Raw genomic sequence first — 144,179 nt, forward strand, 5'->3', positions numbered from 1 at the left:
TTATAATGAAGATGAAATGTTAGACAGCGTCTCTAGGCCCATGCGGAGCGCACACACATAACCACTGTGTACACCCAGCCCACAGCATGCATCTGGGATGGGAGGGAAGGTCAAAGGATCTGAACCAATGTAAGGAGCCCCACCACTGTCATTTTGACTTTACCTCTGAAATGGGAAGGAAAGTAACTTTGGGCCATTTGTGAACTGATAGCCTAGCCTATCTTATAGAGTTGCTGGGAGGATAAACCAGAGAACCTCCTTGGGGGAAAAAGGTAGTAACCTTAAGACATTTTCTCCTGACAACAACCCTTTGAGGTAGGCTAGGCTGACAGGAAACGACTGACCCAAGGTCACCCAGTAAGTTTCATGGCAAGTGGACATTTGAACCAGGGTCTCCTCATTCCGAATCCACTACAATAAACTACACTGGCTCAATTTTATTATTTCTAGAGCCTAGGTACCTTATTGAAGATCAGATGCACAGCAACAGTGTATTAATATTCTTTAACAGTTTTCAGGCAGTGAGGTGGAGACAGATTTGTTTACCTTTTTAGATTACTGTGTTTTGCTCTGTTTTAGTTTGTTTTTATTTTATGATATAATTTTGAGTAGCAAAAGATAGTTAAATCATGCTAAGAGGTAACCAAGCTGTGTTGTGTGGTATTGGATGTGTGTCTTATAAGCTCTGTTACACAACCATTTCATAATATAGATTTCTCCCTTCCTTTTCCTCTTTTCTCTGTGACATTCTATTTCTCAATATAATGCTACAGCTTTTCCCAAGAAGTACGCATCTCTCTGAGTGCTGTCATCTCTCTCAATATTGTGATCTCCTGGGAACACCTCCATAAGTCAAGGCACCTTAGTTAAACAACACTCTGTTGTTTTAATGCCTGAAAGTTCTAGTAATCATAAAATCCAGGCAATTTGGCAGAGAGAATCCACATGCCCAAAGAGTATAATTTGGCTATTTTTCAAGAGGGAGACAACAATTTTAAATAGCTGAATCACAGGGAAAAAATGCGTGCATCTTGCAGTATCATACCTTTGTAACTTGTCTTTTAGGCACATGCAGACTTTTATCATTTCATGTTTCTAGTTTAAACTTTATATCAAAAATTCCAAAATTTCCAGAGACTGTTCATGCTCATTTGTTGACAATCTGCTGCATATTAACAAAATTATGACACCTCAAAGTTCCCAAATGTCATTTTATTTTTTAAATACTGGTATGTTATACAGGTATGCACGATTGGTAAAACAAGTCAATGGCAGCAGCCTGCCTAATTCAGAAATTTACTAAGTGTGTATGTAGCAAACAATTGGGAAAGCTACACCTTAGAATTTTCTGCCTGGATCACAACAGTTGTTGCTGTGGTGGGGGAACATGCTGCCTTTTATTAGTGTATTGTACAAAAATTCATCAGATAGTTATGTAGCAAATATATGAGAAATGTATGAGAAATATTTGAGAAAGCTGCACCTGTTGACGTTCTGCCTTTGAGCTCAATGTCAGGAAAGACCAAGGCAAAATGTGGGTCTATGGAGCCCATATTGTAGCTGAGTATAATATGTCAGACATGTAGAATGGATTTTAAGGCATGCCTAAAGTTAGAATTTCTGCTCTTTTTAGAGCATGTGATTTTTTTAACCAACCCAGAAGCTTAAGTGAAATTGCCCTAACTCTTCTCTTTAAACAAAAGAATCTTTGGTCCTTTTTCAGTCCTTCTTTCTTTTGGTCCTTCTTTCAAACCTACTCAACATATGTTGATAAATGGATTCCCTGTGCTAACTTCCCAGCATCATCTTAATTTATTAGGCTACATATATAGTCCAAATTTCAACACTTATTTGAAGTACCAGATACTTTTCTTAAATCAATATCTCCTAAACACCCTGAAACTTGTCCTGGATTTAATAATCTTCATTGTTTGTGGTGTTCCTTTGAGCTTGATTGTATTTTGTTTTTTAGCTGACAGAGGTCCTGTATCATTGTGTGTGTGTGTGTTAAGTGCTGTCAAGTCGCTTCCAACTCATGGCGACCCCATGAATGAAAGTCCTCCAAATTGTCCTCGCTTTGACAGCCTTGCTCAGATCTTGCAAATTGAGGGCTGTGGCTTCCTTTATTGAGTCAGTCCATCTTTTGTTGGGTCTTCCTCTTTTCCCTTCTGCCATCAACTTTTCCAGTGACTCTTGTCGTCTCATGATGTGACCAAAATACGATAGCTTCAGTTTAGTCATTTTAGCTTCTAGGGTCAGTTCAGGCTTGATTTGATCTATAACCTGTTTTGCTCTTTGGGAACCATAGGCCTTTAATGAATGGGTAGTTAGCGTCGCGATCGCTGCTGGACTACTTTGGGGCTTCGTTGGAATGATGTATGATTTTTCAGACCTTCAGTAGTCACTTTGCTTCCCCCCACCGCATCTCCCCCCGTTTTCAGGATGCTGTTTTGCCACGGATTTAAAGTCTGCCTTGATCCCAAATTGAAAGCCAGTCCTGTGCATAGTTTTGCATCAGGTTTGTCTCCCACGCCCATTCTCTGATTTCCCACCCTCCCCTCTTATGCCTCCTCTGGTCAGTTTCACAGCAGTTGTTTTCAGACTTCGGGAATTTAACAGAGCCAGGCTGATCCCCCCCTCCTCTTGGCCAGTTTCACAGCTAGTGTTCTCAGACCCCAGGGATCGAACAGAACTGGGCTGATTCCTCCCCCATCCTCTTGGTCAGTTTCACAGTGAGTGTTCTCAGACCTCAGGAATCAAACAGAGCCGGGCTGATTTCCCGCCCTCCCCTTATACTCGTCCTCTTACAGGCATGAAAGATTATTTTTGTTTGCCAGTGCAAGATTACCGATGGAACGATGAAATGGAAATGACTGTGCGAGTGTTTTTATGTTCTTACGGCCCGTACATTGAAAATGCCAGAAACAAACTGGCTTGGGGGTGGTGGTATCAGGATCCTTCTCTGCTTTGGCTGTAAAATGGCCACTTGGTTCAGTTAAAATGAAAGAATCCCGCTGCGGGGCTGGTGGGGGCTGGTGACATATTTCAAAAAATCACACTACAGCCAGTTACAAAGGAACGTTTTCAGGGGGGAGGGATTCAGAAGCTCCGCATTGTCACGGAACCACAAGGTACTCCTGGAATTTATTTTAGGGGAAAGCCCCTGTGCATAACGTTTTGAGAATTTGACTGCAAATACTGTGCAGTTAGAGAGCAGCAGATCCAGCGGAAACAGATCATGCATAAAACTTTTTAGTCAAAATGCACAGTTTCAGTATATTGCATAGTATTGCTCAGACAGGTAGATCTTAAGCAGGTAAACGTTTATTCAGGAGCACACAGGTACAGCATGGGCAATCCACAAGTTCAAAGCTTCTAATGACCACTCAACCTACAAAGCATAACTTTAAGCACAAAGCACGCAAGCGGCCTGGGAATCGGAAAATAACAGAGCCTTGTGAGAAACAGGGAGTAGAGGGAGGGAAGGGAAGCAGGGAATGAGCTCAGCCATAATACTGGAGTTGCCCACTGAAAGCTCAAGGGGGGTGAACGGGGACCGTCTGGGCAGCGTAAGAAAACGAAACCAAATATACACTGAAACAGACCTGGGCCTAACTCATGTCAAGAGCCTGCCTGAACAGCACAGCTCTTGACACCTTTCACCACAGATCAGCTAATAATAATCTGCATTTTCTTAAAGATGTATTTGAATATTCCTTGGTGTTTACCCCCCCTCCCCATTCCTCTGTATGTCCCCTGGCAAGTGTCAACTGTGTTTTGAAATCCCAGATGTTGATCTTAGTTATTACAAGCAGGGGACACACAAGGACTTATGGAGGGCATCACATTTTCTTTTTTCCCTTCCCTGAAAGCCCCTATACCCTCTGCCCCTATTTCTACTTCCTTCTCTCCTTACCCATCAGCCAACCAACTTTGATCTGTCCCCCTGTCTTCAGCTTTCCCCATTTCCTCCCTGGCAGCCAGTCCTTGAGAAAAGCCTGGCACAGTTGTCAGGCCTTTGCTGGTTCAGGCTTGATCCCTTGACATAACTCTGTCAGATCATTACTGGTTCTAGCCTGGCTCTGGCTCCGTGTCAAGCGACCTTGGTTCACATGCTTGTAAATACTGTGTATACTTCCCTTCCTGCCTCTCTTCATGAGAATTCATATCTCGGGTTTACCTCATTGTGTTTTCCTTGAGTGGCTAAAGTGCTTTTAAGCTAGAGCTTTCCCAATTGTGGTCATTAGCAGCCTTCATCTGTTTCTATACAGTCAGTTCTTATATTTCATTTTCAGTCTTCGGTGCAGCTCACATATGGGACTGCGCCTGTGTGCAGGCCTGCCGCCGGAAACTTTTATTAGCCTCAGACCTCTAATTGGGGATGCCCCTCCCCTTGACAGGTGAGCCAGCTTCGCGGCGAAACCACCGCGTGCTCCTGGGTGGGGCATCCCCTTCCTCCTCAGTTCCTTCTTTGCCGCCGCCAAGAATGAAGCTTTTTCCTGACCTCAGAGTTTTCTTCTTCTTCGGAGCTACTTTTGATTTGTGAGTTTTCAAGCTGCTCAGGGCTTCCTGACCAGCCCTCGTCGACTCCTTCCCTTCAACCCATACCCAGAGAGACAAGAGATCTCCTGTGCCTCAGTCCCCTCAGCCGCGTGCTGAGGGCCGATATGGCGCCTAAAATGCCCTTCAAGCTTTGTCCTAAGTGTGCCACAAAGATCCCACACACAGACCAGCACGATCTGTGCTTACTTTGTCTGGGGGAGGGACACAATGTTTCGGCATGTAACATCTGCCAAAAAATTTCTACCTGGGCTCGCAGTGCCCATGCCGATCGATTGTATGCGGAACTGTGGAAAAAGGCCCTGATGGCCCCTTCCCCATCAGCCGATTCCAGAACACCGCGAGATGCGCAATCTGTCTGCTCGGCTCCTATCTCGCCGACGGCCGGATCCAGCTCGGATCCGAGACCTTCAGATCCGTCCCCTCAGTCAGATCCAACGCATGACTCAAAGAAACAGAAGCACAAGTCAAAACACAGAGACAAGCCCAGCAGCTCCAGCCGCCCGAGCTCCAAGCCGGCTACATCCGCGCTAACAACCTCGGATCCGACGATCCTCGAGACGGTACCGATCTCGGTACCGAGGACCCCGTTGTTCCACTCGGGATCCCCACTCCAGTGCTTTTCTGATGTTGAACTGGACCCGTTGGAGGGCCCGCTCCTGCCCTCGGATTCGACCCCATCGGATTCGAAGAGAGTTTCACAGTCTCTCTCTGCTCCCACTACTCAACCTACCATCTCTCCAGCTCTGGTACAGGACTGGATCAAATTTTGCAGATACAAGCAGATCAGTCTGCAGGGCAAGCCACTTGCCCTTAACACCCCACAGCTGCCCTCACCCTTCACTCCTCTTACTCAATGGAGTCCTAGGGTCGACTCAGAGCCAGATGACTCAGAAGCAAGAACCTCAGTAGACAGCTCGGAGGGCATCTCTGGACCCTCTCCCGATGAGTTGGTGGGGGATACCAAACCAGTCTCACCCTCAGAGGACCTAAGACTGAGGACGGAGCAAATGATCTGGATGGCAGAGGCATTAGACTGTCAAGAATAAACAAGCATGCTGTATTATTTTGACAGGACAGCTGAGAAGGAGCTGTCAGTAAGAAAATCGATCCACTTGATCTTGCTGATGCAAGTTGTAGTAATGACTTGCCCCAGCAGAGTGGACTGGAGAGCACTGGATGGAACCGGTGGTGTGATGCAATACCTACAGGTGGCCAGGCAATTAACTTTACCAGAGATGTGTATATAAGGAGCACAGCCTCTAGGGTTTAGTGTTGGACTGAATATACTACTAAGCCGGAGGCTTTGCTGGAATTTGAATATAGAGCATACTAACTGCACTGTGAATAAAGGAGCACTTTTGTATAAGCTGCCGTCTGGAGGAGTTTCTTGGGCATCTGATTAAATCCGCTGAACTCGCGATGTAGACATCAACATCTCCACATCAGACAACAAACCCAAAGATAAGATACTCAGCCACCTATACCCTGATTCACCGGGCATTGCAGCCTTCCCCATCCTAGAGGGACTATCCGATGTCACCAAATCTGTTTGGAAGAAACCAGCTTCTGCCCCTCCATCGATCAAGAAGATAGAGAACCTCTATAGGGTCAAGCCAGACTCCACAGAGTTCCTGATGGTCCACCCTCCCCTATACTCCATAGTCATGGGAAACGCAGACTAGACAGAGACAAGGCCAACACTCCACCCCTGTGGACAAAGAGAGCAGGAGAATGGACCACCTGGGCAGAAAGGCATACACCTCCTCAGCGCTAAGCTTCCGTATCGCAAACTACCAGACGATGGGGGGCTACCAACTTTTCCTCTGGAAAAAGCCACCCCTCACCTAGATCTTCTGCCTGAGTCCAGGGCCGCCCTAAAGCTCATCCGAGCGGAAGCAACATGCTTGTCCAAACAAGGGATCGGCGCGGGCAAGCATGTTGCCAAGATTGCAGCCAGGTCCATCGCCACGGCAATCACCTTGAGACACCACTCTTGGCTACGCACCACTGCCCTTCCCCTTAGACACAAGATCTCAGATCAAGGATCTTCCGTTCGAAGGTGATACTCTGTTCACATCAGGTACAACCGAATTCCTGACTAACATCAAGAAAGATCGCCAGTCTGCATGATCGCTTGGCATCACTCCCTCATTTCACACTCAAAGAGAGAAATTCCAACTTTGTCACCAGAGCCCCACTACTAGTATCCAGCACAAGGATCAATGGCAACCCAACCAGATATTCTGACTACCAGAAAGGCCACTCAAGGAGAATTTCCTTTCCTGGAGAGACTGGCCAGATTTGCTGAAGCTTGGCATTTCATTTGTTCGGACTCTTGGGTTCTCAGTCATTTTGGAGGGCTACTGCCTAGAGTTTAAGGCTCAGCCCACTTGTTTCCCCGCGAGTTCTGCAGGGGACAACCCTTTTCCAGAGTTTGCCCCCCAGTTACAAGAACTCCTGCTGAAAGGCGCTGTTCAAAGAGTTTTCCCAACTTGTTTTGGTTTTTTCTCCAGAATTTTTATGGTGGAAAAGAAGGACGGAGGTTCCAGACCAATTAATGACCTCAGAGTCCTTAATAAACGTTTACGGATTTCAAAGTTCCATATGGTCTCACTGCCTTCTGTGATGGAGCTCATTACCCCCAATACGTGGTTCGCAGTTTTAGACCTCAAAGACACGTACTTTCATGTTTCCATACAGCCCGAGCACAGAAAGTACCTTATGTTTCGCTGTGGGGAGGAGGTTTTTCACTACACAGTGCTTCCCTTCGGCCTCGCTACAGCCCCATGAGTCTTCACAAAATGTATGGCTGTGGTTATGTCATTCTTTAGGGACAAGGGGTGTAGCATCTTCCGTATCTAGACAACTGGCTTATTACAGCCAACAGCCAACTACCTTGTCGTCCCATCTCGAGCTAGTTCTGTCCACATGTGACAGGCTAGGTTTCATGGTGAATCTAAAAAAGTCCAAACTGAGACCTTCTCCATGGGCCCAGTTCATAGGAGCAGTCTTAGATTCCCGCAAAGGGAAAGCCTTCCTGCCCCAAGAAAGGGTAGTAGCAATCAGAAGCATGGTGCAACTCTTCACAAGGTTTATCTCCGTCCAGAGGCTATTAGGCCTTACGGCTTCTACGACAGCTGTTACCCCCTTCGCTAGACTACAGATGAGGGGTCTCCAGAACTGGTTCCTTAGGGCATTTGACTTCTCCCGACACTCCCAGCTATATAGACTCTCAATTCCTAGGGGAATTCTAAGATCTTTACAATGGTGGCTCTCAGAGTCCAATCTCCTAGTGGGTATGCCCTTCGGTTACTGGAACCCTGAATTCACTCTAACCACGGACACCTCCCTGGAGGGTTGGGGTGGCCATTGTGGCGATATGTCTATACAGGGGAGATGGGATGCCGGGGAACCATCCCTGCATATCAACCTGTTAGAACTACGGGCTGTACGTTATGCACTTAACTCCTTTACAGATATCCTGGGGGGGGGGGTCCAGGACTCTTCTTCAATCCGACAACACCTCCACGGTGTATTACATCAACAAACAATGAGGCACCGGCTCCATCCCATTGTGTTTGGAGGCACAGAGAGTCTGGCAGGTGGCTCTCTTAAACGATATTCATTTGAGGGCCATACACATGGCAGGAGCACACAACACCTGGGCGGATTCCCTCAGCAGGAGATTCTTCATGAACCACGAGTGGGAACTCCAAGAGTTTTTTCTGCAACCAATCTTTCAGGATTGGGGAGTATCTCAAGTCGACCTGTTCGCCACCAGAGAGAACAGAAAGGCGGAGAGGTTTTGTTCCCTGGTGGGGAGCGACCCGGAATCCTTAGGGGATGCCTTTCAGATTACCTGGTCGGGCACCCTTTTTTACGCCTTTCCCCCCTTCTCTCTTATAGCGAGGGTTCTGGGGAAGATCAGAGCAGACAACACCTCGTGCATCTTGATAGCTCCCCTGTGGCCCCATCAGATCTGGTTCACGGAACTAGTACACTTAGCGGGAGGGAACTACAGAACCTTCCCCAGACACCCAGGGTTGCTCAGGTGGGGCAACCTCAATTACCACGATGTGGACAGGTTACATTTGGCAGCTTGGAGAATAGAGCCTAGCCAGAGGCGGGCCTTTCTTCCCCAGTAAAAGAAGTGTTACTTCAGGCCAGAAAACCTTCCACACGCTATTCTTATGATAGAAAGTGGGAGAGGTTTGACAGATGGTCCAAGTCTTGGGGTCTTTCTCTTTTTCTCCGTCCGCTCCCTTGTATCCTGGATTATTTGCTGGAACTGACCAAGACAGGTCTCACAGTTTCCTCTGTGCGAGTACATTTAGCCGCAGTTTCAGCCTTTCATGATAAACTAGAAGGATACACTGCTTTCTCACACCCCCTTTCCAAGCGTTTCCTAAAGGGGCTCAATAACTTGTTTCCCCCGATACCCAGGCTGGTCCCTCAGTGGTCCCTCTCCTTGGTACTGGCCAAGCTCATGCTGCCCCCATTTGAACCCTTGGCCCACTTGCATTTATCTTTACTTTCAGTCAAGGTGGCATTCTTAGTGGCTGTCACTTCTACCAGAAGGGTTGGAGAACTGGCTGCCCTTAGGATTGATAGCCCCTTTCTTAAGGTGTACAACGAGAGAGTGGTCTTGCACCCCAGCCTCAAGCACCCAAGCCCAAAGTGGTCTCTAGCTTTCACATGACCCAAGACCTGGTACTCCCAGTCTTTTTCCCAAATCTGAATTCTTCAGCTGAGAAGACCCTCCACACCCTGGACCTCAAGAGGGCCATCCTGTATTACATTGACAGAACAAAACACTTTAGAAAGTCAAAATAACTTTTCATTTGCTACCAAGGTCCCAAAAAGGGAAAGCCAGCATCCCCCCAGTCCATAGCTCGATGGGTTGTGTCAGCTGTAAAGCTCGCTTACAAGGAAGCAAACAAGACATGTCCTTTAGAAGTCCGAGCCCACTCTACCAGGGCCCAGGGCTCTTCACAGACAGGTTCCTATCCGCAACATCTGTAAGGCAGCGATGTGGTCAAGCGAGGACATGTTAATCAGACACTACGCCTTGGACCTACAGGCAAGAAAAGATGCTGAAGTGGGAAAGGCGGTCCTCCAGACATTGTTCTCATAGTTCTACACCCACCTCCAGATGGGGTAAGCTTGTTAAAATCCCACATGTGGGGCTGCACCGAAGACTGAAAATGAAGACAGTTGTACTTACCTGTAACCTGTTCATTGAGGTCTTCGGTGCAGACACACATCCCTCTGTCGACCTACAAAAAAAAGGGGGGGGCAGGGAAGAGTCAAGACTAGAACAAATTAGAGATGTCGGGCTGACTGGTTCCGTGACATGTTTGCCACTTGGCACATATGGGCCAATTATCCATTGATTGACTAAGGTTGGTGGCGGGCGAGGAACTGAGGAGGGAGGGGATGCCCCGCCCAGGAGCACACGTTGGTTTCGGAGTGAAGCCGGCCCGCCTGTCAAGGGGAGGGGCATCCCCAATTAGAGGTCTGAGGCTAATAAAAGTTTCCGGCGGCAGGCCTGCGCGCAGGCGCAGTCCCACATGTGTGTCTGCACCGAAGACCTCAATGAACAGCAGTTACAGGTAAGCGCAACTCTGTTTTACCTTTTTGCTCCTAATAAAGTATACTGCTTCAGGATCACCTGCCTGAGTGTGTTTGCTTATGGGATGCTACAGGTAAACTCCTGATTCTGACAACAGTTGTGCAATGCCACATGCTAAACTGGGTTGAGTTGCGTGGTGCTGGCCAAGCTGGTCCCAGTTGCATGGTGAGAACCTGCAAGGACTAGCAAGGGGCACCTTGCTTTCCCCTGTATCTTCCTCTTTCTTTCATCCTAGAAGCACCTATATCCTCAGCTTTCCCTGTTTTCTTCCTGAGGCATGCAATTGGGTAGTGGCAAGTTGCTGAGTGGTTGCTGCCAGGCTTTGAGGAGTTCGGTCTCCAAGGACTTGTCCCTCAAGGCCAAAACAGTTCTGGAAAGGGCCCTGTCCCTCCTGTGTTTTACTGACAAATTAAGACTCGAATGCTGGCAATACTGTTGTATTTGCCTAGCAACAGACACTGAGGAAATTCATTTCTTAAAGCTACAGGTGCGGTTTCTATCATTTGGGTGGGTTAAACTGCAGTGGTTTGGGTTTTTTGGGGGTTAAGATTTCATATTTTTCTGCAAACCTGGGGCCTTTCTCAGTTTTTTCTGTCAATGCCCCCAATCTCCAGATATAAGTATCCACAGATGGGGCCATGCTGAGAATTAGCTATATTGATGATTACTCGCTAAAAGGCTGTCAGCTTTGATAGAAAGGAGAGGGATGGAGAGGCCCAATCATTTCTCCAACTCCAATCCCCACCCTTCCTTACTGCAATGTGGTCCTCAAATGCTGGAATTAGCTTTCCCTGTAGGAATGAATGCTGGGATTGCAGTCACTCAAGAACACCATTGGGATATAGTGGTTACAAAAAAGCAAAACAAACAAGTGCAGCAGTAATATTTATTTTTCTGTGAGAAAACTTGAGTTTGTGGTAAAGTGGAAAGGAATTTGATAAGTTGTTTATAACATTCATATCTCATTTTTACTGTGACAGTGAAAGGCATCGGTTAATGACATTGAGATAAAAATAAACGTTTTGTCTCCTATGACAGCAAACCACAGAGCAGACTTAATTTTTTTTACCAGTAAAATGAGAGCACAGCCTGCTGTATGTTTCTTCTACACAAATTACATGGAAATAAATGGGCCTGGTTCTCTTATTGTGTAGATGCCCCTCATTATAGCTGGGCTTTCCTGAAAATAGAAAATTGGCATATCCAGGGAAGTTTCTCAAAGGCTTTTGCCTGCTGTGCTGGTTTTCCATTTTCAGGAAGCAATTTTTTAAAGTGTGTGTGTGTAAAGTGCTGTCAAGTCGCAGTTGACTTATGGTAACCCCATAGGGTTTTCAAGGCAAGAGACTAACAGAGGTGGTTTGCCATTGCCTTCCTCTGCACAAATAGCTTTGCATTCTTTGGCATTCTCACATCCAGTTATTAACCAGAGCTGACCCTGCTTAGCTTCTGAGATCTGACGAGATCAGGCTAACCTGGGCCATCCAGGTCAGGGCTTTTGTAAGCATAGGAGAGCATTAAAATGTGATTTCATCATCTGCAGTATTAAGTGGTATGACTATGGCGTATGTAGACCAGGTTGAGGGCTTGCATACAGTAAGTTCTTGGCAGCTTGTGCTTTGCAGGAGTGGATTGGCTGTTTAGCTGACTGGGAAAGTTCCCACGGGGCCAGGGCCCTGGATGGCTGCTAACAACCAGGAGCAATTAGGATCAAGCCTCAGTAGCTCGGTGAGCACTTCAGGGGCTACTCCGCTCAGATCTGGCTAGTGGCACCTGTCCTAAAACCACGCCAAGGTCGACCAAGATCTGCCTTATGGTTCCTTAAAACAAAACCCCAACTCCTCCTTCTTGACTGGGCTGGGGACACTGGTAGATATGCTGCCACCACCTTCCCCCTGTTTCCAACTTAGGTGCTAGGCCCACACTCTCAACCTTACCCACCTCACAGGATTGTTCCAAGGAAAAAATGGAGAAGAGGAGAATGTTGTAATCCACTTTGGGTCACCAGTGGGTAGAATAGTGGGGTTATAAATGAAGTAGGTAAAATAAATGTTGATGGGTCAAACAAATGGTGAGATTTCAGTCATAGACCCCATTCCATTTCCACCTCACCTGTCACCATATACTTGTTTTCCTATCTGGAGGTAACTTAAAAGATTTTTCTTGCCCAGCTCACATATGCACGTGTGCTTTTCTAAGGCACATTTCATCTTGCTACAGCACCAGCTCTGGGGTTTGGTTTGGCTTACCTGATGCCTTCTCCTGCTCTGTGGCCAACTTGTTGTTAGAACAAACAAGTGGAGACCTGAAAGGAACTTGTGGAACAGCTACCCCCATTCCTTCCATCTTCCCCCCTCTCCCCCTACTTCTCTGTCTCTCACTCTTTCTCCCTCCTGCCTCCACTTGTCTTACTGTCTCTCTCCTCCATGCTTGTCACTTTATCTCTCTTTCTGCCTCCCACCCTATCACTCTTTCTCTTTCTGCTGCCCCACCCAATCACTCTCTCTTTTTGCCCCCCTCCATCACCGTCCCAGCCTCCCACTTGCTTCATTTCCCTTTCCCACAGCAGCAGTGGTGGTGGCAGCACTCTCAGCCACCCACTGACTCCCCCCCACAGCAGCAGTGGTGGCAGCAGCTCTCCCAGAATCACAACGAGTCTCCCAACTACGGGGATCAGTTCCCTTAGGGTTATCATCTCCAGGTTGGGAAAATCCTGGAGATTTGGAGATGGAGCCTTGGAAGCGTAAGGTTTGGACAGAATTCGAAGACATAACTGTAATTAGGCTCAGCCTAGCCAGAAGTATTTTAAGTCCCATTAATATTAATACGTGTTTAGCAGTGCCATCCTAATAGAGTTACACTCTAGTTTAAGCCCACTGACTTTATAGAAATCTGAAGCCAGCCACGGTTAATATTTGGCAGGGTGACCACCACGGAAGTCCAGCACTGCTATGCCGAGGCAGGAAATGACGAACCACCTCTGAATGTCTCTTGCCTTGGAAACCCTATGGGGTCGCCATACGTTGGCTGGCTGGATTGTACCCATTGAATCCAGAATGCTTACTGTCCAATGCTAGCTAATTTCCAAACTTTAATGTATAGTATTTTAAAGTGTAATTAAACTATATTAAACTGCATTTTTACAGGTGCCAGTGGTGATTTACATCCCAGTGTATGTGCCTCTTGCCACACCGACGCAACGTGTCAGCAACAAGATGGCAAACATGCCTGTATCTGTAATTATGGATTTGTGGGTAATGGAAGGAACCATTGTCTAGGTCAGTGAAAATTTACAGACCAGCGTGTGCTTTATGACAATTGACAAAGCTAGACCGGTGTTTCTCAACCAGGGTTCCCCAGAACTCTAGGGTTCCGTGAGAAATCACTAGGGGTTCCACGAGAAATAGTGATGAATAGGCTAATCATGAGCCCTGACCCGGATGGCCCAGGCTAGCCTGATCTCGTCAGATCTCAGAAGCTAAGTAGGGTCAGCCCTGGTTAGTATTTGGATGGGAGACCACCAAGGAATACCAAGGTTGCTGTGCAGAGGAAGGCACTGGCAAACCACCTCTGTTACTCTCTTGCCATAAAAACCACAAAAGGGGTCGCCATAAGTCGGCTGCGACTTGACGGCACATTACACACACACAGGCTAATCATATGTAAATCATATGTAAGGGGCTCCCTGAGACATGAATATTATTTCAAGAGTTCCGCAAGGGTAAAAATGTTGAGAAACGCTGGGCTAGACTAACACTGTAATCCCTGCCCCTAATGATATTAGATGTTTATTATAACAGCTCACAGGCCTGTTGCAACTGTAACCTTTCCCAATGTATTAGTTAACTGTAAAGAGACCCGGAGTGAGCCACAGGTGTGAAATGCTTGCTCAATTCCCTATGGATCCAACCCTTGCCCGATATACCATAGCTTGTGAAGACATGTTTAATTCCTCCGTAACTTTACGGAGCAGATGGCACAATCATCTATCCCTAACTCGCAACTGCTTGTTCTGTTCTCTTCTAATCATCACTTCCCGTCTGTGAGCTTTTTAAAGAAACTTCTCCTAAAATGGCCCGCAGTATTTCCTAGAACATGTATCCACAAAGGACACTCTTGTTAATAGGACATATTTTGTGATGGGTCAAAACCTTCCCCACTCACTACTTTGTGGCACAAGTTGGCTGGTCGTCAAAGACAGACATGTTATAGGCTCTCCATGTACCTTTGTGAACTAAATAAATGATCCTGGTGATGAGCACACACCACCAGTTTACCTTATTTTATGCTTGCTTTTTGCAATCTTCCCTTGTGAACAAGTGCTGGAAAAAAATCTGTTTTGTCAAGCACACCCAAAAAGCTTACATTAAAGCCAAGTGTAAATCTCAGTTCCCTCCAGCCTTTGTAAATTCTTAGATTCCTCCTACTGCTGCTACCTTATTTTTTTCTAAATTTGGAGGTGATATACAGGCAGTAGGAGCAGAAAGATCTCTGTCTCCCTATCCTCCCCCCTCCCCTCACTGGAACAACAGCCCTATTCTGGTTGTTGCAAGCTTTTACATACTATATCAGTCAAAATTAGGGCTGTCACCCAATTAAAGAGATGCTTTTCAATTTATTGAATCAGTTGCTTGATTAGCAGTGCAGTCCTAAGCAGAGTCCCACCCTTCTAAATCTATTGAAGTCATTGGGCTAAAAAAGGCGTAACTCTGCTTAGAATTGCACTGTAATTGACTTAATCTTACATAAATTTGTGTATAAAAACAGTGGGTTGGATCTTATGATTCTGTTCTGCTTTGTAGGAAGAGTCACATTCCACCAGTAGAAGGCTCCATGCACCAGAGAAGAGCTTAGCCATGGCAGACCTGAATCATAGGGTCACAATCAGTGGTTAGAGCAACCATGTGTCATTACAGGAACTGCATTTCCACAGGCCCAACGATTTCTGCCGAGGGAGCATATTTTATATATATATAAAAACAGCCAATACATTTTATATATAATCTTAATATATGATGTTGCCTAGCATCATCTCTCTCAAGAAGGACATAGCGCCTATATATTTAAAATGCATAGTGCATATATATTTAAAATGCATTGATCAGCCGGATGCATTGACTGATCAGTCATCAATTGATTCAGAATACTTCTATGCTGGCTCTTCAGAGTCTTCTCTGAAGAGTCCTGGACATTTCCCCCCATCTTTAAGCTAAGTGGTGAGTTTTCAATGTGTCACCAGATAAAGATGAATGTCAGATCGGGACCAGTGAGATTTGTGGAGAGCATGCTTCGTGCCATAATACCCATGGAAGTTTTTATTGCGTTTGCCTTGAAGGCTACAAAGCTTCCAATAACAACAGTGAATTTATCCCTAACGATGGCACACATTGTATAGGTAAGTAGAGTAATTAGAATACATTTCTATTGTTTTCCTTGACATTTCTGTTCCTTTTTAAAAAAATGTAGAGTAGCCACTTGGTTTGGTTTTCAGCTGTTTCTTACTTTATGTTTTCGTCCCCAGTAGTGATCACTGGGTTCAAAATATTCACGCCCTTTGGTCCCACTAGTACACATGTGCCTGATATTTTTTTAGCAAAATAGATGGGAGCAGCAATCAAGAAAATACCAAGGCCCCTGCTTCCACTTATTTCACCAAGAAAAACAATTAAAGCAACTTAAGAGAATGTGGGCCATTCTGACAGGCCCAACAGAAAAATAGGATTTTTGGTATATTCCTCCGCTGCAGGGCGAGCCCAGTTTTACCCCCCATGCACCATCCCTCCCCTTCACCCCACCGTGTCTCCAAAAAGACCACTTATAATAATAACAATGACAATAAAAGCAGAAATGTAGATGGGTCTTCACGGGCATAGACACAAAACGAATTGTATAACTTTCCCTTACCAGTCCCTTCCCTTTTTTCCTTTTCTGTACCTCTTTTGAGAGTGAATAAAATGAAACAAAAAACAAAAACATGCAACACACTAATAAACTGGTACTCTGGTTCAGCTATCAGTCTTGCTCCTTTCTCACAGGCTTGATGTGGGCTGACCGTATTTTTCAACAATAAAAATAAAAGCGCTTTATTAATGTAAAAAGGATTTTTTTACAGCGCAAACTGGACTGGTAGTGGTGGGTCCTTTGGTGACCTCACCAGTTGCCAAAGAGTCATCATCATGCATAGCCGGCTTCCGCTGCCAAAATACAGAATCGTTTTTCCTTGGCAGTCAGTCCTGGAGAGCAGCAGTTTGGACTGAACACAGAAAGAGCACTTTCAGATTGATCAGTCACTATGTATATGTCTCCCTCAACTGGTGTGAGGCGCATGTGCTTTGGCCTCCATTATGTGTCTGTCATGCAAAGTGTCCTCCGAATGAAGTATTTGTGCCTTCTCATCCAATTTATGTAAGAGAGAATGACTGAGGCTGTGGCTCAGTGGTAGAGCATCTGCTTGGCATGCAGAAGGTCCCTGGTTCAATCTCTGGAATCTCCAGTTAAAGGGACTGGGCAAGTAGGTGGTGTGAAAGACCTCTCTGCCTGAGACCCTGGGGAGCCGCTGCCGGTCTGAGTAGACTATACTGACTTTGATGAACCGAGGGTCAGATTCAGTATAAGGCAGCTTCATGTGTCCATGTGACTTAGACAAAGAGCCTGTGGTATAGGTTGAATATGAAGCCAAGCCTTTCCATTCCAAGCCTGGTGCTTTAATTGTGTGATGCCCTCCCACAACTCTCTTCACTGGCTTGACCTCTGCTTCCAAATCAAGCACAAATGCCTCCGTCCTTAATCTGAATGCTTTCCATGAATTTGTGCTACCCCTGTCTTTCTGCCCTTATCTCCTGACATGTCCCGGCATGACTTCCCTCTATGAACACATGAAGCTGCCTTATACTGATTCAGACCCTTGGTCCATCAAAGTCAGTATTGTCTACTCTGACCAGCAGTGGCTCTCCAGGGTCTCAGGCAGAGCTCTCTCACATCACCTACTTGCCTGGTCCTTTTAACTGGAGTTGCCGGGGATTGAACCGGGGACTCTCTGCATACCAAGCAGATGCCCTATCACTGAGCCACAGCCCCTCCCCTATCATTACTATCAGCAGTTATCTAAAAGTTTCCTGCTTCCTTTCTCTTTTGCCATCCCCTTTGCCTGAAACTCTGGTAAACATCTATGTGGTGCTATCCTTTTCATTTCTAAACTCACCTCTTCCGTGGAGTCTTTGGCTTAACTCCATAGTGCTCACTTCCCTATAGAAATTAAGTAGCTATAACTCCATTTGCTCCCTGACCTCTTACTCTGACCTCCCTTGTCCTTTCTTTTGAGGTCTCTTTCACTGTCAAAATTTAGATTGTGATCTTAGGACATAGACCTTCCTTTTTGGTGTATGTTACTCTGTGTACATTGCTGTAACAAGTAATAATAGTAGCCAGTGCTCCATAATAAAAGAATAATCACAATTGTATTGGACATTCCAGATATCAATGAATGTGAGGCATCGGACATCTGTGGCCTTGGAGGACTGTGTGTGAACATTGTGGGAAGCTATAAGTGCAACTGTGCTGAAGGATACAGGACAAAAAATGGAGTTGAAACATTCCATCTGCCTACAGATAGAATCTCATGTGAAGGTGAAAGATTGGAGCCTTGAATTAGTAGATCTCTTGCCTTTTACTACCAGAGATATCAGAAGAATGATACAGGACGCTTCTGCCCAGTTATTCTCTAAGTAATAAATTTTCTCCTGGCTTCCAGTGTTCTGGCTAACGAATGTAGCAAAGAGACTGGAATTATTTTATTTCTTGATACTTTGATTTAAAACTATCTCAGAGTAGACATGAGCCCCTGGAGTGCTGCTTCTGGTTGAAGCAAAATAACACTGGGCTAGATGGATTATGTGATAGTGGTAACTAACTTAACCTGTAGAACAGGATATGGCCAGCTCAAGCCTTGTTCTAGGGGAAGGCAGGTGCTCTGCCTGGGAGAGAAGGGCTGAAGTTCATTGCTAGAAAAGATGCTTAGTATGACTGTCTTAATAGCTAAGCAGTTCTCATCTGGCCCTCGAGTAAAGTCTTTGATGAAAGTTCCATTTCTGGTCCAAGGAAATTAGTACCTTGCGAAAGAGATCCTGTCTTTGGCCTTTTATGCAGGGACGTTTTCCCACGGTCATCCCCGCCGACTGCTTCAGGGCTTCCTTTTGATTATGGATGGCTTTTCCACCGTCAGAGGTCGCCTCGCTCTCCCCGTGCATTTTGCCCACCTTTTCCAGATTCTGGCTAAAACAGCATCTGGAAAACGGGCAAAATGCATGGGGAGAGCGAAGTGACCTCTGACTGGTAGAAAAGCCACCCATAATCCAAAGGAAGCCCCGAAGCAGTCAGCGGGGATGACCATGGGGAAACGTCCCTGCATAAAAGGTCTTTCTGTCATTCCTAAAATCTTGCTGCTTGAAATGGCAAATTATTGCCCTTAATTCTAAGTCCACCAGTAAAGGGATCTTCATGCCATTTTAAATGGCAAGCTGGAGACCATCACAAGCAGATCCATTGGAGTGTTAGAGTACAGCTGTAGTCTCCTATTGTTCCTAGTGATACCTCTTATGCTTTCTGCCTGCATTCATGTACCTGAAGCAGCTTCACAGAAACACAGCAAGATGAACAAGAGACAATAAAGGGCAAGTAAAAATAACCAAAATAAAACAAGATGTGGGCAGCAGCTACAACAACATAATTGTGGCGTAATTATCCACAATGACTATTTACAATAAGCCAAATAAGCAGTTGGATTTCGCTCCTGGGCTCATGTTGGGAGCCAACTGGATTTTGATGGGGCAGGCGCAATTAGAATATTTTTTCAGAAGTGATTCTTAACATCCTTTTCCAGCTTTATCCACAGGATTCCTTGGAAGAGTATTTTATTAAAATCGATGCATCTTAGAGTCAGACCTGCTTAGTTCCACCATTAGAACACTTTCATGGGCCTTCAAGCCATGAGGGTACACTGACTACTTGTATAATACTTGGCATTTTATGTAATATGTTTCAAGCTTAATAAACCTTACAGCGGCCCTGTAAGATACGCCCACTAATATCTTCATAACATAAGAGCGCTGTAAAGTAAAATATGCAGCAATAATGGTTAGATGTTATAATAACGAAGATTGTATTCATGTTTATTGAATTATTTAATTTATGTATGTAATTTATGGTCTGCCTTTCTCACTGAGACTCAAGGTGGATTAGGTTGATGCAGTCATTAGGATGGGACATCCAATAAGCAATGTAATCAAATTAGGGCGTAGAAATTAAAACCAAGTCAAAATCTGGAACAAAGCTAAAATAAAGCTTAAGTATTAACATTGCATATTAAATGATGTAGTAATGACATAATAAGATAATAGATACAGCAGCAGATAGTATACACAGTAGTATAGTTTACAGTCTCTCCCTTTATTAAAGCATTTGTCCTGAATCATCTCTGTTATAATAAAGCTCTATTGCCTTTGTAAATCTGGCTCTTTATAGTTACCTGTTGCCTGTTTCTAGCTTGTGCATGTGTGCCATCAAGTCAGAGCTGAATATGGCAACCCCGTGGGGTTTTCAAGGCCATGTTTCTAGCTTACAGGATGTTTAAAGATGGCATTTTAAACACTTGCACTGAGGTTACATGAGTAACCTTCCCTTGAGAGGGAACGAAGCTGATTGGTGAAGCCTGATAGTGTGCTGTTATTTGATATTCATTCACATATCCATGCTTATCACATTGTTGAAAATACCTCTAGCTATTTTAAGTTTACATTGAAATATGATTCATATTGAGCGGTTCACTCATTATGTAAACGGAATTCCATTTTTTCCTGATTGCTAGTAAAAACATAAGCTTGATTTCTGGAAAGCAAAATATTGGCTGCTAGAACTGTTTTATGAACTTTTCACAACAGAGGGAGAGCATGAAAGTCATTGTTCCTGCTCAAATTCAGACAAAATGTAGCTTACTCCCACAACCTGGTTCACTGTGCTTTGCTTTCTTATCCTTGCTTTTTTCAGGGGAGGGAGGGGAACCTTGAAGTACTTTGGTTTAACACATTGACAGTCCATGACATTAAAAAGAACTGAAAGCTGTTTACAAGTTTCTGTCACTCTCCCCCCTCAATAATATGCCTGTTTCAACAGTTGTCAAAAGGGGAAATATATAATCGTAGTAGCTGTGCTTTCAAGGAATATTTAAACCCATGACTCTAACATAGGGTCTTTTCCTTTTTATTGATTTATGTAACTAATAAAAGCAGACAATGCAAAGTTGAACATTTCCTGAGGTCAGTGGCCAGCGATTTAACCGTAACTCTCCACTGTAATATAAGATTATAAAGGATCAGAACATTTACAGATGTGAGAGTATAGTTATTTGAAAGCAATGTAAAAGATGGAAAGATTAAAATCTTAAATCCGTGCAATTTGTGTATGGCAGTGAGAGAATTATGCCGTTTTATTTAATTACTCTTAAGCATGGAATGGGATAATCATGGAGCAAATGGTTTGGGGGATGAATTGTTATTGCATCATGCTGCAAAACAGCTTTTAGGCTACCAGTGTTGGCCACATGAAGCAAGAATGACTTAGGGCCAAACTAGATGCGATGGTGTCCTTGTGGCCACCACAAGAACACCACTGCGATTTAAAAGAACTGCAAAGATCCAATCCTGATTGAGCCAGCAGTGCAGTGGCCTAAGACACTCTTGTTTCTCCCCATCCCCCCCCCCCCGGCATCTTATCACGTGCCAAAACGGCCACACTACTGCTCACGGCTATTTTGGCACTTGAAAAGAGGGAGGACAAGAGCGCAGCAGTGCAACTCTCACAGAATTTTTTTAAAAAAACTTTATTTTAAGTTTAGTTTATAATGATGATAATAACAACAACAAATAGAAATACAACCCTCAGAGGATTTTTAGATTACTTTAAAATGGCAAGGGCATCCTCCTGGCATAGGGTTGCAAACAACCTCCAGGTAGTAGCTGGAGATCTGCTATTACAGCTGATCTCCAGCCGATAGAGATCAGTTCCCCTGGAGAAAATGGCCGCTTTGGCAATTGGCCTCTATGGCATTGAAGTTCCTCCCCAAACCCTGCCCTCCTCAGGCCCCACCCACAAAACCTCCCGCCGGTGGGGAAGAGGGACCTGGCAACCCTATCCTGGCAGCCATGAGGTCTTTAGTTTACATCATAGAAATTGGTATTTTATAGACGAGTGAAATTGCACACTTGAAGTAATGCACCTTTGAGCCCAATACAAGTCTAAGCATTCATTTATAACCATTTTGCATTACATTTTTTTAGGTTTATACTAATTTTTTTTAAAGAGTCATCTTAGGGTTTTAACTGCACATTATATGGAACAACATAGATAGCCAATAATATACTTTAAAAAACTTTGGGAAGGAACAATTTTGACTGAAGAAGCAGGCATAGAGGGGTGCTTAACCCTTTTCCTTCCTGTTGTTTCTTTTATAATTACTCTGAAGTTGATTTTCCTTATTCTGGGGTTAAAGGTAAATATCTGTCCACTTTCTGAATTCAAGGAAAGGGGGAAACTTCTTGGAGAGTACAGTTTTAATTAGAAAAACAGCAAGCAGGGAAAAGAGTACATTTCTTTCCCTCCATTTCTCAATGCAAAATCACTCTTGCCAAACTGCTTTCTTTTTAAAAAAAATTCAGCATTGGGCTTCTTGCATATGCTTTTGAAAATGGTATTGTATTTGGTAAAATGTGAATGTAACAGTAAATGTGTGCTTGTAAACATGAATCAGAAGTACAAGCAGCTGGGATTGTCTTCAGTGTGCACTTTTAATCAAACCTGGAATTTCTGCCATATGATATGTGAACTGGGTCCTTTTTCTAAAAGAAATTGAATTTGCCTTTACAATGTCTCCCCCCCCCCATTTTCCCTTTGTTGCAGTTTTGGATTGTGGGAGTCCACCTTCTTTTCCAAATGCATATTTGGCTGTTGTCAATAAAACAACCTATGGAAACAAAGTCAAATATACTTGTCTGCCAGGGTATGGCATTGAAAGTGGAAACTGGACTTCAGTTTGTAATTCCAGAGAACAATGGGAAGGGGCCAACCTGGTGTGCAAAGGTAAAGAAAATACAGACGGTGTGTTCTCAAAGGGCCAATTCTTCTATATCCATGAGTTATATCCTCCTTTCAATAAGGGACATATAGCCACATTAAACTCTGTGTGCTGCAAGTCATATCCAAAGTAGAACACTGAACCAATAACAAGGGCTCTGGTATCTTGGAGTAGTTTTCCTCTAGTTTATTGATTCCAGGAACAGGCAGTAGCACAGTGCAGACGTTCTCTTGTAGTTCATAGGTTCAGCTCTACCCAAACATTCCTGCTATTTGTGGTACCATGCCTCTGTCTAGCTCTCCATGGTAAAACATTAAAGGTCAGTTCCCTCATTTTCCATTTTTTTTATGGGTAGCTATTGTATTGGAAGAAATCATACATGTTCATATTGTGTTGTTTCCTACCACTCTGTTCAGTACCTTCTTGCATTCAAGAGGTTCTTCCATCAGTGGAAGAGTCTTTTGCATTGAAAGAAGGTTTATTGGGCTGGGGGAATGTTATTGTGGAAATAAATCGTATCTAGATTATCTGATATCATTTTTGGTGGATCTGAACAAATTTTAATTTCAATATTTGAAAGGCAGCAGCTGCCTTAAATGTAGGAATTGAATACGTGAAGGGACTTGACAAGAGTTATTTTATCTCCTTATTAAAACTGGTGATGTGACTTTGCCCATTAACATTGGTATCTTTCTCTCTTCCGCTAGAAATAGATTGTGGAAAACCATTGCAGCTTCCAAATACAGACATTGTCTGGGATAACACCACAGCTTTAGGCAGCACAGTATACTATAAATGCAAGAAAGGATTACAGTCTGTTGGAGAACGTAATTTTTCACAATGTACAATATCTCAAAAATGGGAAAACATTACTTTTGAATGCAAAGGTAAATATATTATTTTTAAATCTCCCATTGAAATATTTATTATTTATTAATCAGCATAGCCTATAAATCATGTTTCTCTCCTGAATATTCCAAAAATTATTTCTTGTTGCAAAATACAATTGTTTATCTGTTCTTGTTTAAAATCACATTTTTAAAACAATCACATTTTTATCCCTCCCTTTCTCCATAGACCCCAAGAGAGTGCATATGGCTCTGCTCTCCTCTGTTTTATCTTCATAACAATTTTTTGAGGTAGATTAGGCTGAGAGATAGTGAATTATTACCTGCGGTTTCAGGGCAAGATGGGATATGAACCGAGGTCTTCCTAGTCTGAAACCATTGTTTCTGCTGGCTTCACAGGATATACATTGTTGTGGGGCTGGCATGCACGCTTTGCTCCTTCCTCTTTGCTTGGAAAATCCTGAACTGAGATTAATTTTTGTTATTGCAGATATATGAATGAAGGTTCGCAATTTAACTGGAGTAAATTACACCCCCCCAAACCCTGAAGTTTCCCTGGCATAGAATCCTAGTTTGGGGGAGGGATTAACTCTTGTTAATATGTGCATTTTGTTAACATTTATAAGTCATGGGTAACCAGAATGAGCTTCTAACTAGGATTCTCCATGCTACGAGGGAAGGGGGAAGTACACCAAGCCAAGCTTGTTCATGCTGAATGTTGGCTAGAAGTGAGCTCGGTGTCTGAGTAGTTAATTTGTTAAACTATACCCCTGCAAGAGGTTTGGTATCTCATCCATTCTAAGGACCGGTTCTCAGTTACATTTTCTATTCAGGTATGGAAACAGAGTATACAGTTGCAGGGGGCTCTTGTTACACCAATGTAGATTTCCGTACATACCTTTTGAGATCCTTGATGCAGGGCCCCAGGTCTTCTCTTATTGCTGTCTCAGACACACAAGCACAGGAGGCTGCCTTATACTGAGTCAGACCATGGATCTATCAAGGTCAGTCTTGTCTATGACTGGCAGGATCTCAGGTAGAGATTATTCACCTCACTTTTACTACACCCAGTCCTTTTTAACTAGAGTTACTGAGGACTGAACCTGGGAGACGCTGCATGCAAAGCAGATGCTCTGCCACTGAGCCACAGCCCTGTATGTACACTCTTCTCCATTTTGTACTTGGTATCCATTATTTTGTACTTCGGTATCCATGTCAGCTCCTTGAATTTTAAAGGACTCTTCTGAAATTTACTCACCTGCTTTTGCGCTTGACAAGAACCTGTCCCATGAACTTTAATTTCCATATGCTAATACAGAATGTAAACTGAGAATTCTCTCCCACAGATGTGGTTTAACCTCCCAAATACAGACTCTCTAGTACAGTGGTTCCCAAACTTTTCGGAACCAAACGCCCCCTGGTTCCACAAACTCAACCCCAGCGCTCCCTACCCTATCCTATAAAAAAACATGATTCAAAATAGGGGTTTGCATGACTCACCCTAAAGAAGACAATAACAATAAAACTTCAAAACAGTAACAATTAATTGCACATCTGTTCAAAATCAAATTAAAACTTTTTAGCCAAAATTTATTCAACAAAACTGATGAATCCAGTAATACCAGCTCTTCAAAGTCTGGGGGGAAATTCTGATAGTTTCCATCAAATTTGCCAGCATGGTGCCATAGCTTGATCTGAACAACACAGTTAAAGGGGCCCACCTCTGGCTCCCCCCTGCTGCCCTCTTGCCTCTTAGTGCCCCCCTAGGTAATCCCACCCCCCCAGGGGGTGGTACCACCCACTTTGGGAACCACTGCTCTAGTACTACTGAATATCAAAGGAACACCTTTTTTTGCCACTGGTGATGGGTAATAAAGTTGGCCATCAGAATGGATGGCTGCCTTCAGTTTGTCCAAATTCAGTATCCTTTCCTCTCATGCATGCACCCACAGAAGTATGTGGGAAGCATTGCCACCTGGTGTTGCCCTGTGTGGCTGCGCTGCAAATATAAATAGTGCAACCATTTGGGCATGGCCCATCACTTGGGTTTTTTGTGAGGATGCCAGCTGGGAAAGTCAGCCTTGCTCCATTGGTTAAAGCGGCTGCATAAGAGAGTACCATGTGGCATGATAGCCTGTGTGGTTTAGAAGTTAAAGAGTGTCGGTCTAGGATCTGGGAGACCCAGGTTCAAATCCCCACTCTGCCCTGGAAGCTTGCAGAGTGACCACTCACACACTATTAGCCTAACCTACACCACAGGGTTGTTTAGATGAAATGGAGGAGAAGAGAACGTTGGAATCAACCTTGGGTCCCCATTGGAGAACGATGGGATATAAATAAAAGAAATGAAATGAATGTGGCAGAGGGTCCTGTGTGGCTTCTTCTGTACTGTGTGAAGCAGGTCTTATGTGTCTTTTTCATCACCAAGCACGAAAATTTGTAGACGGTTATGATCCAGATAAGTACTTTAGGCTTCCTCATGGGATTTGACTTACACAGTGTTTTTTTTTTTTATTTAAACTTTTATTCCTGTTCAGCCGCAATTTGTTTTACAGTTAACCACCTGTAATTACATAGATTTACTTTCTGTGAACTATAATAGCTTCTAATGCTGCTTCACTCTGGTAAAATCTCTCTTCCTCCATTTTAGCTATTGAGAGTTGGCCTTACGGTGGATTAAAAGATCCAGGAGTGGTTGAAATGACTAAATGGCCGCCCACATCTTCCAAAGGTGAGTGCCTCTCCCCTCCCTCGAGGCAATTTTAAGAAGGTAGATATTGAGATGCCACATGGAATTAATGGCTTGCAGTTGTTGTACTTTTTTAATGTATAATTTTTTTTTTTTTAATGGAGCAAAAGGGTAATGAAAATACAGGAAGGGATGACATTCGAAAAATAGAACAATTCAGATAATGGAAAAAGAAGAAGAAGAAGAGTTGGTTTTTATATGACGACTTTCTCTGCCACTTAAGAAAGACTCAAACCAGCTTACAATCACCTTCTCTTCTCTGAGGATCAGAGGACATCTTACGAGCGGGTGTTTCCATTCCTATGCTCAGGATAGGCAGAATCTCAAATTTTTTCAACTTCCTGTCCTGTGCCGGAAACGCCCTCCCAGTTCTATTCCTGCCTCAGAGGGAAAAGCAGCTTCGAAGTGCGCTCCGCAGCTAAGTTTTGAATCAAAAACCTTTCTCTATCCTTTGTTCTCCTGCTCTTACTAATCCTAAAGCCCCTATTCGGTCGTACGTCAGTCTGTGACCTTAGTCTGTTTATTCCCACTCCGTCTCTGCCCCTGTCTTCTCTTTCCTCCTGTGCCTATCCATTTGTTCCCCTCACGGAGGAAAATGGCAGCAATTGAGGAACAGTCCGGAGAGGAGCTCCTCTTGGGTGATGACCACGGAGCTCTTGCCTTCTCGCTGAAATAAAGCGGCCGAGGCGAGCGAGGAAAAAGCGCGGCGGCGGCAGGGGTTCGCGGCGGCAGCGACGCGGCAGAAGCGAAAACTAAAGGACGCCGAGGGAAAAAATGAAACAGCCACACGCAGAGAAAATGGCTGCCGAACCTCCCCGTCCCTAGAAGGTGACGAGTGTGAGAGAGATCAACCAATCCATAATGTTGGCTCCACGGGAGACTCTACTACGGCCGTCTGAACCGGTACAGTACAATCCTCTTTTTCCCTTTTAACGGCGGGGGGGGGGGGGGAGCAAGCGGACAAGGGATGTTAGAGCTAATGCGCAGGGCTCTGCTCGAGGAATTCGCCCTACTGGGTGAAGTGTCTTCCAGGGGCCCCTCGAGTTCAAGGGCTTCTTCTCCCTCCAGAAGCTCGGTAAGATCAGAGCCTGCAGCCCAAGGCCCCAGCACTGCCTGGCCAACTAAGGCGGCCAAGAAGGCCCAGCCACCCCACCTTACCAAGGCTACTTCTCAGAATCTCTCTTCTGGAGAAGAAGAAGAGAGAGAGGAAGGGGAATTCTCCGAAGAGGAGCAAGAAGGGGGGGAGCAAGGCCAGGATCCTCATCCACATTTGTTTGCTGGGGAGGATTACCAGTCTTTTCTGTGTAAGGTTATGTCAGCCCTTGATCTTCACGAGGATGAAGACACTGAAGCTATCAAGAGCAAGGTGAAATTTAGGGGCTCTAAAGAGTTTTTTTACTAGGCTGCAGTCTAAGTCATGTTCAATTCCCTTTCTAGAATATTTTGAGGACCTGGTAAAATCAGAATGGCAGAAACAGATACCAGCCTCTGTTAAAAAATTATACACCTTGGAGCCTAGAGCCATGACACTGTTACAGGTGCCATTGGTGGAAGCCCCCGTGACAGACCTCCAGTCCTCGGGTTTAATTTCAGAGGATGGAGCAGACAGTATAAAAGATACCCTTGATTGATTACGCTGCCAAAAAGGCACACGAAGCTGCCACTTTATCCATCCAGGCATCAGCCACGGCTGCTCTAGTGGCAAGAGCCAGCATCATGTGGATTAGAAAAATTATTGAATTACTTCCACCAGATAATAAAAGAATTTTAGATGGACTTAAGCGCCTTTTAAAGGCTTCTAACTTCATGGCAGGTGCTACACTGGATTCCTTGTCATTCACAGCTAGGTCCTTGGCGCTGTCATCCTCCGCTGTCAGGAGGGCCGCTTGGATCAGATCCTGGTCGGCTGACTGCGGTTCAAAGGCCATACTCCTTGGGTATCCATTTGAAGATGGTCGCTTGTTCGGCCCAAAACTTTATGACATCCTTGTGGAAACCAAGGACAAAAAGAAAGCCTTGCCCAAGTACATCAAGAAGGATGGGAAACCATCCTTCTCGTATTCCTTTCGTCCCTTTAGAACATCCCACTTCATGGCGAGTCCTAGGTCAGATGGAAGGAGAACTTCTTGGAACTCTGGACGGGGATCCTTTAGACGGGGATCCAGATTTGGCAAGGGCTCCCAGTTCAGTGGTCAGGGAGCAGACAAATCAACAAGATTTGGGGACAAACAGAGTAAGCAATGACTCCAGCCCGGCCCCAGTGGGGGGGAGGTTACAGTTCTTCGCAGCAGTCTGGGCCTCCTCAACAACAGACAACTGGACCCGTAAACTCATTTGTCAGGGTTAAAAATAGAATTTCAAAATTTCCCCCCAAATCGTTATTTAGTCTCCCCGGTCTCTCGCAATCAAGAGAAGGCACTTCGAACGCAAAGAGCAGTTCAACACCTGCTGGATATTCAAGCCATAGAATGCATTCCAGACTTAGAACGGCGCACCGGGGTCTACTCTTTCTTCTTTGCGGTGCCAAAACGAAACGGAGACTGGAGGGCCATTCTGGATCTGAAATTTCTCAACCACTTTGTCCACAAGAAACACTTCAGAATGGAAACACTCCAGTCCATAGTGGAAGCACTTCGTCCACAAGCGTACTTAACATCTATAGACCTGACAGAAGCGTATCTGCACATCATGATACACCCGTCCCATCGCAAGTACCTTCGATTCACTCATGGGCACCTACATCTACAGTTCCGTGCCTTACCTTTCGGACTTACCTCAGCTCTGAGAGTCTTCTCCAAGGTCCTGGTCAACCTTGTGGCGATCTTGAGAGAACAGGGGATTCACATCTTCCCCTATCTGGACGGCATCCTAGTGAGTGCCCCGTCGGAACTGATAGCGCGACAGCACACAGAGAAAGTCATTCAAACCTTGTCTCAACACGGCTTTATTGTAAACATGTCACCTCACCTACCCAGTCGATTCATCATCTGGGAGCCATCATAGACACGGTGCAGAACAAAATGTTTCTTCCATGAGACAAGATCGTCGCTTTACAGACCTTGACCAGAGCCACCAAATCTTCGAAATCGACAGGTCTTTCGTCCCTAGTCAGGCTCCAGGGTCTCATGGTGGCTTGCATAGGCCTAGTTCCGTGGACAGGGTTGCACATGAGGGCCCTTCGATGGTTCTTGAAACCTTACCAAATGCAAATAATTCAGAAAAAGAATCCACGCTTTACTCTCACGGCACAAGTCAGGGACAGCCTTCAGTGGTGGACCAGGAAGGCCAACCTCTCCAAAGGTCTCCCGTACATCATGGACTCGCCGATTCAATTGTTCACAGATGCGAGCCTAGAGGGATGGGAGGCAACCCTCCAGCATCACATTGCCCAGGGTCAGTGGACTCAGTCAGAAACCCGCCTGCACATTAACAGTCCATTCACAGAGCCCTCCTCCATTTCCAACCACTAGTCGAGGGACAGCATATTTTGGTGAGAACGGACAATGTCTCTGCCAAAGCTCACCTAAAACAGACAAGGAGGGTCTCGTTCCTCCTCCCTCCACTTGGAATCCCTACTCATTCTCACATGGGCGGAAGATCACCTTGCCTCCATAAGGGCAGAACACATCAAGGGTGTTCTAAACTTACAAGCAGACTGGCTGAGCAGACAGCAGGTGGACGAAGGAGAGTGGACCCTGAGCAGGGATGTCTTTTATCTCGTCTACGTGAGATTCAGACGTCCGACAGTGGACCTCTTCGCCACATCACAAAACCGACAGCTAAGAAGTTTTTTCTCGAGGTTCATGCACCCCGAGGTGGAAGGGGTAGATGCCCTAGAAACCCCTAGGCCAAAGGAGAAGCTTTATGCCTTTCCACCTCTCCCGATATTGCCCAAAGTTCTCAGGAAAATTCGGAAGGAAATGGCTCACGTCGTGTTGATCGCACCTCACTGGCCCATGCGCCCTTGGTTCCCTGCGTTACAGGAACTGTCCACCCAACAACCATGGGAACTACCAGTGACAGAGGACCTTCTCCACCAAGGACCCATCCTGCATCCGGCCCCGACATGGCTAAAACTGACCGCCTGGGACTTGAAAGGCAACGGATGCTGAGCTTAGGTTACTCCGCTGAAGTGGTATCCACCATGTTGGAGGCCAGAAAATTATCGACCAAACACATTTATAATTTTACTTGGAAGGCCTTCGTCCGCTGGTGTAGCAGGAAACATCTGGACCCTCTGACCATCTCAACGGTGAGCCTCCTAAACTTTCTACAGGATGGTTTACACCTGCGCTTAAAGGCATCCACTCTGCGTAGGCAAGTGGCAGCTATAGCCACCATGATTACCCATCTTGATGGATATGTCACTACTCAACATCCCCACATCACTACCTTTGTAAAGGGAGTCACTTACCTGTCTCCTCTGACACTGCATAGATTTCCTACATGGCGTCTAAATGTGGTATTGAAGGCCTTGACAAAGACACCCTTTGAACCATTAAAAGAGGTGCCACTTTCCATCCTGCGCATGAAGGTTCTTTTTCTGGTTGCAGTGACTTCAGCCAGAAGGATTTCGGAATTATGGGCACTTTCATCTAGAGACAGTCTTTGCATATTCCACGCAGACAAAGTTGTCCTTCAGCCGGACCCAACCTTCATACCAAAAGTGAATACAGACTTTCACAAACAACAAGAGTTGGTACCACCTTCTTTTTGTCTAAATCCACAACATCCAAAAGAGAAAAATTGGCACACCTTGGATGTCAGAAGAGCACTCCAAATTTATCTGAAACGCACAAAACCCTTCAGGCGCTCGGAGGCTCTCTTCATATCCATCTCACCCCCGAATAAGGGTCTCAAGATGTCAAACCCTTCAGTGAACAAGTGCATCAAGCAATGCATACAACTTTGCTATCAACACGCTCGCGTTCCCTGCCCGCAGGGAATAACAGCACACTCAGTACGTAGTGTGGCAACCTCTGCAGCCTTTGACACGCAAGCTTCGGTGGAGGAAATCTGCAAGGCGGCCACGTGGACGAGCCCGTCCTTCTTCGTGAGACACTACAGAATCAATGCTTATGCATCTGCAGACCCGTCATTTGGAAGAAGAGTCCTACAGCAGCTGGCGAATGATGCTTGACCCCACCCAGAAGTAACAGCTCTTGAAAATCCCGCTCGTAAGATGTCCTCTGATCCTCAGAGAAGAGAACGGAGCCTTGGCTTACCTGTGAGGGCTCCTTCTTCTCTGAGGGAAGAGGACATCTTGCCCGCCCAGGGCGAAGACAGAACGCCGGTCAAGCACCAAAGAGAAGTGTAATACGAATCTCGCCACTGCAGCCATTCACTCCTTCCCTGATGTTCTTTCCTAAATTTTAACATTTCACGTTGTATATGTTGATTCTGGTTATGCAATCGTTAATCAGTTCTTGTCAGCGTTGTTTTTAACGCTTGTTCGTTGTACTGCATGCTATATGTTATATGTGCTTTCTGTCCCTTTATTCTACTCTGGAAGTCCTCGAACTGGGAGGGCGTTTCCGGCACAGGACAGGAATTTGAAAAAATTTGAGATCCTGCCTATCCCTGAGCATAGGAACGGAAACACCCGCTCGTAAGATGTCCTCTTCCCTCAGAGAAGAAGGAGCCCTCACAGGTTAGCCAAGGCTCCGCTCCCCTCCCCACAACAGACACCCTGGGAGGTAGGTGGGGCTGAGAGAGCTCTAACAGCTGTGACTTGCCCAAGGACACCCAGCTGGCTTCGTGTGTAGGAGTGGGGAATCAAACCCAGCTCTCCAGATCAGAGTCTACTGCTCCAAACTACCGCTCTTAACCACCACTCTTAAAATTACTTAGAATCATAGTTGGAAGGGACCACCAGGGCCATCAAGTCCAACCCCCTGCACAATGCAGGAAATTCACAACTACCTCCCCCCTCCACACCCCTAGTGACCAGAAGATGGCCAAGATGCCCTCCCTCTCATCATCTGCCTAAGGTCACAGAATCAGCATTGCTGACAGATGGCCATCTAGCCTCTTCTTAAAAACCTCCAGGAAAGGAGAGCTTACCACCTCCCGAGGAAGCCTGTTCCACTGAGGAACTGCTCTAACTGTTAGAAAATTCTTCCTAACGTCTAAACGGAAACTCTTCTGATTTAATTTCAACCCGTTGGTTCTGGTCCGACTTTCTTGAGCAACAGAAAACAACTCGGCACCCTCCTCTATATGACAGCCCTTCAAGTACTTGAACATGGTTATCATATCCCCTCTCAGTCTTCTCCTCTTCAGGCTAAACATACCCAGCTCCTTCAACCTTTCCTCATAGGACTTGGTCTCCAGACCCCTCACCATCTTTGTTGCCCTTCTCTGGACACGTTCCAGCTTGTCTACATCTTTCTTAAATTGTGGTGCCCAAAACTGAACACAGTACTCTAGTTGAGGTCTAACCAGAGCAGAGTAAAGCGATACCATCACTTCGTGTGATCTGGACACTATACTTCTGTTGATGCAGCCCAAGACTGCATTTGCCTTTTTAGTCACAGAATCACACTGCTGAGTCATGTTCAGTGTTTGGTCTACTAAGACCCCAAGATCCTTTTCACACACATTACTGCTCAAACAAGTCTCCCCCATCGTATTATTATGCATTTGATTTTTCCTACCCAAATGCAGAACTTTACATTTGTCTTTGTTGAAGTGCATTTTATTAGTTCTAGCCCATTTCTCCAGCCTTATATGCTTATATGCATTGATGTTACATGGCTGTATGGCCTACATAAGTCAACACAGTTTACCCAACACAGAACTATAGTTTATAGAAATATCAAGATTTTGTTGATTCTAGTTGTTGTACTTTTTATCTGGCTCATTTTCATACGGCTGTCCATTAGTGAAAGAATTGTACAGTTGATTAATCGCCCTCTTTTTAATCAAGTTGATTAATTAAAATCTCAAAATAGTATCAAAATCTAAATGTCAAGTGCAATTTTGAGATAGCTTAGAATTAATAAACAGAAACTATCACTCGTGCTCAGAACAAATATTTTCAGTGTATTTAAATGGCTGTATTGCAGTATAGCACAGTCAGAATGACTTAAAAATAAACAAATGTTTCAGTTTAATGGGTTAAAATTTCCCCTCATTGATTCCAGTTAACCCCTGCAAATTAATGATCTGAAATTCTCATCCTGCAGTTAACATTTATAACAATGTATAGCTTACAGTTGCCCTGACCTGGATGGCCCAGGCTAGCCTGATCTCGTCAGATCTCAGAAGCTAAGCAGGGTCAGCCCTGGTTAGTATTTGGATGGGAGACCACCAAGGAATACCAGGGTTGCTGTGCAGAGGAAGGCACTGGCAAACCACCTCTGTTCGTCTCTTGCCATGAAAACCCCCAAAAGGGGTCGCCATAAGTCAGCTGCGACTTGATGGCACTTTACACACACACACAGCATACAGTTACATAATATTTATGGTTATATGTAAGATTTTTATTGTGGGTGGTGTTTGCTGCATTGAGACTCCAGCTGGAGGGAAAGGCAGGTTACAATTGTTATGGAGCAAACAGTATAAATCACAAGCATTCCATTCCAGAAGTTATATGTGCACGGTGATCGACGCTAGTCCACAATGTTGACAATGTTCACACCAGGGAAATGCTCTAGCAGTCACCCACAATGAGTGCTAGAACGTCGCACCAGTGTGATGCTGGCAGTTCTGGGCTGTGCTGGAAGTGACATCGTGTGGTGACAAAGGATCTCCCTTCTTCGCAGTAAATACCTGCATCCCCCCATTTCCTGCTGGTTGCCATGCCATGACTGGCAACTCTACTCATGAATGCATTTTTCAAAACAGTAGCATGCATGATAGTCTAGATTACTGCTAACTGTTTGAATGTCTAGCATCCTAATATTGGGGAACATAATCTCACAGGCATTAGAGGGCCACGACTAATGAAGGACCACTTGCTGTGGACCACAGTATGAGAATCCATTCCTATGAAATGTTATACAATCTGATGCCAACAAATGTATTTTTGAACAAAGTTTTTAAATCTTGTTTTGAACTAGATTGTGGACGCCCTCCTTTAATACCTGACTCTGAAATGAAATGGGATAAGACCTCTCAGCTGGGTAGTGTTGTGGAGTACAAATGCAGCAAAGGTTTCTATGCCACAAGCCCGAAAACCCTTTCTCACTGTACCCGTCATGGATCATGGGAATTCCTGGATCTAAGATGTAAAAGTAAGCATATGACAAAATATTCATTTAAGACAATTATAAGCCTTTTAGGGGCATTTATTATGTGGTATTATTGACAGTTTTTCTCCCTTTTACAAGCAAATGTGAGATTTTTCAGAAGCTGGTTGCTTGAATCAATTGTGGAAATTTGTTTAATTGGAATTATTGATTAGTTGACTGAATTGTTGGTATATATTGATTCATTGTTGGCAGAGTAATCAACTAATTGATTGAATTTATTGATTCACTTTGGCATGATTCACCTGCATATCTAGCGCTGAAGAAAAAAGCCCACTTCCACTGTCTCTTATGAAGTATGGTGTGAGTCTTTTGTTTTGCTACTAGTATGCGTGGATCAGGAAATTGCCATGTGCCACAGCAGTCTGATTTGTGTATTTGTGGCAAGAGAAGCACATGCACTGAATTTCCTATAAGACAGTATACCTTATTTTTTTAAAAATCCAAGAATTTTGTTTACATACAATTCAGCCCTATTGCAGCACTACAAATATGTCACACTACCTCCCCCCATTCTACACCCAATACAATCATATTTCTTCACAAAAGGAGAATAGAATTCTATACAAAATATGGAAAGTGATCAAATTTACATCACATCTTGCTTTGTGTAGTCCATTTTGCAGTGTTATTGATTTGCATAATTTATTCCACTAGCAATGGGAATGCTCTGATCACTGGAAACCTTATTCAGCAACATCTCTGGTTTCTTAGATTTTAGCAGGCATTGTTTTCACACATTCACAATCAGAAGGAGTTTTCTTTTTTAGCAGAACAAGTTATCAGGAAGTTAAATTCGATGCCCAGTGCTATGTTCTTCATTATTTTATGCACCGCAAAATTGCAACAGTCACTAGATACTTGGGACTTAATGGGGAGGTAAGTCCCACTGATTTTTGGGGCTTCTAAGAAAACATTCATAGAATTGGGCTTCCCTTGTCATGCGTGGAAATACCACTGAAGCAGTTTTGTCCATAGAGAATATACAAGAATTAACAGAATCAACTTGAACCTTTGTCTACAAATTGACAGGTTGTTCATTCTATTAAGTCTGCCTTTGCCTGTGGGAAAGGGCCATACCTAGAGTGTTGCAGTAAAGAATGTTTACAGCATGTTCCCTAAGCTGCTCTCATAATTAGAAAGGCATTTTAAGGAAGAGTTCAATATCCTCCTGTTTCATTGTTATGTTTGCAGTTCTCTTTAGTGGCCCCAAAGGATCTTCATATTGAACAAAATTTCTTGTTTCAATTGCTGTATCTGTGATGTAATGTAACATTGCCTTTAGATTAATACAGATTAATATAAAAGGTCTGTGTATCTCAATTTTTGGAAAACTTATTCTTCTTCACAGAACTAGTTGTACAAGATATCTGAACATTTTCCCTTTATGACTGAACAGACAACCAAGTCTTAATTAAAATGGCAGGAAAAAGTCAATAAACCTCCCTGCAGAATATGGCTAAGAGCTACAGTATTGAGCAGAGTGTTCTGTAGGCTTTAACTTCCCTTTCAAGTGGTGCCCTCTGAAAAGTGCTCCTCCAACTTGGAAGATACTACCGAATGGTGCTCTATGAGGTGTAAGGGAAAGGCAACCCCCCCACCCCCATATGCAACCGGGCAAATTCAGAGAGGATCAGGCTATCGGCACCTGTTAGCCATGGTAACTCTGTCTCCAGAGTAGCCTCTTAATAAGCATCACTCGGGCAGTCGGTTGCCTTTGAGACCTGCTCATGGGCCTCCAGAAGCAGCTGGTTGGCCAATCTTGTTAAAAAGGTGCTGGATTAGATAGACATTTAGTCTGATCCAGAAGGACTCTTGTTCTTGCATTCGTTCTGCTCCCTGGATCCCAGCTTGTGTTCTTTGGCAAACTAATCCCATTTCCCCTCTGTGTTGCTTACATTGATTGCCCCAAAGCCTCTTTATTCGCCCTTTCAGGTAGCTAGAAATATGGATAGTGGGATAATTACATTTAAAAACTGTACTGTAAAAAAATAATTACACATATAAGGTTTAATTTTTTGTGCTTCTTGAAAATGGTGGGCAATATCCTGACATCTGGGTGCAGAAGGCACACGGGTTGTTCCCATGTTCCTCTTTGTTCTTTGCTGCAGCTCTTTCCAGCATCTCAAAAGATCTTCATAGGGTTGCAAGATCCATTCAGAGGAACAGCAGTTTGGGTCAGGGGGTTGAAATAATGAGGGACAAGGGGGAGAAAATGCCCCCTCCTCTCAATGGCATTGCACTTTGGGAACAGGAAGGAAGTGCTATTTCACCTCCTTATCCCTCCTTGCTCTAGCCTCCCCAAGCTGTGAGGCCGTTCCTTGATGTGGGTCCCACAACTGGGGAAATAATCTTTCCGGGAGTCAAAAAGAGCAATAGCCGTGAAAAGACCATGAAAAAGCAGAGTGGTAGGATACCGGCCCAGGGTAAATAAAATAAGTAAAAAACATAAAAGCCAGATTTTTTTTTTAAAAAAACACACACATTACAATCTGCAAAAACTGAAGAGAAATCAAACTTGTCAAACTCGCCTTGCATAACATATGCTTTATTGTAGAACTCTCATGATGTAAAAAAACACACACAGCCTTTGTCCCACCTTTGACTGGTGAAAGAGGTTTTGCAAGACTGCTGTATCAAAATAAGCTGTAAGATGAGCAAGCACACCAGGAACAATGAAGCTTCTTTCAAAATGCTCTCAGCACTATGAGAAAAAATATATATCCCCTGTCTCTAGCCTTAAAGCTTGCTTCGCTGACTCTGTCTCATGCCAGATACTGGTATGTCTGATGGCCATAGGCGTTGCATCTCAGCATGCTCAAATACAATAGGTCATGTTGTGTACAAGCAAGTGCATGCTTGTGCTGCTTTTGCCCACTGTTGCCATCATAACCTGGTAACCTATGGCATATCTTTTCAAAATATGAGTACATGAAGAAAATGATCATCAGTGATTATGTAATATGTTGTTTCACAGTAAAATGTGTGATGAGTAAAGGACAATTAAAACAACAACAACAGACCACTGAAGCCAGGAGCCATAGGGCTAGTGCAGATGGGTAATTAGTCAGCTCGAGGTGAATGTGATTAGTTTGTATAAGTTAATAAATTTAGTTCTAGTCTCCCTCACACAACCCCCCCTGCAAATCCCCAAGACTATGAATGAATTTCTGTGCACCCATGATCTGCATTCAGCAGATGAGGTATCCAAAGCCAACTTCTGCATCAGTGTGTGTGTATGGAAAGTGTTCCTTATTAACTTTGTACTGTCACCAAAACTCAGCTGAACTGTGTGAGGTCCATGTGTAATTTACAAAAAGGTATTATGCAGCATGGGGATGTGAAATGGTACAGTATAGCCTGATCTCATCAGATCTCAACAGCTAAGCAGGGTTGGTACTTGGATGGCAGAACACCAAGGAACACTTTGCAGAGGAAGGCAATGGCAAACCACCTGTGCCTTGAAAACCCTATGGGGTCACCATAAGCTGCTACTTGACTGCACTTTACACACACATTATGCACGATGGTTAAATAAAAGCTGAAAAATCTGTCCACAGCGTACAGGTGAGTTCAAAAAAATCAATACTGCACTACTGCAACAAAATTAATGCTCACCCTTAAATACCGGTAGTTAATAAGATAGTGAATACAATATTTTTGATTAATACCTCTTGGGAATGGTTGGGACATAGCGCATTATAAGAAAAGCACCACACCTTAAGGCACAGTACCTAACTACAGTGAGGGAAAAAAGTATTTGATCCCCTGATAAATTTGCCCGTTTGCCCTCTAATGAAGAAATGACCAGTCCATAATTTTAATGGTAGGTCTATTGTAGCTGTGAGAAACAGAATAACAACAGGAAAAACCCCAGAAACCCAGAAGACAAAAGTCAGAGATTGATGTGCATTATAATGAGTGAAATAAGTATTTGATCCCCTATCAACCAGCCAGATTTGATCCCCTATCAACCAGCCAGACTGGGCTACAGACTGGACTAGGCTACAAGACTACTTGAACCTTCAGCTCCCTCCGCAGATTTTCGATGGGATTAAGGTCTGGAGACTGGCTAGGCCACTCCAGGAGAAGGTGAGAAGGTGACAACAGTTGGTGCAATAATTCGCAAATGGAAGAAACACAAAATAACTGTCAATCTCCCTCGGTCTGGGGCTCCATGCAAGATCTCATCTCATGGAGTTGCAATGATCATGAGAACGGTGATGAAGCAGCCCAGAACTACACGGGGGGAACTTGTCAATGATCTCAGGGCAGCTGGGACCATAGTCACCATGAAAACAGTTGGTAACACACTACGCCGTAAAGGACTGAGATCTTGCAGAGCCCGCAAGGTCCCCTTGCTCAAGACAGCACATGTACAGGCCCGTCTGCAGTTTGCCATTGCACATCTGAATGACCCAGAGGAGAACTGGGTGAAAGTGTTGTGGTCAGATGAGACCAAAATCGAGCTCTTTGGCATCAACTCAACTCGCCGTGTTTGGAGGAGGAGGAATGCTGCCTACGACCCCAAGAACACCATCTCCACCGTCAAACATGGAGGGAGACATGCTTTGGGGGTGTTTTTCTGCTAAGGGGACAGGACACCTTCACCGCATCGAAGGGACGATGGACAGGACCATGTATCGTCAAATCTTGGGTGAGCACGTCCTTCCCTCAGCCAGGGCATTGAAAATGGATCGAGGATGGGTATTCCAGCATGACAATGACCTAAAACACACAGCCAAGGCAACAAAGGAGTGGCTCAAGAAGAAGCACATTAAGGTCCTGGAGTGGCCTAGCCAGTCTCCAGACCTTAATCCCATCGAAAATCTGCGGAGGGAACTGAAGGTTCGAGTAGCTTCACATCTGCCTCGAAATCTTTGCAACCATTTTTGCAACTGCTGTTGTCTAAGTAATCCAAAATGGCCTTCGCAGTATCATTTTGAAACTGGAGTATAGTGAGGTGAAAGAAGGAATGACCAGGCAGGAAAGACAAGGTTGATGAGAGTGAAGGTGGAGAAGGAGGAAGGAAAGGAAGAAAAATAGAACAAAAGTGGGGGGGGGGAGTGTGCTGGCTGTAGGGAAAAGAGGAAGGAATGAAGGAAGTGGCAGATGGGACAGATTGAGAAGGGTATGTGGGAGTGAAGGAATTCAGGAAAGGGGAGACACTGCAGGGACTATGGATGGGAGGGAAAGGGGGTATAATGTGGGCAGAAGGATTGTAAGGTCTGAGTCCACCTGTCAAATCCCAAACTACAGAACATCCAGACAGAGTCGTCTAAGAAGCAGTTTATTTGGGAAACATAAGGTGTATAGCAGCAACTTACAGGAAAAGGTACGCGGAGTCAAGTGAGGGGAAGCGGGCAGGTTGAAACATATACATCAGAAAGGCACCGTTGGATACCAGGCTGAGCCTGGTTCCCATGATAGATTACAGTTATTGCGCTGGGGCGCAGGCCGTCATAACAAACCTCTGAGCTACTTGACCTTGACTCCATCTGCGCTCTCAGCCTGGAGCTCACATTCTGCCCGCCCCAGGGCTCCCCCCTCCCCACCTCAGCCGATGGGGCGGGTTTATCTGGATACTTAGCATGGAATTGACGCAGCAGGCGAGGGGCGGAGATGTGACGATGTTTAACCCATTCGTCATGGGCGGGACTGAAATGTTTCCAATGGACTAGGTATTCCAAGCCCCCCTTATGAATGCGGGAATCAAGGATCTTGGAAACCACACAGTACTACTCCCCTCCCCACCATTTCGGGAACCTCTGGAGGCTTCTGGATGCCACTGTTCTAATACTGTTCTAATAAACTGACATGAAAAACTGGATGGACCCTTTTCAACTTGGGGAGTTGCAGCTCCATTGTGACTTCATTAATAACTCGGGTGATAGGAAAAGGACCAATGTATTTTTCACTCAGTTTTTTGGAGGGTCGCAGAGAACATAGATTTTTGGTGGAGACATATACCAGATCATATACCACCCTGAGCGTCCAGCCTGGGGACCGATGCTTGTCTGCTTGAGCTTTATATTTTCTTTTGGCCCGTTCTAAGTTTTCAGTTAACCAAGGCCACGTAGACTAGATGGTTTGAATCCAGTCTGACATCTCCACACACACACCCTCCCCTGACACATCCACCTGCCCGACGGGGCCAAACTCCTTGCCATACACAATGCGGAAGGGGTTGAAGCCTGTGGATTGATGAACAGAATTATCATATGCATACTCTGCAAAAGGCAATAGATCAACCCAGTCATCTTGATGATAATTCACATAACATCGGAGATAACATTCTAGTACAGCATTCACTCTTTCCGTCTGTCCATCTGTTTGGGGGTGGAAGGCACTTGACAGACCTTGTTCAACTCGTACCAGTTTGAGGAAAGCTTTCCAGAACTTGGCTATAAATATAGAGCCGCGGTCTGAGATTATCTTGCACAGGAAGGAATGATATTTGAATATATGTGTCACAAATAAGTGAGCCAGTCTTTGAGCGGTGGGCATGCCTTCCCAAGGGATTAAATGCACCTGTTTGGAAAAAAGGTCCATAACCACCCACAGGACAGTTTTCCCTCGACTTAATGGTAAATCAGTCATGAAATCCATGGCAATTACCTCCCATGGCCCTTGAGGCACTTCTAACGGTTTTAGTAGCCCGATGGGCTTGCTTGTCAGACGTTTTGCAGTGGTGCATACTGGACAGCTGCGGATGAAGGAGTCCAGATCAGAATGCATACCCGCCCACCAGAATTGATGACGGAGCAAATGTAGTCTTTACAAACCCAAAGTGTCCAGAGGTTTTTGCTCCATGAGCTAGTTCTAACACCTCTGTTCGCAAAGTTTTAGGCACGTACAATTTAGTCTTTGACCCATATTTCTCCCCGCTGCTCAAGAACTGAAGGCAGTACATTGTTATTCCTCTCGGTTAGGCACTCACGTATCAAAGTGTCACGGAAAGACTGGGGCAGTCCTGCTGGAATGACAGGGTCACCCCCCGCTTGGGGTTGGGTTGGAGAGTCACTGCTAGCATCCTCGGGCGGCTGCGGAGGACTAGAGGGACAACTCCCTTAGTGGGTTGCGGGGAGTCGCTCCCGGCCTGGGCTTGCCGCGCCTGGGCGCGCGTGAGGACTGCTAAGGTGGGGAGGATACCTCTGCTCTGGAGTAAACAGGGACTCGGGTCGTTCCATCTTAACAGGGTATTGAGGAAGTCTAGAAAGAGCATCAGCTAAGAGGTTTCTTTTGCCCGGAATGTGTTTGATTACAAAACGAACGCGAGAAAAGAAGTCCGCCCATCTGATTTGTTTTGTGGTGAGTTTGTGAGTCCCAGTTAAACCCTCCAGGTTCTTGTGATCTGTCCAAACCTGGAAGGGAGTCTCAGCACCTTCTAGGAAGTGTCTCCAGATTATTAAGGCGTGTTTCACTTCTGCCGCCTCTTTTTCCCAAATGGGCCAGTTGAGCTGAGACTGGGAAGATTTCTTTGAGAAATAGGCACATGGGTATAACTGGCCACCTTCCCCCTCTTGCATGAGGGCCCCTCCCATGGCTACTTCAGAAACATCTACCTGAACAATGAAAGGGTGGTCACAGTCTGGATGCTTAAGTATCCGTTCAGTTGTGAACAAACGTTTCAAAGTCTCAAAGGCTACCTGACAGTCCGGGGTCCATTCTATTTTAGCGGAGGGCTGGGTAGCGGCAACTCCTTTACCCTTGGTTTTGAGTAAGTTAGTAATTGGAAGCGCTACTTGTGCGAAGTCTCTGAGGAAATGGTGGTAGAAATTAGCGAACCCGAGAAATCTCTACTTGCTTGCGAGTAGTTGGCAGCTCCCAGTCAACTACTGCTTGTACCTTGTCCGGGTCAATGGTTATTCCTTGGTGTGAAATTCTATAGCCTAGAAAGGTTAGCTCCCTTTTATGGAATTCACACTTGAAAACCTTAGCATAGAGGTGGTTCTCTCTGAGCTGTTGCAGAACTTCTCTGACCAGGGTGATGTGCTCATCCAAACTCTTGGAGTAGATGAGGATGTCGTCTAAGTAAACTACCACCCCTCTAAACAACAAATAATGGAGAATCTTATTAATCATTTGCATGAAGACCCCCGGGGCCCCTTTTAATCCAAAGGGCATTACAAGGTACTCAAACATCCCAAAGCAACTGGAAAAAGGAGTCAATGGTTCATCCCCCTCTCAAATCCGTATGCGATAATACGCTTCAACCAAGTCCAATTTGGTGAAAATGCGTCCTTCCTTTAGCTGGCTAGGAGATCTGGAATGAGGGGAATGGGGTAGGCATTAGTCTGGGTGACTGCGTTAAGTTTGCGAAAGTCTATACACAGTCTTAAGTCACCTTCTTTTTACACACGAAGAAGGCAGGAGCGCAGTGGGGGGCTGTGGAGGGGCGGATGAAGCCCCATGCCAGATTCTTGTCAATAAAATCTTTCAATACTGCCTTTTCTTTGGGATGCATAGGATAAATCTTACTCTTAAATGTTTCCCCCCTCCACTTCAATAGCACAGTCTGTGGCGTGGGGGGGGGGTAGTACATCACACTCTTTGACATCGAAAACATCTGCAAAATCTTGATATTCGGGAGGCAATTGCGGATCAGCATCTCCTGCCGTCAAGGCAGAACCTAGGATGGCTACCTCTTTTTGGTGCTGTTCACATTGCGGTTGGACGAATTCAAGTGTTTGGGCTGCCCAGTCGATTATGGGGCTATGCCTCCGAAGCCAATTTATTCCCAGGACTACTGGAAAGCGGATGCCGGGCACTATAGTGAAGCGGATCTGTTCCCAATGGTCCCCCACTCCCATGACGACTATGCCCGTTTGCCTGTTAACTGGGGCCCCTTTGAAGTCACTCCCATCCATCTGGGCAAATCGGAGGGGCTGCGGTAAAACGCTTTTATGTTTAGGGTTTTAAAAGTGTCCTCACTGATTAGGGTATGAGCACATCCAGAATCTACTAGAGCCTTAACCGCTACTTGGGGACCCCCCTTATAATGTTGCAATATTACATCAAGAAACATAGTGTCTTCCACTTCTCTCACCATTAGCGGAGCTGTGGGGGGTGCAGTCACTTTGGTCTGCAGTGGCGCTCCATTCACTGCAGACGCTGCTCGTTTTTTGTCTGCTCCTGGGCGGGAACGAGGTTCAAGGCTGCTAAGGATCCCCAGGTCCCGTCTTCTTCTTCCGATGTATCTGTGTCGGCGGGACTAGAGGTGATTGTAATCCGCTGCCCAGATGGGCCTTCATTTGTAATCTGAGCCCCCGACGGGGTAGGAAGGAGCGCTGGCGATTCTTTACGAGCAACCTCGTCGTTCATGTGGAGGGCGACGGGTGGTTTGCGCCCGCTTGGCATAGTGCTTTTGCGACGGCTCTCCCCACCGCTCCAGGGATGTCCTTCTGCTTGCAGGTCCAGGTTGGGACGAGCGGAACGTGCGGAGCAAGTTGCAGCGAAATGACCCATCTTACCGCAAATGAGACATGCTCCCTTTCGGAAACGTTTGACCCGGTCCGAAACAGGAGCGGTTGGTCTCCGTGGAGGTGGGGCGGCATGGTCTTACCGTGGACCTGTTTTTTTTGCTCTGCGCCTGGAGAGAGCGAGGGATTGCCGGCGGCTTTCCACCTCCTCCACAAGCAGGACCCATTCCTCGAGGTTAGGCAGATCTCGTTGGATGTAAGCCCAGTATAGAACTTCAGGGTGCAATCCTTCACGAAAGTATTGCACTTGAGTAGCTTCACCCCAGTCAGTAACTCTGCTGGCCAGACGTTGAAATTCCCCGGCGTATTCTCGGACAGACTTGGTGCCTTGGCGCAACTGAAGGATGGCTACCTTAGCCTCGAACCGCCTTCTCAGGGCCCACATGAAGTCATTCATGGTTCGTATGGATCTGGCCCGTGAATCAAACTGTTGGATTATCCAATCTGCCACCTCTCCCTGTAATAGGGAGGTCACGTATCGCACCCAGCTGTCCTCAGTGGGGAACCACTGCCTTTGCTCTCTCATGAAGCTGTCTACCTGATGCAAAAAATAGGGTAGGGCTTCCGCAGAGTGTTAAAAGTCACTCGTAAGTCTTTTAAGGATGCATGCGGATGGGGCGGCGGGTACTGCCAATGCGGAGAGAATCCCCCCGGCCATCCCAGTGGGACTTGTGGCGGTGCTTGCAGCGGCTCTTGTGACGGGACTTGAGGAGGAATGCCGGGCTGCGGCGGCAGCAGCGGCAATCTCACCGGGGATTGTTGCCCCTGTCTCCATTTGCGGCATAGAGCATCCATTCGCTCTTGCATTTGGGCCATCTGTTGCTGTAGTTCTCGGTTCTGGAAGCGCAAATGAGAAACTTCATCTGTCGGTCCACCTCCGCGCCGGCTCTGGGAAATGCCGAACTGGGCATTCCAATCTTCAGTTGCTTCTCCACCGTACCACCCCTGAGAGACATCGAAAGGAGCATTCCAGTCTTCACTATCCTCTCTGTCCGAATCCCCCTCGCCCGGGTATTCACAGATATCTTGGGTCAGGGCATAGTGTACGGTAGCTCGTTGACAACGAGCTACGTGTCTTGGGAGAGCCATAAAAGACTGATCAGAAGAGAGCGAAAGCGTGAAGTCCTCCTCTCCCGATCCTGGTCCCGAGCCCAGCTGTCCAGTATCCTTGGATCGTGCTCCGAGGGCTTCTGCTTTGGTTGTAGCAGTTTCGGATGCCTGGGCCGCGACCAACTCCGCCGTCCAGGCCTCGGCTTTGGCCACGGCCGCTCCCAATTCCGCCACCTGAGCCGCGGTGGTGTCTCAGAGAAGTTGCTCCAACAGGGGAGTTAGAAACAGTTTCACCTCTTCCAGGTTGGTAAGCAGCGGCATTATTTTCCGCGCCACGTCTGTCGCAGCGGACCCAAAATCTAACAACAACAGTTCTTGGATTTGGGCTTCCGAAGCCGACTGGTAGTTCCATGATGCATAACACAATTTTGGCAGCAGCGTTACTCGCCTCGAATTGAAAGCGGTTGCCTCCGGAGCCTTCAGCCATAGCGGCCCGTAAAAAAGGACTGTCCAATAAATCCTCAAGAGTCACGGTGTGCGCGACCCACTGTGTTAGTAAGGAAGTCCCTTCTTGGGTGAGCAGGGTCTGCTCCTCCAGCACACCCCCAGCGGTACCATTATTGAAGTGACGGAATGGGTTTAAAAGGTAGGACCTGGTGGCTTTCCTCCTTTCCTCACGCCAGAGCTGGTCGATCTCCCTCTGGGCACTCCAGATTCGATCCTCAGTCTCCTCTTGCAGGAGCTGTCAAAGGATTTCTCGAGCGGTGGAGGCCTTCGGTTGACCCCCCCCCCCGGTGGTCCTCTCCCGACGAGGAACCAGTGGACCCAGGTGCTGTTGCCATGCACTTTAGGAATGAGGCAAGAACCACATTCCTTGGAAATAAAAAAAAGAAACTAAAATAAAGAAAGTGAAAAGGCCTTGAGTCCTATTGTAAGGTCTGAGTCCACCTGTCAAATCCCAAACAACAGAACATCCAGACAGAGTCGTCTAAGAAGCAGTTTATTTGGGAAGCATAAGGTGTATAGCAGCAACTTACAGGAAAAGGTATGCAGACTCAAGTGGGGGGAAGCGGGCAGGTTGAAACATATACATCAGAAAGGCACCGTTGGATACCAGGCTGAGCCTGGTTCCCATGACAGATTGGGATCGTGCCGGGGCGCAGGCCGTCATAACAAACCTCTGAGCTACTCAACCTTGACTCCAGCTGCACTCTCAGCCTGGAGCTCACAGACCAATGGCAGATAAGATTCTTCCCTGCAGCATGGCTCCACCTGGATCCCCTGCATGTTGCTTTGTGCAGATTTCTAAATGGACTAGAGAGCATATGTTGATCCTCCCGCATATGTGTGAAGCAGTGTTGGCCTGCATGCAGCTACGTTACAGACCACGAGAGAGGAATGCAGGTTTTCTCTTGGCATTCTCCAAGAAGGCTCAGAAAGAAGAGGCCAGTTCATGACCTGAGATGAAGAAAGCTTTACCATTGCTCTTTACGATCTTACTGTTTAAATCAGAAACTGTTTACATGCAATAATTTAATTTTGGAAGACATATAGGCCAGTCCTATGTATGCGTATTCAAGAAATAAGCCCACTGAGTTTTGTCGATGTGCATAAGCTTGCACAGTAATACATAGGATTGCATTGCATGTCACTAGCAACAGATGTGATGAGATAATAAGGCCACCCACATCCAGTGAAGAGAGAACTTATGTACCGTGAAAAGAAGAGAAGCCTTTTGGACTGATCTCATTCAAATTCAAGTTATCTGATAACGTATTTAATTGCTTGGCGAAAGCCACAGGTTGGATGCCTGCCTTCAGAGAACCTTGTTTCTTTGATCAAAGAGATTTAGCTCCACTGTAATAAATGATTGTCTAGATTTTTATCCAGCTTGATTGTTCAGCTTTGTGTGTGTGTGTATGTTTACAGTATAAGTTAATAATTTTAAGATTTCTAGCTTGAAATATAAACTTTCACAGAGAAAGGGCTTCCTCCTGCTGCGTAGAAAGCCATGCCACATTTTAAAGTTTAGTTCACACTTACTTTATCTCACACCATGATTTTTCTTTCTTTCTTTTGAACAGTGTCACCATTGGGACTCCTTTGGGACTGCCTTTGGCAGTCAGGTTTAGCACTTTAATTATTTTGGCCTGATAGCTTCCTGTTGGATTTCTAGACCAAAGAAAGTAAATCATTAGCTCAGTCCTTGTTTCATCTTGCGTTAACTTTCCACTGAACTGTTTCTGTGAGAGAATTACTGGTATATTTTGAAGGGGAGGTGGCTGGCAGGTTTAAGCTGCTTTTTCTAGGTATCTAGACTGGGCTGTTCTGACTTTAATAGCTGAAAATAGAAGGAGTAACTCCAGTAAATAGTACTCCTTCTGTAGCAGTGCTTCAGAGGAAGGAAAAGAGGCACCTGTTGAAATTCTCCCTTTGGTGCAACTGTTGAAACCCTACTGCCAACACTGGGGGGGGGGTGAGTTTCTATTCTGTTTGCACTTTTTTAGGGAAAGTCTGCTCTATAGCTTTGTCTTTTAGGACATTGTCACCTGCACAGTGCCCCAGAGTACAGCCACTTCTACCCACAGTTTTCATTCTGCAAACAAAAATGTACTGTAAGTACAAACGAACCCAGAAATTTACTGATTTTGACTTTTGGGGTTGCTTATTTTGACCCATAAATCATATTTAGAGTTTTAAAAAGTGCCACATGAGCCTTTTCCTTAGAAAACAGCTTTTTAAAGTCCTCTGGAGAGATTCTGCCTCACCTGATAATCTGAAAAAAAATTGACCTCACTACAGAGAAATATGTTCTTGGGGTACTAAAACCCTCCCGGCTACAAATAAACTGTACAGTAAATGTTATGAATGTAGTTATTTTCTGCCTCATGTGAAAGTGTATTTTCCAGCTCTCGGTATTTGGTTACTGTGAAACACAATGTCTTCTGCCACCACACACATTTTTGCCCCCTTGGCTACTCCAAGATGTATTTGAATTTGGAGTAAGTATACCCCGCAATACATATATGAAAAGGTTCTTTCAGCGTATGGTAGCAGTGTTAAAGGTACAAGACTGATGCCCTCTATCAAAGAACAATCTTGGAAGTCTCCATCCTTAAGTCCGCAGCATGTATTCATAATAAATTCAGAGTGCAAACCTTAAGCCCTGCATAATTTGTGGCACACTAAGGCAGGCACAGCCTAGCAGTCAGATATGGTGGTCACAGGGGCTAAATTTCTTGCTTGTCCAGCCCTGCAATAATAGGGGTATCATCATGCATTGCCAGGCACTGTAGCAAGCCATGGTTCATGGCTGGTGGGGCTGCTTTGGGAATGGTGGGTCACAGATTATGCAGATCTGGAAACAAATATATAAGATCATGTACAGTTGCTTAGCCCTGACCTGGATGGCTCAGGCTAGCCCATTCTTGTCAGATCTTGGAAGCTAAGCATGGTCAGCCCAGGTTAGTAATTGGATGGGAGACTGCCAAGGAATAGCAGGGTTGCTATGCAGAGGAAGGCAACGGCAAACCACCTTTGTTAGTCTCTTGCCTTGAAAATGTGACAGGGTCGCCATAAGTCGGCTGCGACTTGGCATCGCTTTCCACCACCACCACATTTATATAAGTAACAAAACAAGCATGCCTTTTCCCAAAGAAGAGAGAAGAAAATGCTTGCAGAAGGAAGTGGTGCCCTCCTGGGTAAATTTTCAGCTTGTTTAACGATTAAAAAAAAAAAAAAAAGATTCTGCAGGTGCATTTTAGACAAATGTGGAATTACAATTAAAAGCTCTTTATGGCATGTTATAAATAATGGGTTGGCTGGGATGGGCCTAAACTAAATGCAGAAATAAGCTATCAGGCCAGTGAAAAATGAAGATGTTTGTTTGGGGGGAGTTTTTTTTTAGGTCAGATGAATTTCTAGGCTTGTACCCTATAGGTCTCCTGTATCTATCCATGTTGCAACAACTCATGTTCCTTGTGTATCCTTGTGCACCATCATACGGTATTTTTTAAGCTGTACTGGTATCCTACCGCTCCTCCACATACTGTTCTCAGCTCTTTACCGTCTGTAGTTTTTTTGTTTCAGCTCAGCTGCCCTCTCCCTATTGGCCTTTCAGGGATCTTTGAAAGTTTCCTTTTCCAAAACAGTTTTTTAGCTCAAAGTTTTGAACAGACCAACAGTGGCACCCGGTGGCCTTCTTCAATAACAGCCTGCATGAGGAGAATGTAATGGTGATGTCTGAAATCAAGATAGGCTAACAGAAGTGAAAAAGGCTAGGAACTAGGGGCCATCATGGCTCAGTGGTGGAGCATCTGCTTTGCATGCAGAAGGTCTCAGGTTCAGTCCCTGGAACCACCAGTTCAAAGGATTGGGTAGTAGGTGATGTGAAACCCTAGAGAGCCGCCCCCAGGTAAGAGTAGACAACACGAACCTTGATTGACCAAAGAACTGAGTACGGTAAGTATTAGGCAGCTTGATGAGTTCATAGATGTACGAGCCCAAAGGTACAGTGATTTGCCTCACTGCAGATCCCTGTATGGGCAGGGGTAATACACATAGCTTCTGTGTGCAAGATTCCTCATTAATTTCACCAAATACACATAACACAGAAGTGCTTTAAAGTTAAGCATTTCCTGTGTTTGCTTTGTAAAATTTTGTTAATTTATCTTCCTTGAATTGATTTACTTGTGATGACCTTTGTTGAACAATAAAATAAATCTGATCTTGATTATTTTTGATACCTGCGAAGGTGGCTTTCAAGAATATTCAGTATTCAGTATTCAAGAAATCATCCTCTTAACTATTTAATCATCTGCCACATTTTTTGAAGCATTAGTTTCTCTCTGCCTATAAAAATAATATGTACATGATGTCCGATCATGTGACAGGGGATACTGAACAACAAGAAGGAACCAACCCTCCTCTTTCAGAGCACCAGGTGGCTAAAAGCATAATGGGCCATGAATTGTTTGGGGGAAAAATTTTGGTTTTTGTTTTGTTGCAGAAATGCAGGCATTTATTGATTTTGCAGTAAACAATTCTTGTTTGACGTGGAAGAGGCATCGTGGAAGTGAAGGTGTGAACGAAACTTACCGAGTGAGTAAGACCTGGGGTGTAGAGTGGGCATGCTATACGTATAAGATATTATTTGTAAAATGCTGCCAAATAAAAGAGGTCTCTAAAGCCACTTGGCTTGAATGCCCAAAGTTTCTTAAAAATGGCACAAAACAAAGCCAGGTTAGGGACCTTTGCAGTAAATGTAGTGGTCTTTGTTTACTTCGTATGTTCAGAAGATAGGCTTCTGCTTTCTAATTAGTCTGGGGGCAGGTCTCAGGAGACCAGTTCAGGTAGGGTTGCCAACCTCCAGATGAGGCCTGGAGACCTCTCAGAATCACAACTGATCTCCGGATGACATGGGTCAGTTCTCCTGAAGAAATAGGCTGCTTTGGAGGACTCTATGGAATTGTACCCTGCTGAGGCCCCCCCCCCCTTACTTTTGCCAGGCTTCACCTCCAGGGATTTCCCAACCAGGAGCTGGCAGCCGTAATCTAGGCAGATGCCTCGCTAGTGCAGATTTAAACCATCTCAAATTATTCTGAGAGTGTATTCAACCATAAACCTGTGTAGACTTATATGCCTTTAACTATAAGTGTTCCTTCTAAGAATTATAGGAGCTGCAGTTTTTTGAGACTGGTATAAATTCTTTCTTAGTTCTTGCAAAAACTAGTCCTAGGGAAAAGGAAATAGGCTGTTTAGATTGTATTGTAGCTTTGCCATGAACTCTTAGTACTGAGAGTTGACTTCCTTTTTATTTTGTTTACAGCTTACTATGAGGGTGCTAGGGAGTGCACTTGAAAAACATGCCAATGAATTGAAGATTAACCTAACCACAGCTGAGGAGGCTGTAAAGATGTGTTTGCCATTTCATCCACACACAAACTACAGTATAAAAATCGAAGCGGAATCCGACAATTTCGTTTCTAGGTTCTCATTACTAAATCCAGTAGCTGGTAGGTTCTGTACTTCTGGAAATTGTCACCATGAATGACTAATAATTTAGGTAATTTAAATTGAGTATTTCTGGTTCTGGGAACACAGAATACTGAATCCCAGTGTCTGGAAGCACGCAGAGTTTTCCCAGGAAGAGGCTGCCAGGGGGAGGGAAGGAGGGAAACCCAAAGACAGGGGGGCAGATAAAGGTAGGTTGACTGCTGGGTGGGAAAGAGAGCAGGAAAAAAGGGAGGAACTACAGGGGCTTTCAGGAAAGGGAAAGAGAAAATAGTGAGGGGGTGACATTCCTCCCTGGCAAATCCTTGTGACCCTTGTGGGCTCCCTGCTTGTTAAGTGTAATAAAATTGAAGAGCAGCAGAGTGGTCCATCCCGTCCAGCATCCTGTCTCACACAGTGGCCACCCAGTTCCTCTGGAGGTCTAACAATGGCATAGAGGCCAAAGCCTTCTCCTTATATTGCTTCCTGGCACTAGTATCCAGAGGCTTTGCCTAGGGCTGACTGCTGGCCCCACCTTCTGCTGGGTGAGCCTGGTTATGAATGAAGTAAATAAATAATAAATATAGCTGGAGATGGGAGACTGTCAGATAAAAGGTAGGTTGGTGAATGGCTGAATACGAGGGAATGAGGCAGAGAAGATATGGGGGTTGCCAGGAGGGCAGAAAGAGGAAATAGTGTGGGGATGGGGATACAGGGGAAAGTGAGGTGCCACATCACAAGTCCTTCAGGGTTTCCTACCATGCCCACTAGTCGGCACCACACAACTGGGCCGCAGTTTTGCTAGGCAGAGGGTGCTGGGGTGGGAGTGGGGAGAGGGAAAACTGACGACAGAGGAGCAGATAAAGGTTGGTTGGTTGGTTGGGATGGGGATAGGGTTGTCAACTCCAGGTTAGGAAATACCTGGAGATTTGGGGGGGATAGAGCCTGGGGAGGGTGCGGTTTGGGGAGGGGAGGGACCTCAGTGGGGTATAATGCCATAGACTCTACCCTCCAAAGCAGCCATTTCCTCCATGGGAAATAGGGTTGTCAACCTCCAGGTGGAGGCTGGAGATCACCTGGAATTACAACTGCTTTTCAGGCGAAAGAGATCAGTTCTAGATTGTCACATAATCTTAATTTACACAGTTTGGAAAACATTTTCTGTGAGGAAAAAGAGAAGGAACTCAGGAATTACTTTCAAGTTCTCTATAATTTCCAGTGGGAAAAATTGGGTGGGGAGAACAAAAAAAAAAGTGTTTTGTTTCTGAATTTTTCCATTCCCTGGCTCTGATTTCTACATCTTTAGAATGTGGCTCTAAAGGGAAGCCCCTGGGGGAATAATGTATGGTAAAGACATGGAAGATGGAGCAGGCACTGTGCCTTTTGGCAGGAAGGAAGTGAACAGAAAAAGGCACAATCTTAGTCCTGAGACTAGATCCCAACAGGAATTCTACAGCTTTGTGAGCAGCCTGAAGGGAGCCAAGAAGCTTGGTGGTAGGGCTGAATTTCACATGTTGATATGAACTAACCAGGCAATTATTTGGCAGCTGACAATGTCTGCTTTATATTTATTAGTGTTGTATAATTCTTTTCAGTTAACAGCATTCTCTCATTAAATGATATTGATAACACAGTCTGTGATTATTTTGCTCCAGTGTCTTTTTTTCCACTCTGTCCTATTTCCCCCTAGAAAAAGCAGTTGTATTTGGAAACATCTCCACATTTAATGTCACCTGTATTAAATGGCAGAGGAAATCAGGAAGAACACGATCTGAGGAAACCTATGTGGTAAGTGAGAGTGCCTTTTTAGAGTGCATGGAAAGTACTGGAATCAACCTGTTTGTTTTCGACTGTTGAAGGTAATAGGAGAGAGGTATGGGTGCCTGTGATGTCTCTGTTCATCCCATTTTTGCATCTGGTATAATGTTTCAAAAACCCGTTTGACCAGATGAGATAGTGGGAGGAAAAAATCCAACAAGTTCGATCCTGCCAGCTTTTTCGCTCTGTCTTCCCCAGTTCTCCTTATTACAGCCCCTGTCCCAGTTGGCTTTTGACCATGCAGTGTCCCCAGCATAGCCGTTTTGTGGGATGAAAGGGACTCCCCCTTCACCAGTGGAAAAACCAGTTGGATCCAACCCCATATGTGTACACAAGAAGGGCAAAAATATCTTTGTCAGACTGGCTTCAACTCATTCTGCTTCCATCTGTAATATGTCAACATAATCTGCTTATGTAGGCAACTGAATTGATTTGTTTAGAAACATGCTAACTAGTGCAGACAAAAATACTCGATAAGAGTCTTTTAAGACAGCATATAGATTGTAAGCATCATATATCTAATAGGTATGGCCGTCATGTTCATAACACAGGGCTTGGAGAAACATACAAAAAGGTTTTTAATGATTGAGAGGGTCCTAATTGGTATCACCCCTCACCCCAAAACAGATCTGCATCATCTGGACATGATGTAGGGAAATAAAAACTGGGCTATAACTACACAACTGACTTTCTCTCAGAACTTGGCTCAATGTAGGCTGTGAGGCCTGGTCTACATATGCAGGAGAATGAGGTAGAAATAAGCTACTATAGAGTCCTGAAGTGGTAGAATGGACTATACCATTTTGTACCCTGGGGATAAAGGGAATATCACATTTATGAATGCTCCTCTATGCCAGTCAACCTACAAATACAAGACAAATACAGCTTGCATTTGTCAGAACTAGAACCTTGTCCCTGAACTTGTTAGTTTTTTGTTTGCAGATAACGTTTTATGTGGAAGAGCATTGGAAGCAGTATTCCCCCTCCTGTAACCTGAAGTGGTACAATCCATTTTACCACCTCTTTCCCATTTCATTCTGCTGCATTTATTAATTCAGCCTTAGAAGCAAGGGCTTCCATTTGTATGCAAATATAGTAAAAGTTAAGTACATTGCTTTTTTTCTCCCCCAAAATATTTGTTCAATTAAGAGATTCTATTAGTGAATATGTGTGAAACCATCAGAAATTGAAATCACAGCCTTGTGCGTGCTTTATTACAGCTTCATGCTCGAGGTCTACGCTGGTATCAGAAGGAATTCCTTCATTCTATGACTCTTAATTTTGTCAACAATTCGGAGACTCCAGCACTGTGCCTTAATTTACGACCAGGCAGCAATTATACTGTTAACATTTCCACAGCAAATTTGGATCATAATGTCACAGTCTACATAACAACCCCAATAACTGGTAAGCCATTTCTCTGTTTCTTGTTTCCTGTCTTTCATTGTATAACAGAGCAAAAGGTCAGGGTGTAAGAAGCAATTGAAGTGATTTACCTTTCTTTGCCGTTATTACTGAAGTCCTTTAAGAAGCCCCTCCCTTCTGGATCACATAATAACCACAAATGATAGTTTATTGGTGGGAAACTTAAATACATCACCCTGCCACTGTAAAAGCAAACTGGCAAAACACAGAATAAGAATGAATACTATTGCAGTACAGCCATTTATAGTTCTTATGTAGTGAAATTAGAGGTAACACTGAATTTAGGTTTGAGTCAAATACTTGCCCTGATTTATGGAGTGGCCTTAGGCAAGTCACTTATACTGCAGTTCAGTAGCTGCCATGACTTACACGTAACACCTATAGATGCAGTGACTCCCCTGTTTACTTCTGTCATCTGGGCTGGATCAGTGCAAGGAACAGGGTAAGAAGCGAGAAGAACCTTTCCTCCCTGATGTGTTAGTTTTCTTTATGCAGGGAGTTTTTATTTGGAGTAACAATCAGAAAAGGCATTTGCTGCCGGAGTCTTAAATGCTTCAATCACTTCTGTCACCTCATTCTGGTGCACGCACAGAGCACGTACAGGGAGAAAATCAACCTGTGCTGTGTGCAAGCTTTGTGCATGTGCAAAGGTCAACAGAGGCCATTTTTGCATAGTAATTAGCAGCGTGTTCCAGGCTGAATTGCCCCTCATATTTTTTTTGAATTTTGCATGCTGAACCATCATTCTGGAAGTGACTGCGAAGCCGGCGCATACCTGCTTTGCAATAGTAAAGAGCCCATTTAACGCCACCTTTGGTGTTTGCCGCGAAGAACCCCCCTCAAGGAACTATGCAAAACAACAGAGGCACGTTAGCTATGCACATGCTAATTGCTATGCAAACAGGAACAAAGGAGCAGGCGGGGGGATGGAATTTCTCCTTTTGCGTTGGGACCGTGAATAGGCATTTTTAAAGTAGCATTTTAAAAAAGAGCTTTGAGCGAGCATCAAAATTGACCATGCAAAAATGGCCAGAGTCTTTTGCACTTTGAATTAGAAGACTTTGAGCGCACCAAGCCGGGCGCAGCAAACTGAAAATAAAATCCCCCTCCACAAGCCCCGTAGAACAGCTCATAGAGTTCCACGGGGCCACACCACCATTTTTGCTGGCATAACTTCACGCTGGCAAAAATGGGCGTTCTTGGGGTGAAAGGGCTTAGGGAGCTGACTAAAGTCAGCTCCGCCCCCTGGAATGCCCCCTTTGGTGCCGGTGTGAGTCCCTGCACCAGGGAAATGCTGCCAGTGAGGCTGCACCAGCGCCTGTGGCTTCCACTTCCGTGTTACTCCCTGGAGATGGTGTAAGTGGCCCTGCACCAGCGTTAGTGCCAGTTTAGCCGACACAAGTGACACTAATACTGGTGCAGGGGTCACGTCAGCTCCTATTCCCTTTCAGCCCCTTCCCTCCTTCAGTTGCTCTGTTTGGATTGTAAGCATACCTGATTTTCTTATCTGGGCAGTATAGGTTTTAAATAAAAAACACCAGTAATCACAACAAAAAATTGCCAAGAATTGTCTACATTTTCATGTATTAATCACATGAACACATGAAGCTGCCTTATACTGAATCAGACCCTTGGTCCATCAAAGTCAGTATTGTCTACTCAGTCCTGCAGCAGCTCTCCAGGGTCCCAGGCAGGTCTTTCACATCACCTCCTTGCCTAGTCCCTTTAACTGGAGATGCCGGGGATTGAACCTGGGACCTTCTGCATGCAAAACAGAGGCTCTACCACTGAGTCACAGCCTTTCCCCAATCAATTACATTGAAATAACCTGAGAAAATTTACAATGTATTAAAGAAAAATAGCCATCTGTATTTTTCTTTTTATACCCTGTCAAAGCAACACACTGACCAAATTCAAAACAGCCTCTAAAAAAAACAAGTGTGGGGACGGGCCTGTTAAAATTTGCCCTTATTGACCAGAATTGCCCCCCCCCATATTAATCAAGTATCCCTTCTGTTGATTCATCTGCAGATTACACTGATTCTCTGCAGCATCATAAAATGATCTGCCCAATATGGGTTGTGCTGACCAGCTAGGTAAAACATGTAAAGGTCTAGGTACTTTAAAGTTCAGTTGACATTACAAACAAAAGGACAGCGAGTGCTCTGAGAATCTGCTGCAAACCCCAATGAAATTGAAAGGAGGTGAAGGAAGAAGAAGAGTTGGTTTTTATATGCCGAGTTTCTCTACCACTTAAGGAAGAATCAAACCGGCTTGCAATCACCTTCCCCTCCCCACAATAGACACCATGTAAGGTAGGTGGGGCTGAGATAGGTCTAAGAGAGCTGTGACTAGCCCAAGGTCACCCAGCTGGCTTCACGTGTAGGAGTGAGGAAACAAATCCAGTTCACCGATTAGCTCCACCGCTCATGTGGAGGAGTGGGGAATCAAACCTGGTTCTCCAGATCAGAGTCCACTTCTCCAAACCACCACTCTTAACCACTACACCACGCTGGTTGGAGACAAAGCGATAAGAAAAAGGATGCAAAACATTGACTTTGATCTTAAGCACCCTTTCTGATTGCAGTAGGTACTTCTGTTCACGGAATAGGAGGAAGAGCTGTTATTGTCAATTTTGCCCCCTTTCACTACAGGCCACAACACAGTTTAACCCCCACAATGTTCCTGAACGTCCACTGATCTAATGGGGCACAATTATGGGGGGGGGGAGGACAGGACAGAAAGCAGGGGAGGGGGTCAGCCCTTACACAGTAGAACTCCTTTCATGCTGCATAGGATCCAAGCCATGGCACGCTATGCGCTAGGATCACATAACAAACAAAATTCCCGAAACGTGAAAAACTCGCGCATATTTCACATTCACTGAGGAAAAAGTGTGCTAGCTGAATATGCCCTTATGTTAACCTTAGTAGCAACACAGAGGGAGCCTATTTATACATTCCCCTCCCCAATCTATAATCATCCACTAGGTGAAGCTGTTGAACTTCAGCTGAGAAACTGTTTCAGCATCCTCAGTTTTTTCTTAGGAAGAAACAGAGAAGTGATTTTTGCTGTTCCTTTAAAACGTAACCAATACAGTACTTTTCCTCCTTCGCGGAGTAGATGAGGTGAAAACACTAAAGAACCTCAATTGATGGTCTGTATTCTTGCCAGATGTTATGTCACTACAAACCACAATAAAATTCCTTTTCCAAAGGTAGGTAGGCAAGGACGCTGCTGTCATTTATTTTATTTACAACGTTTATATCCTGCCTTCTGCACAATCAGGACCACCAAGACAATTAACAATTAAAACAGCATAATAAGTAGTAGACAGAAAATTAAAACATGAGGCAGGGAGGAGGGGTCATTGAGGGGACACCAGACGAAACAAAAAGTCTTCACCTGCTGGCAGAAGGCAGTGAGAGAAGGAGACAAATGGATCTCCCTGGGGAGGTAATTCCATAATTTTGGCTCCATGATTGAGAAGGCCTTATCTTGGGTTGCTAATGCTACCTGTCCACCCTCAGAAAGCAGGGTACCCAAAGCAGGGCCTCAGAAAATAACTGTAGCAGTTGGGTAGGTTCGTGTGGAAGTAGGTGTTCCTTAAAGTATACTGGTCTCAAACCATCTAACAGCTTTAAATGGTCCTGGAAACAAATTGGGAGCCAGTGTAGAAGGACCAAGATTGGAGTGATATGAACCCTATGACCATGCTTCTCCTCTGTATCAATGTTGGCCATTTGTAGTGGTCTACTAAATTATTCACCCTAGTGAAAGCCTGCACCATTTGTGACTTGACAAGTTGAGTTTCTGCCTGTGAGCCATAATATTGTGGCCCCCCATTTTTGCAGCCCCAGACAGGCAGTACAATGTGTATAGAGAACCTAGCAGGCTGCATTTGATTTGGTGAAGTGGCTCTCAGTCCACAGCTAGGAGTGCCACATTCACAATCACTATCAGCCAAAAGAGCCATGTGACTAGTGTATGCCAGCCACTTTCTTTCCACCTGTCTTCTTGTCTTCTTTTCACTGTCCTGTCTTCCCTCATTCTCCCAGATGTCCTCTCGAAGAGTTTGTTTCCCCAAATTAGAAGAGGCACAGGTGGCATTTGAAAAAGCTATGTGCATCCCACAAAGCCATGGAGCGAGAACCACTGATTTAGTGGTTTAGTGAGAAAGCTGGACTATAAATGCAGTAAATAAATCAATAAACATTCTGCTCATTTTGCATCCAAATGTATGGACAGCCTCCTTGTGTTTCCTCTCTTCAGTCCGTACTTAAACTATTGAGAGCCTCACCAGCTTTTCGTGAAGCAAATATCGTTAGGCTAAGGCACAGAACAGGCCGGCGGCCAGGCGCCGCCGCCTTTAAATAGGTGAAGGAAGGCGGAGCAACACAGGGAGCGCCTGCATCATCAACCCCCGACGCCAGCCTGTCACTCTGCCCACCCTGAGCGCAGCGATAGGCTGCAAGGTTGGAAGGGGCAGGCAGGAATGCCCAGCCATGCGGCGGGGCAAGGAAGGCAACGCCCGCCCCACAGAGCTCCTCTTTTGGACGGAGCTGCCTCCCAGCTGGCCACAACGGGCAGCCATGGTAAGTCATGGCCACGTGCATTTTTTGTAAAAAGCCACTTTGTTGTTGTTAAAATGACACTTGTTCTGGTCGAAGGCAGTTTTGTGTGAGGGAAGGGTTAAGCACACGCACATGAAAACATAGCCAGTCCTCAGCTGAACCGCCTCCTCCCCACTGCTTTTGCTTTGAAAAAAATCTCTCCCCCCACAAAAAAAATCAGGGCTTTTTAAAACATGTATTATGCCCTTAAGCACTGATTACACAGTGGCCTAAAAGATGTGAAAGGATTTCTGGAATGGTACTTAATGTGGAAAAAAGAAAGAAATCTGTTGTGACTGGGATGTGTCTGATGCATTTAGATCTCTTTAGATGCTGTGCCTGCTTCCAAACATATTTTCCCCTTCTGTAAGTGACCTCTGAGAAAAGTCATATAAGTTAGAATGGTGCTTTTATTTATTTTCTTTGAACATGAATATAAAATAGGCTTATAAAGAGCTGCCGGATGGCCTCTGGCATGAAAGGATTGCCTCCAGGTAGCGGGGCAAGGACGCTTTGGATGACATGCAGAGAGTTTGTTTTCCATCTTTGTTTAGGACTTCAGTGCACCATAGATGACTAACATAGGGCAGAGCAGGGCAAGTAAAAGTTTATGATGTGGATCCTAAGGTTCCATGTCACTAATAGCAGAGCTTTCCTCCAACACAATGGTCCTTTCTCCGGGGCAAGCCTTCCTCCAGACAGTGGTTCCCAAACTTTTCGGGCCACCGCCCCCTTGGTTTCACAATCTCAACCCAGGCGCCCCCTACCCTATCCAACAACACAATTGAAGGGGCCCACCTCTAGCACCCCCCTGCTGCCCCCTTGCCTCTTAGTGCCCCGCTAGGTAATCCCACCGCTCCCCAGGGGGTGGTACTGCCCACTTTGGGAACCACTGCTCCAGAAGAAGAGATCCGGAAGGCTACAGTGAGAAGGAGGCAGGGAATTTTATGTCCTCTAGCACAGCTCTTGCCACACTGCTTAGGATCCAAACCATATAAGGCCCTTTGCACATTAAAAGTAAGTTCTAATGCAACAACAACAACAATAATATATGTCTTACCTTTTAGATCCACGATCCCCAGAAGTGGAATTCATATCAGTTGAAGGTTCTGCACCAGTGTTCACCCTGAGGAAAGCAGAAGAAGCAAATGGCCCTATAAGGTCCCTGGATTTTCTGTTGCATATTATTGACATGCCAGGAATATCTGATATTGACACCTGGTTGTTTTGTTTTGAATTTTTGTCCTTCCAAATTTTATGATAAATCAAGGGATTTAATTTCTACCATGTGTGAGTTTACTTTGGGTTGCTTATTTACTTCTTGAGCTTAAAAATCCAGCCATGTCCTAAACCTTCATTTTCTGCCACATAGTCAAAACCTTGCTCCTATACTGGTTAACCCAGGAAGACATGAAGGTAACGCTTTCCAGTTCCACACTTGCAATCAACCTGGATCTGACTCTCCCACCACAAAAAACCACTCATTCTAGTTGTGAATGCAATAAAATGGTTAAAAGGTATTAAGGAGCGTTTAGCCTGCAGAATGTGCCTTTGGCCTAGTCTCTAAGGGGAGAGCCAAATTTGGCTCACATGAACACATGAGCACATGAAGCTGCCTTCTACCTTGGTCCATCAAAGTCAGTATTGTCTACTCAGGCCTGCAGCAGCTCTCCAGGGTCTCAGGTAGAGGTCTTTCACATCACCTACTTTCCTGGTCCTTTTAACTGGAGTTGCCGGAGATTGAACCTGGGACTCTCTGCATGCCAAGCAGATGCTCTACCACTGAGCCACGGCCCCTCCCCAAACATGAAGCTACCTTATACTGAATCAGACCATCAGTCCATCAAGGTCAGTATTATCTACTCAGACTGGCAGCAGCTCTCCAGGGTCTCAGGCTGAAGTGTTTCACATCATCTACTGTCTTGTCATCTTAGCTGGAGATGCTGGGGATTGAACCGGGGACCTTCTGCATGCAAAGCAGAGGCTCTTCCACTGAGCCACAGCCCCTCCCCTGTCAAAGGTGATGTCAGAGTTTTCTGAATGGACTGTATTGTCTTGGGCATAGCACTAGGTTTCCTTCCCCCTGCATGACAGATGATTAAGATGGTAGTGAATTAAGTAATTGCATGACAGTTTGCATTCCATGTATATTCTAAGCCAGTTCTAGGTTCTGTCTTTTTGTCACGCTTTAGCATCACACTGTAGTGTCATACCCAGAGTATGCAGATGAAGATGTGGGCTTGATTCCAGTAGTTTCTATTAAGTTGTGTAGTGCAAAGTTAATAGACTGTTCTGGCAGGTCTGCTTCTGGCAAGGAATTAGGTTTACCAGAGGCGGGACAGGATTAGCCTACACTCTAATAGTGCCCCACATATTGTCTTTCATATAACTTTCATTTCATATAACTTTCATTTCATTTGCTCTTTGTAGAAAAAAATAAGATGGGCAGGGACACTTGTCTCTGGTGCTAGGTGTCCCAGCCTTCAGCTGAGATGGAACCTTCGGAAGGTAGCTGCAGTACTCTGTGTATAGTACACAACAGGTTCAACCTACTCTTTACAAAGTCCTCATGTTTGTTGGGAAATAGCACAGGGACTTTGTATCACATGTGCAGAGGGTGTTTTTTGCCTCCCAGATGTACAGCTGGTCTTTTCTGTTTGTGAGCACAGTGTGCCAGGAGAAGCAGCTGTAGCCCCACCCCCACCGTGCTGTTTTTGCATCTCAAATGGCCCCATGGAGCTGCTTTCAGAGAAGTTATGTTCATCTGCGTGGCTTCTATGCAGTCCCACATTGGGGACTGCGCAGGTGCAGGCCAACCACGGATAAGATTTGTCAGCTTCTAGCAAAATCTAGAGAGAGTGCTCCCCCTCCCCTTGGGGCATGCAATCTCCCCGCCCATCGGTCACATGACCCAAGGGGGAGGGAGCACTCTTCCCTCCAGTTCTCTTTCTGCCGCCACGGAGAGAGAATGTGTTAGCTTCGTCTCTAGCCACGGAGTCCAAGAAAGCTCCACTTTTCCAAAAAATGTATCTCTTGTGGTACCAAGATGGCGAAGACTGATCCTCACCTTGAATGTCTCCTTTGTTTGGGAGAAGGCCACATTCCTGCAACTTGCAAAAGTTACTCCAAACTCTCCAACAAGGCCCTGAGGGTTCGGTCGACTCGCCTGCTCTCTCACCTCTACAAAGAGTCTCTCAGTCCACTGGGTCAATCTGCTGAGCCTGGTACTTCGACCGGTAAGCCACAGTCCGAAGCGGGACCCCCAACAAAAAAATCTAAGAGGGGTGGCCCTTCTAAGAAGCCCTCTTTGGTCATTGTTCGTTCGGCAAAGTTTACTGCTCTGGATTGCCAAGATGGCCACGGACGCGGCTCTTCGCGCCATGCTTCCCGCTCCAGATCACCTCGGCGCCGATCGCCTTCGCGTTCGCCGAAGTCTCTTCGACGCCGATCACCATCAACATCTCGACGTCGATCTCAGGTCAAGTCGTCTCATCCCTCGGCGTCGCTCGCCTCCGACGTAGCTGCGCAGCAGCCCATTACTATCAAGGATTCGCCTCCTCATTCCCTGGCTATCCCCTCGGTTCCGTGTCCAAGCAGGGCCAAGGAAGACTCGGCTGAGTTCAAACAGCACCTCCTTCATCTCTACAAAGATGTGCTTCCGGTGCTTACAAAGTCCCCACAGCCTGACGGTAACGGGCCTCAGGCAGAATCTGCAGAGCTCCAGGAAGGTGCTGTTCAGCCATCCCCTCCTGTGAGCACCCAACGAGACTCTCAATGGTCAGTCGAAAAGACCCAAGTAGAGTCGCCGAAAGGTTCGTCCCATCTTGAACCTGGTCAATGGCCTCGGCGTCGATCGACTTCTCGACGCCATTCTCGGAGTTCGGCTTTGTCCAGAGCCAGTAGGCGTCGGTCTACTTCGCGCCATCGCCGCCCTACCCGTCAGAGCCGATCCTCGACGTTCCGCCCGTCGGAGTCGATCCGTCTCCTGCAGATGCCGGTCGTCCTCTCATCGCAGCCGATCTACTCGTCGCAGCCGTTCTTCTCGTCGCAGCTGATCCTGTTGTCAGAGCCGATCCTCGCATTGGAGCTGTTCGTCTCGTCGGAGCCGATCGTATCGTCGAAGCCAATCCGTTCATCGTTGGCGCCGATCTACTTCTCGCTGCTCCCAATCTTGCCGGTCTTCATCCAAACAGTCAATCTCCGGTCACAGCTGATCACTTCGCTCACATGGTCCAGATGTTCACACTCATCGTTCATCATCCAAGCAGTTAATCACCGGACATAGCCGTTCACTTCGTTCATGCAGGCCTGTCATTCGGAGGCACCGTTCCTCCTCTAGGAGCCGGTCTCCCTCCCATTGGCTCTGGGATGTTTCTCGACGCCAATACCCGACTCCCTCAGTTTACTCAGGTTCTTCGGTTGACCGTCGTCGTCACCGTCGCTCCCGTTCAGGTTCACCTTTCGGAGGCTCTCGTTGGCATCGACACACGCCGTCTCGCCATCCTGATGACCGATCCAAAGATTCCGTCCGTCCAAGGCAAGCGCCGCTTCACAAGCCTCTATCCAGGTCTCCTTCCCTTCCATGTCAAGGGACACTGATCATTCCGAGTATGACGCCTCCTTCTCTCCTGGTTCGGATGAGGATGAGGAATCCCGTGCTTCAGTTCCCTCACCCGAGGACACAGTTGGGGACTCTAAACCGGTTTCTCCTACGGGAGATGTTCGCTTATACGCGGAACAGCTAATCTGCATGGCAAAGGCTCTGAAAATTGATTTTAAACCGGAGGATTCCAGTCCGATAGATGATATTATGGATATCCTCCATAGCCCTGATGTAGGCCCTGTGGCCCTCCCCATGATAAAAAGCATTCTTGAAGTGGTCCATACCAACTGCGCTAAGCCTGCCTCAGTCCCCTCGTCCACCAAAAGAGTAGAGAATCTCTATAAGATTCGCAGGGAAGGTGGAGAGTTCCTTTATCAGCACCCCCCACCTAATTCCGTCATAGTGGAGGCCTTGCCTGGTAAATATAGGTCAGGAGCACATTCCTCTCCGCAGGATAGAGAGGGTCGTAAACTAGATACCCTTGCTAGAAAAATTTACACTTCTAGTGCGGTAGGCCTCCGCATTTCCAACTTCTTGCTGTCATGGCCAGGTATCAATACTCCCTTTGGGATCACGTATCCCCTCAAATTTCCGTCCTTCCTGATGACCAGTGTCCTTCGGCAGTAGCCATTCAATCAGAAGGCATGTCTTTGGCAAGACAGAAGCTCACAGCGGCACGCCATGTGGCAGATTCGTCCAGTAAAGCCATTGCGTCCGCCAAAGTTATTCGCAGACACACTTGGCTGCACTCCCCTATGATACTACCTACACTCCCTTATGATACTAGATCATGTATCGAGGACCTTCCGTTTGAAGGGACGTCCTTAGTCAGCAATCAAACGGATACCTTCCTGGATTGCTTGAAAAAGAATAAAACAAATGCAAAGTCCCTTGGGATTACCCCTCAGGCGCCCGACTTTAAGCGGCGTTACTTTGGCCGGCAAGCCAACCAGCCTTCCCACCCGTACCGTTTTCAGGGTTCTTTTACACAACCGTCATTTCGCCCATCCTTTCCTCGCCCTCAAAACGAAAGGAAATTCCAAAACAAACCTAGGGTCCGCAAAGGCCCCAGAGGGTCCCCGGCCAGTTTTAACAAGGCAAAACAGGCATGACTAGACGTGTCCGTTTGTTTTCTTGATCGCCTGTCTGCTTTCTACCATGCTTGGTTTTCGATTACCAACGATGTCTGGGTTTTGAAAATAATAAATGTCGGTTACTTCATAGAGTTTGATATGTTACCTCCATATCGACGGTTGGGCCGCTCTCCATTGACCGTCTCCTCTCCAAAGGGCCTATTGCAGAGGTTCCATCTTCCGACCAGAACTGCAGGTTTTACTCCCGCTTTTTTTCTTGTGGGTAAAAAAGGGGGGGAAGTGCCCTATCCTGGATCTCCAGGACCTTAATGCCTTTATTAGGACCAGAAAATTCCGTATGCTCTCTCTCCCGGAAGTGCTTCCCCTCCTGGACAGGCATATGTGGTTCGTAGTGTTAGATCTCTGCGATGCTTACTTCCACATCGTGATTCACACAGAGTGTCGCCAATACCTGAGATTTGAATGTAACGGTAAATGTTACCAGTACAATGTGTTACCATTCGGGTTGTCTACGGCACCCAGGACCTTTACGAAGTGCCTTGCGGTTGTGGTAGCTCACCTTGCCCTGAAGGATTGTGTAATATTTCCCTACCTCGACGATTGGTTAATCGTGGGTCCATCTCAGTCGGAGTTGGCCACAGAAGTCGATTTAGTCCTTTCAGTCCTTAACAATCTGGGTCTTTTAGTTAATTTTTCCAAGTCCAAACTTGTCCCTGCACAAGTGCAGACTTTCATTGGAGCGTGTTTGGATGCTGAGCAAGCCAGGGCCTTCCTCCCTGTACAAAGAGGTCGCGCTATTCAAAAACTGGTGGCTAGGTTCACTAGGAAATGTTTTCAGACAGCGTATCATATACAACAGTTGTTAGGCCTCATGTCCTCTACCACGGCTGTGGTAGAGTATGCACCCCTCCGTATGCGCCCGCTCCAAAATTGGTTCCTCCGGGCATTTAGGCTCAACGTAGATCCTCAGCACAAATGCCTATCTATCCCCAGATACGTCATTTCCTCCCTACAATGGTGGGCACATGATGTCAATATCCTCTCAGGCGTCCCCTTTCATTGTCCTTCCCCTGAGAGGCACCTGTTCACAGATGCTTCCCTTTCTGGATGGGAGGCTCATTGTGGTAACCTTACATCACGGGGTACATGGTCGCACCTAGAATCCCGGTTGCACATAAATTTATTAGAACTTCGTGCCATCCATCTCGCTCTGTCTTCATTCACAGGGCACCTGGACGGACATCACATTCAGATCGCTACAGACAGCTCCACCGCCCAGTATTATATAAACAAGCAGGGCGGCACAGGGTCCTTTTCGCTCTTCAAAGAGGCCAGCGACATTTGGGAATGGGCCATAATTCACCACGCTACTCTCGTAGCGATTCACATTGCAGGCAAGAGCAACACGTTAGCAGATGCACTGAGTCGCCTTCCCAATCAAACGCACGAGCTCACCTTAAGCAACGCCTGTCTCCACCAAATATTCCGACAGTGGGGTTACCCGCAAATAGACCTCTTTGCCACAAACCTCAACTCCATGTGTCACAGGTTTTATTTGAGGGCGGGAGCCAGCCCGGGCTCACTGGGGGATGCCTTTCAAGCAATTTGGAACGGGGCTCTCTTTTATCTCTTTCCCCCATTCCCTCTACTTCATAAGGTCCTGGCCAAATTGAACCACGACAAGACAGATGCCATCATTGTCACTCCGTTTTGGCCCAGGAGGTCGTGGTTCGCAGTGCTCATGTCACTTGCGCAAGGGAACTACATCCTTCTTCCAAAGGATCCCTCCCACTCCCCCCCAGACCTACAACTCGCTGCCTGGAGGGTGCGGCCCCAGGGCAGTGGTCTGACAGGGTAGCTAAGGTTTTACTACACTCCTTGAAGTTCCCACACTGCGGTCCTATGACGCTAAATGGAGACATTCTTCTAATTGGGCTAAGGTCAAAGATGTTTCGCCAATTACTTGCCCACTATCTACTGTGTTTGATTATCTGTTAACCCTCAAAGATGAAGGTTTATCTAATTCATCCATTAAAGTTTATTTAGCCGCTATTTCGGCTTTTCATCCGGATATCGACTCCTTTTCAGTTTTTCTCATCCCCTTTCCAAAGTTTTTGAGAGGTCTCACTAATTTGTATCCTCCCATCACTCCTCCTGTTCCTCAGTGGAGTCTCTCCTTAGTCCTCTCACAGCTCATGAGACCTCCTTTTGAGCTGTTAGCCACCTGTGAACTGGCTCTACTTTCATTTAAGGCGGCCTTTTTGGTCGCAATCACCTCGGCAAGGAGGGTAAGCGACTTATCGGCGCTCTCACATTCCCCTCATACTAGGTTCCACTCGGATAGGGTGGTACTGAAGCCAAGGATATCCTTTTTACCTAAGGTCGTATTGGCCTTTCACCTTACACAGGACATTGTCCTCCCTGTTTTTCCCCCTCACCCATCCTCGGACGCTGATAGAGCGCTGCACTCCCTCGATGTCCAAAGAGCCCTCCTTTTTTACATTAAGAGGTCTCAGAACTTTCGTAAGGACGATAACCTTTTTGTTTGCTTCGGGGGACACCGTAAAGGTCGTCGTGCTTCTCAAACCCTCTCGAGGTGGATCACGTCAACCATTAAACTGGCCTATGATCTTACTCACCAAGACTGCCCTCCTATGATTAAAGTGCACTCTACCAGAGCTTATGCGGCTTCCATCGCCTTTTCTTCCAAGATAGATCTCCAGGACATCTGTAAGGCTGCCACCTGGTCCACACCTTCCACTTTTATGAAACACTACGCTATGGATGTGGACTCAGCGAGAGATGCAGCCATGGGACGTGCCGTACTGCAGTCTTTATTTTGGTGACTGTCCCACACCCACCGTCCTGGTAAGCGAGCTTGATACTCTCCCAATGTGGGACTGAATAGAAGCCACGCAGATGAAAAACAGAGTTTCACTTACCTGTAACTGTTGTTCATCTGGTGGATCTTCTGTGCAGGCACACATTCCTCCCTCCTTCCCTGCTGTGGGACCTTTCCGCTAGACCAGTGGTTGGTTCTGTGGCGGCAGGTTGGAGAACTGGAGGGAAGAGTACTCCCTCCCCCTTGGGTCATGTGACTGATGGGTGGGGAGATTGCATGCCCCAAGGGGAGGGGGGCACTCTCTCTAGATTTTGCTAGAAGCTGACAAATCTTATCCGTGGCTGGCCTGCTCCTGCGCAGTCCCCAATGTGTGCCTGCACAGAAGATCCACCAGATGAACAACAGTTACAGGTAAGTGAAACTCTGTTTTTATGTGGCTACACATAAATTTCACAACAGAGCAAGGAGTGGCTTTGTGGGGTGGTTTGAAAACCCAAAAATGGGAGGGGGGACCACAGCCACTTCTCCCTGTGTGCTCCTGTGCTCACAAACAGAAAAGAAACTGTGTGCATCCGAGAGGCACAAAATTCCCATGGCAAGTGTGCTACAAAGTCCTCATGTTGTTCCTCAACTAACACAAGGACTTTGTAATATGTGGATGGACTAATTGCATTCTCGTAATATGTGGAGAGACTAGTTGCATTCTCAATAGGTCCCAATATATGCCTCTCTTCTAATCTAGTTTTTAAATATATGGCCTTCTTCTAATGACAACCATTTTGGAAGTAATAATGAATGAAGTAATAATGAGTGAAGATCTAAAACGGCTGCCTCTTTTGCATATCATCTAAATCTAATTATCTAAATAGCAGAACTCCAAATCTAATGATGTGAACAGTACAAGCACAGAGTTAAGCGAGTGTTTCTGAATCTAGTTCAGTAATTTGAGATTGCATGTTATTTTGTTTTATGTGCTGAAATATGTAACTCACCGAGGGCCAATGATGGGGAACTTTTAAAAAAAGTAGCTCTCTGAAGGGAATCAGTGCCAGACATCAAGCGGCAATTAAATATAAATTACATTTGACACTGCTTGATGCTTTTTCGTCTCATTCTAGTTCTTACCAAGTGATTGTCATCCCCTGGAGCCCATCATGCAACTTTAATTGTTGTTCCTTGACTACCCGAACTTACTTCAGCAATGGCGCTGACTCTGATGGGTACGTGGCAGCTGAATTCCCAGCCAAACTCCTTCCTGACAACGGATCTGTCTTTACTCTCGGAGACAGACTTTACTACGGGAAATTTTACAATGCTCCCTGGAAACAAGGAAAAGATTATTGCATCATACTGAGGACCATCAGTGAATGGGATGAGGTAGGACCTCTTTCCTGTTCCTTGGCTTGAACAACAATAATATGTTAAAAAGTGATCTATATAGACGTATTCTCAAATCAATACTATGTAGTGCAAGCACATGCAAGCTTTCAAACTACATGAAAACTACATGGGTGAAAACTGATGTAACCTTAACCTTTTACTTTTATCCCTTAGAAGCTCCTTGATCCATTGATCTTGAGCAGCGTGAATCTAACGTTTGAGGGATATAAGGACTGAAACAAATCTTGCCACTGACCATGTAGCCTTGGGTAGTCAGACACGGAGGCATTAGATTTATATGTTAAAAGGGGAGAGCTATAATGTGATCGAAGTTCCTCATAAAAGCGGCATTCCAAGAGGGCATGAGCTAATGAATCAATAGAGCAACTGATGTAACATGATCAAGAAGCGAGGCAATTCTGAAAGAGCACCCATTTTTGGCATTGAGCTCTTTTGGAGGAGGAGTCAGCTACACTTGCCACCAACTAGCTTAGCATCTGAGATGTTATCCAAAACCCTTTTCTACCATCCGTGCCTGGAGCAATTTGTCTTTTTTAAAAAAGTAGTTGAAAAATTAATAAGCCTGAGGCATACAGATGCAACATGCAAAGCTTTTAAAATTTAAAAAAGATAGTCATCCTACTTGGATCATGGGAGATGGGCAAATCTGATAGCTGACTAGCATTCCATTCATTCACACGCAGGTCTGTCATTTAAGTTGCAAAGTTAAGAGAAATCTCCTTCGTTCAATGGCCGAGGAGACCCGCTGTGTCTTTTTTTGGTATTAGATCTGTCTTCATACATCAGTTGATAGAATGGAACAACAGCAGTAAAATAATTTAAAAGCTGCCTTTTCCTTTCTTTTTTTTTTTCTTTTTTGCATTTTTATGTTGCTATGCATTAAGAGCACTAACCTTAACCTGAACTGCCTTTTGAAATAACACAGTAGATAACTTTTACCTCACTGTTAATTCTAAAACCAGTCCAAGATTAAGGGTTGGATTCAGCGAAAGAGTTACCAAAAGCAGTTAGCTGAGTAGCTCTTTCCCTGCCTTCCCCAGGCACCCTGCCATTGGTTCCAAAAGTCCTCTAAGGACTGTGAGCACCTGACAAACAAAATCTGCCTCTTGACAGGGTGCTGCATCAACAAGCGTGGAAAAATCTCCTTTCTCCCTTCTCTGCTGCAGTCATCAAATGGAAGAGAGAAAGGTAATTTTGCCCAATACCCACTCACTGGTGCAGAACTTCATCCTGAGGTGGGACCCTTTTTCAGGGCCATTTCTCTCCCCCCCTAATCAGTTCCTGCTATTAGTGCAGTCCTAAAAAGAGTTACAGCTTTCTGTGCCTGTTGACTTCAACTTTCTTAGAAGGGTATGATTACGCTCAGGGTGACACAGTTTAGACCCTATTTGTTGGAATGTCATTTTTTTCTAATTCTTCTAAGTCAGCCACTCTGTTCACATGGTTAACTCTTAATAGCTCTTTTAGAAATCTCTGTCACATGAATCCAGACACGCGTCATTATATGCTGAAATAGGATTAATGAAATAAAAACTGAAAATGAAATCCTATTCATATGCTGGGTTTACAGATGTGATTTAACTAACAATGGTTGGTTATTGTCTGGTTCTTTCTTCTGAATTTGTTTCCTTCATTCCAAGGCGACTATTGTTTCAGTTTCTCAAAGGCTTAGGCCTGCATTTCTTGCTGCAGATGCTGAATTGGGGAAGGAAAGGCTACAAGATAGATGACTGATACAACAGAAGGGCTCTGAATTCATTCCACTTGCCCCCCCCCCCCCAGTACTGTTTGTCCGTAGTATCATCACACTAATACCTCCTAACTCTCTTTTGGATTGCTGCTGGGACTCACCCTTGTATTTTGGATCCCTTGGTACTCTGTAGCCCTAGAAAAAAAAGTTTATGGTTTCACGCTTTAAGTTGATAATATGTGGTTTTTGAAAGCTCCATTGGAGTACTGTGATTGGCTGGTTCACAGAGTAGGTTTAGGTATCGTGTTTTCAATGTCTTTGCTGTGTCCTGTGTGCTGCTCCATCTGCCTGCTGGTTTCACTCAGAAAACTCCTAACATTAATTTTAAAACTGGCACATGTGCACTTTGCTGTAGCTATCAGTTCATGTCTTTCCATTTTTTAAAATAGGTTGCTGGTTAGGGCTGTTAATTAAAAACAAATGGGTAAAATTCGGGTTTGGGTTTATTGGCCATTTCTCCCCTGGGAAAACCCAAATGCCAAATTTCCTATACCAGTAAAGGTAGTAATTCGGCTTTAAATTCGGGTTTCCTGAAAAATTTGGCCATTTAAACACTATGGGGGCTTTTTGTGGCTTTCCACAGCTCCTGGGGGGCATTTTTTGCAGGTATCTGGATACATTGTATCTCTATGGAGGCACTGGTCGAACTTTCACATCGTTTAAAGCCCGGCTTCTCCATTGAGATACATTGCGAAGATCACGCTAAAGCATCTGAACACATCCACTTTGACAATGCATTTCAATAGAGGAGGATGGGGGCGACCCCTTCCAGACCCCATAACTCCGGACCCCCTAACCCAATCTTTACCAAACTTGGTGGTTCTTGCAAGGAGAGTCCTTTCTAGCTACCCTGAAAATTTGGGATCTCTACCTGCAAAAATGCCACGCCCCCCCCCCCAGGAGCCACAGAAAGACATTCCCGAAAAAGTTTCAGGAATGGCAAATCGGGCTTTGCCAACCTCCCGGATTTTGCGGACTCAGTAAACCCAAACCTGAATTTTACTGAATTTGCATTTTTTTGGTTCAGTTTTTACCGAATCAACAGCCCTATTGCTGGTGCGTACCAACACAAGTGCGTTATTATTTTATTTATTTATATTTATTTTTCATTCTTATACTCCGCCCTTGTCCCCTGCCAAGGCATTAATTAAACAACAGGACGAAAAATAAAATCTTAATGTACCTATGTGATCATGTAAAGTTTTTTATTGCTCTATGATTCACATTGCAATCCCAAGAAGAGTTGCACCATTCTGACTCAGTTGGCGTGAATGGGCTTAGAAAGGTGTGTTTAGGATTGCAAACAAAAAATCAATGTGCGTATATGTTATGGCATGTATCAGTAATCTGTAAGGGAAAAATGACACAGATTGCAAACTGTGGCTACTTGCACACCTGTAGCGGTCTGAAAAGTGAAGCATAACAGTCCACTAAAGCATAGCTACTGCTCCAGCATCAAGATCAGGTGCCTGTACATCTCAGAATCCACGGAGGAAAGACACATTCCCAATTGTTTGTTGAAGTAAGCACAGAGCTGGGAACAATCTAAACTGCTTGAGTGTTAAAAAAAACATGTTGTGTAAAGCCTGATCTGGCTGTTGCCATTGTACTACAAACTATACACTATATCAAAATAATTACATTTATTGCAAGGTGTGTATTATAAAATTGTCGAAAACATAGGGCCTGGAATACAGGCCACGTATAAAAATATCAGTTATAACATTCTTATATACAGTTAAAAAAACACATCCGGAAATAAACCTTATGAGATATTTTTATTTAATATTTTGTGTGGCTTGATATAAACTCTTAACCAAAATCGTGGGTCTTGCCTCAGGGACAGTTGATCACACAATCTGATACAGAATTAACAATGCTTCCTGATGTGTGTTCATCCACCTGTGATGAATCTCATTGTCCAAATATCTCATAAGGTTTATTTCTGGAAGTGTATTTTAATTTTCTGTGTTTATGACCACTGAGCCCTGACCTGGATGGCCCAGGCTAGCCTGATCTCGTCAGATCTCAAAAGCTAAGCAGGGTCAGCCCTGGTTACTATTTGGATGGGAGACCACCAAGGAATACCAAGGCTGCTGTGCAGAGGAAGGCACTGGCAAACCACCTCTGTTAGTCTCTTGCCATGAAAACCCCAAAAAGGAGTCACCATAAGTCGGCTGCAACTTGACGGCACTTCACACACACACACACACACACACACACACACACACACACACACACACACATGACCACTGAGGAAGGCCTATTCAGGCTGAAATGCATCTGGTATAGCATTGGTCATTTACATTGATCATATATCAACCATGTATAAGAATTTTATAGCTGATATTTTTATATGTAGTCTGAATTCCAGGCCCTGTGTTTTTAACAATTTTAGAGTGTACGCCTTGCAATAAATGTGACTATTTTGTTACAGTCAAAAAGGGCAAGAGTCCAGTAGCACCTTAAAGACTAACAAAAATATTTTCTGGTAGGGTATGAGTTTCGTGAGCCACAGCTCACTTCTTCAGATCTGAAGAAGTGAGCTGTGGCTCACGAAAGTTCATACCCTACCAGAAAATATTTTTGTTAGTCTTTAAGGTGCTACTGTCGCGCACAGCTTGTCTGGACTTCAGGAGTTTACCTGGTAGCAACTTCACACCACGCAGTTCTGCTATGTACAGTTTATTTACAATATCTACACAGAGTCCTTTGGCTGTTAACATTCACAGCTCTGAGCATCAGCATGCTCCGCCAGCATATATATTTCAACAAGAGGGTAACTCACATTCACTACACAGACTTATATACACATTTATGACCAATCACAGTTCACCTGAGATGAGTCATTCTGGAAATCCCCATTCCTGGCTGTACAAACTGGATCAGACCAGCATCATCACATGACTTAGCTGTCACTCTGATCAGTATGATCTGTTTAGCAAACTGCAGACTAGGCATAACTTTGACATATGTTGACACGCCTCCCTAGTCAAACGTTTGTTAAACACAGCCATTTCTTTAAGTATTGAAATCTTTCAGTATTCAAACATTTAGTAAATATGTCTGCTACATTGTTTTCAGAGGTATAATATTTCAGACTTATTATCCCTCTATTCACAGCATCCCGTACATTTTGATACCGTATATTAATGTGCTTACTCCTAGTGCGCACTCTCTGGTCATTTGCTAATTGGGCCTAGATGTTTCATTTTGAACATTTCCTGTATGGTCTGCATAAACCATTTCAACTGTTCCTTGTTGTGGTACATTAGACATACATCATCCACAAAAAGTAATAAATAACAGGTTTGTTTACATATTTCCACTTGATACAGACATGGATCAGACACACTCTGCTTAAACCCTTTTTTGGTTAAAGCATTTTTTATACACATATTCCATGCATGTCCTGATTGCTTTAAGCCATATAATGCCTTGTGCAATTTTAACACTGTGTTGGCATTTCGACATTGGAACCCTGGTATTTGATCAAGATATAACTCTTCCTCAATAGGTGCGTTCAGATATGCAGTATCAAAATCAAAATGATCAACTAGCATTCCTTCTGCTCCAGCCTTGGTTAATGCAACTCTAATTGTTTCCATCCGAATCGTGGGGGCAAATGATTCATAATAATCCTGTCCAACCACCTGCGTAAATCCACTCGCAACTAATCTTGCCTTATATTTTACATTCCCATTTGGCGAGGTTTTGAGTCTGTACAACCAACGGCAACTCAGAGTTTTCTTATCTGCCGGCAATTCAGATAAGGAAAATACTTCATTTGACACCAATGAGTTATATTCCGCCTCCATGGCTTGCAGCCAAGCATTTTTCTCTTCTGAGGCTAGACTTAACACATCATTGTAATCAGTTGGAACTTTAACAAACCATGGTTAGCAGTTACACCATACCTTTGAGGTGGAACACCTTTTGTAGATCTAGAGGACACTCTTGGCACTACTCTCTGATCTGCACTTTGCACACTCTCAGAGTCTGCATGTATTGGTGACTGCACCTCCTGTTTTACTTCTGGCATGTTATCAGAATCATCATTCATAGGTAACAATACTGTGGATGGTAATTGGTTTGCATGTATCTTAGGCCAATTAGCATCCTCACAGAATGTAGCTGAACGACTGAAACTTAATGCATTTTGGTTATTTACAAAACGGTAAGATTTCATTCCTGTCTGATACCCCAGGAATGTCAACTTTTTTGCTCTTTCACCACCTTTCCTACGTTGTTTCAGTGGTATATTAACCCATGCTTTACTGCCAAATATCCTGATATGATCCAAACTGGGATCTTTCCCATACAAAGCCTTGTATGGAATATTGTTTGTGGCACTTGTCCAAATTCTGTTTGACATATAACAAGCATTTTTTGCCGCTTCAGCCCAGAACATTTTTGGCAATCCAGCATCAAGTAGCATTGATTTTATCATTGTTTGCAGTACTCCTGCCTTTCTCTCTGCAAAACCATTTTCTTGACTCATGGATACATTAGCAATTCTATGTTCAATACCTTGAGTCTTAAACCAATGAGCCATTTCACCAGACATGTACTCGCCCCCAAAATCACTTTGGAACTTACAAATTTTATGCCCCAATTGCCTTTGCACATTGTTAGCCCACATCTTTATAGTGTCACACACCTCTGACTTCTTTGCTATGGGATACACCCATGTGAACCTTGTGGCATCATCTATCAAAAGAAGAAGATATTTTCTTTTAGATATACTGTCTGGGAAAGGGCCTACCACATCACTATGAATAATATATAGAGGGGTTTTTGTTACTCTGTCACTCCTTGGTGCAACTGGGTGTGCTTTGGATTTACTTTGCTTGCACACATCACAATCCAGATATGTTTTGCACCCTTCAACCTTCTCTTTGCCCAGCAGGGCAAGAGTTTTATTCAAGGTACCCCAGCCCACATGGCCAAGTTTTCTATGTAGCAAATGTATACATTTATGGTGAGGGTTTTTATTTAACACTGTTTGTGCTTTACCTGCCATGTTCTCTAGCACATACACATTATCTTTCAAATTCCCCACTGCCATAATCTTATCACCTCTGAGAATATTACAGCACTTATTTCTGAAAATCACACTGAATCCAGCAGAATCTAGTGCACTTATACTTAATATGTTTTTCTCAAGAGAGGGTATACAAAGCACATCATTGAATGTATGGTTTAAACTTCCAAACATTACACTTCCTTCACAGGAAACAGTTGCAGAACGTCCATCTGCCAAACTTACATGACCTAACGCCGATTGATGTGAGTTCATTAGTAGCCTTTCCTCCCTCACAAATATTTGTGAAGCTCCTGAGTCAATTATCCAAGAGTCATTCAGGGAGTCTGGACTTGCTCTCACCAGCGTAGCTTGCTGTTTGGTCACAACTTGAGTCTTTTTTCCTTCTCTGTATTTCCTTGCAGCAGGGCAAAATCTTTGAATGTGCCCCTCTTTTCCACATCTGTAACATTTCTTGACACGTAAAGCCACAGGTATAGGTTTGCTTGTTTCACAGTTGAGGCTTGTATCCTTCCTTATCCCATGCTTGGCACAGCTCCCGGTCTGGCTGACTGCCAACTCCCGTTGCGTATATCGCGCCTCTTCCTCTAACAATCTCCCAGAGATGTACTGCAAAGATAACTTTGCTGCATCCACAGATTCAAGGGCTGAGATAAGTGGGTCGAAACGCTCCGTCAGGGAACTTAAAACTATAAACACCTGGTCCTGGTCAGAAATCTGCTTTCCCCTCTGAGCCAGCAGTTGAAGATACGTGGCTAAGGTATTCAAATGAGCTCTAACACTCTCATTTGGCTCCATAGTCTTTCTATAAATCCTTCTCATCAGGGAAATAAGAGATCCAGCCGTGTCTTGCACATATACAGCCTTGAGGCTATTCCAGGCATCTTTAGCTGACCCCTGTCCCGCCACATGCACCAACTGGTCATCAGCAACACTTAATATCAATGTGGCCAATGCCTTCTGGTCTTTTAAACTTTCCTCAGGCGTGGGAGCTTGTGGGGGAGAATCCACATACGTCCACAATGACTCACGCTTAAAATAATGCTCCATTCGCAGAGACCACACGGCATAGTTATCTGCGGTCAGTTTATCAACCAGCAGGGCAGAAGCAGCTTGCGCCATGATATCTTCTCTCACCGGCAGTAGCTGATTATCTTCCCCTGGTTCCTCCTCCGACTCTTTGTCAGAAACAACTGAACCGTCTTCAGACTATACATCAAGGTCCTCAGCGTCGCTGGCCTCTGTAGACATCCAAACCGCTCACAGCAGCAACTCACGGCAGTAGCTCACCAACTCCAATAGAACCTCCAGCTCTCAGCGCAGTCTATCTGGGCCGATAACCCTGTCGCGCACAGCTTGTCTGGACTTCAGGAGTTTACCTGGTAGCAACTTCACACCACGCAGTTCTGCTATGTACAGTTTATTTACAATATCTACACAGAGTCCTTTGGCTGTTAACATTCACAGCTCTGAGCATCAGCATGCTCCGCCAGCATATATATTTCAGCAAGAGGGTAACTCACATTCACTACACAGACTTATATACACATTTATGACCAATCACAGTTCACCTGAGATGAGTCATTCTGGAAATCCCCATTCTGGCTGTACAAACTGGATCAGACCAGCATCATCACATGACTTAGCTGTCACTCTGATCAGTATGATCTGTTTAGCAAACTGCAGACTAGGCATAACTTTGACATATGTTGACAGCTACTAGACTCTTGCCCTTTTTGACTACTGCAAACAGACTAACATGGCTACCCACTGTGAATTATTTTGTTATAGTGTATAATTTGTAACTCAGCCTTTGAAGCTCTCCCTACATGTTTGGTTGAATTTCCCCCCCTTTTTTTGTTGTTCTGTTGCCATTGTACGCCAAGTCATCGAATTTAACTTGTTCCTTATTTCTTAAGTCTGGATCCCAAATGGTACATGACTAGTTCCACATGTTCAAGGGTCCTTTGAACTTGAACTCCACTTCCACCATGCCACATGACAAACTTGAAACCAAGGGAAGTTCCAAACACAATTTGTGATATGCCATGGTGGTCTAGCATTCAAAACACAAACGGAAAAATTCTGTTGGGCATTTCTAAACTTTTTTTCTTTTAGCACACTGACTGAAATTCAGTTACAGTGCATCTTTGTGGAATAGAATAGATAGTGTGGCCGTACGCTTCTTCTCATCAAAAGACTTTAATTTTCAATTAAAACACTTCTGTCAGGAGCAGGCCATGAAGACAGTTCATAGTTGTGCTCCCAGGTGTTGTTTTGCAGTTCTTTCCAAGGCCAGTCCGTGCCCCGTGTTTAGACTTCTTAGAGTCCTTCATAGATTCCTTTAGTGTGGGAATTGCCAAGTACTCCTTCCTGCCTCTGGGAGGGGGGTTGCCTGGGTTACTGGTTATCTCCTTTTGCTTTTCCATATATGCCATGTGCCTTGCCTTAGCCCCTTACTAGTGTCATTCTAAATATGGCTTCTGTAACCTGTCGAGTCTAATCAATAAAACTGCTTTTGTGGACTTGCCGTCTGCTGGAATCTGTTTATGGGTTTGCTGCAGGGCTAGAGCTCACATTATGACACTATTCAGTCTTCATCGGTTTTAATTGCTGACCTTGGCTGGAGACCTGGAGGGTTCGTTTAGGCACTCGTCTCCTCGGCTTGGGGCGCGAGATGAGCTCCCCAAGGATCCCGGTTTACTGCATGCCGTCTTGGAGGAGACGCTACGAACTGACGCGGAGGCCACCCGGCTGGTTGGGCTGGTGACTGCTCAGTGGCGTCGCCTGGCAGAGACAACCCCCTGGAGGACCCAGGACGCTGATCTACGTGCCTGCGACGACCTTTTGAACATTTTGAAGTGGCTAAGATACTGGATTCCCGCTTTCGCTACGGTGCCCTCCAATACCTGGTTCGCTGGAAACATTTTGGTCCCGCCCAAGACGAATGGGTGTGTGCCCGTGATGTATCCGCCCCCCCCCCCGGCCGCCTGGTGCAAGAATTCCATTCTGCCGACCCTCACAAACCCTCGGTGGAAGGGTGAAGGGGGGTCTTTAGGGGGGCAGAATGTCAGGAGCAGGCCATGAAGACAGTTCATGGTTGTGCTCCCAGGTGTTGTTTTGCAGTTCTTTCCAAGGCCAGTCCGTGCCCCGTGTTTAGACTTCTTAGAGTCCTTCATAGATTCCTTTATTGTGGGAATTGCCAAGTACTCCTTCCTGCCTCTGGGAGGGGGGTTGCCTGGGTTACTGGTTATCTCCTTTTGCTTTTCCATATATGCCATGTGCCTTGCCTTAGCCCCTTACTAGTGTCATTCTGGATATGGCTTCTGTAACCTGTCAAGTCTAATCAATAAAACTGCTTTTGTGGACTTGCTGTCTGCTGGAATCTGTTTATGGGTTTGCCGCAGGGCTAGAGCTCACAGCTTCAAACAATTTTTGTCAAGGAGCACATTGTGTTTATTCTTTGCAATAGGCCGCACTGGTTCTCTAAACAAGTATTTAAAAAACATGAGCCGTGTTTTTAAAATAGTTGCTAGCAGACAGAACAGCTTGTAAGATAAGAGTTCTTCTTTGTCCACCCAAGTATAACTCCTTCAGGCTGAACTACTTGTTTTGCAGACCATTCTGGGTGATGAAATGCTTTCTGCAAATAAAATCAATGATGCGTATGGTTTTTCTTTCCTACGGGGAGATTTGTTTAGATGTGTGGTCTAAATGAGACGGGAGAGCATGAATGCGATTAGTTAGGACAAAATGTAGGTTTGTAGTAGCTCAACACTTCTAGCAGTTTTATTTGTTCACCGACATAAGAAGCTTCAAATGCTATTTTCCCCCAAATGATATTAGCCTGTGTAAATAACATAATAAAAAGAGGCCTGAATTTTAAGTTTTGCACTTTTTCATACTTGTTTTCAGAAACAGTGCACATTTATGTAAAGAGGGGTATAACTCACTCCTGTGTAGTTTTGCCAAATAAAAACTAACTTTCTCTGTGCTTACTTCCAGTTCCCAGCATCTTACTTCCAGCTAGGGTTTATTCAGCCGAAACCTTTTGTTTCCTTTAAAGACAACAAAAACAAGTCAAGACACTAGCTGAAACTGAAATTTTAATTTTGTGCAAGTGGGTTGGATTGATGCTGAGGTTCCCATCTGCAAAGTAAGAGAATCTTCCGTTCCAGTTCACAGAAGGAAGACTCCACACTTAGCAGAAGGATCATCACAATCACTTTGAAGTCCTTGAAAGAAAGATCCTTTCAGTACCTGCCTGCACAGTATGGATGTTCACAATGGCCTGGATCCAAAGATTAGCATAATTAGTTCTAGGTGTCCAGGGGAGTTCCTGGATGTGTTCTTTTTGAGCAGCCTCCCATGCATAGCAAGCTCCATTTAGCAGGAGAATTCCCAGAGCAGTTTTTGATATGCCGAGAAGTCTGACATTTCAAAGGAAAGAAATTTGAGAAGAAAAAAAACAACCTGAGCAAACCCAAGCTCTCGGGTGCAGTAGCGCTTCAGATCCTGCCGCTATATTTAGCAATGTGCATCATTAGCATGTTTCATGTCATACCTAGGGGAGACCGAGGTCACAAATGTTTCAACAATTTTTAATATGAATTTTTTTCCCCAAGAAAGGAAAAAAGACTGGCACCTGTCTTTTTAAAAAATATATATATATATATATTGAGAGCAAATCACATTGCAGTGGAGGATCAGTATTGATTGAGGAAACTGTGAGGTACAAAGACTTAAACTCTCCTATGTAGCCCCAAGGCAAATCAGGCCTCCCCTGCTGTTTGAGTGAGCATTTGTAAAACACTGGGTGCAATCTGGTCATGGATCTCCCAACTTGTCTGTTTTGACCTTTGTGTCAACTGTGAAAGAGAAACAGGTTGTAGCTCACCCTGTTGAATAAATGTGACTTGAGCTGCCATTAGTAAGTTGCAGCAAAGGACAGATGGTCACAGTAGCATTTCCTGTGTGAAAACATTTCTAAGAGGGACAAATTTACACTACAGTAACCTTATGTGGAACTATGATCTGATTTCCTGATGTTTATTTATTTTTTTTACTTTAAAGTAATGGAATGTGTATTTTGGTTTGAGGTGCTACCCCTGTGTAGGCTGTACCACTTTTCATTTTAGGTTGGAGGCTTGCATGACAGAATGCCCCTGCACTCAAAGGTTCCCTCCACAGCAAAAACTAGGGGGGAGGGAAAAGGGTTGTAATCTAGCTTTCTCCCTGACATACTGGTTTTCTGTGTTCAGGGATTTCTTTTGTATGATGACCTATTCAGTCCTATAAGGCCCTTCCTTCTGTCTGAATGATGCAGGCCAGGCATAGCTTTACCACCTCAGTGAGAAACAACCTGTTAGAAAAATAATGCTACAGATTGTTGTTTTTGTTTCTCAGGTACGAACTCAATCCTGCATACGCTGGGCCCAGATTAAAGGTATGTGGGTTTCCCCCCAAATTTATTGAAAAAGTGGCATTGCTAGCTACATCATACTATAAAAATAATAAGACTGTGGATTTTAATTGATTCTTATACTGCACTGCAAAAGGGGCAGAGCCAAAAATGTGGTGAGTGGGGAAAAACCAGAAAGAGCTGGGAGGAACTGCAGTAATGTTCGTGATGAGAATACAGCTAATGTGTTCAACTGGGTTACTAAATCAGCAACACTCTTGGAGCCTAGCTACATGATAAATGTGATGCAAGCCCCAAGCCCAATTTGCAGTCCCACGTACCATCAGGGGACTCACCCAACAAACCACTCCATCACTCGATACAGCCCAAGTGCTGCAGGAAGGCAGAAGGGGATTCTTCCTTCCCACATGGTTTTCCCTAGCAAAACCGGCTACCATGGGGCCTGTTTGCCTCTTTCTTGGGCTCTATGTATCCTGGGATCCCAAGAAAGGGACGAGCAGCACCCTCCTTTGGCTGATTCCGCTAGGGAAAATGGTGCCACACCAAATAATGGAGCAGTTCGTAAGGTCAGTCCCCTGATGGTACGTGTGACTGCGAGCTGGGTCATGGGATTGCTGACCCGACTTGCGTCACCTCTATCATATCACTAGGCATTACAAAAGAGACTTTGTTGTTACAAAATGCTCAGTCATGCCCAGCGGGACTTAAAAAAAAAATTTCCCTTTCTACAGCAACCTCCCTCCCAATGCCTTATCACAAACGGCTTTTAAAACTCCCCTCACTTTCAGTAGAAGTTGACCATGAACCAAAGAGAATTGATGATCGAGAAACACAAGCCCTAAACCTCCCTAGGTATGAAAATGCTTGTGTTGCTCTTTGGATGTGTGGGAAAACAGCCTTGCAGTTATGGACCAGCATTTCTCAGGACCTAACTACACAGTACATGTTCCCTGGGTCAGGTTTTTTTTATCCTCACAATAACCCTGTGATGTCTCAGTAGGCTACCCAGCAAGCTTCCATAAGCAGAGTGGGGAGGGGTTCGAATCTAGGTCTCCCAGATTCTAGTCCAGGGATGGGGAACCTCAGGCCCGGGGGCCGTATGCGGCCCCTGAGGACATTTTCTGCGGCCCTCAGGAGCTCTGGGGCCGGGGGTGTGGGGGGGGGGAGGCGTGGAGGTTGGGGCCTGGTCGCTTGGGGCCGGCGTGCATAAGTGTGTGTGGGGGGGGGGAAGGCTTTTCTTTCTTTTCTTCTTCTTTTTCTGTCACTCTCCTTTCTCTCCCTCTTTTTCTGTCTCTTTGTCTGTCTCCCTCCATCCTTTTCTTTCTTTCTCCCCCTCCCTCCATTTCTTTCTCCCTTTCTCTCTCTTTTCCCCTCCCTCCCTTTTCCTCTTTCTCTGTTTTCTTTCCTTCCTCCCTTCCTTCCCTGTGGATCAGCTGCCTCCTGGCACCTCATTTGCTCAGGCCTACCGCTGGCTGCCCTCCCACCTGGGAGCGGGGAAGGACGAGGGAGCAGGGGCGCCCTCCAGGCCTTCTCTGTGTGGTCTTCCCTGGGGTTGCCAACCTCAAGGTGGTGGCTGGAGACCTGGAAACCGTAGTCTCCCCCCCCCCGGGAGATCTACACCTGGTTATGGCCCCCAAATAATGTTGTAAATGCGCAAATGGCCCTTAGCAGGAAAAAGGTTCCCCACCCCTGTTCTAGTCCAACGCTCCAATCACAACACCACACTGACAGTTGCCAAGCATAAGCCTGTATCCAACCACACAGTTGAGATATCATAAGTGCCCTTAAATTTTATTGAGAGGGGACAGCAACCCATTCCCCCCCCCCATTTTTTTGCCCTGCAGGTCAGTGGACCCTCAGGAAAAATGTGGTAGACTGCAGTGGGAGCAGGAAATTAGTAAAAACAGTCAGCCCCTTCTTAAGAAAACTTACATGCCCTTAAGCTTTCTTAATGTGGATGGATTCAGGGCATGGTCAGGGAATTCTGTATTTGTCGAAAATATGTGGGCCTGATTTACATTGGGAGTACACTGCAAGGAGAGGAGGCTTCAGTTTCTTCCCTGCACCATTTTCCTTACTTGAAATTGCACCAACAAGTTATGTTTCCCCAGTGAGGCAAATAGAAGCTCCCATGGGCTGTTTCAGGTCCGGGAAACTGTGGGGAGGGTTCAGCCCCTTCTTTTTTGCGTGTCAAGGTCCTGCTGGAATTGAACCTCCGTGTGCCTGGGAAGCATTGAGCTCCTAGAACATATCTGTTGACCTGATTATGAGCTCTATCTAGGAAAAGTTTATTGTGCAATTAGGCCCATGGTCAAACAGGTCAACATTTTTTTTTTATAAGGACAGAATGTAAAGCCTTTTCAGCAGAACCTTATCAGTTTTCTGGGATTGGGGACATGGACTGTAAACCTCCGCAGAAGGAGGCAGAAACAGCTGTCCCCTCTTTTGAAGTTGCTGCCATTCTCAGGGCCAAACTAAATGTTACGATGTCCACGGGTCTGACCCATGGATGTTGCCACCATTTTAGATCTGAACTTGGGCCATTTAAAAATGTCACAAGGGCCCATTGGACCCACAGCACAGCAGGACCAGGTGCCACCTCCCCCCCTCCCCGCAAGCCTTTTCAAGTGCCAGAACAGCCATGGGGAGGTTTTCTGCACTTGAAAAGGAGTGGGTGTGGGGAGGACAAGAACGCCTAGTCCAATAGTATATAGTAGTATAGCCACTTCCAGATGACTTCAGAACAGTAGCTACAAAACGCACTGATTGGTTACTGGTCTTTTCCCCATTTTTTTTTCTGGAAATACTGAGAGCGAGAGGGAAGGCAGCATAATATAGCCAGATCTGGTCAGATCTTGGAAGCTAAGCAGGGTTGTAACTTGGAAGGGAGACCTCCAAGGGAGACTCTGCAGAGGAAGGCAATGGCCAACCACCCACCTTCTCACTTGCCTTGAAAGCCCCTTGCTGGAGTCGCCATAAGTCCACTTTACACACCCTGACAGAGCCAAAGCATTTTTAGGCAAGACGCTGATGAGATGCTTGAATTTGGCACGTGCCCTTCTACTAGTGCACGCAAGCATTGCTTCCTGGCAGAGGCTTCTTCCCAGAGAAACAGGCTATGGAAAGGGAAAAAATATGGTACATCTGCCCGCATTGTATCTTGCAGCTCTGCTTTTTGGGTATCCGAGAGAAATCAGATTTTCAGGCATCTTCTCGTTTTATCAGCTTTCATCCCCCATTACTGCAAATAGCCATCATTAGCAAGCTCAGCCTCACTTCCAAGTCTGGAGCTCAGTGCTTATGTTAAACTATGGTTTTCATGCAGATGGCATTTGGTGGTGTTGTGTTTTTTTAAAAAATAAATTGTACTATATTTTGCCTCAGGAGATATTTGCATGTATTTGTCCAGAAGTATATTGTAATTTTGTCCTGATTAGCCATTTGTTCAGATTTCAGTCTTGATGATTTATTACTAGTTTGTTTCTCTAATCTACATTATAGAGTTAGACAATAACAACTGTCCATCTATTCCGAACCTCTGTTGCAAAACCGGGCTATTTACTTACTTACTATTTGTCCCCTACCAGCCCATTCGACCACTCAACGTCAGTGAACAAGTACTCTGGAGCGAGTGCTAGGACTGTTTTCCTGTCTGGAGCAAACCTATTATGAAGCTTGTCGCTTATGGATTAAAATGTCAAATTTGCTGCCAGATGATGTAGTGATGGCGACAGGCATAAATGGCTTTAAAAGGGGGTTAGCCAGATTTATGGAGGATAGATCAATCAGTGGCTACTAGCCATAGCGACTAAAGGGAACCTCCACATTCAGAGACAGTAAACCTGTGAATGTGTGTAAAGTGCCACCCTGACCTAGATGGCCCAGGCTAGCCTGATCTCGTCAGATCTCAGAAGCCAAGCAGGGTCAGCCCTAGTTAGTATTTGGATGGGAGACCACCAAGAAGGAATACCAGGGTTGCTGTGCAGAGGATGGCACTGGCAAACCACCTCTGTTGCCATGAAAACCTCCAAAAGGGGTTGCCATAAGTTGGCTGCAACTTGGCGGCACTTCACACACACACACAAACCTGTGAATACCAGTGCCAGGAGGCGACACTAGGGGAAGGGCTCAGAGTTTGGTTGGTCACTGTGTGAGACAGGATGCTAGCCTAGATGGACCACTGGTCTGATCCAGCAAGGCTCTTCTTTATGTTCTTAAAGCCCTGTGATCAACTCCTCCTCATTCAAGCTCCCCCTCACCATGGAGAGTTTTCAGGTTCTTCAGTTGGTTGAATACTTTAAGGGGTGGAGAGGTTAATCGCAACTCACCTTGCACTTAAGGGCATGTCTACGCATTAAAGCAGCAAACATGTTTCCTAAGTACGCACATACTACTTATTTGTACTGATGGGGTAAACCTAGATTTTCCCGACAGGGCAAATAGTAGCACACTGGGGCCGTTTCAGGTGGGAGAGGCATAAGCCCCCCTCTCCCTGCGCACAGTGGTCCTGATCCAAATCAGGCCCATGCATGCTTGGGAATTAACTTCCCAGGATGTAACTTGCAGCACACGTCTGATTGCACGCACCCAGGGAAAATGTAAGTTATTATTGTGGTCTCAGGAGTTGCTTTTTAGGGGGTCACACAAGGCTGTAGCAGGAGGAGGAGGTGGGGGAGGCAGATCCAGCCCATGGTTAATACAGTTTCTTTAATAGGTCACTGGCCGCTTGTTGCCTGGTCAGTTCCATCGCTACCTGATGAAGCAGTAAATCCGCATTTTGAGTTTTGCCACAGTGTTTTTTTAATTTCACTCATCTTCAGACTGAATCACAAGGCTGAGTGGAATCGTTTGGTAGCTGTCCACTTGAGTTATTCAGTTTTTTCCCTTTCCTTTCAGATGCATCATCCAAGCCACAGCATGTGACTGCTGTTATGTTAGGGTCAGTTGCTACTCTTTGCTCCATCCTGTTACTATCGCTGTTCGCAGCACGGTATGTAATGCTAAGTTAATTCCAGACATTTTAATCTTTCTGCTAGAGTTGGGTCTTTACCAAAGAGTGAGCAATATGATAAACGTGGGGGAAGGCAGCCGTAGAACTCAGAGGGCAGTCGCAGCAAGAGCCAGCATGGTGTAGTGGTTAAGAGTGGTGGTTTGGAGCGGTGGAGGCTGATCTGGAGAACCGGGTTCGATTCCCCACTCCTCCACGTGAGCGGCGGATGCTAATCTGGTGAATCAGGTTGGATTCCCCACTCCTACACTTGAAACCAGCTGGGTGACCTTGGGCTAGTCACAGCTCTCTTCAAGCTCTCTCAGCCCCGCCTGCCCCACAGGGTGTATGTTGTGGGGAGGGGAAGGGAAGGTGATTGTAAGCCGGTTTGAGTCTCCCTTAAGTGGTAGAGAAAGTCGGCATATAAAAACTAATTCTTCTTCACCTACAGTGTGAGCCCAGTTATCAGCTTCTGTTACAGATGTGCCTACTGTCAAGTTGAATGCTGGCTCAGTGAGCAACATCCCATGATTTCTACTGGCTCTCAATCTGGTCCCATCCTTTGTCTAGCAAGGGAACAATTGATTAAAGTAGCAAAGATACATTTACATCATCCTCCATCTTAGTGAAAATGGTTGCAAACATTTTATAAAGTGATACTGGTGACTGGCCATGTGGTGGGGAGGAGATGTGTGGGTGAAGTTACTGATGCTATCCAGTAGCCGCCCGTCACAGAGGGTTCAAATTTACCATTCTGAACATGTCGAGAACAATGGTTGCTGTCAAATAATATATGTTTGATAGCAGTGGCACTCTTGAAAATTATTTTTTCAATTTTATGGAAGCTCCTTTTTGAGAGATGTGAAAGAGAAATAGTATTTTATTTTCATGGATAAGAATGTTTAAAATTTATCTGAAGATTTAAATATATCTTCACATAACTCTGTTAATACATACATAGGTATGTAAAATCCACTACCTATGCCACATCTTTATATGTTTCCTGTGAAGAAATATGTGGATGGCGGCTCCATTTGCTTCTCAAGTAAGATGTGAGGAAGAGAATCTTCCTCACATCTTACTTGAGAAGCAAATGCTTTGATTTTACTTGTGAATTATGGACAGCTCATCAATGTAAACTGCTCATTGGTATTTGAAATAGCATAGTGTGAGACAGAGCTTTGTTGAGGCTGGGAAGAAAGAGGCTTATTTGTTATTTTTGGAAAATATTTTAATTAGACTCTCATGATCCAAATTCCAAAGCAGACTTTCCAAAAGTGCCATTGTGCTTTTAATGTTAGTTGGCCAGAAAAGCAACACCAGTTTCCTCCTGGCCATACCCCATATAATACATGTAACATAATTTAAAACCTGCAGGTGGTTTTTGTTTGGATTAATGCGTTCGTAAGGATTGTGAGCTGAAGAAGTGAGCTGTGGCTCACAAAAGCTCATACCCTGCCAAAAATTTTGTTAGTCTTTAAGGTGCTACTGGCCTCTCGCTCTTTTCTATTATCTCACAAGGTGTCTGTTGTGGGGGGGAGGAAGGGAAGGAGTTTGTAAGCTGGTTTGATTCTCCTTAAAAGGCAGCTAAAATTGGTATATAAAAACCAACTCCTCCTCCTCATCCTTTTTCTTCTTGCTACATTATGTTTCCCTAAAATAAAATGGAGAAATAGTTAACAGTGTACAGATTTATATTTTACTTTTTTTCATGTTTCACACTTATATGGTGTTACTGAGGAGCAGACTGTATTTTAGGTTCATTTTGTTCAGTACGCAGAAGCAAACCCAAATTTGCTATTGACCTGCCGAACGCTTCGTCCTCCCAGCTCACTCTGTTCCTCATCATCCATCCTGGGTTTTTGAGCCACCTGCAGTTGTGAGGGAATTGTGACCCACTTTTGGGTCCCAATCCACAGTTTAAGAACCATTGTAGCGTTTAAGGGGTACACATGCGCCTCAATCAGTGTCTTATCACTTGATGACTTGTCATTTAAGCCTCATCTAACCATTTTGAAAAAAATGGTAGAATTCTAAACTATTTCGGACGATGGGTAAGAGAAGGGAAACCATTTTTGAATGCATTCCCAAGTAAAAAATTCCCTGCGTTAAAAAAAGATACATCAGGGAGAAAGGTTCTGCCCTGGCCCTCCCCACCTTGCCTGCTGGTTTTCTATTCCTGCTTTCTCCTTGCAGGGCGTTTTTTACCGGGGGGGGGGGGGGGAGAAGTATGCAAAAGTGTAGTTCGCCCACTTGCAGCCTTAATCAGTATCATCCACTATACCTACTCAGAACCCTACCGCCTTGTTCTCTTGTGTATATGTACACGCACACTCAATACATGTGCTGTTTAGAATTATGACACAATTTTATTGGATGATAGATCTAAGCTGAATCCTTGAGGGTCCATTAATAGTTTGGGGGGGTTCCCCCCCCCTTTTAATGGGATAATTTGTAAAAACAGTTTGTATTTTTCTTGTTTGATTCAGATTTTAGCGAGATCTGTTGATAACTTGTTTGCATGAATCATTTACAAGGATTATTTGTTCACTATGATATTTTTATTGATGTGGTGTTTTTTCATACAACCTACCCCTGAGTGAGTTATCCAATAAACTGTGGGGTTTATTCTGCTGCAGCCTCCTGAGCCCCTGAAATGTTTGTTCAGAGGGAGGGGGTCAGCAGATCTTCGGTACAGCATAGGGGGCAAAGTGAGGAATTAGCAGAAACCATTGCCCCCACTTCAGCATACAGAAATGCCATTCTATTGGAGGAACTGCAGGGTTGGATACACCCCAGTGACAGCATCCACAGCTTTGGGGGCAGAGAGATTATAGCTTTGCCCTTCAGCAATGACAGTATTTCAGTTGTAACTGGATTTCCCCCCTCTCTCCACTACCTTCCCTAACTCGTTCTTTTTCTCTTATCTGTATAGGGCAGTGGTACATGCATCTCAAGCTGCCCTAGCAAAAAGGATGTTGTCTGATGAGGTTCGACTTTTATCTACCACCAAGCAGATTGTTATGCTACCTTCTCCAGTAACCCAGACTTACTCCAGTGTCTGATATGTACATCTACTAGTCACTTGGAAGACAGTGAAAGAAGATATGGAAGGGTCTGGAACTGTCCAACCGTCCAAGTTCACCCAGACTATAGAGCGAGCAAATCCATCCACAGAATGTCAGCTACTGCCTTCATAGCTGGGAGCCAAATTATATCTTTTTATTTCATTTCTTTTTCTTTCGTTCCTAAACTGTCCTGGGTGAAACGTGTGGATATTTAGTTCCTACATCTCAGAGACGGTTACAGTGTTTATTTGAATGGCCTCTTCCCATCACTGCTTCTTCTCAGTTGCCCACTTCTGAAGGAACTTTCCAAACTTTAAAAAAACCCAGCTGTCAGAAGACAGGGAATGTTGTCCTTGGTTGTAGGAGGCTGTATCAGATAGCAGAGCTACGTGCTGTAGAAACTTGGGTGAACATCCCTAGACAAGTGGGAAGTCACCAGCTCCGTTCTGCTTTTCAGCTGCTCCAAACCTCCAGAGTCTCTCTGGTTCCCCTGTGTTCTCCATTGCTATTTCAACACTGTGCCTGTCTTGCAATCATAGGGATGCTCAGACAGCCCATCAGCATTGATGCCCTTCTTGCACTGATCAGTCCCCTTATTTAAATGCTCAGAAGGAATTTTGGCCCAAGAGCACAGCCAGTGGCTATTTCACCAGCACATGAGACAGAGCTAGTCCCAAAGCCAGTGTAGAAGAAGAAGAGTTGGTTTTTATATGCCGACTTTCTTTACCACTTAAGGGAGACTCAAACAGGTTACAATCACCTTCCCTCCCCCTCCCCACAACAGACACCCTGTGAGGTAGGTGAGGCTGAGAGAGCTGTGACTAGCCCAAGGTCACCCAGCTGGCTTCGTGTGTAGGAGTGGGGAAACGAATCCTGTGTAAATCTGCTGGCCTGCTAACCCGAGATATCCTCTATCAAATAGCTCAAAATTTTGCTGTACCCTTTTTAATTTTTTTTTACTTGCCTGAAAGGGTTATTTTTGGCGTACTAAAATATAACCTCATAGTAAAAGCCAAGCTGCAATTGAAAGTGACATGAGAGAAATCTTGTTCACAGCTTCTGGCTATCAAAATGTCTTTTCCCAAAACTATTGTTGAAAGAACCTTTCTTATGGAGGATCTCAAGTACATTTCTTTTGAAAACTTGCCCTTGGTACAACAGCAATGTCCTACAGCCAGCTTCAAAACAAGAACTTCTTGCTGAAGCTTTGCTTATCAAGAACAGAATATCCTGCGACTCTCATTTTCAAAGGGATTTTCATTTTCTGTTCTTAAGACATTTGCAGATACTGAAAAGACTGCAGGAGCTTTCAGATGTGTAACACAGCATATGTGTTTCTGTTTGGATCAGCTCGGTGTTTCTTAGCACCTCAGTTGAAGATGGATTCACACAACCAAGTTCACCCACCAAATTATGGCTTTCTGCTGCCTCCTCCCTGTGAAGACATTGTGGAACCCATGCCATGCACTCTGACAACCACACCTTAAGAATGTGGGGTGGTATCCAGTGCAGCATTACTTCAGGTACAAGCACTTTTCACCCATATGGGGCATGGGTTTTACAATGCCTCCCTCCCACATCAACCTGAAATGCTCTCCGAAATCCTGCTCCTAGTTAAGAGGGGACTACCAGGAGCAAGAGAAAGAACCCAGAGGCGCAGTGTGGTGAGCTGCAGTACTGCAGTCAAAAGCTCTGCTCACGACCTGAGTTCGATCCCAACGGAAGTCGGTTTCAGGTAGCTGGCTCAAGGTCTACTCAGCCTTCCGTTCTTCCGAGGTCGGTAAAATGAGCTTGCTGGGGGTAAAGTGTAGATGACTTGGGAAGGCACTGGCAAACCACCCTAGTAAACATCACCCCATGGGTCAGGAATGACCCGGTGCTCGCACAGGGGACTACCTTTACCTACCAGGATCAGGATTTGGGCTGTGGAGAGGGGCTTGGTCATGCGCAATGGGTGGAAGTCCTTACACCTGTGGAAATGTTGCACTGGATCCAATCTGTAGTGTCAGGATCAGCCAGAACTGAATTGGACTAAACCAGCCTCACTGGGCAGAAAGCTTAATTGAAGCAGCAGGAACAAAGGCAAGCAGCACAGTTGTAGGCGGGCAGGGTGTCAGGTCCAGCGGTAGGTCCAGGAAGCCGACAGGGTAGAGCCGGTTCTTCCATAAAACCATATAGCCCCATATAGCTCATGTAGATCTGATTGGATCTCCCAATCACATGCCTCCACTGGGCTGGCCCAGGGTGCCGTTCCTGAAACTTTCACTTAGGAATGGCTTATCTGTAGTAGCGGTGGTGCAGAGCATAAGGCACTGGGCCCTGGTTCTCAGGTTACTAGTTTCAAGACCACCACCCCCAGCACCGTACACATTTTCATGTTTGACTCCTTTAGATAACTTTAGGGCAGACCAGACATATGAAATCCTCACATAATGGGGGCCAATTCTGCCGGGGAATGTGTTTATTCATTATGTAGGTCATACATGGTTCTTCATCGTGGTGTATTTCAGAGCAGTAATCCCAAAGAGGTGTCTGTGAGTACCATGGTGCCCACTGATATGTTTCCTGGTGTCCAGTTTCTCCTCATCCGAAGCATTTTTTTCCCCAAAGCAAAGGACCACTCCTGGGTTTCCACCACCTGATTGGAGCAGGAAGTGCTTCAGAGGAGCCCAGGAGACATCACCTTTGTAGGAAACACCCATTCAGAAATAGCTGCCTTCACCATAGGAAGATGCTTGGCTTGGAACCTCCCAACAATTTTGTAAGTGACCCCAATCCCCATGGCAGCCATGTTGTAGTGACATTCACTCACTGTTCTCAAAATCCCAATAATTCCCACAAGGATCAGTAAAGGAACCCCCTGTTCTTAGAGCTTTAGCCTAAGAACTGTCCCTTGCTCCTTCTCCAAGGGGCACCCCTGAATGTATTGGAGGTGGAGATTGAGACTTTCTACTCAGTTCTTATTGCTAGGTGTAGCAGCGCCTAGAATATACTCTGTGACGACTACACTGCCAAAAATTTGAGTGCTTTGTTCTATCAATTTGCTGATGTCTTGAAACATGTATTTTCCAGTGCCATAACTGGATTTACTTCTAGTTGTTGTAACCTGTAGGCATAAATAGCCTACACATGTTAAGTTCTGCATATAATTGTGCTGCTGGTGGAGGGTAGAGAAAATTTTAAATGTCTAAATGGCAAAAGTGATGTGAAAATTCATACTCTCAATCCAACCATAAATTCTCAATTTCAGATGTAGCACTGATTCTCTGATATTGGTATGGGACAGAGGTAAGGTGGTTATGGAGGAAGTTATGGCCAAGTTCTGAAGTTAACTTAGGACAATGTCCCTGTTTCAATCTGGAAGTTTTAAAAAAATACACACGTGGGTACTTCCACACAACTCAAGGTTATGTAAAAGATAAGAGTGTTAAATTAAAAAGGTAAAGGTCCCCTGTGCAAGCACCGGGTCATTCCTGACCCATGGGGTGACGTCACATCCCGACGTTTCCAAGGTAGACTTTGTTTGCGGGGTGGTTTGCCAGTGCCTTCCCCAGTCATCTTCCCTTTACCCCCAGCAAGCTGGGTACTCATTTTACCGACCTCGGAAGGATGAAAGGCTGAGTCAACCTTGAGCTGGCTACCTGAAACCAACTTTCGTCGGGATCGAACTCAGGTCGTGAGCAGAGCTTTTGACTGCAGTACTGCAGCTTAACACTGTGCCACGGGGCTCCTAAGATTGTTAAATTAAGCTACTCAATATTCTGCATTAGTTCAAAGTGCCTAGATCATTGCTGAACATTTTATGGCTCAGAATTCAGAGAATTCTGAAATTTTAAGTTTCAGGTTTCATCACTGTGGGGAAATTGTAAGAGCACAGTGACAGCATTGCTGAGGAAAGCCTATATGACTAATGATCTTAGAGCGGGGTGGAGAACGTCAGGCCTGGGGGCCATTTAAGGCCCACAAAATCATTTGGTCTGGCCCTTCGTGGGTCCTGGCAGATCTCTAGCTCAGAATGACTGGTGATCCACCCCTCCTGCGGACAAGAATAGCCTGTATTCAAGGAGATGTGAGTTTGTTTTGCCGAGAAAAGGAACCTTCCCCCCCCTTGTAGAAGAGTCGTTAGCTATGGAGCTGTTAGGAAAGCCCAAGAAACTGTTAACCCTTTCCCACCTAGGCCATGAAGAAACGTATTCCCTCTGTACTACAAGAGGGCTGGGGCCAGAAGTGGTGACAATGGAGGTGTTAAAAGGGGCAGGGACAGAATGTGCAAGGGGGGGGGGGTTCTTAGCCAGTGTGTCCTCATTTCATCCCTGCAGGCAGAGGTATCAGGAGCCGGCTGTAGAATCCGGCCCCGACTGTGCGGAGCAGGAGCAACTCTGGCGGGCGGCTGGATGGTTATGCCTGGCTGGTGCAACAGACTATCCTGTGCCACCAGGTGGGCGAGTGCACCACCAGTTGGCTGCCTGCCTGCTTGCCGCGCAGGGGTGTCATCTGGGGCAGCTGCCTGCTTGGGGCTTGGTCGGCTAATTTTTAAGTTGATAATTTTGTATGGCCTGCAAATGATGTTATAAATATCCAAATGGCCCTTGGCAGAAAAAAGGTTCCCCACCCTTGTCTTAGAGTCTTCTAAGGGCACCCTTAACTCTCTTGGATTACAAGAAGTTTTACTGGAATTAGTTTGTGCTCCCTGTGCTTTTTATTTGATTTATAAGCAATAAACCACAAAAGCCACATACAAGTAAATATTCATTTCTTAAAATATGAAGAATGCAGAAATACATATCCCTCGAGCTTACTTGTCCTGCACAATATATAAAAATATCATCAAGACAACTCCCTCCTGTATACATGGCATAACTGTCGTAAAAAGCTGTCAACTTTATCATATGTATCATTTCGTACACTTTCATCGACCATTCTTTCTTATTAGATAAAGAGTTTCCAATGATTCTGGCCATTGTTATAAGATTCCATACCGACCCACTCTTGCTTCTTAGTCCACAGGAGCAAGAATCCACTATGCAGAGAACAACTTGGGTGGAAATCAGCAACAATTAAATACATGTATTGGTTGGGCTTGACAAAATTAGAGTTGCTAGGCGTTGCAGTGAGGTTTCCGTGCAAAGCCCATATGACAGATGCCTTTTGTTTCCAAAGGCTTCGAGATGGCACATTTCACAGTAATGAACAATTAATCCCTCAGGAGCTTGTGCACACAACTCCACTTGGCAGGTTGCTTTTTACTAAGAGCTGCAGTTGTTTCTTTCCTAGCTGATTAAGCAGAAGGGGAGTAGGAGGAGGCATCTTTTGAAATACTTTTTCCCCAGCTTGTTATTTAGCACCCTTTGCTCATACGACAAAACCACAATTCGTCCACATTTCATTTTTTTGTGGGATACTTCCCAGTTTCTGCAGTAATAGCGTGATATTTCAGCTGCATGCAGCAGTTGATGCATGGGGCTGTGGTGGTGGTACAGGGACAATAATGTTGCTTTGGGGGCCCATTTTTAGCTCAACGGGGCCCATTTTTAGCCATTTTTATGCCTTCCTCAGAATCCCTTCAAGCCCCCATGCCACTGGAGGGCATATGCTGTCTCAAAAAAAAAATGGTGGTAGCTAAATTGCTACAGCAGCAATTACATTGCATTCCTGCCACTGTCACTGTGCATATGGAACAAATGCACTACGTGCAATCCTCTGGATGGAGCAGTGCATGGATTTCCCAATTTGGTACATACATACCAGACTCCAGATTAATTTGGGGTCTAGTAAACATGTTCCAAAGCTGGAATATATATGTGTTGCTCCTTTTGAAATTGGCAATTGTAAAACATCTGAGTGGAAGCATCCATGATTAAATTCACCAAGCTTGAACTGCTTTCACACATCACAAAAAAAAAAAAAACAACCAGCCATTGTTAGCGACTCTGTTTCCTTCCCCCCCTCCCCGGGCAAAGTATACACTCTCTAGATAAAACATATCATAACAGACTCCTTTTTCATGGACACTGTAGGAACTAGCCAGTAATTTCCCAAAAAGACCACTCCTGAGTAGATGATGGAGGATAGTGAGCTGCGAGACCTTATCCTAGCCCAAAGTGAGCTGCAGGCAAGCCTAGGGTTTCCAGGTCCCTCTTCGCTACTGGCGGGAGGTTTTTGGGGTGGAGCCTGAGGAGGGCAGGGTTTGGGGAGGGGAGGGACTTCAATGCCATTGAGTCCAATTGCCAAAACGGCCATTTTCTCCAGGTGAACTGATCTATATCGGCTGAAGATCAGTTGTAATAGCAGATCTCCAGCTAGTACCTGGAGGTTGGCAACCCTAGGCAAGCCCCATTTTCAACATTCTTGCCTGGGCAGAAACAGCATATACTCTCGGGGGGGGGGTGCAGATTTAGCTTGGGACTGCTAGCTACTGATTGCTGCTGTAAGAAACATAAGCCAGAAACAATATTAGCTATAAAATTGCAATGCACTACAATTTCTTATTCAGACAGCCAAGACCTACAAAGTACACTGCTGATCAGAAACTGGGGTGAAGGATATCGCCGTTTCCACTGGGTCTAAAACTAGGAGGAGGGAGGGAAGGCAGCATGGTATAGCCCCATCTTGTCAGGTCTCAGAAGCTAAGCAGGGCCAGTGCTTGAAAGGGAGACCACCAAGAAAGACTCTGCAGAGGAAGGCCACCCCTGCTTCTCTCTCGCCTTGAAAGCCCCATGCTGGGGTTGCTGTAAGTCAGATGTAATTTGATGGCACTTTACACACATAGGCCATTTATACAGGCGTATTTACTTCACAGTCCCTGCTGGACTGCTTTGAGGCTTCCTTTGCATTATTCATGATTTTACCGACCTTCAGACGTGACTTCGCTCTGGCGACATTCTTCCCCCGCAGTTCTAGGATCCTGTTTTAGAACGAATTTAAATACTGCTTCAAGCCAAGAGGAACACAAATTTCCCCCATTTCCATGCATCTCTCTTAACTTCGGGTTTTTCTCCCCACACCCATTTTGGCATCTCCCTCCCATGTGTCTGTCCCTGCCATCCAACCCCTTCCCTCAAAGCAAAGCACAAAAGAGGGAGTTAAACCATCATGAAAAGTGCAGGAAGACACCAAAGAAGGCTGCAAAGTTTGGAAGAAAGATGGGGAGGAATAACCAGCAAAAGCACATGCAGTCCCTTTAAGAGCTGACCCACTCCCTCCAAGTAAAGTGCAAGGAGGCTGCGTTTTCAGGGAGAGGGACTCAGAAGCTCTGTGAATCACTGCGGGGGGGGGGGGAGCCTAATTAATCACAAAGTACTCCTGGAATTGGGGCGAGGGGGGGGGAGAATCCCTCATGCATATGATGTTTAAGAATTCGGAGCAGAAAACTGTGCAGCAAAGCAAATGCGAATTTCCCCTGCATAAATGACCATACACACAAGGCTAGGAGGAAGACTGGCATAAATGGCCTGTGTGAACTCACAAGTGCAATGTTTTAGATCGCTCCGCTGCCATTTCAGATGTTGCTGGCCATCACTGGATTAGTAGACAGCCAGCGACATTTTATAAAATGCTTACACACTGGAAGCAGGCAATTGAAGTTTGTTGAATAGAACAATATACTTGCTGATTGGTGTAGTATTACATTTCAATGACGGTTGCTAATGAGCCACAAGTACCAAATAATTATAAAGCTTTTTCAATGCCAAATGTTACATTTGCGGGGGGGGGGGTGTTGGCTGGAAAACTGTAGCACAGACATAAAAGCTGTACTTGTGATGCAAATGACCGGCTGTTCAGGGAAACAGTGTTTCCTCGGTGTTTTGGCTCAAAGCTGGAAGTTTACAGAGATGTGCTTTAAGAGGGGAAGGAATCTGTGCCATCATCGATTCCCTCCTATACTAGCATAGGGTTGCCAGGTCCCTCTTCACAACCGTTTTTGGGGCGGAGGCGGAGGGCGGAGTTTGGGAAGGAGAGGGACTTCAATGCCATAGAGTTCAATTGCCAAAGTAGCCATTTTCTCCAGGAGAACGGATCTCTATCGGCTGGAGATCAGTTGTAATAGCAGGAGATCTCCAGCTAGTACTTGGAGGTTGGCAACCCTATTTATGCACCTAACTAGATTTTAATGGGGGGGGGACCTGCATACCCCCCCCAACATTTACTCAGTAATGTTTAGTTAAACAAGATTATTGACATGACATGACTGCACACAATATTTCCTCGGTCTCTCCTTCCTTCCCACTGAATTAGCAGCGATTGAAGCACAGCAAGGAACAGGCACTCCTGAGTTCAAGGATAAAATGTCACATGTTTTGTTCAATGCAATGGTTATCAACGAAACCCAGGAGGGATATGTGTTTCCCTGATAATGTTTAATGCTTAAGAAAGACATGCAAAGTTTTGTCATCGCATTCAGCAGCTGAGTATCCCCTGTAATTTATTGCTCGGCCCCTGCATGGGAAAGCATTCAAATAATATTGCTGCTTGTTTTTCATTTCTTTTCCTGTAAAGCACCACAAATGCAAATGTGCAAAAAGGTAGCTTATCAACAAGCACAATACATTGTTCGTTTATCCTGGTTCTGGGGTGTTTGGGGATACAATTTTGTGAGTTCAGATAAGGTTCTTGCTGTTTCTTTCTCGAGAACTTGTAAAACACAGTACTGAAGGTAATGTTAGTCACACCATTAAAATGATGCATATACAGCCAAGAAACTGGCCTTGTGCTTTTAAACCTAGAACCAAATGAACTGTGATCGTTTTCATGCTTCCAAGGAGTGCGGGTGGGGGGAATGAAATGAGAACATTCCGCCAATCTTATCTCTCAAGAATTTCCTCATTATCAGCACAGTAATGTACAGGTCTTGTCTATAGTTGGGGGTATTGGCCGTGCAGTGCATCCTTGCTCTCTTTATTTGCTGGCCAGATCTTGAAGCAACTTGACCAGAATTGGAGGTGAGCAACAGTTGTTATGCCTGGCATTGGGAGATACCAGATGACAAGGCCTTCGAAACATCAAGGACTTTAGGCAGATACGAGGGACGCTGTGCCTCAAGAAGTTATTTGTATTTGCAGTATCATTATCTTGCTGGTTGTTGAAATGTGTTGGAAAGTTTCATACATGATGGAAGAGGGTTTTTTTTTTTTTTTGAAGCTATATTAAGATGTTTTTATTCCACAATAAAAATACAAGGGGGAAATATGTAACCAGTCAACCTTCACCCCTGAATTTTTTTCTACTCCCAATCTTTAACCTAAACCATAACAATCATCATGTTGAAGGATAAAGGGGGAATAAGAGGGGAAATGCTATTTTACTTAACAATCAGGGCCGTCTTAACAGCATTATAGGGCCCCGGGCAAAGCAGTGCACTGGGGCCCCTACTTACACAATCATTCACAAAAATGTAAATGGTCGATAAAAATTATAGATATATTTATTGGTACTTCCAACAAAATCAGTGTTTAAACATTAAAAGACATGCTGTGCAGCAAAGACTAATCAACAGAAATGTTTGAACAATATAACATGATATTTATAGTTTATAATATTTATAGTTTATTTATAGGGAGACTACAGCCAAGAAAAGAGAAGGAGATTGAGACTGGGAAGGGCAGCCATGAAGGAGCTAGAAAAGATTCTGAAGTGTAAGACTGTGTCACTGGCCACCAAGATCAAGTTAATCCATGCCTTCATATTCCCTATTACTATGTATGGGTGTGAAAGCTAGACAATGAAGCAAGCTGATAGGAAGAAAGTAGATTCCTTTGAAATGTGGTGTTGGAGGAATGTGTTACGGATACCGTGGACTGCCAAAAAAACAAATCTGTGGGTTATAGATCAAGTCAAGCCGGAACTGACCCTAGAAGCTAAAATGACTAAACTGAGGCTATCATATTTTGGTCACATTATGAGAAGACAAGAGTCACTAGAAAAGACAGTTATGCCAAGAAAAGTTGAGGGCGGCAGGAAAAGAGGAAGACCCAACAAGAGATGGATTGACTCAATAAAGGAAGCCACAGCCCTCAGTTTGCAAGATCTGAGCAAGGTTGTCAAAGATAGGACATTTTTGGAGGACATTGCTTCATAGGGTTGCCATGAGTCGGAAGTGACTTGACGGCACTTAACACACACACACACACGATATTTGTACTGAGGAGGGCAGCAGTAATGCATAATGCTGGGGCACCTGCTGGCCATGAGCTGGCAAATCGTCTGAGTCATAATAAAGGATTTGTGGCTAAAGCACAGTAGGAACTATCAGGCAGCACCAGATGCATCTGCCAGCCACTTGGAAACAAAAGGCTGCCCTAGTGCTTTGTGGTCACATGGTTAACATCAGAAGAAAAAGCTCTCCAGGCCTGGATCCATAGGAGAGAGAAAGAAGAGTATTATGCTGTGAGCAAAGAGCCTTCCCCTCACCATCCTAGCTCACTGCAAGGTATGGAAGGGGGCGTGGCAATGAAAGAATAGAGCGGGCCTGTAACATGCAGCTCCCCACAAACGTATGTATGTGCATATAGCCTTGTGGGTAGGGTTGCCAACCTCCAGGTACTTGTTATTTAAAAAAAAAAACACAGTTGTATGGCTTATATTTTCTTTTTCAAACTTACTACATGGGACTATAGAAGCCTGTCAGTGACTGCTAGATGATCCCAAAAACATACAAACTACTATCCTTATGGAAGAAATTTATTTAAACAATATAATTTTGAAGCAATACAAAAACGGCCAGGGGTGGCTGAAGAAATTTCTTTTGAAACAGCACTACTCACCGGGAAGCTGTCCCACCTAATATGAACTACATAGACTGTTTTTGTAATTTCTTTTGGTTTATGGTGAAGATTCGAATTGTTTAAAGCACAAAGTGCTAAGAAAGACTGTTGGCAGCAATTTGAGTTATTATAACTGTTGTATAAAATTGTTTTGATTTACAACATTATATAAAAAAGACTTTGGCATAAGAAAATTTATTGTAGCCAACACCTTATTTTGGGTAATGTAACAATAAGCTCTTCAATAGTAGTAAGTTTGAAAAAGAAAATATAAGCCATACAGCTGTGTTTTTTTAAATAACATATTCTAGTACAGCTAAGTAATTATTGTGGGTTGTAACCTCCAGGTACTAGCTGGAGATCTCCTGCTATTACAACTGATCTTCAGCCAATAGAGATCAGTGAACTCTATGACATTGAAGTCCCTCCCCTCCCCAAACCCCGCCCTCCTCAGGCTCTGCCCCCAAAACCTCCCACCAGTGGTGAAGAAGGACCTGGCAATCCTACTTGTGAGCCTTTAGTAGTTCCATTTTCTTCCCCAAGGCCTCTGCTGGAGGCATCTTATTTATGTCTTGGGTTTGGTGTTGAGTCTCTGTGTGCTCTCTGTCCCTCTCTGTGATGGATTTCCCCAATAATCAGTGTTCTCACATCTGGAATCAGGAAAGAGGCTATCCGAGTTTCCTGCATCTTAATTATAGGGTAAGACAGTCAGTGCAGAGTAAAGAACTGGTTAGGTTCAACAATAAGTGAAAATCGATTGTCTGCATTGTGTCTTTTGAGTGTCCATAGAGAACAGTTAGGTCATTTTTTCATAGAGGTTTTAAGTGGTTTCACTTTTGTTTTGCAACTCTGCTAATTTTTGATTTTCATGACTGCTTCGAATTTGTAGAAAAAAACCGCTTCATCCCCGCATCAAATCAAACCTGTTTTGGTCCGTTCTTTCCTTTTGCTACGCGGTTTTTGGTGCAGATCTCCATGAAAAACTCCCTGGGGTCAGATGTATTCTCCCCGTCCATGCAGGCAAATTTCTCCTCCCTCCCTGGCACGTGAACGGTGATTGGACAAGGGGAGTTTTGTGCTCCGGCAAGTATCACAGGCCACCATTCCACCTCCGCAGAAGTCTTCCGGCCGGAGATGTGTGCGTTTCCTCTTCATAGGACTGCCGGGCGGCGCATAGCTGCTGCAGATTGCACTCTTTGTTCTTCGGAGAGCGAGTGCCGCAGCTTTGCTTGCGGTGGGGGGGTATGTTTAGGGGATCGCGCCCGGGGGACAGCCTCTCTCCAAAGCAGGATGGATCAGCATGCTGCGAAGGGAAGGGAGAGTGTTTGGCCATTTATGATGGGAGGTTTTGCCTTGGGTTTGCCACTCTTTAGATGTACATTTCCCCATTCAAATTCTCAAAACTCTGCTTTGGGGGCTTATTGTTGTTTTGAGAATTCAGATGGGGGAAATGTGCATCCTGAGAGTGTCAAATCCAAGGCAAAACTCCCATCACCCTTCTGAGGAGGGGCAGCCAGTCTGCTCTGGGTCTCACTTCTCCCCCCCCCCCAATGCATCCTGTGCATCCCCAATCTGGTAAAAGAACAGAACAAAGGAACTATGGAAATCTTGGGAAAGGGTGCGGATTGGCATGCTGCAAAGGGAAGGGAAGGGAAGGTTTGTATCCAGAGATCATCCAGAGAGCAGCAAAACCAAGGCAAAGCTCCCCATAAATTTGGTTGCATGAAAGTGGAGTCGAGCGGTTTGGTCTCCTGAGCTCTCGCCACCAAGGCTCGCCCCCAAGGCTGCCAGCCCTCTTGGATGGAAGTTCCTGGCACAATCGGGATTGATGGGTATGATCCACGGCTATGAAAATAAAATTAAATTGTTGTTTTTTGCTCCATGGCAAGAGAGAAGCAAAATCTACCATGAAAAGTTGGCCTCAATGACCTATCCCAAAGAGAAATCCTGCCCTAGTCTCCCACCACCTGCCAGCACTGGGCCGGCAACCCTACCATGAAGAAAGGTATGTGTGTATATCACAGCCCTAACAAAGGACACTAACAGAATAATCCTATGCCTGTTTATGCATATGTAAGTCCCACTTTGTTCAATGGGGCTTAGGAATAAGTATGGTACAATTTATATGACATAGTTTTCATGTATGGTCACCTGGAAACAGCTATCCTGCAGCAGGAAATTTTTGACAGGTAGGCATTTTTCTTGTCCTGACTAATAGAAAATGTCACCAAGCAGCTAATCTGACTCACTTCACTGGAAACAGATGAGGAGAAACATTCACACTGTTTTACATGCATTTTTGGGAGATCTCCTTATTTGGTTTCAAACCAGAAATGGCCTTGTATGTTCTGGCCAAGCTGCCCTGTGAATATAACAGGAGCATCTGAAGGTCAGTCCATGGTATTCCCAGTTGCCAGGACTATCCACACGTATGTGCAACTAGAGAAAGAAGAAACTGTGTGTTAGGAATCGAGCAATTCTATCACAAACGTGTGGTGTCCTAGTTCAGCACTTGGTTGTCATACTTGGAATCCTAGGTGGAGAAGGCTATGAATTATTTAACTTGATATCATCTTTTAGCTTTAATAATTTGTTTTTATAATAGTTTTCAATTAAGTGATCTTGTTATATTGAAATGAGATTCAAGAGGAATTAAAACTATATTAAGCTCTGACAATACTGATAGTGACTTTCTTGCTTCCCAGTCTTTGAAAATAACAGTCTCAGACTTATTTAGCTTGGGTGATTCCTCTCATCAGGACATTCCTTTGGTCACAGAGAAGAGCAGCAATTTATTTTGGAAGGTATTTATTTATTTGGTTTTGTATCCCGTCCTCGTCCTCGACCTAAGCCCGGCTCAGGGTGGCTAACAAATATTATATACAAATATCATGAACAATAAAATACAGTACAACAGTGGACATTAAATTCTAAAAGCAGCAACAATTAAAATATCAGCAAAATCTGAGAAAATCAGAGAAAGATCAAGATGGCAGATTATCGCTAAGGTGTACCGCCAGCGCATGGTGTCACCAGGTCGCCAGCGCCCTCCTCCATACAAAGTTAGTGGTCAGTGACCAAAAAAGAAGGGGGGGGGGAAGGCCAGCTCTGATGGAAACCATGGCTGTCCTCAACTATCGGCATGGCAGAACAACTCCATTTTGCAAGCCCTGCAGAACTCTCTAAAGTCCCACAGGGCCCTGATCTCATTTGGGAGGGTGTTTCACCAGGCCTGGGCCAGGGCTGAAAAGACCTGGCCCTAGTTGAGGACAGCCGAACACTCTTTAGGCCAGTTAGTCTTGAACAATGCTATTTGGTGCTTCCAAGGTGAGGACATGCACTGTCTGCGCTCAACTAATCTCTAGATCTCTTGGCAATCTCACCATTATATATCCAGTCAGCAGGTCATTCTGAGCAGACACCCCACTGGCAAGAAAGGGTTATCTTAAAAGAGCATTAATTCTTTTTCTACTGTTAAGAGATAGTCAGATACATAGTCACAAGATCCCTCTGCGGCTGATAAGCATGTCTCAGTGATTGAGGGACATGGTTATGATTACTTTAGATACTCTTGTGTGTGTGTGTGTTAACACTTTTGTTCAGTACTTGATTAATGAAATCAAAGAGATTAAGAACAATTAACTATTTCGTCCCAGTTCATGGTACCTTTTGGAAGAAATATTTTGTTCGGCAAGCTTCATGGTTTTTCAGTATTGATAATTCAAATAATTGCTGTTTATTGCCGTTTTGTTGTTCAATGATCAATTCTGTTTTTCCTCTAGACAGTTTAATTCCATTTTTGGCCCAAGCTGGTGTATTTATGAAGGCATTAGCTGAATCTGATTTAAATTCTATAGTCATTGGCCCCTTGGTAATATCTTTTGATAGAAGAAAAGAAGAAGAAGAATTGGTTTTTATACCCCACTTTTTCTCTACCTTTAAGGAGTCTCAAAGCGACTGACAATCACCTTCCCTTCCCCTATCCAGAATAGGCACCTTGTGAGGTAGATAGGCCTGAGAGAGTTCAGAGAGAACTGTGATTAGCCCAAGGTCACCCTGTTACGCCAAGCACAGGGGTCTCCTTTATTGGGAGAAATTAGCTGGAGACTAGATAGAGCTATGCGAGTGGCTGGTGTGGGGGTCTTTTAACCAATTCTGCCCCAGGTGAGCAAACCAAATGGAGAGCAGCCCAATAACAAGGAGGCTTTTATGATGTTTAAGGATTTTATTAAAAAGGTAATCAAATAGGATAAATACACACACACACACAATTCCCAACATACACAGAACTAAGAAAGTAAAGGTCTGAGATTCCCAAGTGGGTTATAGTTACCTTCCTGCAAAAGCAAAATCCAGAATGGAAGCTGCAAGAGGGGAAGGAGAAAAGGACTGCACACCAGGTGTAGGGCTCACATCTTGTATAAATGGCAACCAGCTACTGTGGCAAATAGAGATATATTTATACCCAAAGAGGAAGGAGGAGCAGGTATGGTCTCCCTGCAGTTGGCAGCGCCTGGTGATGGCTGAGAATGACTGGTCATTGCCACTCAAACAAAGGTTTGATTGCTTCTCAAGTACTGAAACATTACAGAGAGAAAAGACAGGAGCTAAGCAATATAGAGAGTAATAGAGGTTTGATAGCCGGTACGTATTGATCCTCCAGGTGTATGTGGGTGAGGGAGGAAGAAAATGGGATTAGCCCGTTCCCGGGCTGTCCCAGAAAGGAATTCAGGGTGTGACAGGGGAGCGTTAATTGTGCTGGCTCCAGTCCTTGGGATGATCTTGATAGAGCGGCCACATTGATAGTTATGCAAAATGTAGCAATGTCCTTTCTGTTGTCTTAGAAGGGCGTCGTCTTTCCATAGACCAGGGGGTAGCGAGGCGAAGGGAGAAGTTTCTTTTTTCAGTGGTTTGAAATTTCATCCAAGATGGAGTTCAGGTCACTTCCTGTCCTTGGTATCCAGCACTGCATGTCTTTGGAATGGTCCTGCACACTTCTCCTTGTGTGCCATTTGTCCAGCCCTGTGCAATAGTCTGTGTATGCCAGGGACTCTGGGTCCTCTCATAGTTTTCCAGCTTTGCCTTCTTTAGTCTAGCGCACTGGTTCATGGGTGCCAGGAATGCTGGGTATGCAGGGGTATCGCCACAACCCAGTAGGCTTCATGTGGAGGAGTGGGGAAACCAGTCGGATTTACCAGATTAGAGTCCACTGCTCATGTGGAGGAGTGGGGAATCAAACCCAGTTCTCCAGATTAGAAGTGATCACATTGCTCTATTAAAAAATTCTGCTATATCTGGGCTATATGCTATAGATTTTAACAGTGCACAGATACATAGCCTGTTATTTTAAAAAGAGAAGAGCAGAGTTCTTCTCTGATTATTTAGTACATACCTAGGGTTGCCAGATCGGGGTTGGGAAATCCCTGGAGATTTGGGGGGTGGAAACTGGGGAGGGCAAGGTTTGCGGGGGGAAGGACCTCAACAGGGCATAATGCCATAAAGTTCACCCTCCAAGGCAGCCATTTTCTCCAGGGAAACTAATCTCTGCAATCTGGAGATCAGTTGTAATTCTGGGATACGTCCAGGCCCCTCCTGGAGATTGGTAACCCTAAATCTACCACAGTCTACTATAGGGAATGTAGATGCTCAGTCAGTTCTGGTTGTTTCTCCAGGGTCTATCATTTAATCTCTCAAATAATTGTAGGAAGTCTAATTTTTATGATATGGCATAGCCAGGAGTTCCATTTTAAACATCATTTAGCAGGCAAGCTCCAAAATCAAGTTGAATCTAGCCCTGACCTGGATAGCCCAGGCTAGCCTGATCTTATCAGTTCTTGGAAGCTAAGTAGGGCTGGACCTGGTTAGGATTTGGATGGTAAACCAACAAGGAAGTTGAGGGTCAGTATGCAGAGGCAGGCAATGGCAAACCTCCCGTTCTCCTCTTGCCTTGAAAGCTCTATGTGGTTACTGTGGCAACTTGATGGCACTTTCTACCACCACAGTGAAACTGAAGGCTGAAGCCCTGACTCAAGGATTTAGTCCTTGAGGAAAGCAACTGGAACCCTCATTTAACCTTTTATATCATCCATTTAGATGATTTATTTCAAAACCAGTTTGAACTACAGCTGGCTAATCTCATTAAAGGAACATTTCTCCATTTGTTTCCCATGGAGTCTATTGAAAGGATATATTATCGTGATTCTAATAACAGAAAAAGGAAATTGGGTGTGTACTTCACAAGGAAGAGAAGGAAAAAAATGATGGCACAGAGGGAAAAGAACTTTTATTTCACCTGAAGATCATTATGCTTTTTGCATGCAGCTTCATCAGGGGATCTGCAACGATATATGTTACAAAAAATTCTTAAATAAAACTTTCAGTATCAAGCATAAATATTACAAAAAATTAAAAACCAAAGACAAACAATTTCCTTAAAAATATGAACTGAGCAATGATAACACTATTTTACATAAGCCATACAAATACTTTGTCTCATCCAGAGGCAGGATCTGGAGATTTGGGGTAGTGCTTGTAGATGGCAGTGTTTGGGGAGGGAGCAGAGCAGACACATGCTGCCATAGAGTCCACCCTTTGAGCCTGCCAAAGCGGCTATTTGCTCTAGGGGAACTGATCTCTGCCGTCTGGAAATCTCCAGCCACCACCTGGAGGTTGACAACCCTATCTATAAGCCTATGAGCTGCATAGCTGGACCTGTTAATAAATGGAAATGGAATGGTAGTACTAAGAATGCATTAGTATTTTCCCCAACTAGAGAATTTCAACATGAGGTCTTTTTGCTGTGGTTTAGCTTCCTATAGCAGTGATGGCAAACCTTTTAGAGACCAAGTGCCCAAACTGCAACCCAAAACCCACTTATTTATCGCCAAGTGCCAACACGGCAATTTAACCTGATTACTGAGGATTTAGTTTAGAAAAAACAACTCATACATTAACATCTTTTGTCTTAAAAGAAAAAGAAAAAAAGACCTTTCAATGATACAAACAACTTTTTATGGAAAGGTAAAAGTTTGCATTTGGCATGCTTTTGAACAATCTAGTCCAGCTCCTATATCTCACAGTGGCCCACATCTATAATAAGGAGGTAGCACATACCCATCAGGGCTAGTAACCCGTGATGGACTTTTCCTCCAGAAATTAGTCCAATTTCCTGTAAAGTCTGAGTTCACCTGTCAAATTCCAATCAACAGACATCCAGACTGAGTCGTCTAAGAAGCAGTTTATTTGGGAAGCATAAGGTGTATAGCAGCAACTTACAGGAAAAGGTACGAGGACTCAAGTGGGGGGAAGCGGGCAGGTTGAAACATATACATCAGAAAGGCACCGTTGGATACCAGGCTGAGCCTTGTTCCCATGATAGATTACAGTTATCGCGCCGGGGAGCAGGCCGTCATAACAAACCTCTGAGCTATTTGACCTTGACTCCAGCTGCGCTCTCAGTCTGGAGCTCACATCTCCTCTTAAAGGCATCTAGGCTAGATGCCATCACCACATCCTGTGGCAAGGAGTTCCACAGGTTAATTACATGCTGGGTAAGTGGGTGTTTCTCTTTTATTGAGCAGAGGGAGAGTGACTGGTCCTCCGCACCCCAGCAGTGTCTTTTCTGGCTACACAGTAGCATTCTTAGGTTCAAGAGTTTGGCAAAAGCGTTGCAAGTTAGAAAAATGTTACCCGTTCCAAAAACAATGATGCACATCAGTTCGGTATTCAATAAATGTTCCAAGAGTTCCGTTTGGCATATCCCTGCCCCAGGAATCAGATGGATTGATGGTATCCGACATGCTGTCCGCGTGTCGAGACCACCACACACACAGTTGTGTGTGTTCCTCTTTTATTTTCTAGGATTTCGGGGGGGGGGGGAGTTCAAACCTCACTGAGATTCCGGAGATGCCAACTGACCAAAGATTGATGACATCTGGCTTGCAACAGAAAACACCAAGGTGACAAATGCTTACAGAGCAGATCACCTGGGGTTCCCTGAGGCAGGATAAGAGTTAATTGCAGGACCATTTGTTACTATGACAACAAGTGGACGGCGGATGGGGGAAGCAATTGCATTTTATACCAATGTTAATTGAACCGCATCCTGGAATGACTTGCAGTTTGATTTCCCCAGCCAGGCCAAAGGCCTGGACCAAAGATTTTTCAGCAACAAGGAATTGGGTTTTTCCCCCCCATTTCCTTGACACGCCTGACCCCAGACAGGGGAGGGAAGAAGCGCTCCCATTGGGCTGCTGGGCAGAGGGGCGGGTGATGTGAGAAATGCCCTCAGGTGCGCATGGAGAGGGGGAGGGGAGCAGCCTGGCCCCACATCCCTCTGGCTTTCTAATAACTAACTCAGGTGAACTCTGTGCTGGGGCGACAGCACACGTGCCCACAGAGAGGGCTCTGAGTGCCCTTTCTGGCACGTGTGCCATAGGTTCGCCAACACTGTCCTATAGGGTTACCTGTTACGGACAAGAGATCTCTCACTGGTGGCTGTGTGGAAGTGTCAAGGCCAAGGTTCATCTGCAGAAACTGCATCGGCAGTACAAATACACAGGTATGTGTCACCATGTGGAAGTGCCCATAGTACGTATGACCCCAAACACGCTCCTCTAAAATCTGAAACAGATTCATCTATTGCAAAAGAGAACGTGAAAGCAGGATGACAGATGTCTAAGTTCAACATGATCCATGTCTTCTAGTCAGTGCCAAGATGGCATATTCTGCTGAAGGTATCAGCACGGTCTCGAAAGTTATTGAAGTGCTATTAACATATGTTCATTGACAAATATGTTTACCTTCCTGAAATTCCACCCAGGGGTCTCTCCAGTTCTAGATGAGAGAGATCAAAATGTAAGGTTACCAGATTTTTTTCAATAAATCCGGGGACACTTTTCAACTTCAGTCGGAATGATAGTTCGATAGAAAGTTTGCCTTTATTACTAAGATAATACATTAAAACAACTACATTAATGAAATTGAAGAGTTCCCTTTGTTTTGAACTAGTTGTATTTTTCCGAAGAGTGCACCTTGTTGAAAAGATCTCTTCTTGACTCCAGTTTTGTTGCGAATTCTTGGCAAGTCATGGAAACGTTACTTAGGACAGCTAACATAGCTTTGATAGTGTCAATACCAAGTCTTGATCTCTGAGATGTCCACATCATGTTCATGGAAGAAAACACTCTCTCCACTGCAGCATTGCTTCCTGGTAAACAGAGACGGAGTTGAACCAACTTTTGTAGCTGTGGATAGGGGATCATCTTCTGAGAGAAGAATGACAAAACGTCACTCCATCTTGTACACACATCAGCACTATCTTCATTCCATTTATTTATCTTTTCTTTTGATACATATTCTTTCAAAGAAGAAATTGCATCAAATAGATGATCTTCATTTAGATCAACTCCTCCTACTCTTGATGAAAAATATTGGAGACACTCTTCAAAGTTTTCTCTCTGTGGAGAAGTCCTAAGCAAAATGCACTCCATACACCTTATATCTTCAGAGTGGGAGCTCCAAGCAGTTAGATATTCAATAGCAGTAGTGTAGAAATTGCTTGATATGGTGAGAAATTCTTCCTTTGTGCAGGAACCTTCTTCTTCAAGAGATGGCAAACGTTTCTTCTCTGATATGGGAAAAAACTTGTCATTATTCCTAGCCTGAAGTTTCTCAATCAAACTGTTGAGAATCATGCAAGATTCCACTGCTGTTACTGCCCCTCCTTCGGCTTGAAGTATGGAATCATGGGAAAGTGGCAGAGTTGAGGCAACAAAATTCATCCATAAATAGGTGCAAGGATCATTGAACCACTTTTTCAGCATGGCTGGACATTTCTCCTCAGACAGAAAGAAGGATTTCAAGGCAGCATATATTTCACAGATCCTTCTGACGGCTGGTAGCAGTGAAAGCCATCTGACATTACTGTAACTAAGAATATTCTTGTGTTCCTGTCCTACAAACTCGCAGAACTCTTTTAGACGTTCTACTCTCACTGTAAATATGTGAAAATAGCCAAAAATCTTTACTACAAGTCCTTCAACATCAATAGGGATTGAATTTATTGCAGAATGTGCACTGTTATGTATCATATGAGCATTACATCCCAAGCCGAGAATATTCTTTCCCAAACCTTCCTTTATTTTGGTGAGGACATTGTTTGAACCTTTTCTCTTCAGACCACCAAAGTTAGGGTTCGTATTGTCTGCTGAAACCGCTACCACTTTATGCTCCAAATCTAGATCCCTGATTGTTTGAAATGAAGCCGCGCATATTATCTCAGCTGTTTCCCCTGTACTTTTGAACAAAGTCCACAAGTTTATTAAGGATGGATATGGCTTTCTCAGCATTCACATGTACGTAGCGAACAATAATTGGTACTAATTTTGTATTACAATGATTTGAAGCATCTAGAAGTATAGTTATAAAAGAAGCACTATTAAAATATTGTTGAAGGCTTTCACAGTCAGAGTTCATTGGTTCTTGTAGGTTATCCGGGCTGTGTAACCATGGTCTTGGTATTTTCTTTCCTGATGTTTTGCCTGAAGGATACAATGGTTCCATACTAACATACCACACCCTCATTAGCACATTATCTTGATACTTACAGGACAATGATTAGCACATTACCTTTGATACTTTTTGCAGGACAATGAATCAGCTCAAACCCAACCCCTTTCTGACTATATATTACTCTTTCTACACACTTGAAACTGAGAGACACTGTCCTTCAGTGTTACTCCTCTGAAGATGCCTGCCAAAGCTGCTGGCAAAACGTCAAGAAAGAAAATACCAAGACCACGGTTACACAGCCCGGATAACCTACAAGAACCAACGAAGCACTATTAATTTCTTCTACAGCTTCAGCAATCGCCCAGGGAGCAATCACGTGTTTGACAATGGCTTCAACTTTTGTTCTGGAACACATGAATTTCGGTTCATTGAATTTCTTAATCAAGCCGGAAGTACAGTCGATAGACTTGAAACTGTGGTAATGCTTCATGGTATGAAATGCGAAATTTCCTTCTTGAAGGGCAATGTTTATTTCACTTTGATCTGGCACAATTTTCTTAAAGTATGCTGATACCTTTGTGTTGCTACTTTCCTGAATCACAAAGCTTTTATGTCTTTTAGTTGCAACATGTTCAACAACTGTGGTTCGCCCGCCACTTCCAATGGTAAAAGTTACTTCACATAATGAACAAAATGCAGAATGTTCCTTCACTCCTCTTCTGATAAATGGAAAATCCTTTAATATCAAATCACTAACCACACATTTTCATTTCTTTGACATCGTAGCTTCAATAGCTTCAATAACTACAATATAAATCACAGAAAGTACACGTGGATGTGTTTCAATTTCAATACCTTTATTGGCATACTAAGTACAATCAATAAGAATGAAACTAGCTACTGTACATCATTTTACATCTCTTAATTACATCATCAAAAAATTTGGCTACAGATTCGATGATCTCAGGACTTCTGGAAGATAACAACAAGTTCATCTTACTGTCATTAGCTTGGTTAGCATAGTTTGATAAAATAGGGTTTAAAAGTGCAGCACGAGTTTCGCAGTAAAAAGGACAGTACAAAAGAATATGGTCAGTACTTTCTATCTCTCCCATAACAGAGTATGGAATTTTCTTATATCTTCCAAACAGAATGGCAGAAGGGAGAACATTAAAATGGGCTAGCATATAAGCTCTTCGAAGGTGGGGAGTAGTAAGGCACGAGAAATACTCCGGGGGAGAATTTGATAGCCCCCATCATAGTGGTGAGCATCTGCCAGAAGCTAAACTTCTAAGTTCTTGCCTCTCAAAAGCGATGATCCTTTGCTTAATCAAGGTGTATGTCGCTCTCTCAGAGAGAAGCGCCATATCCTCAACACATAGCCCCAATGATGTGATTTTTTTCTCAATATGAGAGGACTATACAGATGATTCTAATTCAGAGAGCATATTCGCGATGAGATGATTGTTACTACTGCTAAAATGTAATCGCAGCCAAAATTTAATTGTTAAAATCCATGCTTTTGTCTCTAGTCTTCTTTGGTTTGTCTCCAAACAAACAGCAGCATAAGAGACGCAAGCTGGGAGCCCTAATATTTTCCTTAAAAAGTTAGATTGTACCCTCTCTACTGATTTATTAAAACCTGAGATCCAGATTGGACTTCTATACAGCAATTTGGCACTTGTTTTACAATTAAACACCTTAATAGCTGATGGCACAAATTGATTTCCTTTGGAGTAAAAGAACCTTATAATCGCCAGGACATTGTTCGTCGCTTTTACCACCTCCCTGATATGAGGGCCCCAACTACTATTAGAGTGAAAATAGACTCCCAAAAATTTAAAATCATTAGCCTGCTCCACTTCTCCCCCCTTAAAACACCATTTAGCCAGTTTCCACTTCTTCCCAAATACAATAATTTTGGATTTATCAAAATTTAGATTTAATTTGTTTATTTCACAATACTCCAGAAAGCGTGAAATTTGCCTTTTTGACCCTATTTCTGTGAGGGAAAGAAGCACCGCATCATCTGCGTATAAAAGAATTGGTACGTGGACCATTCCTAATTTAGGGCTATGTCCATCTCTGCCTTTCAGAAATGGGGCTAGATCATTTAAAAAGAGGTTAAAAAGTATAGGAGCCAAGATACACCCTTGTTTGACTCCAACATTAATTGGGATCTTAGAGGTTAAGTCATCCTCCTTGGAACACCTAACCTGACATGTATTGTTGGAGTAAAGTTTTCTAATCAGAAAAAGCAATCTCGTCTCGATCCCCATATCTCTAAGTTTCTTCCATAAAATAGCTCTGGGTACTGAGTCGAAGGCGCCCTTCAGATCTAGAAAGGCAGCAACTAAGTGAGGGCCCTTCAAGTTCCTATATTTGTTCACCAGGTGGCTTAGAACAATACAATGGTCTAGGGTTGACTTCCCATGACAGAAACCAGCTTGTTCCTCTCCTAAGATTTGCTGGTTTACCAGCATGGATGTGTTAAAAGACTGCCGATACGGCTAAAAACAACCACTCAACACTGGAAAAAGCAACAGAATAAAAGAGCAAGAGGAAAATGGAAGTGAGATGTGAAAACAAGTGCACGTTGGCAGGGAGCCAATCACATTTCGAGAGAAAAAACCATGCGATAGCAGCTAGCCAATCATACTTCGATATACATATCGATGTGTCTTGTACAGTTGAACCAATCACACAACATTCATTCCCTACTGTGACGGATAAGGGATTAATCTGCACCAGGAGCTGAGAGACCAAGAGTGGGTGGAGCCAGAGAACTGACGCTCTGAGCTGTGAGGGAGAGAAAAGCATTCGAAGCTATATCTCTGAAGTAATCTTATGTAGACAAACCTGACTTTGAGTTTTCCTTCCAAATTTCTGCCTTTTCTTATCTGAATCAATCTCTGTGAGTTCTGCTTAATAAACTTTCCTGTTTTGTCTGTTTAAGTCAAAAAGCCTCTTTTCATATTTCTCACTGAGGTAAATAAGAGTGTGGGACTGGAGGAGAAGGAAATTAATCTCCTCACAAATATACTCAGGCCAACGCTTTTCCCTCAGCATATACAGCCGGGCTGAGAGAGTAGGATTTCACACTTTATCTGGCAGTTGTGGGTGTTTATTCTAGGGACTCTCATGTTACTCTGGTGTTTCTCACAGCAATCACATTGTAGGAGTAATTTACAGTTGTCTAATAAATCTACAACACTTATGTCCCGGGATAGCGCACTTACTCTCCGCCGCCCCTGGATGAAGCAGCCCAGGCGGTCGCACCCCGACTTCGGAGAAGCCGCCGGGGACCAGGGCAGCCGGAGAGGCAGGTGCGGCGTCAGCGGGGCGGCTAGGCGTGAGCCGCCAAACTGGGAGGCCGGCCCTGCCCTTACTGCAACAGGACAGAGCCCGGGGAAAATGGGGAGGTCCGGGGCCAGCTGCGTTGCCGCGGCACGGCCCCCGACTGCCCCCGACCCTCGGAACAGTCAGGAGGCAGGGAGAGAGACCTCTCCCTGTAACCAGCCCCACCCCGCCCAACAGCTGAGAGGCGGGCGGGCTAGGCAAACATCCGGGAGGATCTCATGGCCGGCACCGACAGGGAGGAGGGATGGAAGGGAGGGGCCTGATACGCATCAAGGCCCTGATAAAGCCTCGGAAGGGGAAGGAAAAGGGGTGGAGCACAACTGGGGGGGAAGGGAAGGTCGGCAGGGCTGAGGCCGAGGAGGATTGCTCAGCCAGAGGTGTGGCTCTCGCTTGTAGAGAGCAACCCTGGCGACGACAGAAGGGGAAAACAGCTCTAGCTCCCCTTCTGAATGGTCTGAGGCCAAGGAGGCCCCGCCTGGCAAAACTCCAACATGGGAAGGCACGGCCGGCGGTAACATCAAGGGGGTGGACCCCCACAACTTAAAATATAAATTCAGGGACATTAAATCAACTCCGGGGACATTCCGGGGATGGATTTTGTCCGGGGACATATTTGTAAATCCGGGGACTGTCCCCGGGAAACGGGGACATCTGGTAACTCTCTCAAAATGTCCTCTTTAATCTATGCAGTATTTGTGGCAATGGAGAAGCTAAAGACATTATATATTCCTTTTTGTTGCTTGTAATTCTGAGAGTCTGCAATAATTTTCTTCCTCAGCTACTAAAGGCGTCAGCTATTGATTATATCGGGGGGGGGAGGAATAGCTAATTTACTAATAACAACAAGTAGCTTCCAGACCAAATGGCTGCTTTTGCCTTGGCACTGGCTAGCGAGGTGTGATTCTGTTAAGACTCCTTTGTTAGATTGTCATCTGGATAAATGTAATGACATTTATCCTGAGTTGCAGCTCAAGGAATAGTTCCTGGGATTATAATTTGATTGTCCTTTTATGACCTGTGGCTATATCTTTTGTTTGTTTGTTTGTTTGTTTGTTTTCTTTATGTCTGCAGTGGTTTGTAGCTTGGTTGTGGATGGTGGCTGGAAACAAATACATTTAACTTGTATTTGAAGGTTAGGATTCAAAGAACTACTTTAGAAATACCCTGTGGGATTATCATCTTTTTTTCTTTGAACAGCAGGTCTTCATCTCATACCACAAATTGCTTTTGAAAACACCTCTCTGGTTCAAAAAACCCCCAAACATTTTAGTACGTGGCAGAAGACAAGAACGGGAGGAATAAAAAGGCAAGATCATATCTTCCTTGGGTACATGAAAGTGGATGCATAGTTTGTTGGATGTAGGCCAAATTCATTATAGCAGTGTGCTAGTTTCTGACCTGCTATGATATAGAAGCATTTTCACTCAGTACTAGAGTCAGGGTCCCCAAAGTGCAATACAGGTCTTCCTGTATATGCTGAAGAAGATGTAAGGCAGTAATCTCCAGTTTGTTGCCTGTGGGAACGAATGCCCACTAATGTGGGAATGATGCCCAGTAGTGTGTTTCCTGACACCTGCCTCCTTCTTCTCCAAAGCAAAGTGCCAGTACTGTTTTTCCTCCATCTTATTGGAGCCTAAGTGCTTCAGAAGAAACCAGGAGGCATCATCTTTGGGGCTCCAGTGCTGACCAAGGTGGCCCTCTCTTAGGAGGATACTTAGCATGTGGAACGTGCTGTCCAATCGCAGCCAAATTATGATGACCTCTCATGGGGTTTTCAGGGCCAGAAATGTTCAGAGGTGGTCTGCCATTGCCTACCTCTGTATAGCAACCCTGGAGTTCTGTGTTGGTCTCCCATCCAAATATTAACCTGAACTGACCCTGCTTAGCTTCCGAGATCTCACGAGATCAGGCTAGCCAAGTCAGGATAGCATAGAACCTCCCAATATTTTATCATCAACTCCCCCATGACAGTAGGGTTGCCAGCCTCCAAGTAGTAGCTGGAGATCTCCTGCTATTACTACTGACCTCCAGCCGATAGAGAACAGTTCACCTGGAGAAAATGGCAATTGGACTCTACAGCATTGAAGTCCCTCCCCTCTTCAAACCCCGCACTCCTCAAGCTCTGCCCCAAATATTTCCAGGAATTTCCCAACCCAGAACTGGCAACCCTACATGGCAGCCATTTTGTGGTGGCACCCACTAGCCTTTCTCAAAATTGCCAGGCTGTACCTGACAACAGGTGGGAGCTTTCTGGCTAATCCTAGAGCTACTCTGTCCACCTGTGAGGTAGCACTGCTACACTTTGTGTATCCTTCCATGGAACTAGCTGACGTTGATTAAAGAGTGGCAATATTAATGGCAGTCAAATTAAGAAAAGATTAAGCTGATTTGAAATTGGGGACTGAAGAAGAGATTAACATAAGAAATCGAAACGGCTGTATCCCCATCGGTCTGTGGCTTCACTTTGTGGGAACCTTCATGGGACCACTGTCTTACATGAACACTTACCTTTTAAAGGATTGTATACTTTTTGGACTGTATATGTTTGTGTTTGGACTGTTTATGATTGTTTATGTTCTTTGGTGATGTACACGTTGATGTTATCCGTTTGTATGACTAGTTGTGATTTGTATATCTGTGTAGCTTTATAAATTTTGCACTTTGTTTAATCTTTTCGCATCTATGCTAACCTCCAGGTAGTGGCTGGAGATTTCCTGCTATTGTAACTGATTTCCAGGTGATAGAAATCAGTTCCTCTGGAGAAAAGGGCCACTTTGGCAATTGGACTTTATGGCACTGAAGTCCCTCCCCTCTCCAAACCCCGCCCTCCTAGGCGCCTGCTGGAAATGTCAAGACACGGATGGCTCCTACTTCCATGTTTGGTGGACATGTCCAAAATTACAAACATATTGGAAAAAAATTCATCGTGAACTCCAGCTGATGTTAGATACCAAGATAACATTTGATTCTAAATTTTACTTACTCAGTATAGTGCCACCAAACCTGCCTTTAAAATTCCAGGACGTTTTCAAATATGCTACAACTGCAGCCAGAATAGTTCTGGCAAGAACCTGGAAACAAACTCATATACCCGAAACAGAAGACTGGAAAGAAAAACTGTTGGAATATGCCAGTATGGCTAAGATGACTTTCAAGTTAAATTTAAAGTTTAGCGAATCTACAGAGCAGTTTGATGATAAGTGGGCGTCATTCTATACTTATATGAATTGCAACTAATTGAACGAAGTACGCTGGCTTAACCTTTAATAATAGGCTAAGTTTTATCTTCTATGTTTTAACTAACTGTTAAGGAAATTCCGGATTTTTACATGATAGAACATTAATATGACACAAGTAGAACAACTGAACGATATTTTGCAATTATTTTTAACGCAGAAAATGTTTTATAATATATCATAAACGACCAATAATTTTTTGTTGTTTACAACTGAGTTTATTTTATAATGTTGAATTGTTTTTATAAATACAATGCTTTACCCCTTCCTTTTTTTCCTGTACCCCTCCAACTATATAAATAAAAATCTTATTTAAAAAAAACAAAACAAAAATAAACCCCGCCCTCCTCAGACCTCACCCCAAAATGTCCAAGTGTTTCCCAACCCAGAGCTGGCAATCCCACTTGGAAGCCCTGTTCAGCAAGTTTAGGGCCCCTGTGTAATGTCTCTCCTGGATACCTCTATTTCCCCAGGAATCATGACTCACGTGTTTGAATGAGTTATCACAGGCTTATTATCATGGGACCTTTTCAGAACACCACCTAGAATTTTATTTATTTATTTATTTATTATTTCAATGTATAGCCCTCCCTTCCTGGCCAAGACCAGGCTCAGGGCGGGTAACAACCATAAAAACAGCGTATGTTCAAATATAAATATATCAATAAAACAATTAAAATAATAAAACATGATACTACAATCTTCTAACTATTAAAACCGTTGATGACGCATAATATCACAGAGCATGCGCTGAGAGTATCAATGTGTGCTGTAGCCAGCCAGCCCATTTAAAAGTATCTGAGCTCACTAGATCACCTTATTTTGTAATAAGGTGAGCTGTTAACTTCTTTTAAGCACTTCTGCAGTAAAATATTTATGATTTGTCATGATGCAGTGTCCTTTCAGCTGAGACATAGGTGAACATATGGTATCACCTTATACCAGGCTTGTCCAACCCACGGCCCCCGGGACCGCATGTGGCCTAAGAAGGCTATGAATGCGGCCTTCTTCACAAACAATTCCTGTATAGCTGGGACAATGTATAAGAAACCCAGGCATTTAAGTGGGGTTTAACCACACTGGCCTTTCCCATGGATTCAGCACAGCTCTGGAAGAGGAAATGTGTCAGTGTGGCAATGTGGTGGCAATGAAGGAAGTGTAAAATCTCAATTTGTTTGGCTTACACTGTGTATCACAACAGTTAAGCACAAGCTAAAATTCTAGGAAAGACATGCTATGAGCACACAAGCTGAAATCTTAGCTTATAGGGAAAGTATGTTATTCAGATTTTATGGGCACACATATTATTAAAGATACCACCGTATAATAGTACCATTTCACTGAAGTATGTTAGAAATATATGAAAAACACTTCACTGAAGCACTTAAAGGGATGTATGTACAAGCTTTAAATGTCTAGGCCAGGAGAGATTTGACTCTCTTCGAAGTAGAAGAACTCAGCAAGAGTGCAAAAGTTCATTAGGTAAGACAGAAGTTTAAAAACCATTCCAAGGATTAGATCAGACTTCTTCAGCAGGACAAAAACATGCCAAGAGGACAGTTAATTGGAAAGGGCATGCCAAAATAGAATTAAAAGGTATAAGGTATATCTCTCTCAGGTGTGTTATCTCTAACAGGGTGAGTGAAACTGGGAATCTGGCCAGTTATAGAGGTTGACATAAAAAATAAAGATAGCTGCACCAATTAAGTTAATTGGTAAGGTGACGTCATGAAGCCCGTGTGAGCTTGTGGGGCATGCACAAAGAGCAGACAGGTAGACAAAGAACTCAAAAATGTATAAATACTGCCATGTGTCACATGATTTCTTTGAAGAGCTGTATTTGGCTGTCTTGAGACAGAGCTTTTCCTGCTAGCATAATAAAACCTCTTGCTTCTAAAAAAATAATAACCTGAGTTGTCCCTGTTCTTGGTGAGTCTGTGCCATTGAACGAGGTCTGGCTTTTGCATCCAACAGCAATGCAGATTGCCTTGGAATTCTTATGCTTTTCCATATGCTGTCTGAGCTAGAAAGGGAGAAAATTACTTCAGTTGCATCATGAAACAGAAATCTTTTTTGGGGAATCAAATAGTAATCATGTCTATAGACATGCTGAATGATGACTGGCCTGTTGATGTGTAGTTCTTAATTTTGCAAGATTCCAAATGACCTTAGCTTCTGAGGAACTCAATGAGAATTATGAATAGAGAGTTGAGAACAGCCTCCAAAGGTCATATGGAAAAATGGTTTATCATGCAAATCCAGGCAATCTCTGGAAAACTCTAAGGCCACTCCCATAGTATCTAACTTGCTGAGCTGACGATCATTTTATGTTATTGGAAATGTTTAGTTTTTATACTTCCTATGTTTATTTATAAATGTGCTCCTTGACTCCTGGCATAGTGTAATACCAAGCCCCCTCCATGCTCTTTTCTCCCACAAGAGCTTAGATACAAGCAACATTTATTTTAGTGATCTTCTTCATTATGAGCAACTGTGGGAATTTTTTTGTTTTGAGGGTCCTTCCATACAACTGTTTTGCTCTACCTAAGTTCCCAAATTGGAGCAGTCTTTTCTGGAGAATCAGCATGATGTCAGCATCTGTTTGTGCTGCTGTGAAAAAGACAAATTCCATGCTGGCCATAATTAGACAAGGAATAGAGAATAAAAGTGCTGCTATCATACTGTCCTTGTACCAATCTATGGTGAGACCACACTTGGAATACTGTGTGCAGTTCTGGTCACCACACCTAAAAAAGGAGTATATTGCAGAGCTTGAGAAGGTGCAGAAAAAAGCAACCACAATGGTCAGAGGGCTAGAGCAACTCCCCTATGAGGAGCAGTTAAAATGCTCAGGGCTGTTTAGCTTGGAAAGAAGGCGGTTAAGGGGAGACATAATAAAGGTCTATAAAATTATGCATGGTATGGAGAGAGTGGACAGGGAGAAGCTTTTCTCCCTCTCTCATAATACTAGAACACGGTGCCATCTCCTGAAGCTGGAGGGTGAGAGATTCAAAACAGATAAAAGGAAGTATTTCTTCATACAACATACAGTTAAATTGTGGAACTCCCTGACCCAGGATGTGGTGATGGCTGCCAACTTGGAAGGCTGGAAGAGGGGAGTGGACATGTTCATAGAGGACAGGGCTACCCATGGCTTCTAGTTAAAATGAATACTAGTCAAAATAAATACTAGTCATGATGCATACCTATTCTCTCTAGTACAGTGGTTCTCAACCTTCCTAATGCCGCGACCCTTTAATACAGTTCCTCATGTTGTGGTGACCCCCAACCATAAAATTATTTTCGTTGCTACTTCATACCTGTAATTTTAAAGGTACACTGTTTATTAACTTAATAAACATAATAATACACACACTGACTTGGATCATTCATCCCCCTTTCCTCAACGCCTTTTAACAACCATTCATGCACGGGAGGTTTTTGCCTTGGATTTGCCACTTTCTAGATGCACATTTCCCCCATCTGCATTCTCAAAACTCTGCAGGGGGGCTTATTGTTGACTTTTGAGAATCTGGATGGGGAAAATGTGCATCTGAGTGGCAAATCCAAGGCAAAACCTCCCATTCATAAATGGCCAATAACCCCCCATGCAGAGTTTGGAGAATTTGGCTGGGGAAAATGTGCATCTGAGTGGCAAATTCAAGGCAAAACCTCCCATTCATAAATGGCCAATAACCCCCTGTCCCGGGTCGCCCTCCCGCCTGGGCTCCCGGGCCCAGGACCAACCCCGACCCCAGCGCCCCAGGCAGGGAAAGAGGGAAGAGCCCTCGAGCCTCCACTCACCAGGAGAGCAGTTGGGAGAGGCGGCAAATGGCTGCCGGCTAGAGCCTTCTCCCAGCATCCGGGGGGGCGGGCCAGAAGCCCCCACAACCACCGACAGGCCCGCTCGTCAGCTGGCGAGCAGGAGAACCGGCCCGGGCGGACCACGCTAGGCTGACAGGGCGCCGCAGCGGCCGCGACGTTCCCCGGCCCCCAGGCTGGCCAGCTGAGTAGAGGAGAGGCCAAACAGCCCGCCCATCAGCTGGCCGGTGGAGGGGGGAGCGCGCTGGGAGAGGGAGGCGCCAGAGTGGCGGGCAGTTCAGCGCGGCTCCAGCTCTGGCGCTCCCCAAAGCAGGCCCGCCAGCATCAGCAGCACGCGGTTGCTACTTCGACAAGCTAGCGCCTCCTGCGCAGACTCTCTCCCACCCTCCTGCGCAGACTCTCTCCCGCCCCCTTTCGGAAACCTTTCAGTACTGCCGTGCTGGTATTCGTCTCGTCCCCCCCATCTCGACCGGCATTTGTCTCGAGTCGACCGACACCCCCGCGCGTGCCTACACTCGAGGGGCCAAAGAGCGGTTTGCCGACCCCTGGTCTTAGGCGACCCCTGTGAAAGGGTCATTCGACCCCCAAAGGGTCGCGACCCACAGGTTGAGAACCGCTGCTCTAGTATCAGAGGAGCATGCCTATTACATTAGTTGCTGTGGAACACAGGCAGGATGCCGCTGCAGTCATCTTGTTTGTGGGCTTCCTAGAGGCACCTGGTTGCCCACTGTATGAACAGGCTGCTGTACTTGATGGGCTTTGGTCTGATCCAGCATGGCTTTTCTCATGTTCTTATGACCACCCATCTTTTCTAAGGCAGGGCCGCCAGGACACAATAATAATGCAAGTATTAGTATCCCATTTGTGAAGGCAAACCATAATTCTCTTGATCCATTACTTACATCAAATAGTTTCAGAAGGCAGTAGAACAGCTAGATTCGAGTCCAGTAGCACCTTACAGACCAAGTATAAGATTTTGAGAGTCAGTCAATGCTCCCTTTGTCAGATACCATCAAAGGGAGCTTTGACTCTCGAAAGCTTATACCCCAAAATCTTGTTTGTTTCTAAGATACTGTTGGACTCAAATCTAGCTGTACTTACATCACAGTTTGTGTTGCAGACAGCAGGAAATACATTCTTCAGTCCAACCGCTGAGACCTCCTGATTGCTAGATGAATTGATCTTTCCCTTCCCCCTTCCATGCTCTTTCTGGTGGTTTATGCATGGGTACTTTCACTCATGTTCATCCCCCGTCTGTCTCAGTTGTTCCTTGGAGTTATGCATGAGTTTCCCCTCCATTAGAGATGACCTCGCTGCCAGCCCTCACAAATCCCAGGACTTCCCATCCCTCTATTAACCTGATTCTTCCCTCTCTCCTGAGCTCAGCCTGTTTGAAATCCCCATGCATAAGGCAAAGCGCGAGACACAGAAGCTTGGTTCCTCTCACAGCAAGGAGACAGCCAATTACAAAGCAGCATGTCAAGGGGTGGCGATTCAAATGCTTCCAGCTTCCTCTGAGTTCTTTCTGAGCAGACTTTTAAAAACAAGGCTTGGGTTTCTCCCCCTGTTCCTTTCGAATATCTCCTTTTTTTGTTTTTGTTCTTAAAATGCTCTTAAAATGCTTTTTATGCAGCAATTGGGTTTGGGGGGGAACTTTTATCGCACTATAGCCAATTACAAAGCAGCATTTCAAGGGGTGGAGATTCAGATACTTCCTGATTTGAGCTTGGAGACTGCTGGACTTAGGTAAAACTCCCATGCGTAAACAACCTCTCTCTCTGTTCTACTGAAGCTGGATAATTCCCCCTCTTATATTTACAAAAACAAACAAAACCAGCCCTGTGGCTCCTAGGAACATGTTACGTAGCAACAAAGACAAACAGGACTGACTGAACTTGACAACCTGACAGCCTGAGAAACTTCATGATACTCCTTGGCAGCTTTGGGGTGGAGGAGGGCATTGCCCCTGCTGGAGAATCCCAGAGGGCCTGACAGCCCAGAGGGGACATTGTGCCCACTAGGAAATCCCAGGGGGCTTGAGCCCTGCTGCCCCCTGTAGTTTATGCCCCTGCTTGGATGACAGACCACCAAGGTTGTTCCACAGATGCAGGTGCTGGCAAACCACCTCTGTTCATCTCTTGCCTTGAAAACCCCTACAGTGTCTCCATAAGTTTGCTGCAACTTGACAGCACTTGTCCACCACCAAAGACATCACTGTGTAATGTGTGTGTGTGTGGGGGGGGGGCAGGTTTGTTTTAAAAAATGCTATTTAAATTATTTGGTCCCACTCCCCAAGTTGTTTGTAATTTATTTACTTTGTCAGCTGGTTTCCCTTTTCAGTGCTCCAGAGGCATATAAAATACATATTTACTTCCGAAATCAATTGGATTTAAAAAGTAATTAACTTAGCTGGAGTGTGCCCATGACTTCTGTTTTCTATCAAAGGGTAACCAAATGTTCACAATTCACTTCTACAAATCCACTCATAATGTCCTGTGCTTCAGTTGCACCCCCATCCAATCATCTGTTTTTTTCTAAGCAAACAAGTCCTAATTTCTTCAGCCTTTTATTTTATTACTGGCTTTTGATAGGGCTGATAGCTCTGTGTTGCTCCCCCACCTTCCAAATTCCATTATATTCGCAGTGAGATGGAGTGATAAGAATTGTACCTAAAGCACAGATGAGCTCATTTATCTTAGTATGATAAGGCTTTCCTCCTATTGTTTTCTGTTCTTTAACCAATTACTCTGTTACAAATCCAGGATGAGGGATGTATGTTCTGAGCAAGATACACATGGAAAGCAATAGCACTGCTCTCTCTCTTTTTTTTAGTTTGGCACACATAGTGAGAAGGGCTTCCGTCCGAACTCAGGTTGAAAGAGTAGAGCAATGAATGAGAGATGTACCAGACTCCACGAAGTTTCTTATTGGTACACAAATATTGATAGAAGTGGGTGAGGTCATTTGGTCTTCATCTCTTTACTAAGAGGAGACAGCACTTCCTTCAAGTTTTCTTTTCCAAGAAGGAACTCGTGGGCACAGCGTGAGGCCTGGCAGCTTGACAGCACTTTCCAACACCACAAAGGGGCATTATACATTCTTCGTATATTTTACATGTAAATGGGGTACGATATAAATTGCATGTAAAAACTGAACAAGATGCATACGTAATGCAAACGGATCAACATAACCGGCAGTAAAAATGGAGACCCGAAAAGGCCGAAAAATATAATAAATATAAAAAGGAACAAAATATAGAATATTTGTTCCTCCTTACCAGACTTGGCAACCCAAGAAGTCCTTTAGCTTCATCCTCCTCTACACACACTATTGGTTTATTTATTTCAAACAATTATATCTTATTAGGGTTGCCAACTTCCAGGTACTAGCTGGAGATCTCCTGCTATTTATTACAACTGACCTCCAGCCAATAGATCAGTTCATCTAGAGAAAATGGCTGCTTTGGCAATTGGACTCTATGGCATTGAAGTCCCTCCCCTCCCAAAACCTCGCCCTCCTCAGGCTCCTCCCCAAAAACCTCCTGCCGGTGGTGAAGAGGGACCTGGCAACCCTATATCTTATGCTCTTTTCCCATTAACATACTGAGAAATGCAAACATTTATGTTTGCTTATTTATACCCAACTTTTCTCCCCACAGCAAGATCCAAAGTGGCTTACAACGTTCTCCCCTCCTCTATTTTATTCTCACATTAACCTTATGTGGTAGCTTAGGATGAGAAAGAGTGAATGGCCCAAGTTCACCAAGCAACATTTATATGAAGCTAAACCATGAAGACGGAGCTGATGAAGTGGTTTTGCATGAGCAGGAGAAGCATTTGAGTTTTACTTCAGGTATGGATGTGCTGCCCTGACCTGGATGGCCCAGGCTAGCCTGATCTTGTCAGATCTCAGAAGCTAAGCAGGGTCAGCCCTGGTTAGTACTTGGATGGGAGACCCCCAGGGAATACCAGGGTTGCTGTGCAGAGGAAGGCAATGGCAAACCATCTCTGTTATTCTCTTGGCTTGAAAACCCTATTGGGTTTCCATAAGTCAGCTGCGACTTGAGGGCGCTTTACACACACGTGAATGTGCTAAGTACCCTAAGCTTCAGCTTCCTATCTGCAATATGGGAATGATAAAGCAGGACAGGTTGTAGACAGAATTGCTTTGAATTCCCATAAGCGTTATATAAAGGCCACATGTTACTATCTTACCTACTGTATCATCTTATCGTACAAGTTAGCCGACAGACTATAGTTCAGGTCTGACATTTTCTGTGCATTCCTTGGGGAAATTTGGAGTTACCTGTGTATTGATATTGCTTGTACTTGTAAACCACCTCAAGCAGGCCAGCATAGAAATTCCCTAAATAAATTAATAAAGATAGTACATTGCAAAATCAGAATTTGGGTCAGACTGATGGTAAAATATTACCCTGGCCAGATATGCCAGATATATTCTTTCATACTGTTGTTGAAGGAATGTAAAGTCCCACACAGTATAAACCTGCTAGTGGTTATTCTATAACAGGCAATGTTACTTTACAATGGAATCCAGATGGTTGTTTTTAGTTCCAAGATCTGACATTTTCCCTTCACATTCCTGAGGAAATTCTTGTGGCCCACACTGCTGTAATATTGTAAAAGCCTTCTTTCTGCTCTGGCTATCATGAGAATGTAATGTTTTAACTTCAAAGGGTTTCAACCAAAGTCCCTTCTTTCTTGCCTGGGTTTGTGTCAAACCATTGAAATGGCTCACAACAATAATTTGGTATGGCAGAGTGAGTTTTTCTGGGGCTAATTAGTATGTGACACACACACACACACACACACACACACACATTCCTAGGTCTTAAAACATTACTTCAACAGATTTGAGAGTCACACTGGGATATTTGGGAGAGTCACCCTGTTTAACAGTCTCTTGACTGTGCTTAAAAGCATTCCAGTCAGAAGGAAATGCAGAGATTAAAGGGAAAGTATTAGGATAAAGAGGGGGAGAAGGGTTTAAACAGATTTGTAGAAGGCAAAACTGTATTTTTGCAAGTTTGAGAATGTCTGTGAACAAGTTCACTGTTTGGTAATCCAGTCTGTGACAGGAATGCCTCTATTCTTTTCTGGTGAGGTTCTTCTGCCCACCTTGTCCTGGACATCTGAGGTAACTACTACCCCATATGCCATTTTCTTACAAAAACCAACTTCTTGCAAAAACTCTAGCACATTTCCCCTTTTAGGATAGAGTCACTAGCAACCTGCTGTACGATATCCTTAAATGAAGATTAATTCCTATGTATAATTTCCCTCACCCGAGAAAAAATTGCATTTCCCCACTGGAGTAGCTTCGTATACCAATCCATGTTAAATAACGGGCTATAAAGTTACCCCAGATCTTTCATTAAAAACGTAGCTGGTGTACAAAGTTATTCCAGCTAAGTGCTTAGGTGTTTTCAGTAGACCTATTATTTATCCAGCAAGCAGTGTAGTGAGTGGGTTCCTTTCTTTGGGACAGTGTGATCTAGGGTTGCCAACCTCCAGGTACTAGCTGGAGATCTCCTGCTATTACAAATGATCTCCAGCCGATAGAGATCAGTTCACCTGGAGAAAATGGCTGCTTTTGCAATAGGACTTCAATATGGCATTGAAGTCCCTCCCCTCCCCAAACCCCACCCTCCTCAGGCTCCACCCCCAAAATCTCCCACAGGTGGCGAAGAGGGACCTGGCAACCCTAGTGTGATCCCACCCAATGAAAGCAGTAGATGAGGGCCAAAATAAAAACCAGGCAGTTCAGTAGGAAAAACAGATGTATGTCAGAGGTTGCACTTAAATGCTGTTGAGCATGGTCACTTACAATTAGAGCATGCTCAGTAGCAGCCGCTTTGCCCTTTTTGTATGTTTCTCATGGGAAGCACAACAACAACAGAAACAAAATAAATCAGTAGCAGCTACAGATGTATTAGTAATGGTCCTACTGTTGTCTCTTTTTGGGCCAGAAGGGACAGACTGGCAGAAAAGAGGTATTTATAATTGGCTATTGCCTTTGAGATAAACTTTCTTTCAGAAGTCTCACAAATCATGAAGGACAAGGAGCCAGGGAGTAGAATAGTAGGCTTTTGAGCATGCAATCCTGATAACATTTCCTGGAAGTGTCTCTTGCTGAATAAAATGGGACTTAGGTCTAAATAGATTTGCTTAGGATTTTTTCTTAAGTATCTGTCCACATCTCAAGTTGTAGTAGTTGACGCGAACATGAAATACAGAAACCTTCAGGAACACTTGGTACAACTGTTGCTAATATGGTTGACAGCTTCGGGTTGGAAAATATCTGGAGATTTCAGTGGGATTTCAATGGGTATAATGCCATATAATCCACCTTCTAAAGTGGCCTCTTTCTCCAGGTGAACTGATCTCTGTCACCTGGAGATCAGTTGTAATCCCAGAAGATCTCCAGCCACCACCTAGACATTTCACTGGTTACCACCTAAACATTGGCAACCCACTATGGAGTCCACATTGGACCAAATGTGAACAACTATATTTGTAATGCATTTTGCAAACTGACTTGTTGAGAGATTCCTGCTAAGGGCCCAGATTTAAAAGGCCTTGAACCATGCTAAAGATCATCATAGGTTTAGTTGCAGTGCTTTAAAAAATGTGCTGGTCTCTGCCAAAAATATATAAATGTTTTATCATTTTCCCCCAGCTTATTAAATTCTGTTGCGTTATGCATATGCATTATATTGGTTAGTGCATTGCTCTCTAATGTGGCTAATGCAGACTTTTTAACTTTTTTTTTAAAATACTATTTCTATTGCATTGTTTTTAACTGTGTGATCCGCCCTGAGTCTCACTGGGAAAGGGGGACAATAAATGAGGTAAATGTAAATAATATGTTTAAATCAGAAAGTACAAAATTAAAAGTGGCCATTCCACAGAAAACTGTTCAATCTGTTGAGTGTGTATCCTTGCAATTAGCTTTTTTCAGGACTTTGCTAACTTTGCTAAGTGCAACTGTCTGCTGCAGCATATTTATTTATTTATTTATTTGCTTTATATCCCACCCCTCCATGACCTAGGTTGGGCTCGGGGCGGCTCACAATGCAATCAATTTAAAACAATAGCACAATAATAATAGCAATACTAATACACAGCCGCTCTATTAAAACTGGTAAAATCCAAGAATTTGTACATTATGCTAATCCATAGGCACCATTCAGCATAAAGATATCCAATTAGTCAGGAGGGAAAGGCAAGGTAGATACTTCTTTACGATTTACCCAATAAATTGCAAGCAAATCATTTCTATGCTCCCAGCTTGGCTGCTCATTCAGTACTCCTCATTACTTTATGCAGAAGACGCAGCCCTTTTTTCCTGCTCGAGGGTGGTTTTAAGACATCTTCTCCAAGCCTTTGCCTAGTACTGTCATGACAATCTACTTACTATTAATTATGCTAAATCAAAAATCATGTGTTTTCAGAAATATCCATTACGACGGAAAGTAAATCACTGGGTTCTGGTTAGGCATAGGATTGAGCAAGTGTCAGACTTCAAATACTTAGGCTTTTATTTCGCTTTTTCCAATAAGTGGAAATTTCATTATTTTTGTCTTCTCGAGTCTACTAATGCACATCTTGCTGCAATTATGAGGTTCTTTTATCATTCAGGAGAGCAATCTATCCCATTAGCTTTGGAAGTCTATAAGGTAAAAATTAGATCTTACCTGCTTTACAGAGCTCCAATTTGGTTTCCTGCACTTTCCTCTAAATCAAAAATTTTACGTGCCATTTTTCAAGCGCCTAATTGAATATCAAACTCTAACTTATACTTAGAGTTTTGGCTCTGTAGCCCTGTTAGCATGGAAAGCTGTGGTGAAATTCAGATTTTTTGTATTAGATCAGGACTTTCTTCCTGATCTTTTAAAATGGACTGAGCTTGACCCTTTTGTGTTTTCTAGGACAAAGAAAGTAGGTGAAAGACTTTTAAGTTTGCAGATTTCCTATCCAGGTTTTCCCTCAGACCTCCCTTTAGTAATGAAACAGATACAGATTTGAAATGTAGGGACCATCTTGAACTATGTTGTGATGCCGAAAGGAAATGTGCACCCTCTTTCTGGGGATAGAGTACTCCATCTTTTCAAGTGCTACCAGACTATCTAGAATTCTTAACCATTCCAACCTTTCACAAACTTTTTTTCTTAGCCAAACATGATGCCTTACCCCTCAACGAATTATTTAGCAGATTCCTAGATAGCCCAATCGAACAGAGAGTCTGCCCGTGTGGAAAGATAAAGACAGAAACACATACCCATTTTTAATTCAGTTGTGATTTATATTCTTCTATAAGATCTTCTCTTATTACTCCATTGATTTCACACTTTCTTGTTTGTTCTCACGACTGTCATTTAATCTATCTGCAATCTGGTAAAGATAAGGCTGTTACTCCATCTGTAGTTTATTTTTTAATGGCCGCTTTGAAGAAACATTGGAAGCTATAACAAGCAATGTTATAGTCCCGGAACCAGATTTGAAGTCCTGGGTGGGGGCAGGAGGCAGAAGGACAGAGGTGCGGAGTCGGCGGTCAGCGAGCACATGTTGGCCGCCGCCCACAGCAACCTCCAGATTGGACTGGGGAGCTGCATAGCTCCCAGCCAATCAAATCAAAGCCTGAGGCTCAAATGAGCCTATCGGGTGAGGTGGGCGGTTGGCGGGGAGGGGGGGGGAATTGCAGAGCAGGAGGGGAATCTTCACTCTGGTCCTCCTGCTCTGCATTTAAAGTGGGGCTTTCATCGCTGCCAGCTCAGTCTGTCTCCGAGTTTGTCCCGACCCTCCCTCCCTGTTTTGCACGTGTTATAGTCATGATTGTCACAACTTAGGTGGATTAAGCATGGGGGCTGGATTGGTTTACTGGGGGGAAGCGGCCTGCGTGCCCCTTCCCTCCCTTTGGATGAATCCCATAAGGGGTTTTGGGGAAGACCATGGGTTGCGAGACCCCTGGCTCGGGGACGGCGTGTTGGCCTCTACCCAAGTGGTGGGGGTACCACCAAGTGGCCCATGTCCAGGTGTATTCCCAGCTCCGCCATCCCTTGCTATTCCCAGCAGGCTTGCTGGGAGCTGGGTAACATCAGTTCGCAGGTGGGCGGGCTGATGTTCCAATCCAACCCTCCATGCTACGCCAATGTGCTTTGTTACAGCTGTTTGCCAATAAAAGAGTTGTGGTCAACTTTTTTCCATTTCAAAATGTGTACAGCGTTTATTGGTGTGCTTTAATAGTTACTGTTAAGACAAGAGTTTATACTTTAGTAGCCCTGGGACAGCAAGTTACCCCAAAATGCTTATTTGCATACAAGTGCTCTTTTTGCACTGAAACTGGAATGGAACTGGATACAGGGAGGCCAGTTGTGATGGAACTGTAGCTGTCTCAACCGTAAGCCTGGAGGAACATCTCCATCTTACAGCCCCTGCGGAACTGAGCGAGATCCCGCAGGGCCCGGGTCTCATTAAACAGAGTGTTCCACCAGATCGGAGCCAGAGCCGAAAAGGCTCTGGCCCTTGTTGAGGACAGCTGGATACTTCTTGGGCCAGGGATAGGGTTGCCAGGTCCCTCTTTGCCACCGGCGGGAGGTTTTTGGGGCAGAGCCTGAGGAGGGTGGGGTTTGGGGAGGGGAAGGACTTCAATGCCATAGAGTCCAATTGCCAAAGCAGCTATTTTCTCCAGGTGAACTGATCCTTATCGGCTGGATGTCAGTTGTAATAGCAGGAGATCTCCAGCTAGTACCAGGCCGAAACAGAAAGGAAACCGGACTTCTGTAGGATTGTTCTCTTGGAACACCTTACCTCTTGGAAAATAAAGAAACGCTCCTAGTTATGTTCTAGGACTTCTCCTTTCATTGTGGCCAATTATATGACTGTGGACGTTGTCCATTACTGTACCAGATACTGGTTGTTTCTTTATATGCCTTTTACAGCATAAAGAAGTATTTTTTGCTGTTTGCAGTTTGTTGCTGTTTCTCTGTTTGCTGAGTACCTGGAGGTTGGCAACCCTAGCCGGGGACCATTAACAAGTTGTCACTGGACGAGCGTAAAGCTCTCTGAGGGGTGTATTTGGAGAGACGGCCCTGCAGGTATGATGGTCTCAGACTGTTTAGGGCTTTAAAGGTTAATACCAAAACCTTAAACTTGATCCAGTATACAATCTGGAGCCTGTGCACATGGCGAGCACGGGTCAAACGTGTGCTCTCCACGGGGTCTCTGTAAGGACCTTTGTCGCTGCTTTCTGGACCAGTTAAAGTTTCCAGGACAGTCTTAAGGGCAGTTACAGTATTCTAGCCTGGTCTGTTCCCTTGGCAAGGGATATCAGGCCTAACTGCATGTTATGTTTCTCAGAGGAAATCAGTGCAGGAGGCAGGATTAAGCCCTCCATCCCGCCCCGTGTGTCATGGTCATGAGGAGCCTCAGCCAATAAAAATGAAGCTGACCCGTCCTTCACCTCAGCAGCCTCCAGCCTTTCGCCTAGGTGCTTGCGGGTGGGATAAAAGCTCTTAAGGGGCCTGATCAAGGCCACTGCCTGTATGTTTGACACCTCTGATTGAGAGGAAAACTTGCTATGTCAGTGTATGCCAGTTATTATTAGCCTGCTTGTAGAGGTAAGAAGTTAAGCTTTCGATGTTTTAAGTTTGAAGAAAAATGAAAAAGAGCTACTTTGTGAATGAAAATCCACCACCACCCCCTTCAGAGATATTACTGCTTTTATCGGATGTTGCAACTAATTGCCTGAAATAATGAACTGGTGTCCAAGAAGTAAATTACAGCAGAAAAGGTCCAATTAACTGATAAAGATGAAGGCTATGATGACAAAAGGAGAATAACAGTGCTGCAATCCTATGCAGAGTTATTCCAGTCTGTGCCCATTGATTTCAGTGAGTTTAGATTACAGCAATTCTGCAAAGGACTGCAGTCTAATGCTTGAAACTTCCTATTTGCAACCCTACTCCAAAAGGTTATAATTTGAACAAACTCCTTCTTCTAAACTTGGCTGACCAACTGACATTGCTGTAGTGGGCCAATATCCTAAAGGAGGTGGATACCCTCGTCACCTGAAGTAATCAGTAGAAGCGGAGGCAGTTTATGCAGGGTTGATTTTAATGCTCGCTCAAAGCTGCTTTTTAAAAGCTGTCCTTTAAAATGACTATTGATGGTCCAATACAATTGGAGAAAGTCAAACAAATTCCACCACCCCCACTCGCCTGCTCCTGTGCTCCTTTGTTTACATAGCCATTAGCAATGGTTATTTGCATATCTAAGATGCGGCTGTGATTTTTCATGGTTCCTTCAGTAAATACTTTGATGCAAGGGCAGAAGAAATACAAAAGTTTGTGTTAAAGGGGCTCTTAAGATATGGTTAGGTATGCGCCGGCTTAGCTGGAATGACTGTTCAGTGTGAAGAAATCAAAAAAATATGCAGGGTACTTCAGCCTGGAAGGCGCTGCTAATTACCAAGCCTGAGAGAGGTTTGTCTTCATCTCCCTTGAGCAGGCTTTGAGAATCCGGGAAACTACGGCCATCTCTCCCTTTGTGAAGAGGGCTCCTGGAAGACTTCACCAGCTGTCTTGATAATCTATTTCAAGAAATCTAGCTTTATAGTTTAACAGAACAAAAGATTATCTGTGGTAGATAATCTGGCACACTGAACATCTTCCACTGATACAAGCAGCAACAGACTGGTGTGCCTAAACATGTGTATGCTTTAATCACAAAGGAAATGAATGTGGCAATCTAATTTTACCAGCAAGACCAGTGAGAGACTGGGGAAGCAAAATAATGGGCTGGATCTCACTATACTTATTTTTAATGATTGATTTAAAACATGTTAATGCTGCTTTTGCACCCAAATAGGGTTTCTAAGGCGGCGGACAAGAAACATTAAACCAACTGAGCATTAAAACAGCTTTTAAAATAACATATAAAATAATTCAATAAAACATATAAACACACAACACAAAAACCAGCAAAGAGGGCCAATAACGGTTTTTGGAGGTATGCCAAACAAAACAAAAAAGTCTTCACCCGCTGGTGGAAGGCAGGTAGAGGGAGACAGACTAATTTCCATGGGGGGTAGATCCAGAGTTTTGGTGCCAGGAATGGAAAGGCCCTTTCTTGGGTTGCTACCTGTCTAGCCTCAGATGGCGAGGCATCTGAAGCAGGACCTTTGAATATGACCAGAGTGGATGGCTAGGTTCATATGGGAGAAGGCAGTCCTTAAGGAATGCTGGCTTCAAGTAGTACAGTGCTTAAGTGGTCAATACCAACAGCTTGAATTGAGCCTGGAAGCAAATTGGGAGCCAATGTAGATGAAACAAGACTGGAGTGATATGGTCCCTAGATCCCACTCCAGTAAACCATCTGGCCACAGCATTCTGTACCAACTGTATCTTTCAGACAGTTTTCAAGGGCAGCCCCACAAACAGCTCATTGCAGTAATCTAATCTAGATGTTACCAGGGCCTGCACCACATTGGCAAGACCTTTCCTGCCCAGGAAGTGCGGCAGCTGACACTCATCACTACTATGGCCACCTGTTTATCCAATAGGAGGCCTGGCTCCAGGAGCACTCCCAACCTGTTCCTTTAGGGGGAATGCAACCCCATCCATAACAGGGCATATTACATTTCCTGGGTCAAAACTTCACCCCACCAGTACCACCTCCATTTTGTTGGGATTAAGTTTCAGTTTGTTAGCCTTCATCCATTCCAACCAGCTTTTCTGCTGGTGAGGAAGAGAGGAACATAAGAACATAAGAAAGGCCCTGCTGGATCAGACCAAGGCCCATCAAGTCCAGCAGTCTGTTCACACAGTGGCCAACCAGGTGCCTCTAGGAAGGGATCCTCTTCGACCACGAAAAAAAGCTATCTTGCATATCATCAGAGCGGCATAGACAAAAACCATGTATAGGGTTGCCAGCCCCAAAATGGGAATTATCTAAACATTTGGGGGTCGAGCCTGAGGAGGGCGGGGTTAGGGAGGGGAGGGCTTCAATGGGGTATAATGCCATAGAGTCTGCCTTCCAAAGCAGCCATTTTCTTCAGGGGAACTGATCTCTGTCACCTGGAGATCAGTTGTAATCCCAGGAGATCTCCAGCCACCACATGGAGGCTGGCAACCCTAACCAGGTGAGACCCTAACCAGGCTGTAGCAAGAAAAGGAGTTAGGTGAGTATAAGTGGACTTGCTGGCCCCCAGGTAGCCTACAGCAGGATGCTGTGCTGTAGGGTACCACACAAAATCTCATGGGTTTGGCTGGCCTCTTGCACTCTCTGCCTCCAGGGCTGGGGTTGCCCTGTCCTGGGTGCCTTGCCTTCGCTCTGTCAACCAACACTCCCACACCCCAGAGCCTCAGGGCTACAATGAGATTGAATGAAAGAACTGGCTGCATCCACCCATTTTAGAAGGTGCCATCAGGAGATACTAGCAGTATACTTATCCTAAGTAAACTTCTATAATGCAGCATCTTCACCAGTCTACAGCTTGTTTCTCCACAACTCTGAGCATATTCCCTTCATTCAAACACACTTTAGACACGGGATTTTGTCCAAGAAGAAAAGCACCTAGAAAAGAAATTGTATGCCTGAATAGGGTTGCTGCTCCAGGTTGGGAGATTTTTGGGGCAGAGCCTGAGGAGGGCAGGGTTTGGGGAGGGGAGGGACTTCAATGCCATAGAGTCCAATTGCCAAAGCGGCCATTTTTCTCCTGGTGAACTGATCTCTGTCAGCTGGAGATCAGTTGTAATAGCAGGACATCTCCAGCTAGTACCTGAAGGTTGACAACCCTATACCTGAACCTCAAGAAAATAATTTAGCAGTAAAAGCCTCTGTTGAAGGCTTCAGGTCAATTCCATAAACAACTTTATTCATTTCCCCCCCATCCCAAAGGATAACTCCTCATGATCAGATGATCAAGAGTGACAAACAATCTCAAAGAAATGGCACTTTGTAAATCCAAATGATCTGAATGAAAGAAGCCTGTGAGGAAAGGCCTACGAAGGGCACAATCCTAACAGGAGCATTTTATTTCATTTCACAAATGAAAGCCGGCAGAAAAATCTTAGGGATATCCCCACCACTTATTTATTTTTTTAGAAGATTTCTTTTAAAATGCTGCCATTTTATTAAAACCTTCAAGGTGACTCACAATGACAGTACAACTCAAATACAATCATAATGTCAATAAAACTGAAAACATAAGACAGTAAACGTTTAACCAGCAGGATATCAAATCCTGGGAAAGATCCTAACTTTAAAAGGCATTCTGGTTTTTCAAAATCTTCAATTGCTGTTTAGAAGGCTTTTAAAAGAATGAGGTGCCAGTGTAATCCGAGGGAAGGGAGTTCCACAGACTGTTGGTGGTGGGTGCCTAAAATACCTTTGTGTGGGTCCCCACAAGACATACTTCCACCATTGTCAGTTCTCACAGCAATATTGAACAGGACCCTGGAAAGGCAGTATATACACTTTCGAAACAAAACAAAACAAGTAAATAATACCTCCTCAGACAGAGTTCAGGAGGGTGTGTAGGGGTTGAGATGCTCCTTATTTGGGGCTCAAATTGTTTAAACCTTTAAAAGGTTAAAACAACACAAGCACCATTGTCTATTAAGCCTGGAAACAAACTGAGAGTGAATGCAGATAACGTTTTTTCATAGAATGGAGTGAATGAGAGAGAGAGAGAGAGAGAGAGAACTGTAGACCTTGGATATCTGTACTTTCTGTTGGCTGGACCTTTGACCCTTCACTCCTATCTCTAAGCACATGGGTTCCACTCCTTGACTCAACTGGTCCTGCCGTATCAGTGCACGTGCAGCTCCTAATGGGGCAAATAATGACTCCCTGGGGCTGCCTGGAAAAAAAGTGTCCTGCCTCTTTCATAGAGTTTTAATGGGATATTAAGATCTCCATGGTGCAGAGTGGTAAGCTGCAGTACTGCAGTCCAAGCTCTGCTCATGACCGGAGTTCGATCCCAATGGAAGTTGGTTTCAGGTAGCCGGCTCAAGGTTGACTCAGCCCTCCAGCCTTCCGAGGTCGGTGAAATGAGTACCCAGCTTGCTGGGGGTAAAGGAAAGATGACTGGGGAAGGCACTGGCAAACCACCCCGTAAACAAAGTCTGCCTAGAAAACGTCGGGATGTGACTTCACCCCATGGGTCAGGAATGGCCCGGTGCTTGCACAGGGGACCTTTACCTTAATGGGATATTATTTACCAGGTAATTTTCTTTACCATGAAAAACTGCTTATTTCCACACATTCAATCTCTATTAAAGGGACAGGTTGTTATATATCCAGGCCTGTTGGTAACCCTAGCTATTTCAGGATTCAAAAATGGTTGGGGTGGAAAGGACTAAGCCTCTTCTCCCTACACACCACAGTCTCAATCAAAATCTGGTCCCCGCATGCCTAGGAAGCACAGATTTCCCAGTGACCCCTCTGTGACCTAGCTGGGGGATGTAGCAGGGGAAAATGTAATATATAGAGAAAGACTGTCTATTGTGTGTGTGTGGTGGTGGTGGGAGGGAAAGAACGGAACACACCTCTTGTATACAGTAGCCTTTTTATATAGCTCTGTAAATTTCAGAGTTTGCAGGAAATGGTCAGTCAGTCACAAGCTGAAGCACGAGCAAATGCTCACAGCCTTTCGGCATTTAACTGTTCCCAAAGCATGATTGCCCCACTCAGAAAGAGAGAGTGAATTTACTGAACGAATGGAGAAGGGGAAGTCAGAAGAATGACTGCATTGAGCACATGATGAGCTATGAGTCATTGTTGTGGCTCAGCTGTCCTGAAATGGTGACGTTGCTCTGAACTCCCATTTAATCTCTAACCAATTGCCCTTAGACTTTGGACTACATCGGCCACAAAATAAATCTTCCCATGCCTTCTTATGATAAAGGTCAGTCGTGTCTGACATAGACTTTTATGTGCTTCTGGCTGACAATGCTGCTCTGCAGAGAGCATGTATTTGCGCGTATGCTTAATGCTGGATGCATAACATTTTCACGCATTTCATCCACCAGATTTACATAGTTTTACAAAAACGTGAGCACTGGAACTTCTAGGGCTGCCAACCTCCAGGTAGTAGCTAGAGATCTCCTATGATTCCAGCTGCTCTCCAAGTGATAGAGATCAGTTCACCTGAAGAAAATGGCTGCTTTGGCATTATGTCCCCACCCCAAATCCTATCCTCCTCAGGCTCTGCCCCAAAAATCTCCAGGTATTTCCCAACTGGAGCTGGCAACCATAACTGCTACCATCTTCTCCTCAGAGTTCACTGATCCAAACCACCGCTCTTAACCACTGCACCACGCTGGGGAACTTGCACCCAGAAGGGAACTTGTACCCAGTTCTTCCTACTCCAACATCCTAACTACACCACCATGTATATTCTAATAAGGGTGTACACAACTTGATCCTAAAGTCTAGCTCAGTAATTCACAAATCATGTGATCATCCCTAGTTAATCCCTGTCCCTCATCTCACAGTCCTGATCTTAAATTGAGGAGTTCCCTCCTGGGTGTCATCTACTTATTTTAAAAGCTTAGTAGATTAGCAGCCCTAATAGCTCAAACTAGCCAAGTCTCATCAGAGCTCAGAAGCTAAGTAGAGTCAACACTTCAGTGGGAGGCTACCAAGGAAGAGTAGGGCTGCTATGCAGAGGAAGGCAGTGGCAAACCACCTCTGCTCAGCTGTTGCCTTGCAAATCCCATGTGGTGGAGCTTTCCTGAAAATCCCCCCGCCCCACATTGACCATTATGAATTTGGGGAGGGAGTTCTTCCATTTCTTGCCCCCCTATTTCCACTACTTTCCCCAGGCTCAGTATGGAGGGTAAGGGCTCCTGAAGCTTCAAGTCATCTGTTGAGAAAGTTTCTGACTCTTTTATATTCCTCAGCCTCTGGGTCACGAGGTCCAGTCTGTCAATAACTGTTTGCTGTTCCCCACGAAGTAAGTTTCCAAAGGAGCTCAAGAGGTCATCCTCCAAGTTATTTGTCGATTGCCTGTGGACCAGCAGATCCGCAGTCTTTGGGATCTTTGAGTTCTGTATAGGTGGGACTATCCTTCTGCTATGGTGGAGCTTTCAACCTTTTTTGTGGTGTGAAAGTGACCCATGACTTCTAATTTAACTTTGTGTCAGCTATTGTCAGACTCCAGGACCTCGTTGCATCTCAGGAATAATAAACTTTGCTCCAGACCTAGCAGAGAGTTTTAAAAGTTTCATTAAGAAAGCAAACGAGTACAGTGGTCTATACAACTTAAGGTTAGAATAACGACGGGGGTTTTACAGATCAGCTTTATAGGATGCACATACTAGAATTGTTTACACGTAATGGCTTTGAAATGCAAAATATCAGAGTTCTCTCAAACTTCAAGAGAGAGAGGGTTCCGGCAAAATCACACCTTGAGATCAGAGCAGATTTACAATAGGAAGGCTACTTTGAAATGGAGACATCGGAGCCTCTGGCCATAGCACCTTTCTCCCAAACTGAAGAGACTTTCCCATGGGACCAGGAGGTGGGGGCTATCCGGGGCTCGATTGCGTGCCCTCGCTGACAGCTATCTGGGAAATGCTGGTCTAACTTTGTTCACTTTCCAGGCAACAGCTCAAAATAGCTTTTTCTGCGAATCTATCATTTTGACTCATTTTTCAGAGAACACACTTTTTCAGGAAGTGTGTTGATAGCCGGGAAACATTTCCATCCACACGGAAGGAAGTGAGAAGAGAGAGATTTCTGATCAGGAAAAGGATAAGAAAGCTTTGTCTCTGACTCAACACTTAAAGAGGATATTTCTCAGGGGTTTGTGAATGGGAGACTCAGAGGGGGTCAGATGGCAAACACCTCTTTTGCAAATGCCCTTATTAAGTGGTTAAAAACATAGACAACTCTGCTGTTTAGAATTGCTAAATGTTGTCTTGAAAAAAATTCTAACACCTTTTGTTGAGTGCCTCAAAGGGTGCATCCATACAACAAAGATACTCCATTTCCCTGTCATCACCACCATGAGGCAGAGGCATTTACACTGGTAATGGAGTATCCACATGGACGTTTAGCCCTCATTTTCCTCTGTCAGCTGTATCTCCCCTGTATTTGCCCCCCCCCACTGTGTTACCAGTGGTCTTTCTGAGGGCTTTTTTAAAAAAAACAATAATCACAATTGCACTATATGTGCTATTGCACATTATAACAATTTATTGCCACAGTCTAGATCCTTTGTCTCAGCTTTCATTATTTTTTTAAAGTAAGTGTCCTTTTGTCCTCAAACAAACTTTATAACCATGAGGGCTAGAAACGTATTTGTTTCTTAATAAAACAACAGTTTCTTGACTCGGATTCTTCTGAAGTCTGTATGCAATTTAAGCTCCTTCTCCATCTAAGGTCATTCAGAACGACTTCAGTATAGTTGCTCTGCATGATTAACATAACCAAAATGTTTACAGGTGTGTGGAAATATATTAGGAATTGGTAACCTATATTTATTTTCCTTTGTTTGTGGTTTAATTGAGGGGGGGATCAGTGTCAAGGCAGTTACTGTTTATGCTGCATCCTGGCTCGAGGGAAACGGGCTCTCTGATGCTTGGCATGCCTTCTGTGTTGTGGGTTTTTTTCATCTTATTTTCTCACACACAATGAACTTTGTACAATACTATGTTAGGGTTCCTTTGGATGGTCTGATGCTGAACTTCTATCAGCATATCCTGTTATTGTAGATTTATGGGACATCCTCCAGCAAAATAGTCCCTTCCTCCTCCACATTACTTACTAAAAAGGCAGGTTTTCTGAACAAGATAAACTGATCAACTTCAATGGGGAATCACCTGGGAGCCACACACGTTTCAGGAGTAGAGCTTTTCCACATGATTAGGCAGGTGTATTTATATATCCTACATACAGTAATTATCTTCTAGGAAGCCCATCGTATGTTTTATGATATTGGTTTACTATTGATACTGTTAACACTTCTCTTGAGTCGGAGGACGCAATTGGTTGGGCTGCCAGGTGATCTTCAGATCTCTTCCAGCTGCATGATATTGGATATATACTAGGGTTGCCAACCTCCAAGTACTAGCCGGAGATCTCCTGCTATTACAACTGATCTCCAGCTGATTGAGATCAGTTCACCTGGAGAAAATGGCCCCAACGGTAATTGGACTCTATGGCATTGAAGTCCCTCACCTCCCCAAACCCCGCCCTTCTCAGGTTCTGCCCCACAAACCTCCCGCCGGTGGCGAAGAGGGACCTGGCAACCCTAATATACACAGCAAATGGGGGGGGGGGATAACATACCAGTGGATGGTGCTCAAGAACATCCAGCATGTTTCAAGGCAATAACTTCTTTTTCACTACACGCTCTCCCCTCTGGTGCTCTCAATAAAGCCACCCAAGGAGACCTGCTGGAGATTGAAGCAGTTTATCAGGACAAAGGAAGTTCAATGTGTTCTTTCTAGGCAAATATAACTTATTTCAGAATTACAACTCTATTAAACAGCCTATAGAGGAAAGGTTTTTTTTTAAAAAAAGTCTGCAATCTTACTCTTTAATTGGCAGCAAGCCAGTGAGGCTTACTTCTGAGTGAGCATGCAGAGTATGGCTGCAAGGCGTTTTTGGATTATTTCACATGCCCTAATTCTCTGAAGAGCCCCGTGGCGCAGAGTGGTAAGCTGCAGTACCGCAGTCAAAAGTTCTGCTCACGACCTGAGTTCGATCCCAACAGGAGTCAGCTTCAGGTAGCCGGCTCAAGGTTGACTCAGCCATCCTTCTCAGGTTGGTAAAATGAGTACCCAGCTTGCTGGGGGTAAAGTGTAGACTGGGGAGGGAACTGGCATTGCTTTACTAGGTTGATAACTGCACACATTGTATAAGGGAGACATATGTAAATCAGTATTACAACTAAAGTCAATCTTACCAGATGTTTGAGTAACTGGTAATATAGAATACAACCTATATTCATGCCTGGTTTGATTTAAACTGTTTGTATATGTATTTTTTCTATAAATGTGTGCAGGTATTACATGGGTTTTAATTGACTACTGATGAAGGCCAAATAGGCTGAAACGCATCTGGCATGTGGTTAGATACATCAACCTCAGGAAATGCCATTGTGCTATTTTAACGTTTTTAAAATAATTTTGATATAGACATAGCGCTTCCAATAAATTATAGTATTGTACAAAGTTCATTGTTGTGTGAGGAAATAAGAAGATGAAAAAAAACCAGCTTCTGTTTTCTAGGTTGGGTTTTATTCCCCTCTTTTTTCTTCTACGAAGGCACTGGCAAACCACCCCGTAAACAAAGTCTGCCTAGTAAACGTTGGGATGTGACGTCACCCCATGGGTCAGGAATGACCCGGTGCTTGCACAGGGGACTGCCTTTACCTAATTCTCTGAGTGATGAAGTGCCATTGACCAGTGCTTACCCAGAATAGTTCCCTTTGAAGGAGAGAGCTCTGGAGGCTTATGGCATTTTTGTAGCACTTGCTTTAATTTACTCATATACACGTAGATCACAGGTGGAAGCATAGTCCTACAATGCAAGAGAACCGCAACACCAAATCAGAGAGAGCGAGAGAGAGATCCTGCATCCCAAGATGCTTTAGCCACTTCTCTGTAATATCTGTCTCTTCTAGAATCCCTTTCTCTTCTACACTTTCTTTCATACCTGCCCCTTCTTCCAGCAGGTCTTACCTCTACCAATACATGATAGGTGTTAAGTCCACGTGGGGAGGACACACAAAGTCGAGACGGAGTTCCAACACAACGTGTTTATTGAAGTACAGAACAGAACTAGGGAACACAGTGGAAACGGCCCTGCTTATATGCTCCTCTGGCCGCCCGCAGCCACTCCCCCCTGATCCGTGATAGGGGGGAAACAGCCCTGGGGTACCAATGGCGCGTGCCGGTTTAGGGCCAATGGCGCACGCTGGCTTGGGCCAATCGTGTGAGCAGGGCTTTGGAGCCTTCGCCCAAGACTCAAGCTCAGACGTTCCCCTGCATATCCCCTAACTATCTACATACACAACAATAGGTACCTGGCCAGAGTCATTTCCTGACAACTGAAGGCCCACAGAGGAAATACTTGACAATTGTTAAGACACATTATCATTCCTTTCATCATATGGATTGTTTGGCCCACAATAATCAGAATCTAATCCTGTTACCCTAATGTTTTTTTTTCAAAGGTTGACTGCAAAAGTTGAATATTATTCAGAAGTAGAAATAAACAGCAGATCTTGTCCTAGTAGTTTTCAGAGTTGCATAAATTATTGTTGGTGGGGAAATAGGGGAATGAAAGAGTCAGTTGTGCTACATGCTGTGAGCAGAACTGCACCTCATGTGTAGCGGTCTGATCATACATGTCTAACACACATGTATATAACTGCACCCTTCAGCGGCATGGGATCCTTCAGTTTTTCACAGTTGAAAACGCTGTTGTGTAACATGTTTGGATGCACAAAGGATTACTGCCTTGCATCACACATTGCTGAAGGCTATTCTCTGCTTGCTGAGTCTATTAAATTTATTTTGCGGCAGCCAGTCCTGTGCTGACATCAGGAACAGGCCTTTCAGTAATAAACTATATTAATTTCATCCTTTTCTGATTAATTTTTATTTATTAAATGGATATCTTGATTTTTTGACCCTTGAGGGGTTTTTTTAAGAGCCCCGTAAATACAACTAGATTAACAGGGTTCATTACAGAATAGCAGTTCTGTCACAAATATAACCATATTAAATCGACTTGCTCACAGTGGCATGTACCCAAGGACACAGTTCCTCTGATTAAACGGTATTTCCCTTTGTGGAAGAGGGGCAATGATTTCCACTGATCTCCCACCTCCCAGCCCTGCTTTGCCCTCTAAGCTGATTCTGAGGGTTCACTGAACTCCAGTATTAAACTCCAGGGAGCAGAAGGAGGGGAAAGTCCCACTCTGTGAAGTTCACATATGGTTGTATATATGGCAGTAATATTTACTATCTAGAGAGCCAGTAGGGTGTAGTTTTGGGAAACCCAGGTTCAAATCCACACTCTGCCATAGAAACTTGCTGGGTGACCTTGGGCCAGTCACACACTCTCAGCTGTGGCCCTGACAAGTATTTGGAAGAGAGACCTCCAAGGAATACCATAAGCGTGAGTCAGAGGCAGGCAATGGCAAACCATCTCTGAATTTCTCTTGCCTTGAAAAGCCTACAGGGTCGCCATAAGTTAGCTGTAACCTGACAGCAAATATATATATATTACACTCTAGATAGTTATCTTTGAGGCAGAAAGATGTTAGAAATGTTTGTGCATATACTAAAGCAGGGGTCCCTAACACTTTTGAGCCTGTGGGCACATTTGGAATTCTGACACAGCATGGTGGGCGCAGCAACAAAATGGCTGCTGCAGGAGGTGGAGGTGGACACATAATGATTGCCACAGCTTATCTTCAATAACACAGTGCAGATCCTTGTGCTCTGGTGGCAGCTGCTGCCAAAGCAACATTTAAAAACATCTGCACAGAATTCAAACCTCCAATGGTCAATCAGAAGCAGGGCTGGATCTAGGGGGTGCTGGGGGAGCAGCTGCTCAGGTGTGGGCAGAGAGGAGGCAGCACCAGCATGCCCAGCTGCTGCAATCCAGAGGCAACCACAATTGCCCCACAACCTCTATGGCCACCTGCCTGGAGGACCAGCACCCCTTCTTCCCGCCCCAACCCACCTGCCCAGAGACCAGCGCCTGCTCCAACAGGGCTGGCTGGTCATGCCAGAAGAGGGTGGGAAGCAGCCAACATCCTCCCAGTCCCTGTGCCAAGAGAGAGCATAGGACTAGGACCTGGGAAACCCAGGTTCAAACGCCCACTCGCACCATGGAAGCTTGCTGGGTGGCCATGGGCCAGTCACACAGCCTCAACCCTGGGATACCTCCAAGGAATACCAGGGTCATGATGCAGAGGCAGGCAATGACAATTCACCTCCAAATATCTCTTGCCTTGAAAACTAACAGGGTCACCATAAGTCAGCTGTGACTTAATGGCAAAAAAATTGTACTATATTAAGAACTGGTTCACATATTATAGGCCTTTTATGCATGGGTTGGATCTCCCTGGTTGGACCTGCGTTCATTGCACATTAATGTAACCCGATTTGGGGAAAACTGTATGCATTGGCTTGAATGATTAGGGACGAAACTGTGTGCTAATCAAGCCTTGAATACAGAAAAGCAGTCCCCCAAGCTGAAATCAAGTCCCACCCCTTTAAATGCTGCTCTGTAATTGATTTACTGTGAGAGAAGATTTCTTCCCCCCCCCCCCCAAACCCAGCTGCCACATAAAAAGCATTTTAAGAACAAAAAACAAAAAACAGAGCAATCTGAAAGAAGTGGCGGGGGGGGGGGGAGAAATCCAAGCCTCGTTTTTAAAAAGCCTTTCTTTTGCTCAGAAAGAGCTCCGAGGCAGCAGGAAGCAGGAAGCACTGCCTCTTTACACACTGCTTCGTGATTGGCTGTGAGAGAAGCCAATCTTCTGTGTTTCCCCCTAATAGAGTATGCACGCTCTGTGACTCCAGAATGAGCCAGGATCAACGGTTTAATTCGGGCCAGAAGAGGAATGGGAAAAGCCGGATTCGTTTTGCGTTGAAACAGCGTTGAGCTTCCAAGGAATGAGATAGCGTGCATACTGAAAAATGTGATCCTTGCTGAAACAGGGAATAAAGGAGGCTAAAGCG

The 144,179-nt window shown here is 44.6% G+C and overlaps 1 protein-coding gene across 1 annotated transcript; it reads left to right on the plus strand.

Moving 5' to 3' along the window:
- The first annotated feature begins 5,615 nt into the window (after window positions 1–5,615).
- Window positions 5,616–88,752, plus strand: SUSD1 (sushi domain containing 1). The gene is made up of 19 exons (XM_056848957.1): window positions 5,616–5,779; window positions 7,077–7,241; window positions 8,470–8,558; window positions 13,339–13,470; window positions 15,432–15,587; window positions 17,666–17,818; window positions 22,142–22,321; window positions 23,024–23,203; window positions 25,117–25,122; window positions 33,977–34,150; window positions 49,706–49,797; window positions 50,525–50,711; window positions 52,379–52,476; window positions 53,727–53,913; window positions 59,612–59,705; window positions 68,202–68,460; window positions 80,685–80,724; window positions 85,597–85,690; window positions 88,623–88,752. Exons 1-19 carry the CDS (start codon window positions 5,616–5,618, stop codon window positions 88,750–88,752), a joined length of 2,580 nt encoding a protein of 859 aa, XP_056704935.1.
- The last annotated feature ends 55,427 nt before the right edge of the window (window positions 88,753–144,179 follow it).

This window comes from Euleptes europaea, chromosome 4, assembly GCF_029931775.1.
Source record: "Euleptes europaea isolate rEulEur1 chromosome 4, rEulEur1.hap1, whole genome shotgun sequence".
NCBI classification, from domain to species: domain Eukaryota; kingdom Metazoa; phylum Chordata; class Lepidosauria; order Squamata; family Sphaerodactylidae; genus Euleptes; species Euleptes europaea.

Coding starts and splice junctions, on each gene's coding strand:
- SUSD1 (XM_056848957.1), top strand. CDS start 5,616: ATGCTGTATTATTTTGACAGGACAGCTGAGAAGGAGCTGTCAGTAAGA. Junction 5,780..7,076: donor CAATACCTACAGGTGGCCAG/GCAATTAACTTT, acceptor TTTTTTCTCCAG/AATTTTTATGGTGGAAAAGA. Junction 80,725..85,596: donor ACGCTGGGCCCAGATTAAAG/GTATGTGGGTTT, acceptor CTTTCCTTTCAG/ATGCATCATCCAAGCCACAG.